The sequence below is a fragment of the Salvelinus sp. IW2-2015 genome, linkage group LG31 (genome assembly GCF_002910315.2).
Source record: "Salvelinus sp. IW2-2015 linkage group LG31, ASM291031v2, whole genome shotgun sequence".
NCBI lineage: Eukaryota > Metazoa > Chordata > Actinopteri > Salmoniformes > Salmonidae > Salvelinus > Salvelinus sp. IW2-2015.
The window spans coordinates 15,160,197-15,304,375 of record NC_036870.1 but is presented as its reverse complement, the minus strand read 5'-3'; the positions used below and the strand labels follow the sequence as shown (position 1 = coordinate 15,304,375).

At 43.0% G+C, this 144,179-nt stretch overlaps 3 protein-coding genes across 4 annotated transcripts; 2 read left to right on the top strand and 1 right to left on the bottom strand.

The window, feature by feature from the left end:
- The first annotated feature begins 28,205 nt into the window (after positions 1-28,205).
- LOC111956015 (collagen alpha-1(XXII) chain-like) lies at positions 28,206-56,693 on the top strand. Its single transcript, XM_023976429.3, has 44 exons — positions 28,206-28,241; positions 28,433-28,462; positions 28,756-28,809; positions 28,937-28,990; positions 33,961-34,012; positions 37,140-37,193; positions 37,342-37,395; positions 37,528-37,581; positions 37,866-37,919; positions 38,375-38,419; positions 38,703-38,765; positions 38,892-38,945; positions 39,311-39,352; positions 39,786-39,818; positions 40,302-40,355; positions 41,192-41,245; positions 42,976-43,029; positions 43,119-43,172; positions 43,318-43,371; positions 43,561-43,665; positions 44,460-44,504; positions 45,126-45,203; positions 45,442-45,477; positions 45,596-45,694; positions 45,910-45,945; positions 46,061-46,174; positions 47,642-47,695; positions 47,872-47,979; positions 48,148-48,201; positions 48,407-48,460; positions 48,659-48,712; positions 48,928-48,981; positions 49,088-49,132; positions 49,812-49,865; positions 49,961-50,014; positions 50,283-50,336; positions 51,956-52,027; positions 52,236-52,271; positions 52,456-52,500; positions 52,591-52,770; positions 52,957-53,023; positions 53,149-53,331; positions 53,598-53,675; positions 53,887-56,693. Exons 3-44 carry the CDS (start codon positions 28,790-28,792, stop codon positions 54,078-54,080), a joined length of 2,802 nt encoding a protein of 933 aa, XP_023832197.2. The 5' UTR covers positions 28,206-28,241; positions 28,433-28,462; positions 28,756-28,789; the 3' UTR covers positions 54,081-56,693.
- Positions 56,694-58,377: 1,684 nt separating this feature from the next.
- Positions 58,378-84,783, bottom strand: LOC111956063 (collagen alpha-1(IX) chain-like). 2 transcript variants are annotated; one of them, XM_023976480.2, is made up of 38 exons: positions 84,615-84,783; positions 80,342-80,427; positions 77,930-78,004; positions 76,704-76,833; positions 74,225-74,471; positions 73,776-73,925; positions 73,429-73,509; positions 72,694-72,711; positions 72,394-72,486; positions 72,179-72,214; positions 71,598-71,669; positions 71,083-71,127; positions 70,938-70,973; positions 70,766-70,789; positions 70,568-70,621; positions 70,239-70,310; positions 69,808-69,849; positions 68,613-68,669; positions 68,300-68,353; positions 68,098-68,151; positions 67,669-67,722; positions 67,517-67,570; positions 67,308-67,361; positions 67,130-67,183; positions 66,858-66,911; positions 65,014-65,067; positions 64,649-64,693; positions 64,503-64,556; positions 64,329-64,382; positions 63,966-64,091; positions 63,830-63,865; positions 63,680-63,724; positions 63,544-63,576; positions 63,239-63,385; positions 62,290-62,344; positions 61,991-62,185; positions 59,580-59,666; positions 58,378-59,390 (listed from the first exon to the last, which is right to left on the bottom strand). In XM_023976480.2, exons 1-38 carry the CDS (start codon positions 84,641-84,643, stop codon positions 59,182-59,184), a joined length of 2,865 nt encoding a protein of 954 aa, XP_023832248.1. In that variant the 5' UTR covers positions 84,644-84,783; the 3' UTR covers positions 58,378-59,181. The 2 variants fall into 2 exon arrangements, with proteins under 2 accessions (XP_023832248.1, XP_023832249.1); XM_023976481.2 differs by lacking the exon at positions 72,694-72,711.
- Positions 84,784-97,836: 13,053 nt separating this feature from the next.
- LOC111955508 (protein FAM135B-like) lies at positions 97,837-131,099 on the top strand. The gene is given in 20 exon segments (XM_023975720.2): positions 97,837-97,927; positions 101,912-101,991; positions 107,266-107,420; positions 110,298-110,368; positions 111,226-111,248; positions 111,251-111,398; positions 111,744-111,876; positions 116,058-116,211; positions 116,407-116,456; positions 117,300-117,455; positions 120,945-121,018; positions 121,215-121,369; positions 121,670-124,139; positions 124,318-124,484; positions 124,741-124,832; positions 125,039-125,136; positions 127,895-128,046; positions 128,475-128,585; positions 129,050-129,163; positions 129,438-131,099. Coding segments are annotated over 20 exon segments (4,686 nt in total). The 5' UTR covers positions 97,837-97,850; the 3' UTR covers positions 129,644-131,099.
- The last annotated feature ends 13,080 nt before the right edge of the window (positions 131,100-144,179 follow it).

Below are 144,179 nucleotides of genomic sequence, written 5' to 3'. Positions count from 1 at the left end.
GAGGCTGGGTTTCTGGAGAGCACTTTGTGACATCAGCTGATGTAAGAAGGGCTTTATAAATACATTGATTGATTGATGTCTTGAGATGTTGCTTCAATATATCCATATCATTGTCCCTGCTCATGGTGCCATCTATTTTTGTGACGTGCACCAGTCCCTCCTGCAGCAAAGCACCCCCACAACATGATGCTGCCACCCCCGTGCTTCACGGTTGGATGGTGTTCTTCGGCTTGCAAGCTTCCCCTTTTTCCTCCAAACATTAAAATGGTCATTATGGCCAAACAGTTCTGTTTTTTTTATCAGACCAGAGGACATTTCTCCAAAAAGTACGATCTTTGTCCCCATGTGCAGTTGCAAACCGTAGTCTGGCTTTTTTATGGCGGTTTTGGAGCAGTGGCCTCTTCCTTTCTGAGCGGCCTTTCAGGTTGTGTCGATATAGAACTTGTTTTACTGTGGATATTGATACTTTTGTACCTGTTTCCTCCAGCATCTTCACAAGGTCCTTTGCTGTTGTTCTGGGATTGATTTGCACTTTTCGCACCAAAGTACATTCATCTCTAGGAGACAGAACACGTCTCCTTCCTGAGCGGTATGACGGCTGCGTGGTCCCATGGTATTTATACTTGCGTTCTATTGTTTGTACAGATGAACGTGGTACCTTCAGGCATTTGTAAATTGCTCTCAAGGATGAACTAGACTTGTGGAGGTGTACATTTTCTTTTCTGAAGTCTTGGCTGATTTCCTTTGATTTTCCCATGATGTCAAGCAAAGAGGCACTGAGTTTGAAGGTAGGCCTTGAAATACATCCACAGGTACACCTCCAATTGACTGAAATCATGTCAATTAGCCTATCTGAATCTTCTAAAGCTATGGCATCATTTTCTGGAATTTTCCAAGCTGTTTAAAGGCACAGTCAACTTAGTGTATGCAAACTTCTGACCCACTGGAATTGTGATAGAGCGAATTAAAAGATAAATAATCTATCTGTAAAGAATTGTTGGAAAAATGACTTAGGACATCTACTTTGTGCATGACACAACTGACTTGCCAAAACTATAGTTTGTTAACAAGAAATTTGTGGAGTGGTTGAAAAATGAGTTTTAATGACCCCAACCTAAGTGTATGTAAACTTCCGACTTCAACTGTACATCAATTACCTCGTACCCCTGCACATTGACTAGGTACTGGTATTCCTTGAATATATACAGTACCAGTCAAAAGTTTGGACACACAAACTCATTCATGGGTTTTTCTTTATTTTTACTATTTTCTACATTGTTGATTAATAGTGAAGACATCAAAACTATGAAATAACACATATATGGAATCATGTAGTAACCAAAAAAGTGTTAATCAAATCAAAATATATTTTATATTTGAGATTCTTGAAAGTAGCCACCCTTTGCCTTGATGACAGCTTTGCACACGCTTGGCATTCTCTCAGCCAGCTTCACCTGGAGTGCTTTTCCAACAGTCTTGAAGGAGCACTTGTTGGCATATGCTGAGCACTTGTTGGATGCTTTTCCTTCACTCTGCGGTCCAACTCATCCCAAACAATCTCAAATGTGTTGAGGTCAGGTGATTGTGGAGGCCAGGTCATCTGATGCAGCACTCCATCACTCTCCTCCTTGGTCAAATAGCCCGTACACAGCCTGGAGATGTTTTGGGTCATTGTCCTGTTGAAAACCAAAATGATAGTCCCGCTAAGCACAAATCAAATGGGATGGCGTATCACTGCAGAATGCTGTGGTAACCATGCTGGTTAATTGTGCCTTGAATTCTAAATAAATCACAGACAGTGTCACCAGCAAAGCACCCCACACCTCCTCCTACATGCTTCACGGTGGGAACCACACATGCGGAGATCTTCCGTTCACCTACTCTGCGTCTCACAAAGGCACGGCGGTTGGAACCAAAAATCTCAAATGTGCTCTCATCAGACCAAAGGACAGATTTTCACCAGTCTAATGTTCATTGCTCGTGTTTCTGGGACCAAGCAAGTCTCTTTTTCTTATTTAGGGTCCTTTAGTGGTTTCTTTGCAGCAATTCGACCACGAAGGCCTGATTCACCAAGTCTCCTCTTAACAGTTGATGTTGAGATGTTACTTGAACTCTGTGAAGCATTTATTTGGGCTGAAAATTCTGAGGCCGGTAACTCTATGAACTCTGGGTCTTCCTTTCCTGTGGCTGTTCTCATGAGAGCCAGTTTCATCATAACGCTTGATGTTTTTTGCAGCTGCACTTGAAGAAACTTTAAAAGTTCTTGAAATGTTCCGTATTGAATGACCTTCATGTCTTAACGTAATGATGGACTGTCGTTTCTCTTTATTTATTTGAGCGGTTCTTGCCATTATATATATATATTTTTTATTTAAATATTTTTTTTACATTTTATTTATTTAACCTTTATTTAACTAGGCAAGTCAGTTAAGAACAAATTCTTATTTAGGATACCGGCCTACCAAAAGGCAAAAGTTCTCCTGCGGGGACAGGGGCTGGGATTAAAAATAAAATAAAAATATAGTACAAAACACACATCGTGACAACAGAGACACCACAACACTACATAAAGAGAGACCTTAGACAACATAGCATGGCAGCAACACATGAAAACACAGCATGGTAGCAACACAACATGGCAACAACACAAAACATGGTACAAACATTATTGGGCACAGACAACAGCACAAAGGGCAAGAAGGTAGAGGCAACAATATATCACGCGACACAGCCACAACTGTCAGTAAGAGTGTCCATGATTGAGTCTTTGAATGAAAAGATGGAGATAAAACGGTCCAGTTAGATTTATTTTTTGCAGCTCGTTCCAGTTGTTATCTGCAGCAAACTGAAAAGCGGAGCGACTTGGTCTTTACCAAATAGGGCTTCTGTATACCACCCCTTTCATTGGCAAGCTATAAGTGAATTGTTGATACCCAGAGCTGGAAACACAGACGGCTTCCACATCATCAGATAAAAAATGGGATTGATAGACCTAACAACTAGAAATGGGCAGATGTTTTAGTAAGTGGTGTCAGGTGTGGTCACGGGACGTTTCCAAGTGTCCCTAAACCTCTCCAAAGTGGCGTTTGTCTGTAAATTAGATAATTCCAGTGCTAATACCCATTTGTATTTCCTAAATGCATTTTTTCTGTATAAAAACACAATTTCTACCATATCAACCTCACTCAAACATGTGGTGGTGTTATGGGTTATCCAGGGTACATTCAAGTGTCCTTTCAACCTCACCAAAGCGTCAGAATGTGGTAATTGCACTGTTTTTGCACACTGGATGTGCCTAAAAGTTATTGTTCACTATAAAAACAAAATGTCTACAAAACCAACCTCTCTCAAACATTGTGGTGGTGTCGGGACATACAGGGGATATCCAAGTGTTTTTTCAACCTCTCTCAATGTTTAGCCTAGGCTTATCCAATGTATTGGTTCCACACACAAATGAACTGTTTACAAAAACAATATAAAAGCAACAGCTATAAAAAAATACATTAAAATGTCTTATCAAACACAAACGTGGTTACACACGTACGTGTCTTTCACTAAAAAAGGCGCAAAAATAGAAATAAGCAGAACTATTTACAAATAGCATTCGTGTTCATTTTACATCCCAGGTCTAGATGATTAGATTTCACTTTCACCGTAGCTTGTGCATGTCGTGATAGTCTTTGAAGCAGTCCCTCTCTGCCAGGAAACCAAAAGCGAACTGGCATTTAAGACAGAAGATCTGGCATTTCACCCCCCCTTGTGTTTTGTGCAATGCTTGCAGTTCTTCCTTTTCTCTTTTGGCATGCATGTTGGATAGTGGCGCTCACCTTGAGTGGGGGGCCTTGTGATGGTTGTGATGTTGCTTTGGTTCCCCAATTCAGCCATTGCCAACACCAGCTGCTCTCGGGAAGGCCAACTGGGAGAGAGTAGTTTGACCTTTTGCTTTGGCCATTTGCTTGTGGAGAATGAAAGCATTTACTGTAGCAATGTCCACAAAGTGGAAAAAAAAATCTTACACTACTTCCTGGTCTTGTGGAGGACCTGAAAGAGCAACAGATAGGTCGACACCCCCCATGCTGGCATTGTAGTCCTTCACAGAAACGGGGACATTCTTCCCTTTTCACCCTCCTTGAGACATGGTTGTTATTGAATGCCTTATGCTGTGTGGTGAGCATGGTTACTTCCCTAGTGTCCTTCCATTTCACAAAAAGCAGCATGTTAGTTTCTTATTTTCTTTTTCATGAGGCCTATTACGAATGGATGTAGAACCATCAGATGGGGTGATTGACATAACAGTGGGGGGTGAAGTCCTTGACCGACGGGGGCGCTTGCTGGGGAGGGGTGGCTCTCAAATCATCAAAATCCTTTACATCCTCCACTCTGTGGTGAATAAAATAAAGGGATATATTGTTGTAAGACACACAGAATTAGTTGACTAAATTTACAAAACTACATTACTGTAGAGTAACAACACCAAGCCCAAACTTTATCTGTACAGAGACTCATAGAAGGTGTGAAGCACACACACAATGCAAACAGTAATACTTTGGAGACAAAGGCAGAGGTGAGAACCACAAATAAACAATGGCCATGAGAGTTTAGTGGCCTCTCATAACTGACAAGGATGACACTTAAAACCGCAAACAGTGAACTAATGTGAAACATAAACAATAACTACCTTGGAATTACAGTATATAACATTGAAGTGACATATTACATAGCCCTATGTAAACTAAATCCAAAGCATCAAAAGCAGGCAAATTATAAAAAACGAAATACATATAGTAATTTAGCAATATAAAGTCATGAAAATTATTTACTCACAGATCTAAAAGTGTATCCAATCCTTATAGAAACAATCTTTGTCAGCCAAGTCGAAATCCTCGTTGTCCAAATCGCTCCCCTAATCCGAGTCCAACCAGTATTTGATTCAAGCTTCTATGTCGGTATACTTATTCATAGCTGCCTTCTTATTAGCTTCCTGTTCGATATTCTTAGTTTTTACATTTTTATTTTTGTCACAATTGTCGTAATGAGCGGACCAAGGTGTGAGTATAGTTCCACATATTATTAATCTCCATCAAACAAACAAACAAACAAACAAACAAACAAACAAACAAACAAACAAACAAACAAACAAACAAACAAATAAATAAATAAATAAATAAATAAATAAATAAATAAATAAATAAACAGCACACTGGCAACTAAACACAAACAATATCCCACAAAACACAGGTGGGGAAATGGCTACCTAAATATGATCCCCAATCAGAGGCAACGATAAACAGCTGCCTCTAATTGGGAACCATATTAGCACCAACATAGAAATAGACATACTAGAACACCCCCTAGTCACGCCCTGACCTACTACACCATAGAGAACCAAGGGCTCTCTATGGTCAGGGCGTGCCAATTTTCTTGAGAAGCCATCTTTTCTGCTAAATCGATGAAATTAGAGCGATGAAATCTGTTTTACAATGTAATGTATTATGCTCGGTGAGTCACGTCTCTGAGCCAGGTAGCAATAGTTTGAATTACGCATAAAAGGTTCAAGGCCTTGCTTTGTCCCACCCAGGTCAACTGTATATCCCTGGAAAGCTTATATCATTGGCCACAATACTGCCAAGGTGCCATTGTAGCCAATCCCCTGTGTAATGGATGCCTACGGTGCGTAAGCAAGCGACGTCATATTTTTGATGCGCAAAGATACAGTCACTTGGTGTACATTCGATTTTGCCATTAAGTCATACATCATCAGATAACATTGACAATAGGCTAGATTTGTTCTTACCAACCTAAGGATGCATTTAATATCCTCTATGTAGCTATAGCTCAAACACAGACCAAATTTAAGCTTACCTTGCAAGATGTTTGCTGTTTGGTGAAAATGTTGAGTAAAATAAAAAATATTGACTCTCGGAGCTGGTGGTAGGTCAGAGTTAGACAAATAAGACATCCTCATTATCTGTGGAGTCTCGGGTTTCGGTGTGAATCAACGCATTCCGTGTTTATTTTGTTTATGCTTCACAACGCTAACCAGAATGAAAGTAGCAGCCATCTTGAAACGAGGTAATCGGCTTGCCTTTATACATTTGTATGGCCATATATGGTGGAAAGTCACACCAAAGAAACGTTATGCTGAAGTACTGAAAATTCCACAGAAGAACATTGTTTCTGAACATTCTCTTAACTATTTGAGAACATTCCCAGTGTCAAACCAGTTAGAGAATGTTCCTAGAACATTACCAAAATTGAAATGAAATGTAACCATGTTTGAACTTTTAGGAAACATTCTGTTAAAGCAATGAAATACCAAGAAAATAACGTTTTTTGTCAAGTTCCCTAAATGTGCTGAGAATGTTCCAAAGCCAAGCATCTTTCCTGCATCATTCCCAGAAAGTTGTGTGAGGGTTGTATGCAAAATAACCAGAGGACAACCATGTTCTTACCGATCTCTAAGAAACATATGGTTCTCAGAACATTATGTGTTGGCTGGGATCAAACTCCACTTGTTTAAAGTCAGAAGCCTAAAATTAGCTTTTGTATGCAGTTATGTCATGGTGCTCCAATGGAACAGTTGTGTATGCGAGTGTGCGTGCGAGTGTGAGTGTGTGTGACAGGACTGAGGTTTCCAGGGTTAGTCACCCACCATATTAATGTGGTTTGAAGAAAACACACCCTTTTAAACAACAAACAAGTCACTATGGCAATGCCAGCAGGGCCAAGGGCAGGGTGTTTACTAATGTTGCCAGTTATCCATCTGATCTGATTACCAATGCCAATGCCTATAAATACACAGCCAGTCTGGCATAATTCATGAGAAAAGTGGGTTGAATTATATTTGTAGTTTTTGTCTGCTGTAAATGTTTCTTACAGCAACTGTGTATCTGGTAGTACAGGCATCTTGAATACCCTGCTATGCTGAGTTCCTTCATAAGTTTCAGTCCAGACTGCAGACTGCTCTTCATGCAACAGAGAATCACTCTGAAGAGAGTTTTAATCAGGCTACAGTACACATTTTCTCAGTTAGATTTGAATCACATTCACCATGTGTACGTAATTCAGAAGAAATATGCCTTTGCGATTGTCAATACGGTATACTTAACATTGTTCAAGGGGCAGTTAAGTTTCATTATGGAGGCGGTAATGTGAGAGTGCTGCTGAAACCTACTCTGGTTCTGTAGAAACAGCCTTGAAAAAATAACCCTAAAACATACAGGGGCCCCATAGCCGTGTCATACCACGCTGCTGGATAGCTGATCAACATTCCTCTGACCTGCTGCATCCATCTACTTCATCTCACAGCAGGGAAGTGACAACTACTCGGACAGACAGACACGTCTCGCCCCACACCGCCAAGAAAATGATGGTAGGGGAAACACTGGGGTAACTAGCCTGTTGGTTCTTTAACAGAGACTTTGAGATCAGATGTCATCTGGGTGGGGAGTGGTCGAAGGAGGTACCAAACCACCCATAATCCAGCTGTGAGTTTTTTAATTCCTCTGTTTTCTCTTCTGTCACCGTACTGCACTATGCAAATACTCTCCGTGCTCCATTGGCTCGCTGAGTCCCATGGCTTTAGGGACGAGCCATGGCTGTAGCACAGACCTGTAATTTGGATTGGCAGAGGATGCTGTATAATCATCATCCTCCAAAAAGTTATTCTGAACAGCCAAAGAACAGACGGCCAATGGGGCAACCTGGCTCTGTGGGGAACGCCAAAAGAGTGCAGTGACTAGGAAAAGGAAAGACACGCTGCATTCATTTGATCCGGACAGATGGCACCATCGGAGCGCGGGGCTAGGCTGCCGGTTCATCATTACACACAGTGGGGACATCATGGCCGCCAGTCTATGGTTCAATGGTTCTCTACTGACTCTTTTCAGTATTTATTCAACATGTTGGGTCTATCTTTCAACACTCAGATGTAAATGAGTTAGGCATGATGATTACTGAGTGACTTAAAGGTTTCCTCTGGCTCTGAATGGTGATGTCACCAGTCAATCTCGCCACTTGTTCAATAGGATCGCTGGATGAGACCCTATTCCTACACCAGTCTGGGACGTTTTCAATCAAACCAGTTTAATAGCTACTTTGATAGTCAATTAGTAGGTAACCACAAACTACAAAGATAATTTCCTTCTGTCTGTAACTATTCTTTTCTCAGGTGATGACATACTGTAGGGTGGAGATCCAAAATATGTCACTTTAGGGGGTGAGAACTGTTTGGTATTTTGAGTGATCATTGCATGTTTTATGCTGGGATGACAAATGCCTATTTGCTAACTCCAGAATCACGAATATTACTGCTATACAATACCTTGGGATCCCTCTTTCTCTCTCTCTCTCTCGCTCTCTCCCCCCACCCCCCTAAATTAAAATGTATCTGTCTCGACGTGATAATAACGATATACAGTGCATTCAGAAAGTATTCAGACTCCTTGACTTTTTCCACATTTTGCGATGTTACAGCCTTGTTCATAAATTGATAAAATATATTTTCCCCCTCATCAATATACACACAATACCCAAAATTGACAAAGCAAAAACAAGTCTTTAGATTTTTTAGCAAATTTATACAAATAAGGAAATATCACATTTAAATAAGTATTCAGACCCTTTTCTCAGTACTTGTTGAAGCACCTTTGGCTTTTTGGGTGTGACACTGCAAGCTTGGCACACCTGTATTTGGGAAATTTCTCCAATTCTTCTCAGCAGATTCTCTCAAGCTCTGTCAGGTTGGGTGGGGAGCGTCGCTGCACAGATATTGTCAGGTCTCTCCAGAGATGTTAGATCGGGTTCAAGTCTGGGATCTGGCTGGGCCACTCAATGACATTCAGAGACTTGTCCCGAAGCCACTCCTGCGTTGTCTTGGCTGTGTCCTTAGGGTTGTTGTTCTGTTGGAAGATGAACCTTCGCCCTAGTCTAAGGTCCTGAGCGCTATGAAGCAGGTTTTCATCAAGGATCTCTCTGTACTTTGCTCCTTTCATCTTCACCTCGATCCTGACTAGTCTCCCAGTCCCTGCCTCTGAAAAACATCCCCACAGTATGATGCTGCCACCACCATGCTTCACCATAGGGATGGTGCCAGATGTGATGCTTGGCATTCAGGCCAAATAGTTCAATCTAGTTTCGTCAGACCAGATAATCTTTTTTCTCATGGTCTGAGTCCTTTAGGTGACTTTTGGAAAACTCCATGCAGGCTGTCATGCAGGCTGTTATGCAGGCTGTCAACCATAAAGGCCTGATTGGTGGAATGCTGCAGACATGGTTGGCCTTCTGAAAGGTTCTCCCATATCCACAGAGCTCTCCAGGAGCTCTGTCAGAGTGACCATCGGGTTCTTGGTCACCTCCCTGACCAAGGCCCTTCTCCCCCGATTGCTAAGTTTTGCCGGGCGGCCAGCTCTAGGAAGAGTCTTGGTAGTTCCAAACTTATTCCACTTAAGAATGATGGAGGCCACTGTGTTCTTGGGGACCTTCAATGTTGCAGAATATTTTTGGTAGCCTTCCCCAGATCTGTGCCTCGACATAATCTACGGACACATTCCTTCGAACTCATGGCTTGGTTTTTGCTCTGTCATGCATTGTCAACTGTGAGTCCTCATATAGACAGGTGTGTGCCTTTCCAAATCATGTCCAATCAATTGAATTTACCACAGGTGGACTCCAATCAAGTTGTAGAAACATCTCAAGGGTGATCAATGGAAACAGGATGTACCTGAGCTCAATTTTGATTCTCATAACAAAGGGTCTGAATACTTATGTAAGTAAGGTATTTCTGTTTTTGTATTTTTAATAAATGCATATACACTACCATTCAAAGGTTTGGGGTCACTTGGAAATGCCCTTGTTTTTGAAAGAAAAGCACATTTTTGTCCATTAAAATAACATCAAATTGATAAATACAGTGTAGACATTGTTAATGTTGCAAATTACTATTGTAGCTGGAAACTACAGATTTTTTATGGAATATCTACATAGGCGTACAGAGGCCCATTATCAGCAACCATCACTCCTGTGTTCCAATGGCAAGTTGTGTTAGCTAATCCAAGTTTATCATTTTAAAAGGCTAATTGATCATTAGAAAACCCTTTTGGAATTATGTTAGCTGAGCTGAAAACTGTTGTCCTGATTAAAGAAGCAATAAAACTGGCCTTCTTTAGACTAGTTGAGTGTCTGGAGCATCAGCATTTGTGGGTTCGATTACAGGCTCAAAATGGCCAGAAACAAATAACTTTCTTCTGAAACTCATCAGTCTATTCTTGTTCTGAGAAATGAAGGCTATTCCATGTGAGAAATTGCCAAGAAACTGAAGATCTCATACAGAAGATCTCATACAGTGCTGTGTGCCACTCCCTTCACAGAACAGAGCAAACTGGCTCTAACCAGAATAGAAAGAGGAGTGGGAGGACCCGGTGTGCTTTTCTTTAAAAAACAAGGACATTTCTAAGTGACCCCAAACTTTTTAACGTTAGTTTATATATTGTGAGAAACGGTATAAATATCATCCTAATTACTTGGGTAATTGGTATCTCTCTGTCAGTCATTTTCAACCTATAGGTATATTGTATGTTTTTTTGTGTGTTGCTCTGGCCTTTTCATGATCTGTGCTCCCTCTATTGGTGATCAGAAGAAAGTTCTACAAACCACTTTATGCATTTGATTTACTCGGCTACAACTCTAGGCTAATCATGTTATCTTCTGTCCCGTCTGTTGCAGGGTTCGACCTGATGGAATACTTCAAAGTGGAAAACATACTGGGATCAAGGTTTGATGAGGGCCAGAGCTCCTATGTTCGACTTGGGACCATGCCTATTGTACAACAGACAGAGTGAGTGAACTATTTTGTATTTACCGTGACAAATACCATGTGAGATTGCGCCAGTGGCGCAGGCCACAAGGCGATGGAAGTCATGGCACAGGTGTGATATTTGGCCGTGTGCATACATGGGTTGGTAGTTTAAGTGATAATGCCAGAGAAATATTGGCACGGGTGTTGTTAGGCCTGAGTCGAAGCTGAGAAAAGCTGCCTGCCTTTCTGTCTCATCCTGACTCCCGACACGTTCATTACTATGGGATATCTGGAGATCGAATTTGAATATTGAAATAAAGTTGCAAATGTCGGAGAGACAGACGGCAAGGTTTATACAAATTTCCGCTGTAGAAAACTCATTGTTAATCTAAAAGAAATCTGAGATAACGTCCAAATGCTTTTTATAGTGGAGTTCAAGTTTATAAATTGCCTGGCTGGGCTGATTAGACAGTGGATTTTGAACAGAGTAAATCGGCATTTTAACATCATAGATTTAGCCAGTGGTAACTTGTGGAATAGACACCGGATGGAATGCGGTTTTAACAAATCAGCATTCAGGATAAGACCCACCAGTTGTTAATTAGCAATAAAACCACCCGTGTTCAACTATAGGGAAAAAGACTGGAATTGGCTTAGATTGTTGACAACATGGAAACTATATTTAATATCCAAATGTTTATTGAAAACATAATCACATTTGCACGATGAGCACTGTCTGTCTCTCAAATACATCATTACAGTTGTTGGTTAGCTAGCTAGTGAATTTTTGCCATATTAGCATATAAATGAGTCAAAACACCTCAAAACAATTATCAATAACAAGATGCAACGATGCCACAACTGATTCCCCACATAGCTTGTCATTGTTGCTAAGGATCTGACTGTTCAGAATCATAACACCACACAGTCTTCTGCCTCATCGATGCACACATCATTTTAATGACGTTGTCAGCCAACCCGTCTATACCAATGAGGAATCTAAACTCTGGTTCTGGCTAGAGGGAGTACAGCTATGACTGGAAGTTAGTTTTTTTTGTATCAGGTTAGAAGAATTTACCAAGCAGGTTAATCTGCTACGAAAAGTCATTTCCAGTTGTTGCTGTACTCTGTGAAGATCCAACCATAAACACAGAATTGCTGAGGCTATGTGTTGGCCATTGTGCCAGTTCTTCGACGGCGTTCAATCGAAGTAAAAGTATTTTTCTTTCTCATCAATTATAACGTTATTGTTGACCCCAAATGTTTTATGAGAGTTGAACAGGTAAACCAACAACACCCGTTTGTGATGAAAATCTCAGTTGCAAGCTGATTGATCAAATCAAATCAAAGTGTATTGGTCACGAACACAGTTTAGAAGATGTTATAGCGGGTGCAGTGAAATGCTTGTGTTACTAGCTCCTACCTGTGCAGTAAAATGTCAAACAAGTTCATAAATAATGAACAGTCAAGAAACAAGAAAGCAAGAATGTCAGAACGAATCCAATTAACAACCCAAATACAACTGTCTCAGTAATCCAAATACAATCTAGTCATATAGTCAGAATGATATGTAGTCCTGTAGCAGTAGATATACTACAGTGAGCTATGTCAACAATCCAGTGATAATGCATGTAGTGTGGATGTGATGATTGAATGGTAACCATCTGTGCTTTTGATGTTTCCAGAGACGTGTTCCCTCAAGGTCTGCCAGATGAATATGCCTTTGTGACGACTTTCAAGTTCAGGAAAACCTCGAGACGGGAGGACTGGTACCTCTGGCAGATCTTTGACAAGTATGGAATTCCACAGGTGGGTTATCATAGTGCTGTGTGTGTGTGTTCATCAACAGATCACATGCTGAGTCTATTGTATTGCCAATTGCAGTGCTGGCATGTCGACAGAGAGGCATGATGATTCTTTTCCTGATCAGTTGTACCATTGAATAGCATTGGGGATGTTGTGTTATACTGAGTGGAACAGGGGAACCCAAGAGCAGGCTCAGACGAGGAGACTGGGATGAAGTAACCAAGGTATTTATTGACACACAGAGGGGAGATGGAGTGCAGGTCAGGGGAAGCTCGGGCGGGTTGCTGGAAACAGGGTAAGCAGGTCTGGAGGGGAATCCAAGGGAGTAGTAGAGTGGGGAATCCAGGACAGAGTAGCAGGATGACGAGACGTGGGACTGGAGACAGGGACCAGAGTCAGAGCGGGCAGAACTGTAGCGGAGGTAACCTGCCTAAATGACTACCGACCCGTAGCACTCACATCTGTAGTCATGATGTGCTATGTAAGGCTGGTCATGTCTCACATCAACACCATTATCCCAGAAACCCTAGACCCACTACAATTTGCATACTGCCGCAACAGATCCACAGATGACGCAATCTCTATTGCACTCCACACTGCCCTTTCCCACCTGGACAAAATGAACACCTATGTGAGAATACTATGCATTGACTACAGCTCAGCGTTCAACACCATAGTGCCCTCAAAGCTCCTCACCAAGCTAAGGACCCTGGGACTAAACACCTCCCTCTGCAACTGGATCCTGGACTTCCTGACGGGGCGCCCCCAGGTGGTAAGGGTAGGTAACAACACAACTGCCACGCTGATCCTCAACACGGGGCCCCTTAGGGGAGTGCGCTTAGTCCCCTCCTGTACTCCCTGTTCACCCCCAACGACATGGCCAAGCACAACTCCAACACCATCAAGTTTGCAGACGACACAACAGTTGTAGGCCTGATCACTGACAACGATGAGATAGCCTATAGGGAGGAGGTCAGAGACCTGGCCGTGTGGTGCCAAGATAACAACCTCTCCCTCAACATGATCAAGACAAAGGAGATGATCGAGGACTACAGGAAAATCAGGGCCGAGCATGCCCCATTCTCATCGACGGGGCTGTAGTGGAGCAGGTTGAGAGACCAAGACAGTCGTGAACAGGGCATGACAACAACTATTCCCCCTCAGGAGACTGAAAAGATTTGGCATGTGTCCTCAGATCCTCAAAAGGTTCTACAGCTGCACCAACAAGAGCATCCTGACTGGTTGCATCACTGCCTGGTATGGTAACTGCTCGGCCTCCAACCGCAAGGCACTACAGAGGGTAGTGCGTACGGCCCAGTACATCACTGGGGCCAAGCTTCCTGCCATCCAGGACTTCTATACCAGGCGATGTCAGAGGAAGGCCCTAAATATTGTCTAAGACTCCTGCCACCCCAGTCATAGACTGTTCTCTCTGCTACCGCACGGCAAGCGGTATCGGATTGCCAAGTCTAGTTCTAGGCTTCTTAACAGCAACTACCCACATGCCAAAAGACTACTGAACAGCTAACCAAATGGCTACCCTGATTATTTGCATTGACCCCCCCCCATTTTTACACTGTTGCTACTCTCTGTTTATTATCGATACCTCGACTAACCTGTTCCCCCGCACATTGACTCTGTACCGGTACCTCCTGTATATAGCCTCATTACTGTTATTTTATTGTTGCTTTTTTTTCTTCAATTTTCTTTTTTTAATTGTAATTTTTTAAAATGGTTTTACTTCATTTTTTTAGTAAATACTTTCTTAACACTTATTTTTTCTTAAAACTGCATTTTTGGTTAAGGGCTTGTAAGTAAGCATTTCACTGTAAGCTCTACACCTTTGGTGTGTGTGTGACAAATACAATGTGATTTGATTTGATTTGACTATCTGCTGTCCCCACTTGCTTGAAGATGTCCACCATTGCTCCTATACCCAAGAAAGCAAAGGTAACTGAACTAAATGACTATCTCCCTGTAGCACTCTCTTCTGTCATCCTGAAGTGCTTTGAGAGGCTAGTTAAGGATCATATCATCTCTACCTTACCTGACACCCTAGACCCACTTCTATTAGCATACCGCCCCAATAGATCCACAGATGATGCAATCACTGTCACACTAACACTGCCCTATCACATCTGGACAAGAGGAATAGCTATGTAAGAATGCTGTTCATTGACTATAGCTCAGCCTTCAACACCAAAGTACCCTCCAAGCTCATCATTAAGCTCGGGTCCCTGGGTCTGAACCCCGCCCTGTGCAACTGGGTCCTTGACTTCCTGACGGGCCGCCCCCAGGTGGTGAAGGTAGGAAACAACACCTCCACTACGCTGATCCTCAACCCAGGGGCCCCACAAGGGTGTATGCTCAGCCCCCTCCTGTACTCCCTGTTCACCCATGACTGCATGGCCATGCATGCCTCCAACTCAATAAGCAAGTTTGCAGACAACACAACAGTAGTACCGTATGCCTGATTACCAACAATGACGAGACAGCCTACAGGGAGGAGGTGAGGGCTCTGGTGGAGTGGTGCCAGAAACATAACCTCTCACTCAACGTCAACAAAATGAAGGAGCTGATCGTGGACTTCAGGAGACAGCAGAAGGAGCACGCCCCTATCCACATCGACTGAACCGCAGTGGAGAAGGTGAAAAGCTTCAAGTTTCTCGGCGTACACATCACTGAAAGTCTGAAATGGTCCACCCACACAGACAGTGTGGTGAAGAAGGAACAACAGTGCATTCGGCTTGGCCCCTAAGACCCTCACAAACTTTTACAGATGCATAATTGAGAGCATCCTGTCGGGCTGTATGACCACCTGGTACGGCAATTGCACCGCCCGCAACCGCAGGGCCCTCCAGAGTCAGCCCAACGCATTACCGGGGGCACACTGCCTGCTCTCCAGGACACCTACAGCACCCGATGTCACAGGAAGGTCAAAAAGATCATAAAGACATCAACCACCTGAGCCACTGCCTGTTCACCCTGCTATCATCCAGAAGGCGAAGGCAGTATGAGGTGCATCAAAGCTGGGACCGAGCTACTGAAAAACAGCTTCTATCTCAAGGCCATCAGACTATTAAATAGCCATCACTAGCCGGCTACCACCCAGTTACTCAACCCTGCCCCTTAGAGGCTGCTGCCCAATGTACATACTGGAGACATGGAATCACTGGTCACTTTAATAATGGAACACTAGTCACATTAATAATGTTTACATACTGTTTTACTAATTTCATGTGTATACACTGTATTCTACTGTATTTTATTCAATGCCACTCCAATGCCACTGCTTGTCCTAATATTTGCATATTTCTTAATTCCATTCTTTTACTTTTAGATTTGTGTGTGTTGTTGTGAATTGTTAGATACTAGTGCACAGCTGGGAACACAAGCACTTTGCTGCACCCACAATAACATATGCTAAATCATGGTATGTGACCAATAAAATTGTATTTTATTTGATAGCATAGAACATGTTTAAGAGAATCCTTTCATTATTAACATATTCAAGTTTATTCACTTGATCCTTCCACTGTCGCTCCTACCCAGGTGTCTATCCGTCTGGACGGTGAGAACAAGGCCGTGGAATACAACGCAGTGGGGCTGACCAAAGACGCAGTGAGAGCTGTGTTCAAGAACGAGGAGGTGGACAACCTGTTCGACAGGAACTGGCACAAGATCGCCCTGAGCGTCGAGGCCAAGGCTGTGTCTCTCTACCTGGACTGTAAATTCATCCAGACCCTGCCCATCGGGGACAGGGAGGACATCGATATCCACGGGAAGACTGTGATCGGAAAGAGGCTGTATGACAGCGTGCCCATTGATGTGAGTGGCTGGGGGTTACAAATATCAGGGTTGAGGTTAAGAGCAGTGGGAAGGTCAGGGGGTTGGAAGTATGCTACAGCAGGTGGTGGAACAACATGGTGGATTAAAGGTGCAATATGTAACTTTTTGGGCAACCCAACCGAATTCACATCGAAATCTGTGCTATAGATCAATCTCATTGAAAGCAAGTCTAAGTTGCAGTAGATTTGTTCTATGTGCCCCATTTCTATGCTACCCATTCTTAAGTTTCGTTTTTGTGTCAAACAGCTGAAAATACAATATTTTTGTTTATGGGAAAGATATTTCACAGCAATTTAGATGGTACAATGATTCTCTACACTATACTTGCTTGTTTTGTCACATAAACTCAAATTAGGAGAACTATTAGATTTTTAGCAACTAGGAAATGGCGGAGCGATTTCTGCATAGTGCATCTTTAAGGAAGTACTGTTTATATTGAATTTTTAGACTAGTGTCCATCTTGTGATTCTGTGTTCATTTACTGTACTGTAGTGTACATTTAGCTAACTTTGTGACTTTCTGTCCCTGCAGTTTGACCTTCAGAGAATGATCATCTACTGTGATTCCAAACACGCTGAGCTGGAGACCTGCTGTGATCTGCCCACCGGGCCGGTGAGTCAGACAGTCAGACAGACAGGGCACCTGTCTTTGTGGTAGGCCACTCCAGGAGCATGTCTGCCATGGTTCTCATACTCACCTTACAGTGGTGAGCCACTCCAGTGAGTCAGCCAATTGTCTGTCACTGTGGTGGGCCTGGGCCACTCTGCTGGACAGAATGCCTATCATACTTCACTGCTTCACCTTCTGACGATAACACTGTTTTTTAATTCCAGTGCCCCAAGAAGGTGGTGACAGAGGCCCCTCCCATAGAGATCCCCACCCCCACCCCTGCAGGTGTGGAGCAGCAGAGAGGACCCCAGGCGGTCAACTGCTCCTGTCCCGCTGGAGAGAGGGTAAGATGCATAGGTCAAAATTCAATCATAGGCCGTAGCTCCTCTATACTTACAATGGAAATGTTGTTTGATGGTTTCCAAAGGTCTGTTCATGTATTCATGTTTTACTGATATGCAAAAGAGATCTCATATTCAATGTGACCACCTGATGAAATAATGGATCAATAAACGTTCCTTCCCCACAGGGAGAGATCGGTATACCTGGCGTTGCAGGGCCCAAGGGTGAAAAGGTCATCTAACGCTCATCTTTAATCCATATATCATGTGTGATACAACAATATTCCCTATTCCTGTATCTATTTCTCTGGGCTCGTTGTTGTGCTCTGTCACAATGTCACATGCCTACTCTTACAGGGTGATACTGGTGCTCTGGGAGCAGCTGGACCTACTGGCCTCAAGGGAGCCAAAGGAGAAACTGTATGAAAACATTACTGTGATAATGTCAAACATACTAATGCCTCATTTACAAGATCTGCTATCTTCATGTGACCCTGTTTCTCACAGCAGGAAAATAATCCAGCAGCAACAGGAAATGTGAATTGTTATGTAGATTATAATTAATTGAGAATTTTGTAGGGGTTGATAAACATTTTCGTTAGGGTAAATCAAGTCAAATCAATTGGAAATTGCCAACTTTATAAGCCCTTTTAAACGCTGAATACGCTACAATTTGCATTTCCTGCTGAACTGGAAAATTCTCTGACAACAGAATATCGAATTAAGATAGCAGATCTGTATGGGCCTCACATTTTAAGGATAAGCACTTGATAGTAAACATAGTAAACTGTCTAAGTAGCACATAGCTTGTTTACCTCATATTTGAGTTTTTTTTATTGTATTGTGTGAAGTATATGATGAAAAAGTTCCTGCTAGATGATGTGTTCATCTACATAGATATTAGACTCAGAAGTTTCTGTTATCCTAAGTGGCATGCACCTCTTTTATCTTTTCTGCTGTCTTTTCTTTCTCCAGCCTCGATAATAATTGATCCATGTTGATTGATTATTTGCAGGGCAAAGTAATAACTGTCAAGGGAGACAGAGGTGAGAAGGTAAGGTCATGGTTTTGACAGTCAAACTCCTCACATGTCATAATAATAATAACAATAACAGTGCATGGGCATCATCATATCCTAACCCTCTTCAACCAAAGATGTCTGTCTCATTGGATCTATCACACACATTTAACAAAGACAGAATTACATCTCCTAAAGTGCAGTAGCAGTGTAGAGAAGCTATATATTTTTTAGGAATACCATACCATTCTTTAGGAGTAGGAAAATGGTCCTACATGTCATAGATAGAATTACAGGACTGTTGGCCGCAGAGGAAGTGTAGCACAGAGGACAAACCCACGCAGACGCCCACCCGCTCCGTTAGAAACACACACTTTGGGTCTGTTAAACACACACTCGCATGCGCGCACACACACACACACACACACACACACACACACACACACACACACACACACACACACACACACACACACACACACACACACACACACACACACACACACACACACACACACACACACACACACACACACACACACACACACACACACACACACACACACACACACACACACACACTGGGTCGGCCCTACGTGGCATTGCCAGCTGGGAGCTATAGGTTATAATTTCCCCCTCAGGCCAGACCAGGCCAGGCATGTAGCATACAGCCAGTCCAGACCACACTAAATCTGGGTTCAAATAAGATTTTTGTCCTTTTTTATGCTTTTGCTGTGCTTAAATGAGCTTGCCTGGTGGGTAGTTCCAAAACCATCATACGCTCCAGGCAGGGCTCAATCAAGTGCTCAAAGTATTTGAAATATTTGAAATACTATGTGAACCCAGGTCTAGTGCTGAGGAGGATACTTAAGATGGCCACAGTGTAGGCTGGAAAGCAAGGCCACACTTCTCGCATCTCTGGTTGAAATGCACTTAAAGTTATGTTATGGTTTTGACAGCTGCACCTGTAGCGAGTGTGCTGTAATTTCAACATGTAGGCAATATGTAGGCAGTGTAACTTCCTGCTTTGATATCCACAGTGTTAGGACTTGGAAATATTAGGTTCCGACACCAAGATCAGGTTAACAGTCTCAACGTCATAGAATCACATTCCAGCCATGTCGACTCACAACACAAGCAGCCCTTAGCTAAAAAAAGATGCATGCCTGAATCCTGGCAATTTATTTATTTGCAGACATGGCGTGGTGGTGGAATTTCCAGGGCGAGTTCGAGAAGAACACCCGCCTAATGTCTGAGAACTCAATTGTTGCACTTGAATAAAAGTAACCTTAATAGAAAATGACTCAAGTAAAAGTGAAAGTCACCCAGTAAAATACTGATTTAGTAAAAGTCTAAAAGCATGTGGTTTTAAATATACTGAAGAATCAAAAGTGAAAGTAACATTTCTTATAAGCAAACCAGACGGCACAATTTTCTTTTTTTAATTTGCGGATAGCCAGGGGCACACTCTAACCCTCAGACATAATTTACAGATGAAGCATTTGTGTTTAGTGTGTCTACCAGATCAGAGGCAGCAGGAATGAGCAGGGATGTTCTCTTGATAAGTGTGGGAATTGGACCATTTTCCTGTCCTGCTAAGCAATCAAAATGTAACGATTACTTTTGGATATCAGGAAAAATGCATGTGTCACACCCTGACCTTAGTTATCTATGATTTCTTTATTATTTTGGTTAGGTCAGGGTGTGACGAGGGTGGGTATGCTTGTTTTGTATTGTCTAGGGTTTTGGTATGTCTAGGGTTGTTTGTAAGTCTAGGCATATGTAGGTCTATGGTGGCCTGAATTTGTTCCCAATCAGAGGAGGCAGCTGTTTATCGTTGTCTCTGATTGGGGATCATATTTAGGTTGCCATTTTCCCTTGGGTATTTGTGGGTTCTTATTCTATGTTTAGTTGACTGTCTGCACTAGCCATATTAGCTTCACGGTTCATTTTGTTGTTTTGTTGAGTGTTCATTCTTTAAATAAAGAAGAATGTATGCTTATCACGCTGTGCCATGGTCTCCTCCCTACGACGGCCGTGACAGTATGGAGTAAAAAGTACATTATTTTCTTTAGGAATGTAGTGAAGTAAAAGTAAAAGTTGTCAAAAATATAAGTAGTTTAGTACAGATACCCCCCTAAAATTACCTAAGTAGTACATTAAAGTATTTGTACTTACAGTAAGTACTTTCCACCACTGGGGAGGAGACATGCTAAAGAATGATGTTTAAGCCTTGAGACAATTGAGACATGGATTGTGTATGTGTGCCATTCAAAGGGAGAATGGGCAAGACAAAATATGTAAGTGCCTTTAAACAGGGTATGGTAGTAGGTGCCAGGCACACCGGTTTGTGTCAAGACCTGCAACGCTGCTGGATTTTTCACGCTCAACAGTTTCCCATGTGTATCAAGAATGGTCCACCACCCAAAGGACAACCAACCAACTTGTTAACTTGATACAACTGTGGGAAGCATTGGAGTCAACATAGGCCAGCATCCCTGTGGAACGCTTTCGACACCTTGTAGAGTCCATGTCCCAATGAATTGAGGCTGTTCTGAGGGCAAAAAGGAGAGGTTGCCTCAATATTAGGAAGGTGTTCCTAATGTTTGGTATACTCAACAGACTAGACTAGACAATTGTACAAAAGCAATTTAAAGTATTTTGTGTATAATGTATTTTTATTATAGGCGGTTGTATGAAGACATTTTGTTGCAATGTTTCTCTCTTTTGATGAAGAATGCGTCAAAGTGGTACAAGCTCTGAGAGTAATGAAAGGGTACATTGGTTTATGAAGCAAAGTCTTTCTGCTGGTTGAAGGCTTATTGGCACTATGTAATTAAACATTCATGTGTTTTTTTTTGGTTTCTTCTAATTCTTTGGAGGGATTCCTTGGCACAAAGAACGACATCAGAGCACAAACCAAAACTAGGATGTTGAAAGGCTATAGAACATTTTAAAAGCAATTTTTTCCAATGAGATTGAGGTTGGGGTTGAGTTTGCCTGTGTGTATGAACTGACCTCTGCGTGGAGAACACCGCAGGGCTTTGAGAACCGGACTGGACCGCTGTTAACATAGTTTGGCCCCCAACGCCATTGCTCAAAGTTGAATCTGTTCTATCTGTTTGCCCTTGCTTGTTTATGTACAGTGTGTGCATTCTTTATGTGAAAAACTCTCTGTTTTGTCCCGAAGTCTGTTTTTATGTGTTTATTGTGTACTACATGTTCTAACAGTAATCTACTAATCCCTGTTCAGGAAATGAACCCGACCATGTTGTCTCACAGCACCTCGTCGCTGTCTGCATCTGTTGTTACACTATTACGCCTACGCATCACCGGTGTCAAGCCACTCTAACCTCCTCTCCTCTCGCTACAGGGGGATCCCGGTAGCCAGGGGACATCCGGTGACAAAGGATCCAATGGGGAGAAGGTGAGATGATCCTAAAGAGTTGTGATACGGATGCTTTTCCCCTGTTCTGTACCTCTCATGACATGTCTGTCATGAGAGGTACAGAACAGGCTAGTAATGGTGAGGCTAGTATCTGTTCTGCTGCTTGTCTGCAAGCAAACTCTACATTTGGACACGTACAGTAGACAGCAATAATATACTTTTTAGATGATTTTGTTTTAAAACCACTTCCAGGGAACCAGTGGAGCGGCAGGTCTTGCTGGGAAAGATGGATCTAAAGGAGAAAGAGTATGAGACAACCACCTCACAATAAGATTTTCCTACAATAAGTGACTGTTATTATGATGTAAACATTTCTGATTAACTTCTGAATGTTTCTGCTTTATTGTGACAGGGTGAATCTGGGCTGGCAGGCGATCAGGGATTACCTGGACCTCTGGGACCAAAGGTGGGTGATCGTTCTAGTTCTCTTTGTTAATTCCATATAGGTCTCGGACAGTATACAATAGCCAATGTACTCTCATGACTACATGCAATCTGCTCTTTGCAAACCCTTGTCTTGTGTTTGGATTTGTGGCAGGTTAAGTTAGATTTGTGGCAGGTTAAGTTAGAGTTTAAAGTTAAGAGTTTTATTTGGTGTTGTCTACTCTGATATCAAAGACAGCCTTGTTCTTTGTGTTCTGTGTCTTGGTGGGCGTTTGACATTTGATAGACAATTACCTCTATGCTTGCTATTGATTTACTGTGACTTGGTTGGCTGACTTCCCTTGTCTGAGGCAGCTGGAGAGGGAGGGAGAGAAGGGCGAGAGAAAGCAAGAGGGAAAGTGGGGGAAGAGAGAGAGGAAAGAGAGGGAGGGGAAGAGGGGGAGAGAAAGAGTGGTTAGGTTTGGCCAATGTGCTGTGTGACCACTCAGTCCCAGACTCCCAGCCAAAAAGAAGATCTCAGCTCAGACTAGCGGGGACAAGAGCCCCCTGTTGACAGAACTTTGGAAAGTTAATGTTTTTTAGACTGTACACCAGGGAAATGAGTCAATTATATCAAACAAAATCCTGAACATAGCATGTCCTTGTAACTGTGAATTCCTTGATGATACTAATACTTTTGTATTGTGGTGAGTTTACTCACTACCTACAGTACCAGTCAAAAGTTTGGACACACCTACTCAATCAAGGGTTTTTCTTTATTTTTTACTATTTTCTACATTGTGGAATAATAGAGAAGACATCAAAACTATGAAATAACACAAATTGAATTATATAGGAAGCAAAAAAGTGCTAAACAAATCAAAATATATTTGAGATTCTTCAAAGTAGCCACCCTTTGCCTTTTTTAATTTGCACATTTATTTAACTAGGCAAGTCAGTTAAGAACAAATTATTATTTACAATGACCAAACCTGGACCAATTTTGCACAGCCCTATTGGACTCCCAATCACGTCCGGATGTGATACAGCCTGGATTCGACCCAGGGACTGTAGTGATGCCTCTTGCACTGAGATGCAGTGCCTCAGAACCCTGTGCCACATAGGAGCCCTTGATGACAGCATTGCACACTCTTGGCATTCTCTCAACCAGCTTCACCTGGAAATATTTTCCAACAGTCTTCAAGGAGTTCCCACATATGCTGAGCACTTGTTGGTTGCTTTTCCTTCACTCTGCGGTCCAACTTTTCCCAAACCATCTCAATTGGGTTGAGGTTGGGTGATTGTGGAGGTCAGGTCATCTGATGCAGCACTCCATCACTCTCATTCTTGGTCAAATAGCCCTTACACAGCCTGGAGGTGTGTTGGGTCACTGTCCTGTTGAAAAACAAATTATAGTCCCACTAAGTGCAAACCTGATGGGATGGCGTATCGCTGCAGAATGCTGTGGTAGCCATGCTGATTAATTGTGCCTTGAATTCTAAATAAATCACTTACAGTCTCACCAGCAAAGCACCCCCACACCATCACTCCTCCTCCATGCTTCACAGTGGGAACCACATATGCAGAGATCATCCATTCACCTACTCTGCGTCTCACAGAGACACGGCGGTTGGAACCAAAAATCTTAAATTTGGATTCATCAGACCAAAGGACAGATTTCCACCGGTCTAATGTCCATTGCTCGTGTTTCTTGGCCCAAGCAAGTCTCTTCTTATTATTGGTGTCCTTTAGTAGTGGCTTCTTTGCAACAATTCGACCATAAAGGCCTGATTCACGCAGTCTCCTCTGAACAGTTGATGTTGCGATGTGTCTGTTACTTGAACCGTGAAGCGTTTAATTGGGCTGCAATTTCTGAGGATGGTAACTCTAATGAACTTATTCTCTGCAGCAGAGGTACCTCTGGGTCTTCCTTTCCTGTGGCGGTCCTCATGAGAGCTTGTTTCATCATAGCACTTAACTCCACTTGAAGAAACTTTACGCATTTTACGCCTCTTAAAGTATTGATGAACTGTCGTTTCGCTTTGCTTATTTGAGCTGTTCTGGCAATAATATGGACTTGGTCTTTTACCAAATAGGGCTGTTCTGTATACCAACCCTACCTCGGTACAACACAACTGATTGGCTCAAACGCATTAAGAAGGAAAGAAATTACACTAATTAACTTTTAACAAGGCACACATGTTAATTGAAATGCATTCCAGGTGACTACCTCACGAAGCTGGTTGAGAGAATGACAAGAGTGTGCAAAGCTGTCAACAAGGCAAAGGGTATTTACTTTGAAGAATCTCAAATATAAAATATATTTTGATGATCACTTTTTTGGTTACTACATGATTCCATATGTGTTATTTCATAGTTCTGATGTCTTCACTATTATTCTACAAAACTATTGAATGAGTAGGTGTGTCCAAACCTTTGACTGTTACTGTACTTCCTAGCTAAACCCATTGCTCCTCAGGGAGCCTAGCATAGGCCATTGGTGGCTTTCCATTGCACTTTGAGTCTCCCACATTTGGCTCAGTCAGAACAGAGGTCAGGGGTCAGGGTTCCCCAAGAGGGTCACAATGCTAACCGGTGTTGTTGCTGTTCTGGGTGTTAATTGGCCTCTACAGAATCCATATTCCTCAAAGTTAGACACAGCAAAATGCTTTTTTCACCCATTTTAATCTCTTGCCCCTCATATGACCGAATGGGCAATATTACTGCTCAACTTGAAATGATTGGGTAATAACATTGCGTCTGTTATCCGTCAATATAATGTCTGGTCCTTTTGTTCCTACAGGGAATTCAAGGAGACTCAGGACTTCCTGGTTCATCTGGACCCAAAGGTGTCAGTGTGAGTAGAAGTTACAGTAAAAAATAGCACATATATAAGCCAAAGAAATTAATGCTTTTGTCTCAGACAAACCTATGTTTTCTAAAAGAGTCTTTGGATGTTACTGAATGTCTGTGTTGTACTATGTTAGGGTGAAAAAGGTTTGAAAGGAGATAAAGGATCTGCAGGATTAAGGGTAAGTATTATTACATGTCCTATATTTGATTCAAATGATCATCAAGTGTCATAGGTCATCACAAGCATGACTGGTTAAGAAATCAAATATAACTGCATGTACAGAGTTGAGAATAGAAAGCTCCACCAGGTTTGGTTAACTTTAAAAATAGCAGACACACCTAGCTGGAATGTGCAAATGTGTGTATACCAATTCCATGTAGGTATACCAATTTAAATAAAGGTAATTAAATGTTTAACAATTGACAGAATTTTTTCCTATTTAAGGGTTAAGTCCATCGTTTCTGAGAAGGAATATAGACCTCCATCTCAGAAGGGAGTAATGGTGCAGACAGATGTGAACTGGCTTCCCTGATGCACTCTCCACACTTCCTGTCCTGGGCTTGAGGGGGCGGATCCTAATACACTCATTCAAGGATAGCTGCCCACAGTACTGTGTGTCAATGCCTCCTTTAAGGGTTTCTGAAATATAGACTTTCACTGCTGCGGATGGCCATTGACTAGGATGTAACACACTAGTCAATCCCTCAGAGTGATTGTGGCCGATGATTATAATGATTATACTGAAGTAGCACCCAGAATGGAGTAGTTTATATGATTCCTGGCCTACTGGGCTTCACACAGTATGTCAAATGGGTCGTTGAGGACTATGATTGTTATTAAGCTTTTGAGATACAGACTGTCCTCGGCGTTGGGTGATGATGTGAGATGATAGGATTTAGAGATGCTGGTCAGTGTCATAGAGATAGAATGGGGTTAAAGGAAAGGGGTTTTAGACAGCTAGAATAGAAAACTATTTACATGGTGGGTTGTGTGAAATGAACTGCCAACCGAGATGAAAACGGTAACACCTAGAGTACATAAGGACTTCATTACACACTTGTAACCCATGTATACCTGTACCGCATCCGTTGGTCGTTGACATACTGTACGTCTCTGTCAGCACATAAAGTTCAGAATAATAAACCGTGTACAGTACTGTCTATATATTTAGCACATGGCTTTTTCCCACCAACCCTGACCCAAAGCCATGCAGCAGGTTTGAAAAACATACCAGCATGAAGCAGGTTCTGACAGTGGGGTCCTGTAAGAATACGATGATGATGATGGTGGGTATGTTTTCTGTGCTTCTGAGCTGTCATGTTAAAGCCATCAGTCAGCCAGTTATTCTGTTTTCGGCGAGAATTGACATCTGGAGAAGCATTTACTTCTCTGGAGGTGACTGAGGAACTGGTGGTTCGGAACAGGAAGTGGTGGTCCAGAATAGGAAGTGGTGGTTAGGAGAGGCTTCTGGCGGTCAGCTGGGGGTCAGGGGTATCCATGTTGTTGGCAGATGGAACAGTCACAAAGCCTGACAGACATGTGAGACATGTGTAATGTATTCAGCACCTGCTGGTATTGACAATTTAAAAAAATATATATATATTTAACTAGGTAAGTCAGTTAAGAACAAATTCTTATTTTACAATGACGGCCTACCCCGGCCAAATCCTCCCATAACCCGGACGATGCTGGGCCAATTGTGTGCCGCTCTAAGGGACTCCCAATCACATCCAGCTGTGATACAGCCTGGGATCGAACCAGGGTCTGTAGTGACGCCTCTAGCACAGAGATGCAGTGCCTTAGACCGCTGCGCCACTCGGGAGCCCTGGTGTTCTTTTGCAACAAAAAGGCCTTGGATAGAATGCAGTACAGCTGGGAAGCTGTGGCAAGGTTATTGTTAGTCATAGCAGGCTACTTTTGAATCTCATTTCTTATGGACCTAGAAGACCCTTTCTGTGTTCCATTGAACACTGTTCCTTGATCCTCACAGGGTGACAAAGGTCTTGACGGATTCCCTGGAAAACCTGGTGTCACAGGGAAAGATGTGAGTTATCGTTTTCTGATAATGTTTTGCAGGAGCATACCGATGTTTACATGAGAGAAAGTTCCTTTCGCTGGTAGTCTACGTCTCATTTCTGAAAGCTGTTTGTTTCGAATCACTGTCTAGGGTTTGGGAGGACTGATTGGCGCACCTGGAGCCGCTGGAGTGAAAGGGGAAAAGGTATGGTCTTCTCTCTATTAAACACCGTAATACAACACATGATCATGAACAATACAACATATGAATTGGAGTAAAACTTTCCTCAAAGAACACTCAAGAAAAGACATCAAACATGAGGTGATGTGCTATGCATCATTTTAGGATTGATAAGCCGACACTCTTATCCAGTGACTCACAATCAGTGCATTAGCAGGTAAAACAACCACATAATATCAGAATCATTGCAGGTAAACCTTTAAAAAAGAGACCTTATCTGCAAAAGCCTTAGTCAGACTGAACTGTTAAGTTACTGTCTGTGTTCCAGATATTCCTCTGTTTTCCCTCTTTTTAACCATCGAAGGCAGCTCACTTCTCTATCTGTCTTGATAACACTTTTCTCGTCTGACTATAATTACCACACACACACACACACACACACACACACACACACAACACACACACACACACACACACACACACACACACACACACACACACACACAACACACACACACACACACAGACACAGACACAGACACACACACAGACACACAGACACACAACACACACACACACACACACACAACACACACACACCACACACACACAACACACACACACACACACACACACACACACACACACACACACACACACACACACACACACACACACACACGCAGTATTGTACAGCTAACTTTGTGGGGACACACAATTCCACACACATGCACACGCACACCTCAAGCACTGTATGAAAAGGTAAACTTCACTTAACACTGCCGGAAACTACTATTTCCCTTGTCATTGAAATGATTAACGTCTCTGTGTCATCTGAAATATTACCCCATAAACCACACAGATGATTTAAAGAGACAACTTTTCGAAAGTGTTTAATTTCCTGTGTGGTTTCACTGTCTTGCAGGGAGAGACGGGCCCTGCTGGAATGCCTGGGGATATGGTGAGTTCCTGAACATAGTATGCAGTATAGTTTAATGTCAGGTACTGTGTACTCCACTAGCATGGATGCCAAGTGCCAACCTGATACAACAACATACAGTGATAGTAAAAAAACGAATTTAAAATTTGATGTAGATTACTGTTTGTTAGTCCTGTTTAAAAGTGCTTTAAACCACACCTTTATTTTGTCAGGTTCAAAGAGAGGGCTTGAAAGGAGAGGCTGTGAGTACATGGATATAGTCATTTTATTTTCATATTTTTCTGTTCATTATTTTGAGCATGGGTCTGTATCTTTAACACTATTGCCAAGTCTCCATCTGTAGTCATACAGTATGTCAAGTAAGGTCATGAAGGTTTGTACACTAGAAAGTACAGAGGTTGAGTTACTACACAATAATGGCTACAGTAACATGGACAGTATAACGTTCCTATGACGTACAGTATATTGTTACTAAGTGACGACTGTCTCTCCTGGACTCTGACTCTGTTATGTCTTTGTCTGTTCTGTGTTCCAGGGACCGCCAGGACCTCGTGGCCCTCCAGGACCTGATGGTCCCCCAGGACCCCCTGTAAGGAACCACGATTTATTACTTCCTCCACCTTAGACTCCACCTTCATATTTGACCCAATTATATGTCTCTGTAGTTTTACCAGTCAGAGCTGAAGTAGAAAAATGACAAGCACTTTTCCCCCCAGGGTGCAACTGGTCAACTTGGTTTACCTGGCGAACCTGGAGAGTTTGGCCAAAGGGTAAGAGTCGAATATTTGTTATAGGATTTACAGTACATGCCTTTGATTACAGTAGTACTGTAGGCCTGAATCTGACTTCACTGGTACTTTAGTCATAAGGTGTTTAGGAGTGGCACAAACAGTAGGTTTCTTCCCATCCTCTCAAAACCACAGTTAACTTTTTCTGTATGGCACTCAAAGGTTTATTTTTTTTCTCGGTACCAAAGCACTGTAGTCATAGTGACTGGATGTTGACGGTACACAGTCATCTGTATTACAGCAGTACAAAGCCATTGGACTGCTGTTGGATTCCTCCCTCTGTTTTCTACAGGGACAGTTTAGGAAGTCAACTGTCTCACGGAAACAGAGATGAGCTGTTGGACTGCTGTTGGATTCCTCCCCTTGTTTTCTACAGGGACAGTTAAGGAAGTCAACTGTATCACGGAAACAGGGATGGTGCAAAAGATTTAAGAACCATAACATCCATGTTGATATCCTAACAATAAATAAAGTTATATTCTATTCTAGGCAAGCAAATCCCCATGATAACATTAAACCATCATTTTGTGTATGGCCGTTGTCGATTTGGTCATTTTTGAACATATCTCTGGATATATCTAATGGGTTCATGAGCAGCTGGCTACTCTCTTGCCTCCTGTTGTCGTGGAACTGCCTACAGTGCATTCGGAAAGTATTCAGACCCCTTGACTTTTTCCACATTCTGTTACGTTACTATCACGTTTGAAGGTAAGACCCAGGTGCAGACAATGTCGAAGTAACAACAGTTTATTAATTTGAACACACGCAGGGAAAGGTACCAGACGGCAGGCAGGCTCAGGGTCAGGGCAGGCAGAGGTCGGTAATCCAGAGTAGTGGAGCAAAGGTACAGGACGGCAGACAGGCTCAGGGTCAGGGCAGGCAGAGTTTGGTAATCCAGAGTAGTGGGGCAAAGGTACAGGACGGCAGGCAGGCTCAGGGTCAGGGCAGGCAGAGGTCGGTATTCCAGAGTAGTGGGGCAAAGGTACCGGACATCAGGCAGACTCAGGGCAGAAAGCATTAATATAGACAAGACAGGAGCAAGTGGAAAAACGCTGGTAGGTTTGAAGAACAAAACCAACTGGCAACAGACAAACGGAGAACACAGGTATAAATACACAGGGGATAATGGGGAAGATGGGCGACACCTGAAGGGGGGTGGAGACAACCACAAAGACAGGTGAAACAGATCAGGGTGTGACAGTTACAACGATATTCTAAAATTGATTACATGTTTTTTTTCCCTCATCAATTTACACACAATACAACATAATGACAAAGCAAAGACTGTTTTTTAGAAATGTTAGTAAATTTATTACAAATAAAAAATGGAAATATCACATTTACATAAGTATTTCTGACCCTTTACTCAGTACTTTGCTGAAGCACCTTGGGCAGCGATTACAGCCCTGAGTCTTCTTGGGTATGACGCTACAAGCTTGGCACCCCTGTATTTGGGAAGTTTCTCCCATTCTTCTCCGCTGATCCTCTCTCGCTGCCCAGCTATTTTCAGGTCTCTCCAGAGATGCTAAATTTGGGTTCAAGTCCAGGGTCTGGCTGGGCCACTCAAGGATATTCAGAGAATTGTCCCGGAGTCACTCCTGCATTGTCTTGGCTGTGTGCTTAGGGTCGTTGTCCTTTTGGAAGGTGAAACTTTGACCCAGTCGGAGGTCCTGAGCGCTCTGGAGCAGGTTTTCATCAAGGATCTCTTTGTACTTTGCTCCGTTCATCTTTGCCTCAATCCTGAGTGGTCTCCCAGTCCATGCGGCTGAAAAACATCCCCACAACATGATGCTGCCACCACCATTCTTCAACGTATGGATGGTGCCAAGTCTCCTCCAGACGTGACACTTAGCACTCAGGCCAAAGAGTTCAATCTTGGTTTCATCAGACCAGAGAATCTTGTTTTTCATGTTCTGAGAGGATTTAGGTGCCTTTTGGCATACTCCGAGAGGGCTGTCATGTGCCTTTTACTGAGGAGCGGTTTCTATCTGGCCACTCTACCATAAAGGCCTGATTGGTGGAGTGTTGCAGAGATGGTTGTCCTTCTGGAAGGTTCTCCCATATTCATAGAGGAACTCTGGAGCTCTGTCAGAGTGACCATCATGTTCTTGGTCACCTCCCTGACCAAGGCCCTTCTCCCCCGATTGGGTGGCCAGCTCTAGGAAGAGTCTTGGTGGTTCCAAACTTCTTCCATTTAAGAATGATGGAGGCCACTGTGTTCTTGGGGACCTTCAATGCTGCAGACAATTTTTTGTTAGCCTTCCCCAGATCTGTGCCTCGACACAATCCTGTCTCAGAGCTCTACGGACAATTTCTTTGACCTCGTGGTTGGTTTTTGCTCTGACATGAAATGTCTACTGTGGGACCTTAATTAGACAGGTGTGCCTTTCCAAACCATGTCCAACCAATTGAATTTACCACAGGTGGACTCCAATAAAGTTGAAGAAACATCTGAAGGATGATCAATAGAAACAGGATGCACGTGAGCTCAATTTCAAGGCTCATAAAAGTCTGACTACTTTTTTTAATATATATTTTAAAATGTGCAAACATTTCTAAAACCTGTTTTCGCTTTGCATTATGGGTATGTGTGGTGATTGATGATGGACAAAACATTGTTTCATCCATTTTAGAATAAGTCTGTAATTTAAAATGTGGAAAAAGTCAAGGGGTCTGAATACTTTCGACTGCACTGTATATACTCCTGTCCTTCAATATCTCAAACCATTCAACAGTCACATTCCCTATGTATTTACATTCTAGTCATTTAGCAGACTATTATCAGATTGACTTACGAGTAGTAGATCACCGCTTCAAACCTGTCAACAGCTCTACCCAGGAACACTACAAAACACCACAGCAGGATGTAACGGAGACAGGAAGCTTGTTCTGATAGCAGTGACTACCAGCAACTGGGGAAATCCCAGGACATTAGCTAACATTCTATTAAGTTCTAGTTAGGGTTTTATCTAACATTACGATGATAAAATCCCCCAAAATTGTAAAACTGTTTTTCAGAAAGTGTTTTAAATGAAATATCCTTGGAATGTTCTCTAACATCCACTAAAATGTTGGTTTGGCGTTTGAATATGGGTTTGGCGATGAATATGTAGCGAGGGCCAGCCAACGAGAGATACAGGTCGTAGTGGTGGATAGTATATGGGGCTTTGGTGACAAAACGGATAGACTGCATCCAATTTGCTGAGTAGAGTGTTTTAGGCTATTTTGTAAATGACATCGCCGAAGTCGAGGATCGGTAGGATACGTCCGTTTACGATGGTATGTTTGGCAGTATGAGTGAGGATGCTTTGTTGCAAAATAGGAAGCTGATTCTAGATTGATTTTGGATTGAAAGATGCTTAATTTGAGTTTGGAAGGAGAGTTTACAGTCTAGCCAGACACTAGGTATTTATAGTTGTCCACATATTCTAAGTCGAACCGTCCAGAGTAGTGATACTAGTCAGGCGGGCAGGTGCAGGCAGCGATCGGTTGAAGAGCATGCTTTTTGTTTACTATCATTTAAGAGCAGTTGGAGGCCACGGAAGGAGTGTTTTATGGCGTTGAAGCTTGTTTGGAGGTATGTTAACACAGTGTCCAAAGAAGGGCCAGAAGTATACAGAATGGTGTCGTCTGCGTAGAGTGGATCAGATATCACCAGCAGCAAGAGCGACATCATTGATATATACAGAGAAAGAGTCGGCCGAGAGTTTAACCTGTGGCACCCCATAGAGACTGAAGAGGTCCGGACAACAGGCCCTCCGATTTTACACACTGAACTCTATCTGAGAAGTAGTTATTGAACCAGGCGGGGCAGTCATTAGAGAAACCAAGGCTGTTGAGTCTGCCTATAAGAATATGGTGATTGACAGAGTCGGAAGCCTTACAGCCTTACAGACTTACAGACTTACGAAGTAATTAGTGCTAAATGCCTTTCTAATAACACATAGGTCAATTTTTACCTATTTGGCTTGGGGAGTCAAACATCGACCTTTTAGTTACTACCAAACTCTCGTAACTGCTAGGATCTACTTTGTCCTCCTTACTACCTCTACTGGAGCGCTAAGTCTAACCTGTTCACTGTGGAGTATTCAGAGTGGATACCCTGGCCTAGTCTACTCTGTTCTGAGCAACACAACAGCTAGTTCAGCTTGGTCTATTTCCCTTTGACTTTTGGCTGTTCCGTCATGGCTTGAAGCACTTAACTGTACCTCAGTGTGTTTTTACTGTTGCTGAACCTTCACTTTGGTGGATGGGGGCTGGCCAGAGCCATTAATAATTTAAATGACAAGGGATATAGTAGTTTCTGGATGTAGTGTTAACTGAAGTTTAACTTTTCATACGGTGCTTGAGGTGTGTGTGTGTGTGTGTGTGTGTGTGTGTGTGTGTGTGTGTGTGTGTGTGTGTGTGTGTGTGTGTGTGTGTGTGTGTGTGTGTGTGTGTGTGTGTGTGTGTGTGTGTGTGTGTGTGTGTGTGTGTGTGTGTGTGTGTGTGTTGTGTGTGTGTGTGTGTTTATTGAGGATGTGAAGTCATTGAGGGATTTCTGCTGTGATAATGGTGCTGTCATGGCGACAGGACCAGTCACATGGTTGATCAGCCGTGTAGTGGACTTCCTGGCTCTACACGCTCACAGTCAACCGCAGCATCATCAGTCATCTGTTTCCCTGACAAGCCTCAAAGAATTGTCCTCCGCCCATACTTTACGTTAACATTATAGTCGCAGCAGTAGGGTGTGTCACGTAAACATGACGCCGTATTTTAAAGAATCCTGCAGAGGGCAGTATATCAAGTGCATACATGAGAAGAAGTCGGATTCAAGTACAGGAGTTGCCAAAGCGCGAGGTTTTAAAGGGTTGATTTTACTAAGTGAAAAACATGTTTTCCAGCACAGGTTTATTTTCCCAACGTTACTTTTTTTGGATGTATGATGGTTGATTTGTGTCTTCCTTTTTCAGGGCAAGAAAGGTGAAAGTGGATTACCTGGTGTTGGGGCTACCCGGACCACCTGTAAGAATACCATTTTTATTTCTATGTGCTATCATTGCAGGCACTCTTTATTGTGTCCTACAGTATCAGTCATTTCAGATATATTCATGACAAAAGCAATCCGTTGTAACATGAAGGCTATGTGTAACAGTATGATTCCCGGCTCATAATCAAATCAAAGTTTAATTTGTCAGTGCGCCGATACAACATGTGTAGACTTTACAGAGAAATGCCAATAGTGCAAAAAAGGGTATTAGGTGAAGAATAGGTAAGATAAGAGAATAAAAACAACAGTAAAAAGACAATGAAAAATAACAGTAGCGAGGCGATATACAGTAGCGAGGCTACATACAGGCCGGTTAGTCGGGCTGATTGAGGTAGTATGTACATGTACGATATGGTTACAAGTGACTATGCATATATGATAAACAGAGAGTAGCAGTAGCGTAAGAGGGGTTGGCGGTGGTGGGTGCGGGTGGCGGGACACAATGCAGATAGCCCGGTTAGCCAATGTGCGGGAGCACTGGTTGGTCGGCCCAATTGAGGTAGTATGTGCATGTCGTAGTTAAGGTGACTATGCATTATGATAAACAGAGAGTAGCAGCAGTGTAAAAGAGGGGTTGGGGGGGGGGGGGGGCAAGCCAATAGCCCATTTGATTACCTGTTCAGGAGTCTTACGGCTTGGGGGTAAAAACTGTTGAGAAGCCTTTGTGTCCTAGACTTGGCACTCTGGTGCCGCTTGCCATGTGGTAGTAGAGAGAACAGTCTATGACTGGGGTGGCTGGGGTCTTTGACAATTTTGAGGGCCTTCCTCTGACACCGCTTGGTGTAGAGGTCCTGGATGGCAGGCAGCTTAGCACCAGTGATGTACTGGGCCATACGCACTACCCTCTGTAGTGCCTTGCAGTCAGAGGCCGAGCAATTGCCGTACCAGGCAGTGATGCAACCAGTCAGGATGCTCTCGATGTTGCAGCTGTTGAACRCTGAGCTGTAGTCAATGAATAGCATTCTCACATAAGTGTTCCTTTTGTCCAGGTGGGAAAGGGCAGTGTGGAGTGCAATAGAGATTGCATCATCTGTGGGTCTGTTTGGGCGGTATGCAAATTGGAGTGGGTCTAGGGTTTCTGGGATAATGGTGTTGATGTGAGTCATTACCAACCTTTCACAAGAACTCTTTTGACACAATGAATGGAGTATGTGTCAGTTATCATCACAGCTCTTAAACCTTGGGCTCATTCAATGACATTTCATTCTGGATGTTAACCACTCACCATGGACTGCCTACCTGACACTACTTCTCTCTCAGTACTAGCGTCACTAAACACTTCCACTGGACGGAAAATACTGTATTCTCGGCCTCTTCAGAACTCATCCACATTGCATAAATTAATTAATATTCAATATCACTCTTAAAAGCAATAATTAGCGCCTTAGGGCCTGGAATTTCTTTAGACAAGGTGACCACCCTACCAGCAGGGGTGGAAAAAGTACCGAATTGTCATACTTGAGTAAAAGTAAAGATACCTTAACAGAAAATGACTCAAGTAAAAGTGAATGTCTCACAGTAAAATACTACTTGAGTAAAAGTCTAAAAGTACTTGGTGATAAATATACTTTAAGTATCAAAAGTAAATGTCATTGCTAAAATATAGTTAATTATCAAAAGTACAATTATAAATTATTTCAAATTCCTTATATTAAACAAACCAAACGGCACATTTTCTCTTTCCGTTTTTTTTTTCTTCAGATAGCCAGGGGCACACTAACACAGACATAATTTACAGACAAAGCATTTGTGTTTAGTGAGCACCAGATCAGAGGCATTAGGGATGACCAGGGATGTTCTCTTGATAAGTGTGTGAATTGGAAAATGGTCTTGTCCTGCTAAGCATTTGAAATGTAAGCAGTACCTTTGAGTGTCAGGGAAAACGTATGGTGTAAAAAGTACATTATTTTCTTTAGGAATGTAGTGAAGTAAAAGTAAAAGTTGTCAAACATATAAATAGTAAAGTACAGATACCCCCCAAAAATTACTTAAGTAGTACTTCAAAGTATTTTTACTTAGTTACTTTACACCACTACAGTACCTACCAGGAATAACTGACAGAATCAAATCAAATCAAATGTATTTATATAGCCCTCTTACATCAGCTGATATCTCAAAGTGCTGTACAGAACCCCAGCCTAAAACCCCAAACAGCAAGCAATGCAGGTGTAGAAGCACGGTGGCTAGGAAAAACTCCCTAGAAAGGCCAAAACCTAGGAAGAAACCTAGAGAGGAACCAGGCTATGAGGGGTGGCAGTACTTTCTTGGCTGTGCGGGTGGAGAATATAACAGAACATGGCCAGATGTTCATTCATAAATGACCAGCATGGTCAAATAATATAATCACAGTAGTTGTCGAGGGTGCAACAAGTCAGAACCTCAGGAGTAATGTCAGTTGGCTTTTTTCATAGCCGATATTAAGAGTATTCTACCTCCTGCTGTCTCTAGAGAGTTGAAAACAGCAGGTGGGACAGGTGCAGCGTCCGGTGAACAGGTCAGGGTTCCATAGCCGAGGCAGTAAGTTAAACTGGAGCAGCAGCACGGCCAGGTGCCTGGGACAGCAAGGAGTCTCATGCCAGGTAGTCCTGAGGCATGGTCTAGGGCTAGGTCCTCCGAGAGAGAGAAAGAAAGAGAGAATTAGAGAGAGCATACTTAAATTCCCACAGGACACGGATAAGACAGGAGAAGTACTCCAGATATACAGACTGACCTAGCCCCCGACACATAAACTACTGCAGCATAAATATGGAGGCTGAGACAGGAGGGGTCAGGAGACACTGTGGCTCATCGGGTGATACCCCAGACAGGGCCAAACAGGCAGGATATAACCTCATCCACTTTGCAAGGCACAGCCCCACACAAATTAGGGGCTATCTTCAACCACCAACTTACCATCCTGAGACAAGGCCGAGTATAGCCCACAAAGATCTCCGCCACGGCACAACCCAAGGGGGGGGCGCCAACCCAAACAGGCCAACCTAGAATACAATACTGTACATCACAATACTCTCCCCTCTAGTGGCTGATGCTGGTACTGTATGTCTTGCCTGTTGGACTGAGGTTGATGACCGTTTTGGTTGATGATGCTGTGTCTCTTTATAGGGTTCCCAGGGGCCTACTGGAGGGCAAGGAAACCCTGGACAAACTGGACCTCCTGTGAGTTTGGTGCACCAACAATCCATTGAAGGCTGTACAGCAGTTTACTGTCAGCAGTCATCCCAAAAGCTCATCCACAGCAAATGTAACCCACATAGAGGAAATGGAAATAATAGAAAATGTCATATGTTCCATTTTCTTTGCTCAGGGTCTACCTGGCGAGATTGGATTTTCAGGGAAACCAGGAGAGTCAGGCAAAGCAGTAAGTTTACTGTATATTTTTTCCACATTTACATGTAACATGTTTGACATGTTATAATATGATTCACTAAAGTAACATTGAGTTGTCAAAGCACTCATGTCCCAGACTTATCCCAATATTTATTGTTGGAAGGGTTTACCTGGAAACGATGGGCTGGACGGACTTCCAGGAAATGACGGAGCCAAGGTCAGTGTATTGGTAGAAGTAGTGATTCATGTTTCATAACCAACTGAATGTTTCAGGTTTTTATTAATCACAAAACAGCAAGGAAACATCTAATAACATGTAACATTCCAGAGTTATAGAGGATGGTATCCTTACCGAGATGTTTAGGTTCTCAGAATGTTGTCACATGGTAATGCCATGACCAACCTATTTGCAGCGTTGTGACAACGTTATGTGTTCGTTAGGATAATATCTGATACAATACCATAAATGTACTAAGCTGTGTTATTCATTCATCTCCATAGGGGCCTAGAGGAGAGTCTGGATTGGATGGCTTCTCTGGTAAACCTGGTCCTAAGGTACAGTGATACTACTCTTTGTCCAAAATGGCACGCCTTTTCCTATATAGAACACTCCATAGAGCTCTGGTCAAAAGTAGTGAACCTCATAGGAATTAGAGTAGGGTGGCATTTCAGATGCAACCTCTGTCTGGACACCCAGGCCATATCAATGGCACTTCATAAAAGTGATGCAACAGACTAAAGTTTATATGGAGTCTATAAAGGTGACTTTTAAAGTATCCCGTTCACCTAAGCTGGAATGATCATTAAATAGGAGCTGGATTTGTTGGATAGAAACCATCTGAGATATACCTCTGCGTTTATAGACAATAATTTTTCATTGCGCATGGCTCCTTACAACCCCCCCCCCACACTTGAATGCAGACGTAGTTAACAGACAGTGTGACAGAAATGTCAATCGTGGTCTGAGGAATCTTATGATCTCATGATGACTGAATGTGTCCCTGCTATAGGGTGAAGAAGGACCACCGGGACCAAGAGGACCTGGAGGAGAGGGGGTGAGTTACTAATACCTGGCTATGACCTTAAATCATTATACTCAACTAAAAGTTCCCCATCTCACATGCTCTTCATATTTCTGTGTGTGTGTGTGTGTGTGTGTGTGTGTGTGTGTGTGTGTGTGTGTGTGTGTGTGTGTGTGTGTGTGTGTGTGTGTGTGTGTGTGTGTGTGTGTGGTGTGTGTGTGTGTGTGTGTGTGTGTGTGTGTGTGTGTGTGTGTGTGTGTGTGTGGTGTGTGTGTGTGTGTGTGTGTGTTGTTGTGTGGTGTGTTCTGTCTTACAGGGACAAGTTGGTTTAACTGGACAACCAGGTGTTGTTGGACCAAAAGGAGAGAAAGGAGGACAGGTGAGTTTGATCTCATGAGCATAATTAAAGCTACACTCCTGAATTGTGCATCAGCCCAATGACAGCTTGGATCTAAATCTCCTTGTGTACTATGCTCCTGTTTGTGTCTTGTGTTTTCATTTTTAGGGTGACCGGGGACAAGGCGGCTCTCTCGGGCCAAAGGGTGACAAAGGTGACAAGGTAAGACAGAGATATGAGACATTGATTCACAAAGACTCATGTAAGCAGCTAGCTACTGTATGTCACAACATCATCTAAAAGCTGTACAGTCTCTTACCTTTACCATTACTAGACATTCAGTAACAATGAACAAGATTCCTGTTACTGTGTGTTTTGTTTGACGAGTAATTGGATAAGCATGGTTATTAGCATAAAAGCTATGTTAGCTGCATGAAAGATGTTTGCTGCTTGTATCAGAGAGTGTGTTAGTCACAGAGACTTCCACTTCACTTTGTCTCACTAAGGACCACCAGGGGACTAGTGTTTTGTAATGAGTTAATTAACATTCACACACTCTGTGTGTGTGTGTGTGTGTCTCGCCTCAGGGTGACACGGGACCCAAGGGAACTCCAGGAATACCAGGAAATGTGAGTAAAGTAAAGGGATGTTGATTGGTGCAAATGACCATATCAACCACAGGAGGTTGGTGGCACCTTAATTGGGGAGGACGGGCTTATGGTAATGGCTAGAGCGAAATTGATGGAATGGTATCAAATACATGGTTTCCCGGTGTTTGGTGCCATTCTATTTGCTCCATTATTATGAGCCGTCCTCCCCTCAGCAGCATCCACTGATATTAATACACTGCAAAAATAGCTCAGGGAAGGACACGATGTATTGGAGTAAATTCGAACAGTGGAAATTGACATGTCTGTGAACCGAATCATCTTTTTGTCATGCATATATCAAAACAATAAAACATTTGGATCCATGTACAACTAAGCAAACAAAAACTTCCTGGAAAAATGCATTGCAATTTGAGGATGCTTGTTGGCTAACTTGTCACTGTTTTTCTCTCAGGTGGCCAATGTTATCCCTGAGCCTGGTGAGCCTGTAAGTACTGTAGAAACCAACAAGATCTCACAGTCTCACTTCAGTATTCAACGTTTGTCCGGGGAGATAGGGTTAAGTTTAGGCATTGATTCCGGTTTGGGATAGGGTTAAAACAGAAAAAATAAGTACCCAGCACTGGGATTGAACCCACAATCCTCAGAGCCGGAGCGTGTGGTTTAAGGCGGTGAGCCTACTAGATATAATTGGGTCACGTGTAGCCCCTAGCGGATGGTTATTGAAGGCATTTCTCGACATCCTGGGGACCAGGAGAAACAATGAATACTGAAGTCGATCTGGTGTGACCTTGCTGGTTAGAAACTGCTCTGTGTTAGACATTTTCTCCAGGCCTAATGCATGTCTAGGCATTTTTTATGTAGGCTTTAGTTGATTGTCGCCAGTCCTAGAAACTGTACACAACACGTATTACTATACAGAAATATTACACAACCTGGACGTGCATCTATCCTGTTTCTTTCTCCCCAGGGAACACCTGGAGAGAGAGGAGAAAAGGGAGAGCAGGGGAATCCAGGAGATATTGTGAGTTCAGAATAGAGGGGACCTTCTACAGTTCCAATGGAGTAACATTAGGCTGCATTTAGGGGAAATCAGCAGTGCTCCAAACTCTCCACTGGATGCAAAAAGAGATGCGAGTCGATGAAGTGTCTCCTTTATTTGGTAAAGTCAGATGGACATCAACTATGCTGCAGTTCCGTGGTGGAAAAAGTACTTAACTGTCATACTTGAGTAAAAGTAAAGATACCTTAATGGAAAATGACTCAAGTAAAAGTGAAAGTCACCCAGGAAAATACTACCTGAGTAAAAGTCTAAAAGTTCTGGTTTAAAATGTACTTATGCACAGTGGTGGAAAAAGTATTCAATTGTCATAAGTCAAAGTATATTCTATACATCAAATTCCCACACTTAGACATAATTTACAAACACAGTATTTGTGTTTAGTGAGTCCGCCAGATCTGAGGCAGATCAGATGACAATGAGTTATATTGATAGGTGAGTGTATTGGACCATAATGCTGTCCTGTCTGAGCACTCAAAATGTAGTGAGGACTTTTTGGTGTCAGGGAAAATGTATGGGAGTAAAAAGTACATATTTTCATTAGGAATGGGGTGAAGTAAAAGTAAAAGTTGTCAAAAATATTTATAGTAATGTACAGATACCCCCAGAAATTACTTAAGTAGTACTTCAAAGTATTTTTATTTAAGTACTTTACACCACCGCTGCAGTTACAGTGCTCTACCACTAGGACGGACACTGTTTGCTTTGAAAGGAATCATATGGCATTGCAAAATACGGTATCATTTGTTTGATGTTGAACATCATTCTGGGGATGTTACTAACCTGCGTGTTGTCTGAAGGGTCAACGAGGAGTGCCTGGTGAACAAGGCTTTACGGGACTGCCCGGACCACAGGTAAGGACTTCAGTCAATCAAATGGTATTTAGAATTGGACACTCATCTATTCACAACCCATGTAGAGACAATTACATAAGGGTCCTATAAAATCCGTAGAATATTTTGGCCTGATACCATTTTGTACAACGCTTAAAGAATGACTGCTTTTAAAAAGCACAGAATCCATTTGAAGCGGCCTATGTGGCATCAATAGCAGTCATAAAAAGTTATTTGAGCGTCAAAATTGACTACAAAGTGCAAATAGGATAATTTTGGTCATAAAGTCAGTCTCGTCTAAAACAAAGTTTGGAACAACCATGTGTCACAAAGGGTAAATTAAGGTCTGTCCATTCGCCCAATAACATGGGGTGAACAGCTGCGGTGATTGCTCTCCATCCAATAGCATAGACATTGAGACAGACCTGTCCAGCAGCTCCGACTGTTTACATAAGGCAACACGTCACCATTTCTTTACTTGAGAAATACTGCACCAAACACCTTAGTTAATGTAATATTGCGCAACTAAAACATCCTCGGCAAAAACGTCAAAATCAATTACATATTTCTTGAGTTATCTTAGATTCATTCTTGGGATTTTGAGGAAGTGAAATAGACTTCTGCATCTACAGAGTCTCATAGGGGACAAACTTCATTAATTGGTCAGGAAACACTCATTTAAGACTGAAATCAAATTTTTCTAATGAGCAACAGAAAAACACATGGCAATCAATATGTTAAGTTGCTTTTTAAACCACATCAGGAGATCATTTTTGAGGTCAGGGAAAAATTCTAAGACATTTTAGTCACCCTTTAATTAAAGTGCGAGCCTAGCAAGAGGCTGTTGTTTAGCTGTGTTTTTGTAGCGCACATGTGATGGTAGAGTTTGCAAAACAAATACCCTGAATTTATGCAAATAATCATGAATGCATTTTGCCAGGAAAGCATAGCCAACTTTGTAGTTAACATTTAATTGAGAAGACGGTTTTCCTTGGCATCATCGCTAACGGATAGACTGAAGCAATAAGGCCCGAGGAGGTGTAGTATACGGCCAATATACCACGGCTACTGTTCTTGTGCATGACGCAACGCGGTATATATCCAGGCAGTATCACATCCGGCTGTGATTGGGAGTCTCATAGGGCGGCGCACAAAAATTGGCCCAGCGTCGTCCGGGTTTGTCTGTCATTATAAATAAGAATTTGTTCTTAACTGACTTGCTTAGTTAAATAAAGGTTAAATTTAAAATAATTTAAAAAATATATATAGGCCATATATCACAAACCCAGAGGAGCCTTATTGCTATTATAAACTGGTTACCAACGAAATTAGAGCAGTAAAACTAAACGTTTTGTCATACGCGTGGTATACGGTCTGATATACCATGACTTTCAGCCAATCAGAATTCAGGGCTCAAACTACCCAGTTTATAAAAAGTGGTAGACTGCACGCACACAGACAGGGGCATTCTGGTCTTCAGAAAGTTGCAGGAAATATGAATCGCTGATGTATTCTGTTCATGTCTAATGATAAACTTAGACAAATTAATACATTTTCAATACATTTAGTTGATTCCCTATGAGCTCAATCATTGTTTTTATATTGTCGAATTTCATCGCGGATTGTATAAGAACCTACATAAGGTGTCCTCCATTGGAAAATAGAAATCAAACCTCGACATAATTTGACATATTATACTGAATGATTTCCGCTTCCTTTCATAGCCTTGTTTGTTATCCCCTTCAATTCAGGGACCTAAAGGTGACATTGGCCCTAAAGGAGAGACTGGGAGACAAGGAGAGCCTGTAAGTTCTGGGTCCTTACTGCTGTATATTTGTCTGATAATACTATTACATATAAAACAGTTGTGAATGAAGCCTTGTTTCTATTCCAGGGTCCTCCAGGATTGCAGGGTACACAGGGCACCCGTGGACTGCCTGGCAATGTGGTAGGTTCATTTTGTGAAAATGACAGCCCCCAAATATTTTAAACATATGGAATTTGTGTGTTGGTGCTCGAGGACATCCCTAATTTTTAAAACTAACCTTTCACCTAATGTGTGCCCTGAACTTCTCTCTCTGTCTATGACACAGGGCATCCCTGGAACCATTGGACCACCTGGAATAGCTGGACAGAGAGGAGAGAGGGTCAGTAACCGTATCACTGTTTTGCTATATGGAAGAACAGGTGATCTCAAATGTGTTGTTCTAGGGACATCATATTGTAACTCGTAACTCGTGTGTTCTAGGGACCTTCTATTGTAACTCGTGCTGTGTGAATGACTAAGCTATGCTATGCAACACTATGCTCATCTCCCTGTGTGTGGTGTGTTCCAGGGAGAGATGGGTAAGGAGGGTCGTGGTGGCGCCCCAGGCCCTCCTGGAGATGCAGGCATAYAAGGACCCCCTGGCCTACCAGGGAAAGGCAAAGACGGACAGAACGTAAGACACAGAAACATCACTCTGTATAAGACGTTCAAACCTCATTGTTACGTTCAAACCTCGAGTTTCTCCTGTCTGTGTGACCACTACAACCAAGGTCAAGAGTTTTGCATGGTCTTGTGGCATAGTCAGGAAAAAGTCCTGACTACAGAATTAACACACATCTAACTTGTTATCCAGACTCTAAGAAATATGAACCAGAGTTTGTTGGCACATATCCAATCAGGAAATTAAGAGCTCGGGCTCTGAGGTTTCAAATTAAAAGCCATTCACATCCTGTACGGGTATTGGCTGCACATGTACATAAATCAACATGCATTTAAATACAACCATACTATAGTATGACTGGTTATGTTAGTGCGGTACAACCCGCATTATACAGTTATGCCTACGGTTTGACCTAGAACCTTTTTACTCATTTTCTACACCACAAACATATGGTGATAATGCTGAGAAAGCAAACAAACAGAACATACACAGGTTCTGCTTTATCACATTAAACTAATGAATGAACCCAGCGGGACATGTGCTGTGTGTGTGTGTGTGTCCATTTTACTACTGTCAGCTGCTGCTCTATAACACATAACATATAACCCTCATGCATACACCAGTACAGTACACAATTTGCACAAATACATAGTGATTATTCTCCTATGTGTTACATTGGTTTCTATTACCCTAGTCCAGGGAACTGTAGGACCATGTATTTTATGCTATAAGACTTTAAATGCCAAGTGTTTGATTTGACCAGCCAGTGGGCTCATAATAGTGTTATGTGTGATATTATATTACAGGGTGATCCTGGACAGCAGGGAATTGAAGGACCGCCTGGCCAGAAGGTAATGTAATTTTAAAGTTGGGTTGGGGTGGAAGGGAGGGAGGGGTAGAGAGAAACATTAGTGCCTTGAAGCCAGGGGTGATTCTGGTGACAAAAAGGTTTTATTTTTCTCTAGTTTAGGAAGAAAACAATCCATTTTGGTTGGACAAAAGCAATTTTCTTTGACCACCATACCGTGACTGACACACTGATTTAACAACAACTTTTTTGGGAGCAGGAGATTAGTGGGGGGGATAGAGAGAGTAATTAATTGAGGATAATGCAAGGTAGAGGCCTTGCATGTACATTCTGTTGATTCCATCTCTGTAGTTGTTAAACCATCCTCCATGGTCACCTTTACAACCACCACACTGAATACTAAAAGTTCAGATTGGATTCTCTGTTGTTAGAAATAAACACACGTGATGTATCTTGCCTGAGCAGCCAAGACCTGCAAAGATCAACAACCACTCTGCTCAGCACAGCAGAACTCTCTGAGCCAAACATTACGATAGTGCAGGAATGTCATCAGAGAGTATTGGCGATTGCATTAAGAGGACACAGTGTCCGCTGGTTGGATGGTGACCAAGGTTCTGTTGGTGTCTTATTGGATGATAACCAAGGTTGCGTCTGTGTGTTCCAGGGCCAACCCGGATCCCAGGGACTTCAGGGGGTTCCAGGGAACAGGGGTCCTCCAGGAGAAGGCAAAGTTGGACCCCCGGTATAGACAACCACGCCACACACACACACATAACCATGCCACACACACATAACCACGCCACACACACACACATAACCACGCCACACACACACACAAAAAAAAAAAAAAATACGCACGCCATCGCAACCGCCACGCCACGCCACACACACACACACACACACACATTACCACGCCACACACACACACATTCAATCTTGCAGCATATTTTGAACATTGAGAACATCTTTATCTTTTACAGGGACCTTCAGGGCCAAATGGTGCAGTTGGACCGCCGGTAAAAAAGAATTGTCATAATTATGCTCAGTCTTAGAGTGACAAAGTCAATGTGAAAACATGAACTGAGTAATGTTCAAAGAAAAGTTCAACTGACTGCTGTTTGTTTCCTGGTTCAGGGCATGAGAGGTCTGTCAGGCGTTGCTGGTACACAGGGACCTGCAGGACACAATGGTTTACCAGGAAGACCAGGAGAGAAGGGATCCCCAGGAGAGCCAGTAAGTTGACCAGTACAGTACATGGGGTTGGAAACATCCCAACAACACTGCAAACTCAGACCAAATACTGTACGTTCACTATACTGTACCTTCGTTATCACTGCACTGATATGATGGAACACCTATGGGGATGTATTCAAACAAATAATGTGAAATTCAGTCCAATCAACCTTTGTATAATAATAGATCAAACTAATATAAACCATCTCTTTCAGGGAGCAGCAGCAGACTTGTCGGATTTGAATCTGAAGGTAAGGAGGAGAGCGCTATTACCATAGTACTGTTTCCTCCCTCTTGTTCAATGATACAGTGTATTCTGAGACAGAAGGATTCTTTCATCACTCAGTGTTTCTCCTTGTCCTTCAGGATGTGTGTTCAGACTGCCCAGCCGGAGCCCCGGGACAGCCTGGTCTGCCAGGGACACCAGGGGACAAAGGACAAGCTGGACCCCCAGGGAAGAACGGACAGGACGGGTACCAAGTAAGGGCAAAGTCAGAGCACCATGCTATTCCATCTGTTGTATGATAAAGGCACATCCTGAATCGTTAATAGGAATAATATGATCCTCTCCATAGCACTTCTTCATACTCTAAACACTACAAAGAGAACTTACGGCTAGGCGGCCCGCCAGCGGAACACCTGTCTGCAACTTCCGGTGAAATTGGAGGGCGCGCAAATCAAATAAATAATCATAACAATTATGGATATTAAACATTTAGGTACATACAAGTATCTTATATCTTTATATCTTATAATTCTTGTTAATCTAACTGCATTGTCCGATTTACAATAGGCTTTACAGCGAAAGCATGCCATGTGATTGTTTGAGGACGGTGCCCCACATCAAAATATTTTACAACCAGCACAGGTTTCATAAATTCACAAATAGCGATTAAATATTCACTTACTTTTTGAAAATCTTCCTCTGATTTGCAATCCAAAGGGTCCCAACTACAACATGTAGTGTYGTTTTGTTAGATAAAATCCTTCTTTATATCCCAAAAAGTCTAGTTGGCGCCATCGATTTGAGTAATCCACTCGTTCAACATGCATAAAAAGGAATCCAAAAAGCTACCGCTAAACTTTGTTAAAACAAGCCAAAATAGATTTATATTTAATCCTCAGGTACCCTAAAATGTAATTAATCTATAATATTTCATACGGAAAGAAGTATGTTCAATAGAAAAGTGATATTAGCAGGTGCGCGTCCTCTTCATCGCCATTTCCAACTCTGTGTTCCTGTACAAAACTCAGAATTCTTCCTCGTTTTGGAAGAAACACACCTGAAACCTTAAACAAAGACTGTTGATATCTAGTGGAAGCCATAGGAATTGCAATCTGGGAGCTGGATTGAACTTTTTCCCTATATGTTCGAATGGAAGAGCATGGCCTCTCCCAAAAATAATTTCCGGGTTGGTTTTTCTTTGGATTCTCTACTACCATATCTATTGTGTTATAGTCTCCTACATTATTTTTACATTTCTACAAACTTCAGAGTGTTTTCTTTCCAGTGGTACCAATTATATGCATATCCTGGCTTCAGGGCCTGAGTAACAGGCAGTTTACATTGGGCACGTCAGTCAGACAGGAAGTGGAGAAAAATAGACCCTATCCTGAAGAAGATTTATTAACTTCATAGAAGTAGCATACCTCAGACAGTGGCCTAGGAGAATAGCGAGGAGTTTCCTGTATTCATCACACTGTGTTTGACTGAAGTGGCGGGAAGGTATCAGGCTGGCTCTCTCAGCATCGTTAGGCTTCCTGTCCTCTGGGGGGTATAGTGAATGATCAGGACGTGGAGACAGGGCTGCTGATGGTATTTTTGGAGAGGGAGAGAGAGGGAGAACCAGGGGGAGAGACAAAGACAGACAGACCTGAAAGAGAGATATAGAGAGATAGCCTTTAGCTAGCCAGAAACTGATGATGTCTGTGTCATTATCATTGCAGGGCCAGGCAGGCCCGGCCGGACCCACTGGACCCCCAGGAGCTAACGGAGAAAAGGCTAGTCCTCCTCAACTACACCCGATTATCACCCGCACACTTTTACCTTCCATAGAACATAAATTATTGAGTTGAATACCTGAAAACATCCAGTGGTTTGTGTCTGTTATGTCCCTTGCCATACAACACAGTGGCCAGAGGTGATATGCATTATTTATTTACTGTTTGTCCTACAGGGTGTGAAAGGTGATAGAGGACCCCAAGGAGGGCCTGGAGACAAAGGTGAAATAGGCCACACCGGACCCCCCGGCCACCCCGGTGCTGCTGGCATCATGGGGAATCCTGTGAGTACCTATACCTGCCTGGTGGTACTACCGGTGCCTACCATAGGCCATCATCTTTGCTATTTAGTAGCCTAGTCTCATATCCCTGTGTGCTGTATCCCCAACTCCTATGGTCATTACAGTAGGATGAATGTTCTTTCTGACTCTTCCCTCTTCGTCTCTCTGTAGGGTAACAACGGTCAACCCGGCCCCATCGGTCCCCCAGGAGCCCCTGGAGAAAAAGTCAGGATGTTGTCAATGTGTTTTATTTTCAGACCACATATTGCACTACATGTCATCAGTTTTCTATTGGCCTCGTCCCACTGGCTGGCCATATAGGTCAACTGGGCTGAGTGTTGTTTTGGCAGAGGTCATTAATCATCATAGTGTTGTTGATTTATCATGGTTGAATCTGTGGAACTATCTTGTGTCTGTTTTCACCCTGCAGGGCAAGGAGGGGATGAAGGGAATCAAGGGGCCACCAGGTCTACCTGGCTTAATGGTGAGAAACGCTGTTGATAAACTTTTGTGAAGGAGTAGAAATTACCTGCTGAAGACATAAAATATTATTGATAGTAACAATACTAGTACAACCTCTATCTCAAGCTTACCATGATAACATACGTGGAACTTATGGAGTGGACTGTAAATAAACAGTTTGAAAATTAAGTCTAAATTCTAAAAGCTGAATGTTCCACAGGGTCAAATGGGCAAAATTGGCAAAGATGGCCGCCAAGGAGAACAAGGAGAATCTGTGAGTACACATGATATGGCCAAGATATTATTCCCAACATGTTCTGTATGTCCTGTACTGTATATCTAATTAGGGCTTCATTTCCAGGGATACATTCTGTACATAATCAGTCATAATGGTCTCTGGTTATACATGGCACAATATGTGTCCCCTGCATATTTACCTGCACATCATTCCCTTGGTGTGTGTAATCTAACCATGTGGTGTGATCTCAGGGTAAACAAGGAGAGCCAGGACCACCAGGACAACAAGGACTCAGGGGAATGCCTGTGAGTAACTAAAACTATGGGGATGATTATTTAACTGTGTGGTTAATGAAAATATAATCACACTAGTAATATTGCTGTATTCATGTTACTGCTTATCTCCATGCAGGGCTTCAAGGGTCACAGAGGAGAGCCTGGACCACCAGGGTCAAAGGTCAGTCCATTGACTCCCATGTCACAATAGTCAGCACGTTAGATGATTAGGCCATAAAGTGTTGAATATGAACGTGGGCTTATGTCTTCCCTGGTCTGTCAAGATGAAATTATCTCACTCTCAAAATTGTGACACATGACTGCTCTCATTAAATCTCACTCAGCTCTCAGCTCGAGGATACGATATCTGCCACAGCAGTGTGACAAATAGCATGTCTCAGTATAGTGTGACCTTTATAGTGTGACCAATGGGATGCCTCATTACAGACACCACTGAGGCACTGAAACGCAGTGCCAGGCTCACATCCCCTCCAGCCTTTTCTCTGACCGAGATGGACCAAGTGCCCAAGTGCATCACCAGAACACCTCTCTTAAAACAGAGGATTATGTTGGATTATGTTGGATTGACTCCTCTCTACCTCCACGTCAACCTATGGATTTTAAAGAACACATTGGATGTACTGTATAAGAGTGTCTCGCCTTGACCCCAGACTCGTACATCCAGACCGTCAAGGTCAAGGCATTGGACTTTTGCTCTAATCCCCATAGATTTGACCATTGGAGCCCCTTTCTATAGCTGTAATCAAAACATTTTCTATAGAACTAAATTAGGAAAAGAGAGGCCTACTGTGAATTGATTGATTGCATTGATTAATATATTTCTGTCCTTAACCAATCAGGGTGAAGATGGAAAGGAAGGCCGTAGTGGACCAGTGGGTAAACCTGGCCAAGACGTGAGTAAGAACACCAATTTAGCCAATCATAACTCTGTAATTATCAACATACAGGGAATGTCTCACTAATATATGCGTTGTGTTTGTTTTTGAAGGGTAATATTGGACCACTTGGACCAGAGGGCCTTGCTGGCCGGAGAGGGGAGAATGTAAGTCACCTTTACACTGCAGTAGACAAGCCTTTATCTGCTGACACTTAGTACACCAGACTTAGCACGATGACAACCTGGTTGATAGAAAGTGACACTAATGTCTGTCTGTATTTCTCTCTCCCTCTCTACCTCTCTCACTCTCTCTCCCTCTCCCTCTCCCTCTCTACCTCTCTCTCTCACTCTCTACCTCTCTCGCTCTCTCGCTCTCTCACCCTCTCTCTTTCTCCCTCCCTCCTTCCATCTCTACCTCTCAACCTCTCTCAAGGGTAAACCTGGTGAACCAGGACCTTCAGGAAAGCCAGGAGCCCCTGGTACTCCTGTGAGTGATCATTTATATACAGCAGTAACTGCTCTTAACATTGCAGACGTTGCTTCTGTGAAAACAGAAACATGCACATACAGTGAAATGCTGTTTGTATTTCGCGAACACAGCAGCTTCCCTCTACCATGTATCTGGTACTCCACAGCCAGCTAGATCAAGCCCCACCAAGCCCTTGTAAATATGAATATTAATCACTTGCAGCTGTTTAGTCTTCCACCGCAAGATCTTTTAGGAGATTTACCGCCAACAATAGCAACGTTCATAAGAACGTCAGAAAGCAAAACGTTAAGTTAATCTCACTTAGTCCCTTATAACGAGTAGTGCTGCCTGTGAGATAATGGCCCCGGAAAGGATGGCTGCCGTTTTATGGGATCTTAACCAACCGTGCAATTATTATAATTTTTTTTGCATTGTTTGTAACTTATTTTGTACACAATGTTGCTGCTACTGTCTCTTATGACCAAAAAGAGCTTCTGGACATCAGAACAGCGATTACTCACCTTGAATTGGATGAAGAATTTTTCTTTAACCTCTCTTGGGTATGTGAGACGTTAGCGTCCCACCTCTTCAACAGCCAGTGAAACTGCTGGGCGCCAAATTCAAATACAGAAATACTCATTATAAAAATTCAGAAAACAAAACATATTTTACACAGGTTTAAAGATGAACTTCTTGTGAATCCAACCACGGTGTCAGATTTTAAAATGCCAAACGGCGAAAGCATACCTTACGATTATTTGAGAACATAGCCCAGCTGACAAATCATTACAAACAGTAACCAGCCAAGTAGAACAGTTACACAAGTCAGAAATAGAGATAAAATTAATTCCTTACCTTTGATGATCTTCATATGGTTGCACTCAGCAGACATTCATTTACTCAATAAATGTTCCTTTTGTTCGATAAAGTCTCTTTATATCCAAACACCTCCGTTTTGTTTGTGCGTTTTCTTCAGTAATCCACAGGCTCAAACGCAGTCAAAACAGGCAGACAAAAAATCAAAATTGTATCCGTAAAGTTCATAGAAACATGTCAAACGATGTTTATATTCAATCCTCAGGTTGTTTTTAGCCTAAATAATCGATAATATTTCAACCGGACAATAACGTTGTCAATTTAAAAGGTAAACAAGGATGGCACTCTCTCGGTCGTGCGCATGAAAAAGCTCTGTGACACTTTAGGGTCCACTCATTCAGACTGCTCTTACTTCCTAATTTTTCAGAATACAAGCCTGAAACAATTTCTAAAGACTGTTGACATCTAGTGGAAGGCATAGAAACTGCAATTTGTGTCCTAAGTCAATGGATACTGTAATGGCATTGAATAGAAAACTACAAAACCCCCCCAAAAACTACTTCCTGAATGGATTTTTCTGTATATAGCCTCGCTATTGTCATTTTACTACTGCTCTTTCTTTGTTTTTTGTTTTTATGTGCATTTTTCTTAAAACTGCGTTCTTAGTTAAGGGCTTGCAAGTATGCATTTCACTGTAAGGTCTACACCTGTTGTATTCGGCGCATGTGACAAATACAATTTGATTTGATTTGAGTGTTCAACTACAGTATGACTACGCCATGTGAAAGTCATAAGTCCCCGTGTCTCTGTGTGTATTACAGGGTCCGGCTGGAGCCAAGGGAGACCCTGGGAACCCAGGATTACCAGGCTTTAGTGGTCCAAAGGGACCTTTGGTAAATACGGATTCCTGCTCCTCAACGTCATTACTAGTGTGCTAAGCTACTGTTGCTACACCTCCTAGTCCTTCATGTTGGAACAGTCTGAGTTGATGTTCAGCCATAAGAGGATTTCAAGTTGTGATGCAAGCATTTCTGATTTGATCAAATGTATTTCTACTTAAACGTCTCTTCCTTCCTTCCGTCTATCTATCTATCTATCTAGGGTCCTGCTGGTCCTGTCGGCCCAGAGGGAAAACAGGTAAGAACCATTGAGTGATTGATTGATTGATTGGTTCGTTTGTTGATAGATTTTTGGAGACATATTTCAATTTTCATCAGCTACTTTTAGTATCTTTACACTATGAAATGGATATGATGTGGAACATGGATTGGGAGATGTCTTGCCAACGACACATTAAACAAACTCCTTGTCTGTTTCACAGGGTATGTCAGGCAGAGCAGGAGAACGTGGAGTCAAAGGAGAGAGGGTGAGTACATACAGGAGCATGCCCAACCAAAGACCATAAACAACATTGTTTAAATTGTCTCTGAGTGTGTTTTGTTGGATGTCTTTGTAGGGCGACTCAGGTGGGAAGGGAGATAAGGGATCTGTTGGAGATCCAGGTATGCCTGGTAACCCGGGGCCCCCAGGCCATAAGGGCCACACAGGGATGATGGGTATGTCCGGGCCCCCAGGAGAGGTGGGACTTACCGGGCCTCAGGGAACACCTGGAAACCCCGGACAACCAGGACCACGGGTGAGTAGTGACTTGAGTACTTAACTCCCCAGAGTTAGCCGCCAGGTTTTAGCTCAGCAGGCGAACACAGTCTTGTTGTTTACAGAATACTCTGGTTCATATCCAGTCACAGTCAAAGTGCTATAGAAAATAGTACAGACATCTACAACTCGATGATGTAAACATGCTAATTTCTCCTTCCAACAGGGAGAGTCAACATCACTGGAAACAATGAGAAGGCTGATCCAGGAGGAACTAGCTAAAGCGTTAGATGGTGAGACTGGCGTATTGTTAGGGACAATGGGACATTAGTGCAATCTGCAATGTATGCAATGTATGTTTGACCTCATATGAGCTGTGCAAGTCCTAATCGTGTGTGTCCGTGTGTTCCACCTCCAGAAAAAATGGCGTACCTGATGGCCCAGATCCAGCCGGCCCATGTGAAGAGCACGGCAGGCCGGCCAGGATCTCCAGGCCCCTCGGGGAAAGACGGGAGCCACGGTCGCCCCGGACCTCCAGGGGAGCCTGGCATGCCTGGGCAGAATGGAGGAGACGGCATGAGGGGACCCATGGGTCCTAAAGGTAACTGATCCAAAGTGAAGACCCATTGTTATTGGTCACACGTACTGTATTTCTTGATTCAGATATACAGACACTGTGAGAGCATAATACTAAAAAGTGTAATATTGTTAAACCACTACATGAGAGGTTTCAGGTTTCCACAAAACACATTTTTGCCAACCATTGATATTAGTTGCCTTTGGTGGTCTTGATTTAGGTAGTCTTGATTCAGACACTGTCTGTAAGAACGTCATGTGAGTGTTGTCTGTCATCTCTGTGCCGTCCAGGTGAGAGAGGATCAAGAGGAGACAAAGGAGAAAACGGAGTTGGACAGAGAGGAGAGACTGGACCATCAGGTCCTATAGGTACACTACTGTTGATCTATTACAGCAATATATCAATGGAATGTCTCTATTACTACAATATCATTCTAAATGGATGATTGTTTGTGTCCATCTTGAGACCCTTATTGCTAAACTGTGCACTATCCAGCACGAGTGGGGTGAGTGACTGACACTTGAACTTCCTAAGAAAGCAGCAGTTGCTTCAGTGTGACTTTGCTACTCCACCCCCCAGGTCCAGCAGGTATGCCAGGCTATGGTAAGGATGGGCAACCCGGGGTGGCTGGAGCTCAGGGAGAAGCAGGGAATCCTGGCCCCCATGGCCAGCCAGGCCCCAGCGGACCCCCAGGACAGTGTGACCCCTCCCAGTGTGCCTACTACGCTAGTCTGGGATCACGACCCCACACCAAGAACGTCAAGGGGACTTAAAGAGACAGAGACACACTAACTGCTTCCGAAATGGCAACCAATTCCTTGTATAGTGCACTACTTTGGTCAAAAGTAGTGCACTATAAAGGGAATAGGATGCCATTTCGGATGCAGTTAGAGAGCTACAAGTCCAGCGTTTTATGAACTGGGATGTGTCAGGATGAACCAAGAACTTTTCTTTCTATAAAAATATAGAGAAGTGTTCTGCCTGCCTGCCGGTCAGAATGAGTTTGTTTTTGTTTTTGTTGTGGGGGTTGAGGGTGAAATGACCAGGGGAAGTGGGTGTGGAGGGTTGGTTAGTGTCTGATATTTGGTAATGTTATCATCAAGAATTAAGTAATTTGTTCAACTTAGACGGACTGCCATTGTTCCTATCCGGCTCGAAGGACCATGTATAAGACCACCGACTACAGTCATGCTTACTGGGCTTACTGGGCCTGAGTTCAAATAAGATTTGTTTTCGCTTGATTGAGCTTGCCTGGCACAATGGAACCAATAGAATAGTCGTCAAAAGTGCAAACCCTGCTGATATGGCACTTTAGGCAGGCTCAATCAAACGCTCAAAACTATTTCAAAGAAAACAAATACCATCTGTACCCATAACTGGTAAAAGATGGAGCCACAGTTACAGAACGGCCATTTATACCATAATAGCGTTGTCAGTCTCCCAACGTACACAGTCGTCAGTCTGGTATGGGTTTAACATTAGACTCAACCCATCAGTCAGTAGCCACATCATTGATCCAGCAGTAGTCAGCTCCTCTGGAGTCAACTGGTAGTGATCCAGTCAAGTTATTGCTATTGATGGGAAGGGAACATTAGCCTGAATGAGGCACAATCTGAAATGTCAATATTAAGTTTCATGGACGGATCTTTAATGAGGCTGTGGATGGTGGTGAACAACTACATGCTTTGTTTTGCCTTGCTTGTAAGCTTCTAATAGTGCAATTGTCTTGAATAATGAGAGCCGGGCCACCAGTACAGGACATGGTGAATACTGAACTTTCACATTCTCTGGGTATCTGTAGAATGACTATCTTGACCTTTATTACAATCTAAGATAGTGTGTCAACAACAAAACCATTGGTGACAGCTTTAATTGAATATTGTACAGTGTTTGTTCATTATTCCTCCAAAGGGAATCCATCTTCATGAATGTGCGTAAGGCCGTTAAGTAGACAAGACCCATAAGACTTTCAAAAGGAAATGGAAACTACAAAAGGAAAACTACATTTCCCATTTCTCTGGTGATTCCACAGAGTCTGCCAGTAACCCGTCTGGAGAGAGAAGGTATTAAAACCACAGCTTTTGTTCCACTCGTTCCTCAAACATTGCTTGTTTCCTGGCTTCACGCTACGTTCTCTGTAACGTGTCACTTCCTCCTGCTTATTAGCCAGTCCCCCTGTGGCACAGGCAGGCCAGGGACACAGTGACTCAAATAAAGACATTGTTTTAACTAAATCGTTAAGTGCTATACAACATGAGTTCCTTCTTCCCTGTTTTGTGATTGGTAAAGTCAGTGAGTATTCTGTCTGAAGGATGTCTCTCATCGCTCATCCCACGTCCCTGGTGGACCAATTATACCCTCTCTAAAACTCACAAGATGAGTCGAGGGAGAGTCAGTGAAAAAAAATACAATAGATTATTCACTGCTCACTCGAGGGGAATTATTTTGGCTTGAAAAATGAGAAGAAATTTAAGACATCAACATTGAGGTTCCGAAATGTTCATCAGGTCACCAATAAAGTAAAATAGATATATTGTCTTTTAGGCCTTCCTTATATGGATGTGAGCCTGGATCCAGCATGTATTTCTAGAACACAGTAAGAACACCCACAGTGTTCCAGAACCCAGGCCAACAGCCACAGTGTTCCAGAACCCAGGCCAACAGCCACAGGGTTCCAGAACCTAAGCCAACAGCCACAGTGAAAACACTGTTTGGCCATCTGCACCTCAGGTCACTTCACTGAAGGTCGTCCAAAGTGCTCTCCTGAATATTTATAGCTAAATATACAGTGTCTACATTGCCCACTGTACTGTAGCCTATAAAACTGTGCCTCATGATCCATGGCAGTCAAAGGAACAGAGACAGTATACTCTTCACTGACTTGCATACACTTTACTACCACATCACAGTGGAGATGTGTGGACTTCGTTATGAATTACATTTCAGAATGCCAAATAGGAGAAATATAATAGTAACATAACGGTTTATTAAATGGAAAACGCTTGTTAGCCCATTGATATGAGCATTACAATGTCTGATGTTTGCTGCCAGTGCTCCCCATAGAAAATAATGCAGAAGGTGCAAGTTTCTAATAATGTTTGGCTTGTTTCCTCATTTCATATACATTTGTGATAATTCAAAACAACCAACTGTATGTAACTGATTTAGAGTTTTTGTGAATTATACTGTTAAATGATTCACAGTTTGAAATACCAGTAGCTTACCGTATGTGGAATGTAAAAAATGTTTTTACGATGGTAATCCTTACCTGTTTATCCTAAAATATTGGTGCTAAAATATCCTAAATTAGTGGCTGGTATGCTTGTACGTATTAGAAAGGTGTATTATGTACTGTATCATGTTGTAATAAAGACTGGAACAGATCATTTTTTTAGAAAAAGGCTTTTCCTTTTCTTTGTGAGTAATCTTTCTGTGTCCTCTTATAAGTGCTGGTATGAATTGAATTCTCAATTGTTACGTTTCCTACTTAACCTCTTTGCTCAATGTCTAATACTACCAGCTAATTTACCGGTAGACCCTGCAGGCATATGACAAGTTCATTGCTTCTTTTGAATGTCAATCGCAACTTCTACAGCCCCATTGAAATGAACAGTAATCGCTCAGTTTAAAATGTTCTCCCGTTATCATTTGCATAGCATGCACAATTGGCAGTTCTGTAAAATATCTAACCATTTTTTATTGCTAATCAGAAATGTAATTTTTCTGAAACGATCCGTCGTGCAACTGTTGGTATGTTAGTGTTTTATGGACAACCTATCGCCTGTTATTCTAAGGGATGAGGACAAATAGATGCCGTTGAGAGGCGGAGGAGGAGGGGGGTGATTGGAGGGGGAGGAGGAAGAGTAGGGGGATGGGGAGGAGGGGGAAGAGGAGGAGGAGGAGAAGGAGGGTGAGGAGGAGGAGGGGGAGGAGGAGGTGGAGGAGGGGGTGGAAGGGGGAGGGGGATGGGAAGTAGGGGGAGGAGGAAGAGGAGGAGGGGGATGGGGAGGAGGCGGAAGAGGGGGATGAGGAGGTGGAGGAGGGGAATGGGGAGGTGGAGGAGGAGGAGGCTAGTTCTAGCCTACAGTAGCCCAATCTCCTGTTTCAGCCAACGGCCAGCAACCTTCTAAAGGTCATATTGACTCAATAAATGAATCTCTGGTGTATAGACTCAGAGAATGGGATGTTGGCTCTCCTCTCTCAGTAACTAGGCAACGGTGGACTGGAAGACCCTGCTGACGTTTGTAACAATAACTGATCAAACTGGTCCCCAGGAGGTCTTGGTCCATCCCCTGGATGTAACAGCTTCAACAGATAGAACTCTCCAGTGGTAATCATGATGTCACAAAACATCTCTCAAATCGTAATGCTGAAAGTCACAAAGCTGTCAATACATAGTATTTTGGGCCTCCCAGGTGGCGCAGCGGTCTAAGGCATCCAGGGGATGGACCAAGACCTCCAGGGGACCAGTTTGATCAGTTTTTGTTACAAACGTCAGCAGGGTCTTCCAGTCCACCGTTGCCTAGTTACTGAGAGAGGAGAGTCAACATCCCATTCTCTGAGTCTATACACCAGAGGCGTCACTACAGATCCGGGTTCGATCCCGGGCTGTGGCGCAGCCAGCCGCGACTGGGAGACCCATGAGGTGGCACACAATTGGCCCAGTGCCGTCCGGCTTAGGGGAGGGTTTGGCCGGCCGGAAAGTCCTTTTCCCATCGCGTTCCCGTGACTCCTGTGGTGGGCCGGGCGCATGCATTCTGACACGGTAGCCAGGTGTACTGTTTTTCCTTCTGATACATTAGTGTGGCTGGCTTCCGGGTTAAGTGAGCAGTACAGCTTGGCAGGGTCGTGCTTCAGGCGATGCATGGCTCTCGACCTTTGCTTCTCCCGAGTCCATATGGGAGTTGCAGCGATGGGACAAGACTGTAACTATCTATTGGATACCATGAAAAATGCCATGTTATATCTTCCCTGGAGGGCCAATATAAAAAAATGGACGAACGGTTTGTTCTAAAATGCTTCCCTAAAGGTAAAGGTAGCTGTTCACAAAAACAACTCACGGGTCTGATGTGCAATATTTCCAAAACAAAACAGTTTATTACATTGTTAGAAAAAACAACAACAGGGGGAGGACTCGTACATGTGTACTCGTACTGTACAACTTCTGTATAACATAGATTATCCTATGTTCAAGTGACTGAATGAAAACATGAACTACCAGTATCTGTCTATGGCTCATCATGGTAGTGGACTTTTGCCGTTATTTACTTGTTCATTGATCAATATTGAAAATGAATGATTCCAAAGCGCAGTTTGAGGTTTTGTTATTTGTGAAAGGCTGATCCTCGTACTGGTCATGGTGCTGGTGAGGACATTTTTTATTTTTTATGAATTTATTTAAACAAGGAATTACATACAGTATATACATACAGTATTTTCCTTTTTGTTAGTTGAAAACTTTGCCCTGTTTGTCAACCTGAATCTGTGGGTATGAATGGAACAACATGAATTTAAACAATATGGTCATTTTAGAAGTTTGTGTAATTTGTCTTTGGGACAGCACTTGGGCCATGATGGGCCACTGATCAGTTGAAAGGCTAGCTTAAAATCAATAGCAGCTGTCTTAGAATGCATAACGTCAGATAAGCTCTCTGCACAAAAAACGATGCATCAGTCAAAAAGATGAAAAGCTAGAAAAATATCTATACAGTATTCTAAATTACATTTGCCTTGTCTCTGTTTCTCTTTGCTTCTGTGGTGCGATGAGGGAGACATGTGAAGACTCCCATGTATTACCACTCCTGACCTGGGTACCTCACGTCTGTCTTGCTGCTGCTAGAGATGCAATGTGTTCCGAGCTTCTGTTTGTGTTCCTCACGGCCCCTTGCTGTAGCTGGAGGATTTCTTCCCCCCACTCATCATATAGAGAGGTGGGGGACTGCCTATACAGTTTGAGGGGTCACAATACCCTGGGGCTCCTGTAGCTCCCCTGGAACCAGAGGCACCTGGGCTACCATTAACACCGTCTTTACCGGGAGCTCCATCTTTACCGTCCTTCCCGATGCCAGGGACGCCAGCCACACCTGAGAGACAAAGGATGAGGGAGATGATGGCAACAGGTACTAAACAACGCCTCGTCATGTCTATGTGTGACCAACTGGGTTCAAACCCAGGTCTCTTGAGCGACACCAGACTGTGTTAGCCTGCTGAGCTAAAGTATTGACATAAACTTGAGGAGCTAAAGATAAGAATAGGGGGAGGGGTGGTGTTACCTTGTGGGCCTGGCTCGCCTGAACTTCCTGGGATTCCCACTCCGTTTTCTCCCTTGTGTCCTGTATCCCCCTTTACACCAGCATCACCTACAGAGAAGAGGAAGACATTTCCTTTCACATGTTGTACCTTGACTGTCTGAAATGGGCTATTATCGCCACAGGAGGTATTTATTTGTGTGTTTTTGTTTGTGTGTAGGTGTGTGTGTGCGCGAGTACATGCGTGGGTGTGTGTCAACAAAAGAGATGCAATTAACAGGATTTATCAGAGAGGGACTTTGCTGTGTTGTCTGATTTAGCCCTGGATGTGAAGGCATGACTCAAGACCATCTACAAAGAACAAACTGTACAAACACACTGTACAAGCTCTTTCAGAGCACTAAGCAGGGTTGGGGAGGTTACTTTCTAAATTTAATATGTTACAGTTACTAGTTACCTGTTCAAAATTGTAATCAGTAACTTTTGGATTATGAAAACTCACTAACGTAATCTGATTACATTCAGTTACCTTTAGATTACTTTCCCCTTAAGAGGCATTATAAGAAGACAAAAGTGTATGTTACAAATTGAACCACGTCTACTGCAGGATAAATCAATGTTAAAGTTTACATAGCTGGCCATATATGGATGTTACATTTTACTTTATGGGTTAGGCTTCTTCTAACCCATCACTTTCTACTACATATAATAATACGATTAAATCATCTCTTTACATTAAAAACCAAAGTCTATCAGAATTCCAGTCATTCTAATAAATGTTATACCCTTTGATCTTCAAGAATAGGACTTGGAAATATGAAAGTATAGATTAGCCAAATTGTTTACCTGAGCATAACCCCAAAACTAAGGACTTATTAGCCAGCTCTACTCTGTTGTTTATGATTTTGTTGTCATGGAGAACGGATTAGGCACATTGATTCGAGTTGAAAAATAAATGCTGTGCTCATGGGTTGGCATGCTTTGAGCACTACTGAAAAGTTCTATTTACATGTGAAAAATGAATGCCATATGCTGCATTTGCTATAGGCCTATTGTTTACCTTTATGTTGGTGACACTTTGATATCTTGATAATATGCAGCTGTTTAAAGGGCAAATCCACAGATGAAACAATTACTACTCCCTTCACAGAACAGCGCAAACTGTCTCTAACCAGAATAGAAAGAGGAGTGGGAGGCCCCGGTGCACAACTGAGCAAGAGGACAAGTACATTAGAGTGTCTAGTTTGAGAAACAGATGCCTCACAAGTCCTCAACTGGCAGCTTCATTAAATAGTACCCGCAAAACACCAGTCTCAACATCAACAGTGAAGAGGTGACTCCGGGATGATTTTTCACTGGCTGTCCGCTGGTTTCAAAAACAATGATTGATAGGCAGCTTAAACTTCTTGAATTCAACCATTATTTGGTTCAAATATAACCATTATTGGGTTCAAATACACATTTAGATTTGTGAACAGCCATCTACAACAACCACAATCCCGTAAAGCTCAAATAGCTAAATGAGAGAGCAGCAGTGTGATTCACATCAAAGCGCTAAGTAGATATCAATAATAAGTGATATCCGTATCGCCGTAGACTACACCACTGATGTTATCCTTACCTCCAAGCGTTTATTCAAGTTGGATAATCTTTGGATGCCGACAGCAGTCATACCATTGGAAGACAGCTTGGACTGTACCCTACAAAAGCCTATATCTGATCTTTTCCTGCGATTCATCAAACCCATTTGGTGTGTCATCATAGTGGTCTCTAACTTCTGGTCAGACTCGCTCAGGTGGAACAAGTTTAAACGTGCGCCTTTTTTCAATGCTGATTTCAATGTCATTGAGAAAACAGAGAAGTGTCCAAATCTTCTTTCTGAATTTAAAAATCATCCTCGAATTAATCATCTAGTTTTTAAAAGTTTCACTAACATGATTACAATATTTTTGCTGGTAATGTAACAGATTACAGTTACCGTTTTTTGGTAATCCCTTACATGTAACTGATTAGTTACAAAAAAAAATGTAATCCCTTACATATAACGGATAACATGTAATCCTTTATTCCCCAACCCTGGCACTAAGCTACTGTACTGTGGCGACAATGAACCTGGAGGCCAGACAACGCAGTATTTCTGTAAAATATTTAAATAGGTTTAAATAGAGTGCATCCGTCAGTACGGCTGTGGGCCCTCTACAGAAACACACTATAATGGACAAATAGAAGGCCTAAGTATTTGTACTGTGTCTATACTTTTGTGGTTGTAGTTTCTATGTTCTCTACCGTACACAATGAAATGGCCATTTCCAAGATGGCCGAAGTATTCCATTGGAATGATCAGTTCTTTATACATTTCACCTTTATCTAGCAAGTTATTGATACATAATTCCCCCGTTATCTTTGATCATCTTTGGGTATCCACTTAGTCCTACCTTGTTTTCCAGGTGTGCCTTGTAACCCAAAGTATCCAGGTGGTCCCTTCATTCCCATCAGTCCCCTGGGACCGGCCTCTCCTGCAGTCCCTGCTGGGCCCGGTGGACCTGCGGGGCCCCGCAGTCCTGCCATTCCAGGGGCCCCGATCGCTGCTGGTTTCTTTAGGACCTCTTTCTTAAACTCTGCTAAGTGTTCTAGATGGAGAGAATTTCTCAAATGTCAGTTGAACAAAGCGCCCTACATGGCAGTCTGCCTTAAATGATTGTTACAGTGTGTAGGCTACACAATATTCACGTACCTTCAACAATTGCTGAGCATACTTCGCGAAGTTTGATATCATTCATTTTAGGACCCTATTGGATTTGGAAGGGTGAAAAGTATATTAATTAACACCAGTGTGTATTACAGTCATCCTTCACTTGCTTGGAAGAAGGTAATTACAGGTAGGCCTCTAGGCCCAGGTTAAAGGTAATTACAGGTAGGCCTCTAGGCCCAGGTTAAAGTACTTACAGTAGGCCTCTAGGACCCAGGTTAAAGTAATTACAGGTATGGACCGTCCTAGGCCCAGGTTAAAGGTACTTACAGGTAGCCTCTAGGCCCAGGTTAAAGGTAATTACAGGTTAGGCCTCTAGCCAGGTTAAAGGTAAATACAGGTAGGCCTCTAGGCCCAGTTAAAAGGTAATTACAGTAGGCCTCTAGGCCCAGGTGAAACTAAGTATTACAGGTAGCCTCCTAGGCCCAGGTTAAAGGTAATCTACAGTAGGCCTCTAGGCCCAGGTTAAAGGTAATGACAAAGTAGGCCTCTAGGCCCAGGTTAAAGGTAATTACAAGTAGGCCTCTCTAGCCCAGTTAAATGGTAATACAGGCTGGCTCTCAGGCCCAGTTAAAGGTACTTACAGTAGGCCTCTAGGCCCAGTGTAAAGTACTTACAGGATAGCACCTAGGCCCAGGTTAAATGCAATTACAGTAGGCCTCTCAGGCCCAGTTAAAGGTTACTTACAGGTAAGCCTCTAGGCCCTAGGTTAAAGCGTAATACAGGTAGGCCTCTAGGCCCAGGTTAAGGTAATTACAGGTAGGCCTCTACCCCATGTTAAAGTAATTACAAGTACGCCTCTAGGCCCAGGTTAAAAAGTATATTACAGTAGGCCTCTAGGCCCTGTTAAAGGTAACTTACACGATAGCCTCTAGGGCCCATACGGTTAAAGTAATTACAGGTAGGCCTCTAGGCCCAGGTTAAAGGTGCTTACAGGTAGGCCTCTAGGCCCAGGTGATCCATGTAACCCTCTCTCTCCCTCCAGTCCATTGGCTCCCTGGGGACCGGTCAAACCCTCATGACCCGGCTGCCCTGGTCTACCATTTTCCCCGGTATATCCCCTCATGCCCTTCTCTCCAACCTAGACGTGAGTGGACAACACAACACGACTTAAATGTTAACTGTACACCATACAGCATTCAATTATTCCATCAACCAACCAACCAACCAATCAACCAATCAACCAATTGATTAACCAACCAATCAACCAATCAATTAAACTGTGACATTGTTCTGTACCTCTCCTTTGATTCCAGGAACACCAGAAGGACCCTATAAAACAACAAAAATCGACTGAATTAGGACCATTGTAGTCACTACAAATACAGGGGAATACTAAAGCTAGATCAAATGTATCTCTCAGTAGAACATATACCTGGTCTCCTTTGACTCCAGAATCTCCTGTAAGACCTGGATCACCCTGAGGACAGAGGCAAGATTGTCAATACAGATACTGTATTTTACAAAAGAATACTGTCTCATTGTTCACATGATATATGGTATTGATGTGAATCCATGGACTTACTTCACTTCCCTTTGGGCCAGTGGGACCAATAGGACCCTAGGAACAAGACACAGGAAATTAGAAGTCATTCAAACACCTTAATCTACAAACTGACAACTATTACTAAAACAATAAACTACTACACATCAGGACTCACTTGGTCTCCCTTGTATCCAGTGTGACCCTTCAGTCCCTTTTCACCAGTGTCCCCTTTGTCCCCTTTGTCACCCTGCATGCCTGTATCACCTGTGACCCCCACTGGTCCCTGCTTTCCGGTCTCGCCCTGGGAAGCAGGATCAATAAGACTCATGGTTATCATTAAAGGTCATCTAATAATTGTGGGTTTAAGTTTAGCTGTCAGCTCATTGTTACAGTCAGACAGGGATTGTTATTGATGAGCAGTATGCATGACAATCATAGTTGAATATATGAATAAAAAATGACTACTGTATTGTATATTTAATAACAGACTATTATAAACTGTTGAAATTGAATACAATTTAAATAATTGTCAACTTACAGTAGTTCCTTTGTCTCCTGGTTTTCCATCTTCTCCTGCTGGTCCAGTTGCCCCCTAAACAAACAATATAGTATTTTTAAGCATCTTCAGCACCATCAGTAGAATATGGATCCACAATCATGGCTAGCAGTGTTGAGTGATAGTAAACACTTAAGTGTGAAATTTGATACTCACTGTTTTCCCAGGAACTCCGATTGATCCTACTGGTCCGTCAGCTCCTGTGTCACCCTGCACAAAAAGCATACTGTTTACAATAGACAAACACAAGGAATGAAACTGTATCCAAGACACGCACGCACACAGACACACACACATTTTACCTTGGCACCTCCAGCTCCAACCAGCCCCTGCTTTCCTGGGAAGCCCTGCAGAAACAACACACAGGATATCCTCAGAATACCGTACGTGTTATTTTTAAGAGCATTACAACATAAGGGATGGACTACTTCCTTGTTGTGTTGTTTCTGTTGATTCTGTTTCCCCTGCTATGACCTCTGACCCATATAAATGTTTTATTAATCTGGTTTGCAGTGTGGTTTGACTAGAAGGCAACCAACCGCTCTATTGATTTTCATAGCTTTTGCTTTCCTTTTAACACCAACAAAAGGTAATCTAATTTATAATTATATTCTTAGATTAATTATAATTATTTTATACAAACGTCAAAGATTAATATTAGACTCACTGGAATTCCGACGATACCCCTGATTCCTACAGTCCCAGGAACGCCAGCTCCTCCCTGTTGGAAAGATGACAGGTATGTTCACAGGATAACAGATTGATTTCTTGACAGATCGTGTAAGCCTGGATATATTCTCTTTATTTAAACTGTACTAACTAAGTATACTAAACTATATATACAGTTGAAGTTGGAAGTTTACATACACTTAGGTTGGAGTCATTAAAACTAATTTTCAACCACTCCACAAGTTTCTTGTTAATAAACTATAGTTTTGGCATGTCAGTTAGGACATCTACTTTGTGCATGACACAAGTAATTCTTCCAACAATTGTTTACAGACAGATTATTTCACTTATAATTCACTCTATCACAATTCCAGTGGGTCAGACGTTTACATACACTAAGTTGACTGTGCCTTTAAATAGCTTGGAAAATTCCAGAAAATTATGTCATGGCTTTAGAAGCTTCTGATAGGCTAATTGACATAATTTGAGTCAATTGGAGGTGTACCTGTGGATGCATTTGAAGGCCTACCTTCAAACTCAGTGCCTCTTTGCTTGACGTCATGAGAAAATCAAAAGATATCAGCCAAGACCTCAGAAAAAAAATTGTAGACCTCCACAAGTCTGGTTCATCCTTGGGAGCAATTTACAAACACCTGAAGGTTCCACGTTCATCTGTCCAAACAATAGTACGCAAGTATAAACAGCATGGGACTACGCAGCCGTCTTACCGCTCAGGAAGGAGACGCATTCTGTCTCCTAGAGATGAATGTACTTTGGTGCGAAAAGTGCAAATCTATCCCAGAACAACACCAAAGGACCTTGTGAAGATGCTGGAGGAAACAGGTACAAAAGTATCTATATCCACAGTAAAACAAGTCCTATATCGACATAACCTGAAAGGCCACACAGATAGGAAGAAGCCACTGCTTCAAAACCGCCATAAAAGCCAGACCGCGGTTTGCAACTGCACATGGAGACAAAGATCGTACTTTTTGGATAAATGTCCTCTGGTCTGATGAAACAAAAATAGAACTGTTTGGCCATAATGACCATCGTTATGTTTGGAGGAAAAGGGGGATGCTTGCAAGCCGAAGAACACCATCCCAACCATGAAGCACGGGGGTGGCAGCATCATGTTGTAGGGGTGCTTTGCTGCAGGAGGGACTGGTGTACTTCACAAAATAGATGGCATCATGAGGCAGGAAAATTATGTGGATATATTGAAGCAACATCTCAAGATATCAGTCAGGAAGTTAAAGCTTGGTCGCAAATGATTCTTCCAAATGGACAATGACCCCAAGCATACTTCCAAAGTATGGCAAAATGGCTTAACGACAACAAAGTCAAGGCATTGGAGTGGCCATCGAAAAGCCCTGAACTCAATCCTAAAGAAAATGTGTTGGCAGAACTGAAAAAGCTTGTGCGAGCAAGGAGGCCTGCAAACCTGACTCAGTTACACCAGCTCTGTCAGGAGGAATGGGCCAAAATTCACCCAACTTATTGTGGGAAGCTTGTGGAAGGCTACCCAAAACTTAAGACCCAAGTTAAACAATTTTAAGGCAATGCTACCAAATACTAATAGAGTGTATGTAAACTTCTGACCCACTGGGAATGTGATGCAAGAAATAAAAGCTGAAATAAATAATTGTCTCTACTGTTATTCTTACATTCCACATTCTTAAAATAAAGTGGTGATCCAAACTGACCTAAGACAGGACAATTTTACTCGGGTCAAATGTCAGCAATTGTGATACACTGAGTTTAAATGTATTTGGTTAAGGTGTATGTAAACTTCCGACTTCAACTGTATGTACAGTAAGTAGCCATAAAACGTAGACTGACCTTAGCTCCATCCACTCCAGGGAGTCCATCCATGCCGTCTGCCCCAGGAGTACCCTGTAATCACAGTTCATCATTGACCACAACAACAACAACAGCAACAAAACCTCAGCGTCATAACCACACTCATAAAAAATAAGAGCGATGTTACACAGTATGAATTGTTCAGGTCAATCTAACTATACAACTAACACTACAAAAGGATCCTGCATCCATCTGATGACTTATTAGTAAGGAAATAAGTTCAATTTATGTTGTATTGTTTGTTTACTCACAGTGTCTCCCTTTGCACCAACAGGACCCTGATCTCCCTGAGGACCGATGGCTCCCTGAGAAACGCCCATGCAATTAACCATGCAACAATTTAGGTGAACAGAAAGGCTTGGAACAAAACCATATTTAGAAAGCCCAGTAAAAACACTAGAGATACTGTAGAAGAGAGGAGATACTCACATCATCACCTTTTTCTCCCTCCAGACCCTGACGTCCACGAATGCCCTCCATACCCTAACAGAAAACAAGTAGTCACTACAGAACATAATGTCAGACATTTTGGAAAACACCGTTCAGTCCTAGGTAATGTCAACCACAGTCTGTCCTCCAGTCATTGATTGAAAATGGCAGTTATAATTGACTGAGTTGATTAAATGAGTAGTGCTTACAGGAGAACCCGGTGGTCCGGTGGGTCCTGGGATGCCGTTGAAACCAGGGGGACCCTGAGAGGAGGAGAGAACACGGATAGTGAGTTTTAGACCCTAAACACTAAAGTAGAACATTTACAAGACTTGTAGTAAATATTGTCTTAAACCCTTACCCTGTCTCCTTTATCTCCAGAACTACCAGGAAAACCAACACTACCTCTTTGTCCCTGGAATGCATTACAGATGTGAAAATGTATTATATTTAATAGGATTCACAGTGATGCACAGCAAAAACAATAAACAGTTATAAATGGCTGGTTGTACGACCAATTTGACTTGAAGCAAAACATCTTATGTATCATCTCTGAATGTGCATTTTTTGCTTTAGGCAGAAATCCTATGTAACGTTATAGTATGCTCAAAATACCCATTTCCATTAGAGGCAGAAATGTCGGCATTCTCATTACCTATGTTCTGCTTGGAACAGGAAAAAATAGGTGTAGAAAATACAAAACAAGCGACTGGGATTTTCGATATCAGACAGTGAAGTAGAATGTCAGCCTGTATGTGTTGGTATATTTCAGAGCAAGGACGGTTCTTACATCATCTCCCATCTTGCCTGTTAGGCCCTGCACCCCAGATGGTCCTGGCTCACCCTGTGGATTAGCAACATAGGAAAAACACAAATACTCACATCTAGCGATTTGTGTGCTTGAATAATCACCCTAAGCACCCAATGTACTTAAGCGCATTGTCAAACATCACACTTTTTCACTAAACATTAGAATTGATTGCTTGTCATACCTTTTGTCCAGCTTCCCCTGCAGCTCCATTGTCACCTGGTAATCCCTTGTGTCCCTGGAGATGACATAACAATCCAGTTCAGACTGAATAGCATCAACTACCAGAAGCTCACATTGGTGGTTCATACAGTGATTTTCCTCCCACAATGTAAAGCGCTTTGAGCGTCTGGATAAGTCATACATAAATCCATTCAATGATCAGATACTGGTATCAGAGAAAACCAATGGCCACAGTGGTGTGAATAATGATACGGGATCTGGTGCCCAAAGCCAGGTATGTATTTCATTCAGTGTCTGTCACTAAGATTCCTCACCTTCATCCCTGATAGCCCTGGGTTTCCCTGTGGTCCAGCTGGACAGGCAGCAGGGCACTGCCGACAAACGTAGACAGACACAGATATTCCATTATCACTACACCTGCAGGGGGGCTCACCTCCTCGATAGCCACTGACTGAAGAACACTATAGCTACCAATGTTCCACATGCAGATTTGTCAGAATGAAATGGCAGCAACAACAACAGTGTCTAAGGGAAGTGTGAATTAAGCTGAAGTGTAGTTATTACAACAACAGTGTCTAAGGGAAGTGTGAATTAAGCTGAAGTGTAGTATTACAACAACAGTGTCTAAGGGAAGTGTGAATTAAGCTGAAGTGTAGTTATTACAACAACAGTGTCTAAGGGAAGTGTGAATTAAGCTGAAGTGTAGTTATTACAACAACAGTGCTAAGGGAAGTGTGAATTAAGCTGAAGTGTAGTTATTACAACAACAGTGTCTAAGGGAAGTGTGAATTAAGCTGAAGTGTAGTTATTACAACAACAGTGTCTAAGGGAAGTGTGAATTAAGCTGAAGTGTAGTTATTACAACAACAGTGTCTAAGGGAAGTGTGAATTAAGCTGAAGTGTAGTTATTACAACAACAGTGTCTAAGGGAAGTGTGAATTAAGCTGAAGTGTAGTTATTACAACAACAGTGTCTAAGGGAAGTGTGAATTAAGCTGAAGTGTAGTTATTACAAAACAGTGTCTAAGGGAAGTGTGAATTAAGCTGAAGTGTAGTTATTACAACAACAGTGTCTAAGGAAGTGTGAATTAAGCTGAAGTGTAGTATTACAACAACAGGTCTAAGGAAGTGTGAATTAAGCTGAATAGTTATTACAACAACAGTGTCTAAGGAAGTGTGAATTAAGCTGAAGTGTATTATTACAACAACAGTGTCTAAGGAAGTGTGAATTAAGCTGAAGTGAGTTATTCAACAACAGTGTCTAAGGGATTGGAATTAAGCTGAAGTGTAGTTATTACAACAACAGTGTCTAAGGAAGTGTGAATTAAGCTGAAGTGTAGTTATTACAAACAACAGTGTCTAAGGGAAGTGTGAATTAAGCTGAAGTGTAGTTATTACAACAACAGTGTCTAAGGGAAGTGTGAATTAAGCTGAAGTGTAGTTATTACAACAACAGCAGACCCGGTGAAAGTTGGTTTAACCCTGAGAAAGATGATAAAAAGAGACTCACATCATCCCCACTCCCCTCAGCTTTTCCATCCCCAGGTGGTCCCTTAAAAACAACAGAGTGAGTGACACAGTACATATCTCTATGGAGTGACATCTTAAACAGAGTGTAGATGTCCACAAACACTACAGCAAAGATCTCCAGTGTTTGAGGCTGTGCAATAAATGTCCATTAATGCAGAAGTGATACTGATTATCACTCTGCGTCAGGGTTAAGATGCCACCCTAAAAGTCGGAGAGAACTCTTATGACAATATTGATCAAATAAATAATTAGGTTAATTAATGAGAAAGACCAAAGAGACAAAGCCACAGAGAGGAACATCGGACAAGACTCCAAGTCGGAAAAACAGAGGTCAATTCACACAGGATACAGATGTTGAATTCACCAATTTCAGGTTAGATCCAGAAGTTAGAGGTTAGTATCAGTACTTACCACAGGTCCAGGTGGTCCTGGTAGACCAGCAGGACCAGGGAGACCCAGACCCCCTCTAGGCCCAGGGGGACCCTGATAACAATATGGACTGTTACAGTTAGACATGAAACACACATGTCCTACTAGACACTGAAAAGTCTGACATATCAGTAATGCATGTTACAAAATCGTCCACAGACTATCAAAAGGAACAATGAAGTGCACTATGACTGCTACGACACGTAATGCAGAATTCCGAACATATCCTGTATGTTTTTATTGCTGGATGTGTTCTGTTTAACCAGTCATTACTATAGTCATTACTATGTGATCCTTATTTGAACACTGACCTCAGGCCCAATGTTCCCATCGTCTCCTGGAGTTCCTGCTTTCCCAGGCAGGCCCTGTAGGGAGCGACATACTCAAGTTATGTGATTATTCTATAGCCCGTTAGTAGGGCTCGATTAAAATACTGTATGCTGTCTTAATGCTGTTTAGAACACGGGGAGAAGATGATGTGAAGATGTTGAAGAGTTGGTAGTACATACGGGGGGTCCAACTGTCTCAGGGCCCTGGGAAATGAGAGAAAAAGCGATCAGCTACGTCATGTTATTTAGCTATAGAAATGAAGTGGACTGACATGTTCCATGGCTTGACGGCTGTAAATTCAGCAAAATGTCCCCATTAATATATAATGATCTAAAAATAGTGAATACTTACGGGAGAGCCTGCTGGTCCAGGAAAACCTTGAAGTCCCTGTTATTAGACACAGAACAGTATAATATTAGTTAACATTGTCCCTGCTGTTAAAGTTATTAGCAACATATTGTTTCTTTAGTAGGTTCCGGGAAGAAAAATAACTCACTCTCTCGCCCACAGGTCCTCTTGGGCCCATTGAACCAGGCACTCCCTTCATTAAAAAGAGGAGAAATCCTTGATCTACAAACTAAAACATTCTCTCTCCCTTAGTTTGAATTCTAATAATATCAGTTGAGTGGTGGAAAGATGCTGTAAACGGTTCAATGGCCAAAGCTAATACACAAGGTGATAGAGAACAACCCTGTCTTGCTCCACAAGGCAAAATAGAGACTGTGTGGTACAGGTAGTGTGTGTGGTACAGGTAGTGTGTGTGGTACAGGTAGTGTGTGTGGTACAGGCTGAGTGAGTTTGTTGACAGGTAGGGTGTGTGGTACAGGTTGAGTGTGGTACAGGTAGTGTGTGTGGTACAGGTAGTGTGTGTGGTACAGGTTGAGTGTGTGGTACAGGTAGTGTGTGTGGTACAGGTAGTGTGTGTGGTACAGGTAGTGTGTGTGGTACAGGTTGAGTGGGTGACAGGCTATGTGTGTTGTGTGTGGTACAGTAGGAAGTAGTGATACTTACAGAAGCTCCTGGTAAGCCAGACAGGCCTCTCTGTCCAGGCAAACCGATCTCCCCCTGGTCACCTTTGGCCCCCTGAGTTACAGACACAACAGACAGCTGAGTTACAGACACAACAGATGGCTGAGTTACAGACACAACAGACGGCTGAGTTACAGACACAACAGATGGCTGAGTTACAGACACAACAGATGGCTGAGTTACAGACACAACAGACGGCTGAGTTACAGACACAACCAAAGCCACACATAGCAGACACAACAAAAGCTAAGTATTGCTCTGTACACAAAGAAATCTGACAAACAGCTTTATTATCCATCTGCATTGCTCGTCACCGTTGCTAAGATACACCGTGGCAGTGCCGGTCAGCGTTAAACTTAATCAATGAAAGATGTGCAATTTTCATCAGGACAGACAGAAAGAGAGATAAGGGGAAGGCAGGGTGGAGGAGAGAACACTGATCTATTTTTGCAGCTAAATTGATTGTAAGTAATGACATAGGTTGAGCTGCAGGATGGAAACAAAGAGTTAAATACATACTTAGAGAATGAAACACATTTAATAATATGGCATATCCTACTTACAGTAGTGCCAGCACTGCCAGGTGAACCTGGAAGGCCCTGCAAGTAAAAAGAAAGACATTGGTTATCTGTTCTAGTCATTGAGAATAGAGAATCAAGAAAAGTGTTTACTGTCTGTCGAAGATGCAGTTTGAGGCAATATCCAGCATGGTAAATGACATAATGCGATGGTTCATTTTTCATTCTATATGTAGTTTGGATGGGGTGGATAGACTTACATCTCTCCCATCTCTGCCATCCTCTCCGTGTGGCCCCCGGGGCCCCTCAGGGCCAGTGGGACCAAGAGGGCCAGGGACAGGCTTGGGGTCAGGCTGGAGGGTGAAGAAACAACACAGTCGATGAGTACATGACAAGGAATGAAGGCCACTCTGAGGGGAGTGAAGAAAAGTCTTACTCCAGCCAGAGTTTGATTGGGCCACTAAGGTAACAAAGCATCGAGTCAATCAGACAACAGAGCATTGAGGTAGATTATTTGCCCCAAAAACACCAAGAAAAAAGAAGGTAGAAAAGATAAATACCTCAGCATTGGCATACATCTGAAGAAGCAAGAGAAATGAGAAACATGTAGAGTTAGTGAAGAAGTCACACCACCTTCACCCAAAGTGTCAGGAGAAGCTAAAGCACCTGTCCAAAAACAATAGCTGTGAGCAGAATCATATAGGCTCTATCTATGGCTCTGGCTGTGAGCATATCATGCTGTCATTGACATACAGAACCCCATAGTAAACCTATAGTCCCTGTAGTATTACAGTCCCCCTGTACCATTTTAGTGTTGGCGTACTGAAAAGATACTGCTGTACGCAGAAAAGTTACCCTCAAAGCTAGAGGGAATAGACCATTGTCAAATTGATAGACATATTTGCATCATAAAGACAGACGGGAGCTTTTCATTCTGCAGTCTATGGGACAATAGGACTCTGCCCACACATAACAGCATGTACTCTAATCTACAATTCTGACCCGAGGAGTCAGACTTGAATATGCTGCCAAAATGGAACCACTTTATGAAATGTGTCTAGTCCAAATTGAGAGTGAGAGCTGCCAGTATTCTCTCTGTATGAATGAAGTGCTTATTTGACATATTTATTGTAGTCATGGCACTCCTACAATGGTAGAACAGGCCATCCTATCTCTTCACAATTTTGCAGGTGCAGATTCACAGAAGCCAGTTAGTGAAAGTTATGTTGCTGGTCAATATGAACCTAAAACCAAAGCAAGTAAAGACCACGTGGAGCCAAGGTTGTTGTTGTTACCTCTATGGCAGGCAGCTCCTGGCAGTTCTCTCTATTGGCTCTCTTTGGGTCGCAATGGATCAGCATCCACTGGAGTTCAAACTAGAATGAGACAATGGCCTGAGATTGATCATTTAACATAGCATAGAATAGCATGGCATGGTTTAACACAACGTAACCTAACATTTTTCAACTTCAATCAAATATTGGGGAACCAATACCAATACCTTCTCAACCTTAGCCTGATCCCAGATCTGTTTGTGCGGTCTTGCCAACTCATATGGTTATTGTCATCCCAAACAATGACCACAACTGTTGGCAACACAGCACAAACCAATCTGGGACCAGGCTATCCCTGCCCCACTCACCACAACAGAAGCATCAGCGTCAACGTCCAGCCTCCCAATAAGTGTATCTCCCTCGGTGTTGACGGGGCCTTTCCCCTTGATGGGCTTCTTGTCCACGGGCTGACAGTCCACATACAGGGTGACCTGGTCTCTCTCCACCCCAATCATCATCTGTAAGGATATGCTATAGGGTTACTGTTGTTGATCCTCAGGGGCCATCGTAGTTCATGTCATTGGGAGACTGATAGCTAAATAAACAAGTTTTTAAATTGCTAATTTGGTAATCAGTCACTAAATACATTGTACCAGGTGTAGGGTTGCACATTTCCAGTAACATTCTCAAAATTCCCTGATTATTCCTTCCTGATTCCAGGAATCTTCCATCTGGGATTTCTGGAAAAACGGGGCATTTTTGGATAGTTACTAGATTTTGCAATGTGAACCAGGAGTACCATCAGTCATTCCATCACCTTGTGCCACTTGGTGTTGAACAACACAGAGAGCCCTGGGAAGGTGACGGTCTGCAGGTTGCCATCCTGGCCCATCAGGAAGTACTCCAGCGCTTGCTGGTCTCCATTTAGCCTGAGCCCCGCCTGCTTCCGTCCGTCCTCGTCCACTACCTGCCACACGTTCCACACCTTGTTCACCGTGTTCTTGATCATACGGAATGTGACCATGACGGAGTACTCGTCGGGGAAACCCCGGGGGAAATTGAGCCTGGGTGGAGAAGAACAGAAGATGAAAATGAAGATAAAGATGGGTGAGAGAGGGAGGAGGAGAGGAAAGGGTTGATACATGAAGGAGTCCTCAACAGGGAAGCCCCTAGGGAAGTTCATCCTCAGTGGGAGAAGGATGGATGGACAGAAGAAAGGGTTAAAACGCATCTTTACAAAATCGTCATTTGAATCATTCTCATAAAGAATGCAGTTTAGTTAGAGTCATAGAGAAGAGGGCACTGAGAGCGACGTTTCGCAGTGGGTAAAAAAAAGCAGCTTTCCATCACACACAGTTTGGTTCTATGATTTCAGATCTCTAACGTTGGCTATTGTCAAAGACACTCATCATCACAAAGCAGAGGTAAAACTGCTGCAGGCCACGATCACAAAGCATCACACACAGCGCTTAATTTGCCTTCCAGCTCCTCACGCCCACCATAACATTATGAATGGAGACATCAATCAAACCCTAACACTTTTAGGTTAAAGCTCTCCATCCCTCACTCTTTCTCTCTCTCTATCCTCCATCTCTCCCTGTCTCTAATGCATGATGCATTCATAACGCAACAGTTACAATTACTCCAAAGGAACAAGGAGGCCCTTTATTTCCACATCAAACCCTTCTGTTTTTAACAGAAGCAGAGCCCCAGTGGCTCTGATCAACAGATCAACCAATCAGTCGACCCGTCTCTGTTTCTAACATGCAGATTGCTCTCCAGTCTCTCCAGTCCGAAACCTCTAGGCTGGTATTCATTAAGTGTCTCAGATGCTGATCTCAGATCAGGGCCCCTCCGGTCAAATCATTATTATCTCAAAGGGAAAACTGATCCTAGAGCAGCACTCCTACTTAAAGATTTAGGAATACGAGCCCTGGGGTTTTAACTAGCCAGGCCAAGGGCTCCATAGGTGGTGCCTTTATGGACAGGAGCTGCAGAGTTGCAGTCGGCTTGTAAATAGATCAAGATAAGGCAATAAAAAAGGAGTTTCCTGTAACCCAATAAAACAAATGAAGACCACTCTCTCTAACGTTCCTGCAGTGTGCCTATGTGTGTGTGTGTTTGTGTGTGTTGAAGGCACCTTGGGCGAAGGTATCTCACAGCCTATGCCACAGTTTGATATGTGTGGTGTTTTAGGCCTTATCCCCTGCAGTGATCAGGACACAGGTATCGGAAATGAACCTTTCTGACGACAGACTTCAAAGCCCAGACAGACTGGCCACTGGACGCCGAGGGATACATGTTTTTGTGATTAGCGTCACGTTGTCCTGAGTGGCATGAGGCAGACTGGAAGATGTCAGTATGTTACATAACAGTTTATGTGAAAACAGGACCAATACAAGTCATTTGCCAGACCAGCAGTGATACACCAGAAGACAGCTTTAGTTATGTAAGAAGGTAACCACGTAACAACAACTTCTAGCCTACTAAGCAATATGAAAACAGTCTAAGCTGAAAATGAAAGTTTGTGCACTGGTTTTCGTATTTTCTTTTTACAGGGTAGAATACTAGGCTAGAGGATCCCCACACGTAAACTGCTTGATCTAGGCAAGACACAAACACAACACAAAACACAAACACAAAACACAACCACACACATTCTTTCTTACACAGGAACTGCCCAGCCTCTTTTGATCCCAGAATCCTTTATGAGCACAGACAGGAACAGGAGAATAAAACTACAACTAAGAAATGCAGCATAATAAATATGTCTCTCTGTGTTCCGGGAGGAGATATTTCATGGTACAGTTGGGGTGGGGGTGGGGGTTACCCCCTTGTCCCAAGAAATCCAAATAGGTTCAGACATGTTGTTCTCTGCCAATTACAAGCTGTTTCCCAGTGTGATAACACCTGTCAGGAACCTATAATAAACACACCTGCATCAACCCCAGGGAAAGCATTATGTTGTGTGTGTGTGTGTGTGTGTGTGTGTGTGTGTGTGTGGTGTGTGTGTGTGTGTGTGTGTGTGTGTGTGTGTGTGTGTGTGTGTGTGTGTCTGTGTGTGTGTGTGTGTGTGTGTGTGTGTGTGTGTGTGTGTGTGTGTGTGTGTGTGTGTGTGTGTGTGGGTGTGTGTGTATTGTGTGTGTGTTTAGCGATTATATGTGTGTTGCTCTTTCTGGTTTCTTCATTCTTTCTTTACCTGATAGGTATTGAAAGCTGACCTCCCTTATCAAGCCATAATAATACAACACCTGCATCGACAAGCTCCAGCATTTCCTTTTTCTGTTTTTCCTTACCTGGTAGGAATCTGGAAGTTGGCCTCCTTATCGAGGCGGTATGCCACCTGGAGAGGAGTGGAGCCCTCCACCTTCCTCACCCCCTTCAGAGGAATAACATCCAACTGGAACTGGGTGATCAGATCGAACCCTAAACGAGAGGTAAACTGATTTCCAGATGTGTCCTGTATCATTCTGAATAAATGACATGTGACATTACTGTACATATATAGTCATTCTGGTGAAGTATACGTTATATACTGTGTTCCAGGAGTAGAAAAATAAACAATGCATCTGATTGACAGGTACTGGACTTCTTTGTATCCTACACATGGTGTTATAAAAGTGTAAAGGCATGTTTCTGGTTCACATTCTAGTTTGCAACAAGTCACGTGAAGTGGACATTTTGGAATTTCGGTGTTGTCGCACTTTACTATGTTCAACGGTTTATTCTTATTTCATACTCTGTATAAAACACTGGGTGCAGTGATACTACTAGCATATTATTATAATTAGTTGTTCTCTTGCCTGGGCTGGCAACACATAGTACAACATGTTCTTTGAAGGCAGCTAGTACATCTGTTCCTACCAGAGCGCTGGTACACAATTAACATCTTGCTGAGCTAGAATTGTTCCTACTAAAATCTTTCAGGCTTCAGCGGAATATTTTATGTGGCTCATTTGAAACCTAAAGGTGTCTCAAGTCATTACGCATTTAGACAGCCCAGCCCAATTCACTAAGCAATCACAGCAGCTAACTTAATTGTGACATTCTGTATTTTGCTTCCTTATGGATTTCTGTAAACCGAGGCTGGTGGTTTTCTGGTCATTTAAAATGTAAGTCTTTGCTGTCTGGCGAAGAGAAAAACCACAGGGACTATAGTGTTGTACTACTGCTCCATACGGAGTCCCTTCTGACCTGGTGTCTTGAAGAGAGATGAGACTTGGCTACAGAAAGACATCTCATTAATACTGGCTCAGAGCTCCTGCGATGTCTTGTAGTGTATGAGACAACGTTGAGATATGTAGTATGTCTTCCCATGCAGGTCTCCTTTGATTACATCATAAACTATATCCACATCTCATGGTGTAGGGCAAGCAAGCTGTGGCCAAAGTCAGACCGCAGTGGAAGCAAATTGTTGCTGTGTCCAACCAGGGATGAAGACGACTAAGTTAGTACGCATATTCACATAGTCAATATTTCTAAAAGACAACCTATGATTGTTAGTATCTAGCGTATACTTTACCTGGAAGGTCATCTTGTCCATTTCTCATGGGAGGGCAGACAGCTGTGTCCCCATCTAACCTGTTGAGATCTAACTCTGATGGAAAACACACAGGGAAGCAGCTTGGTTATGATGTTTCTGTTCACAGCATCAACCAGACACCAAATCACAATTCACAGTGCCATCTTCAAGGGAAAGCACCGGGAGATCGATCACAGGTGATAAAACAAGGTAAGAATGCCAATTCACATTATGCTCATGATCCACACTGGATGCATTTTTAATGTTGGTTATTCTTAAAGCTGCAGCGTCTGTATTTCTCAAGTTAATTACACAAGCACAAACTGAACAGCGTGTGTATTGTATTGAAAACAATGGACACATACTTTGACTTCTACACCTGCATTGCTTGCTGTTTGGGGTTTTAGGCTGGGTTTCTGTACAGCACTTTGAGATATCAGCTAATGTAAGAAGGGCTATATAAATACATTTTATTTTATTTTATTTGATGTGCTTTAAATATGTCAGTGTGGGATGACAGAGGTAATGTTGATGAATGTTGTAGTGTGACTGTGCCATGTTGCCTTACATACACTGTAACGTCTGTAAAGTGACTAAAGAAGGTCAGACCGACAGGTAATAGCTCTTCTTTGTTAATTTATGAATCTTCCTGTCAGTTATTGAGATGTCCCCCTGGGGGCGAATGTAAGAAGCCAAGAGTCATCAATCACACTATTGTGCTATTGTGTTTTTCTTGTGTGATTGAATGACCTATAATATTAGTATTGTGTCTTTAGTCTTTGTTAATTTAATATAGCCTACATATCTGTCTGGGATTCTAAATTGTTAACTGTCATTGGATGTGATTCACTGCAAAATAGAGCTGATGTAACGTAACTGAAACCTGAGGTGATTTTTTACATTTCCTTCTCAACTAAAACCTTAAGTGAACCTTGAAACTTGAAATAACGACAGTGGAAACATTTGATAATGTTTCATTAAAGAGCCTTGCTCTACTGTAGCAGTAACATCTCAATGTGAAGCTACTAAAGTACTCAAGAATCAGAAAACAAATCTCCTAGCCTCCTCCTCCTGTTTGATATGAGGATGAAAATGCATTGCATGGGGAAACTAGGAAACAAAGATCTGGAAGTAATGAAACAGCACTGGGTGCCGGAGTACCTATAGCCTCTACTCCCAGTCAACAACCTGAGTCAGCTCATTTGGATGTGCAGACTGTGGAGGCAACACATCTGGAAGCCCCTATCAACTCCACCGTAACTGCTGAGTGGAGGGGATACTTTGGGGAGATGGTATTTATCCTGTGTGTGTAGTGGCCATAAACACTTCTCTAACTGTGCAGTGTGGGCTGTAAGGAGTTAACGTCTCTCTCTCCAAAACCAGGGTATGTGTCCCAAATGGCACCCTATTCCATATATAGTGCACTACTTTTGACCAGATCCCTATAGGCTCTGGTCAAAAGTAGTGCACTATAATGGGAATAGGATGTCACTTTGGATGCAACCCAAGTGTTTTAGCCGCCTAGTCATTACGCTAAATGAGCAGGAGATTGAGATGGACTTCAGCTCAGCTCTTACAGTACAACACCGCCGTTACGTGTGACTGAGAGCTATGATGATGACTAGTGGATGTAAGCAGACCATTTCCAAAAGGAAAGGAATCTAGCTACCTATTAGACCACACATCATGTGCTTGTACTGCGAAAGCAAACCGTGCTATAAGATGGCATTCACATTACACGTAATAAGAATAACCATTAGGTTTGTTTTCTGCATTAGATATTCCCCCAAGTCTGAAATGTATTTGTTTTGATGTTGAAAAACACCCATAATGTAGATATATGTGCTATTGTATCTCTCTGACAGCTTGGAAGAGAGGCTTATACAGATGTAGAATCTTAATTTGAGCCAGTTTGCTACAGAAGGAAAATCATGTGAATTATTATGTGGATTATATATATATTTTTTAAAATCTTATAGGGCTTGAGACATTTTTCACTAGGGCTAACCAAGTCTGACATTTTTAAGTGGAAACTACACACTTTAGAAGCCTTTGTAAACATCATATACACTACAACTTTGCATTACCTGCTATGCAAAAAATTAATGCAACAACAGGATGATCAAATTAAGATACGGCATCTGTAACAATTAAGAAACAAGAGATTATCTGAATTAATCTACAGATTAGTACAGTATGTCTGCTATTTCTATCTTCATAATATATTGGCAATTGTAATAAATGTAATGACCTGTGATAGTATTCTGAAACAATTTGTGTGTTTTGATACCAAAAAGAAAGTTAATTATCCATATCGAAGTAGTTGTGCAAGCAAACACCACATCCCAGTAGTACACCGTTATGAGGAAGTGATGTTCCCATCATGACCCTGAAGGCTTCTGAGTAACTTACGGCTGAGGGCAGGAGAGAGTAGCAGAGAGAGGAGGGCCATCCAGGTAGAGGAGTACAGCAACATTGCTGGGTGCCATGGTCGCTTCCTGAGGGAAGAGAGAAAGAGACAAAGAGAAAGGGAGAGAGAGAGATGGCGAAAGAGAGAGAGAGAGAGAAAGAGAGAAAAAGAGGACAGCTGGGTCAGTGATCTGATGTCTACAGACATGTCTTTGGCCTAAATTGATAAAGCTTTAGAGTACCGACACATTAAAAGAGATTAAAACTAACGTAGACACATCAATATTATCTGACAGAAGTAACATACAGTATGTGACGTACTGATCATTACTGTATCAATGACTACAATTAGTTTGATAGATGAAGATCTTATGATAACACAAACACAGAAACCCACGCATTTCTCCTTTGACAGGTAATGGGGGAAACTGTGTCATGAGGATGTTCATAAGCAGAGACAGACGCGAGTGTACATCTATGTCAGACACGAGTGTACATCTATGTCAGACACGAGTGTAGATCTACGTCAGACACGAGTGTAGATCTACGTCTGACAACGAGTGTAGATATATAACAGACACGAGTGTAAGATCTGTCAGACGAGAACACTACGTCAGACACGAGTGTACATCTACTCAGACACGAGTGTAACAGTTACACGTCAGAGCACGAGTGTACATCTATCGTCAGAGACGTGGAGTGTAGATCTACATCAGACACGAGTGTACATCTATGTCAGACACGAGTGTACATCTATGTCAGACATGAGTGTAGATATATGTCAGACACGAGTGTACATCTATGTCAGACACGAGTGTATCTATGTCAGACACGAGTGTACATCTATGTCAGACATGAGTGTAGATATATGTCAGACACGAGTGTACATCTATGTCAGACACGAGTGTAGATCTACGCAAGACACGAGTGTACATCTATGCCAGACACGAGTGTACATTGTCTAATACACTAGCTCAACTCCAGAGTAAGAATACATGTCATTACTAAGTAGGTTTGCAGAAATTTGGAAGTAATAACTACACACAGTAAAGACAGACATTGTGTTGTAGAACGCAGAAACAGTGAACATGACTGTGGAGAGCCGGCCACTGACCATTGTTGTCATACACAGGCCGACACCATAGGAGGCTGCTAAAGCGAGGATGGTTCATAATAAAGGCCGGAACGGAGCGAATGTAATGTCAATCGTGTGTTTCATGTGTTTTATACCATTCTACCTATTCCAGCCATTACCACGACCCTGTCCTCCGCAATTAAGGTGCCACCAACCTCCTGTGAATTACATATGAATGTGTACTACATAAAGCAACAACATTGTGCTGTGTGTCCTCAGACCAATCCACAGGCAATTCTCTCTTTCTCCCTCCCCTGGCCTTGTTTTCCTCAACCCTCCACAGCCTCTTCTTCTATCAGAAGGCTGACAGGCAGGGTGATATGGAGTGACGGCTGAGGCACCAAGGCAGTGTGAGACGGCAGAGACAGTATGCACAGAGGTATTTCTTAGAAAGAGAGGTGCTGTGTTAAAGCTGAGATCTGCATTTGGGAAAACAGCGCCACTGGCTGCCCCCAGGCGCATTTGTTATTGTTTTGGTTTTGTATATTAAACGGCAGCGGGGAACTCCAGCATTAAGAGAAAAAGAAATCACGGTAAAATACTCTGCTGTTCTATCGTGGGTGCAATGACGTTTGTTGTTTGAAGTAACAGCTTTGTTGTTATAATATTTCAAAGGAACGGGGCAGTTTCCCCGCTGTGGATTCCAACTTTAAGGAGACATGGGAGAGAGAGGGGGGGGTGCTGTCAGAGAAATGACTAATGGCTTACTCAGCAAGGTCCCTACAGAGGAGGGAGGTAAGAGGCAGTTAGCCACCAACATATGCCCTTCACCATGGAGGATGCTGCCCAAATCACTACAGGCTGGCAGCCCTGCATCTCACCATGCCCATCAATCTATCTACCAGCCTGGCAGCCAAGAACAGCCCTGACCTTATATAACCATTATTATGGGGAGGGCTTTCACTGACAGGAACCCTGGACCACGGTACAGTATACCCTCCAACACAAGACTATCTGGATAATGTAGCTTTTGTTTGCTTCGCTGTAAAATGTACTTGCCCTGCATCTCCATATGTGGCCACTAGTTGTGCAGAGCAGTTTTAGTGTGAGACATGAGAGTGATGGGAAGGAGAGAGAGAGAGAGAGGGAGAGAGAGAGAGAGAGAGAGAGAGAGAGAGAGAGAGAGAGAGAGAGAGAGAGAGAGAGAGAGAGAGAGAGAGAGAGAGAGAGAGAGAGAGAGAGAGAGAGAGAGAGAGAGAGAATGCAATGTAGCACTAACTGGGGTTAATTCACAACAGAGATGTACATTCCTTCTGTGCTTCTGGGCATTTCAATTTTCATTTGTCCTTACATCCAGTCTGATGCTGTGACATACAGGAAAGGGAAGCTTACTGTTCTTTGATGCCTAGTGCACCATGGACTTCCAACCCCTGGGGATAAACTGTCACAGCAAACAATAGTATCAAAAACATTTTGACATTGGTGGTCTGGGAAAGCTTGACAGCGGTCTTAACATCAGCTCTTGAGCTGCAGAAAATATCTTTGGATAAAGCAATTGTGTTTTGACTTTTTCCTCATACTGTGTTGTCAGACCACAGATCAAACTATAAAGCAAGCCAACAGGGCAACAACCTCAACAACTCTATTCTCAGGGGGAAATTCTAAATCAATATCCTACATCAGCCAGATTTTCTAGTCTGTGCTACTGTGCTGTGAAAGATAGGTCAACGGCATTACCGATAAGAACATAAACATATTTAAGATTGCGCCTCTTTTATCTTCCACCGAGAGCACCGCCATCGCTCTCTCTGAGTGAAAAGCACAGTGTGTCATCTCCAGCATCCAGAGATTGTTTGAATGTATTCTGGCCTCCTCGCTGTGCCTCTGGTGTCACACATATGGCCTTGTCCCCCGGCGTCACAGAGCCTGGACCGTGTAGTAGGCCAGCTCTCCTGGCGTGGCTTCTGTTGCTCTCATCTGTCTTAATTACACCAACTGGAACCTCATTCCAGTCTCTGCTGCTCAGCCTTACAAATTAAACCCTGCGGTATCAATCACTTCAATTACTATGTTAATCATTTGGTAGCATTCCCCAGACAAATCTTTATGGCTATAAAAGTAAAACGTGTGTGTGTGTGTGTGCCACTTTCATTGCCACAGTGGGTCAAAAGGTGACAGGCCAACATGCACACACTGACACACACACAGGCAAGCAGGCACACACACACACACACACCACATGACACTGTCTGTGTGACAGGGGCTATTCGAGAGGCCAGATGGATCTTTGACAGAGCTTTAAATCATGACAATGACACAGTTAACCAGCCCACTGGAAAGCTAAGGAGGAGAGGAAGCTTTCTCAAGGCTTATCAGCTTTATTTGTCCTATGTTCGAATGCCCACAAAACAAGGTTTACAGTCTGCGCATGTGTGTTTGTGTGTGCGTGAGTGTGGGCCAGATGATAAAGCTGTTCTATCTCAATCTTGGCCTCTGGCCACGGAGCTTCTATAATCCATGCAGAGCTAAATATTATAATGGTACCAGCCCACAACATCACTGGCTAATTTCAAGGCTGTATAAATTCAAGCGTGAGTATTTTCAGTTTCTAATAAAAAAGTGCTGTATGTGTTAGGTTTTTTTCTTATATAATGTTATTTCGTCATTATTCGAGAGCGAGTCAATGGTTCAGGGGAATCTGATACTAGAAAACTGATGATTTCACTTTTTTTCTTTTATCTATCCGTGATGAAAAGAGTGGATTCCTAACGAGCAATGTTTCCCAAATCTCTCCTCTAGTACCCCACGCCATACCATTTATTTGATTTATTCGAGTTGTAGCACACCTGATTCAACTGGTCAACTAATCACCAAGCCTTTATTGACAGTATTTGAATCACATCGTCTGGCTCTGGAATGCATCAGATAAGTGGAATGGCTGAGGATTCTAGGGGAAATGTTTGGGAAACACTGCTACAGAGAGAATGCCATACTGTTTCATCATTTCTTGACTAGCACGTCCTCAGACTAGAAATATATTACGTCAAGACAACAGTAAGCCTGACTAAACTCTGACCTCATGATTTTCCCACAGTAAGGTCACACCCAAGTGGATCACAATAATGTGCCAATCCACCCAGATATTACCACTTCAACATGTAAATAACTGCACAATACATGTATCATTCAAAAAGCTCTTACCTTGTCAAGACAGCACAGTGGTGCTCCATGTTTTGCTCTCGTCTAGGTGTGATGGGCGACGCAGGGCTTTAAGAGCAGACAGACAGACAGACAGACAGACAGACAGACAGACAGACAGACAGACAGACAGACAGACAGACAGACAGACAGACAGACAGACAGACAGACAGNCAGACAGACAGACAGACAGACAGACAGACAGACAGACAGACAGACAGACAGACAGACAGACAGACAGACAGACAGACAGACAGACAGACAGACAGAAGTGAGTGAGTGAGGTAAAGAAGCAAAAGGAGCCACAGGCATGAATCTTAGGTTAGTTCCCCCTGAAGTTCAGTCCTGGTGCTGGGAGAGCATGGTGAGGACTGACTGGTGGTACCAGGTCTGGGGATGCTCAGACTGGGGCCTGAAGACACATAAAACCTGCTTCAAAGGGTTCCCATTGGACAGGAGCTGTTGAGGAGGTGGTGACTAGGTTTTATTACCAACACTTAAAAGACATGTTGGAGGGCTCTAGGCCTTTCCTCCCTCCTGTTACACCTTATCTCCCCCCCCCCTCTCTCTCTCTCTCTCTCTCTCTCTCTCTCTCTCTCTCTCTCTCTCTCCTTCACTGTGCCCCATAATGATATGTGTTGGCTGTGTGTAATTCTGTTAATAATTATGTTGCAGGTTAGGAATAGGGATGCCGTAGGAGAGTGTAGAGTGATGGAGGAACAAGGATATCCTAATTGTGTAGGTCCTTTACTGTACCCGGAGAATACCTCTGTAGTGTTGAGGTGAAGAAAGATTAAAACAATTATTAAAAGGTCCTGGTCCACACAGACAGGGTTATTTGCTTGTACATGTCTTACGTGACGGAGTGTGTGATTGGCTTTTTAGAAGACTTGGTGATAGATATACTCAAGGTTGTGTAGGCTACTTTCTAAATGTAATCTCTTGTAAAATTGTAATCAGTAACGTAACTTTTGGATTACCCAAACCCAAATACCCTTAAGAGGCATTAGAAGAAGACAAAAATGTATGTGTCACGTTCCTGACCTGTTTTTCCTTTTTCTTGTATTTATTTAGTTGGTCAGGGCGTGAGTTGGGGTGGGTTGTCCATGTGTTATTTTTCTATGTCGGGTTGTTTGTGTTCGGCCGGGTATGATTCTCAATCAGAGGCAGCTGTAAATCGTTGTCCCTGATTGAGAATCATACTTAGGCAGCCGGGGTTCACGTGTGTGTTTGTGGGTGGTTGTATCTCGTGTCTGTATTCGTGCCACACGGGACTGTTTGTCGGTTCGTTTCTCTTTTGTCATTTTGTTTCGTTAGTGTTCCGTTTATTTTGTTAATAAATAATCATGGACACAAACCACTCCGCATATTGGTCTGATCCTTCTCGCCTCTCCTCCTCGTCCGAGGAAGAGGATTACGACGACCGTTACAGTATGTTACCAATTGAACGACATCAATTGCAGGATAAATCAATGTCAGAGTTTACATAGCTGGCCATATATGGATGTTCAATTTTAGTTTATGGGTTGGTTATGTAGGCTTCTTCTAACCCATCGCTTTCTACTACATACAGTTGAAGTCGGAAGTTTACATACACTTAGGTTGGAGTTAATAAAACTCGTTTTTCAACCACTCCACAAATTTCTTGTTAACAAACTATAGTTTTGGCAAGTCGGTTAGGACATTTACTTTATGCATGACACAAGTAATTTTTCCAACAATTGTTTACAGACAGATTATTTCACTTATAATTCATTGTATCACAATTCTAGTAGGTCAGACGTTTACATACACTAAGTTGACTGTACATTTAAACAGCTTGAAAAATTCCAGAAAATGATGTCATGGCTTTAGAAGCTTCTGATAGGCTAATTTACATAATTTGAGTCATTTGGAGGTGTACCTGTGGATGCATTTGTAGGCCTACCTTCAAACTCAGTGCCTCTTTGCTTGACATCATGAGAAAATCAAAAGAAATCAGCCAAGACCTCAGAAAAAAAATTGTAGACCTCCACAAGTCTGGTTCATCCTTGGGAGCAATTTACAATTTCTGTACAAACAATAGTACGCAAGTATAAACACCATGGGACCACGCAGCCGTCATACCGCTCAGGAAGGAGACGCATTCTGTCTCCTAGAGGTGAATGTACTTTGGTGCGAAAAGTGCAAATCGATCCCAGAACAACAGCAAAGGACCTTGTGAAGATGCTGGAGGAAACAGGTACAAAAGTATCTATATCCACAGTAAAACAAGTCCTATATCGACATACACTGAAAGGCCGCTCAGATAGGAAGAAGCCACTGCTTCAAAACTGCAATAAAAAAGCCAGACCATGGTTTGCTACTGCACATGGAGACAAAGATTGTACTTTTTGGAGAAACGTCCTCTGGTCTGATGAAACAAAAATAGAACTGTTTGGCCATAATGACCATTGTTATGTTTGGAGGAAAAAGGGGGAGGCTTGCAAGCCGAAGAACACCATCCCAACCGTGAAGCACGGGGGTGGCAGCATCATGTTGTGGGGGTGATTTGCTGCAGGAGGGACTGGTGTACTTCACAAAATAGATGGCATCATGAGGCAGGACAATTATGTGGATATATTGAAGCAACATCTCAAGATATCAGTCAGGAAGTTAAAGCTTGGTCGCAAATGAGTCTTCCAAATGGACATTGACCCCAAGCATACTTTCAAAGTTGTGGCAAAATGGCTTAAGGACAACAAAGTCAAGACCATCACAAAGTCCTGACCTCTATCCTAAAGAAAATGTGTTGGCAGAACTGAAAAAGCATGTGCGAGCAAGGAGGCCTGCAAACCTGACTCAGTTACACCAGCTCTGTCAGGAGGAATGGGCCAAGATTCACCCAACTTATTGTGGGAAGCTTGTGGAAGGCTACCCGAAACTTAAGACCCAAGTTAAACAATTTTAAGGCAATGCTACCAAATACTAATAGAGTGTATGTAAACTTCTGACCCACTGGGAATGTGATGAAAGAAATAAAAGCTGAAATAAGTAATTTTCTCTGCTATTATTCTGACATTCTTAAAATAAAGTGGTGATCCAAACAGACTTAAGACAGGGAAATTTTACTAGGATTAAATGTCAGGAATTGTGAAAAACTGAATTTAAATGTATTTGGCTTCGGCGTATGTAAACTTCCGACTTCAACTGTAAATGGTTAATGTATATGACCAATTTCCACTTGAAGCAGAAATCCTATGTACCATCTCTGAATGTGAAAGATACAACTTTTGCATTTTAGTCAGGAATCCTATGCAACATTTTAGTATGCTCAAGATACCAATGTCACGCCCTGACCTTAGATAGACGTTTTATTTCTCTATTTGGTTAGGTCAGGGTGTGATGTGCGGTGGTTATTCTATGCTTTGTTTTCTATGTTTCTTTATTTCTTTGTTTTGGCCGGGTATGGTTCTCAATCAGGGACAGCTGTCTATCGTGTCTCTGATTGGGAATCATACTTAGGTAGCCCTTTTTCCCTCCTTTCAGTGTGGGTAGTTATCTTTGTTAGTGGCACCATAGCCCTGTAAGCTTCATGGTTGTTTCTCCGGTTGTTGTTTTGTTGGCGACATTTACTAAAATAAAGGGAAAATGTACGCTCACCACGCTGCACTTTGGTCCACTTCTTTTGACGGCCGTCACAACCAATACATCTGTTATAGCCTAGTGTAGGAACTGTGAGCTATGAGTTGCCTGGCCCTACATAGTAAATTAACTATATGCAGCCAGTCAGTCTCAATGTCAGCTCTGATGATGATCTTGCTAAATGCAGGACTTCTGTTTGAGAGAGAAACACATATTTCACTCCGCAGGTTCTAACAGCACATACAGATAACTATATAGATAACTACAGGAAGTGTTTATACCTTTACCAGATGGTTCTAGATGCTTCTGGTCACATGACTCTGTCTACACACCTGCAATCCCTCTTCTGTCAGACGCATGGGGATAATGATGGGTAGAACCTGTTAGAGATGAGAGAAAGCTGGGCTCTAAGCTAAGGCTTTATACTACAGAGAGGGGAGGGGGAGGGATGGGGGTGTGTGTGTGAGAGAGAGAGGATGGAGAAGAGTAACTATGAAAGTGGAAACGAGTTGCACAATAGCCTGCTGACCTACAGATGTTGAGCCGCTGGGGAATGTTATTACTGGTACCGGACATAACTCCTTGACTCCGAGGAACCTGTCATGTGACGTCAAAACGTCAATAGGCTATACCTGTGTAGGCATCAGATCATGGAACAAACCCTGAGCGAGATAAGATTTATATCTCTGTCTGTTTATGAGTGCTCCAACCTGTTAACCAGGAATTTGTATTTTTTTTAAACGTTTTTCATTGGTAAACCCTATCACTAGATTACTGTCATTGTTTTGGAACACCCCTCTTACTTCTTGTGTTTCCTGAACTCATAACTCCATGACTCCATATTTTGCTTCTCAATCCCATAATAGTCTAGTTGTTGTAGAATACACTGAACTAAGAAATGCTAACAATCTAATGACTGTAAACATAGCCTATTGTATTTGTGTTGATAGTGATGGTGAAAGGTGTCAGGTGGACTCTTTCAGTGTTTAATTTCTCAGCCTGCGTTGACGTCAGCCCGTCAATTGTAAGCACAGTGCACAAGCATGCAGCAGCCACGGCAGGACACTGGCCCACCCTGTGCATGCTGACTGTTACCATTCTCCCGAAACGATGTGTCAACCTCGACAGAGGATAAACACGAAGCTAAACCACGAGACAGGCCAGGCGCACCACTTAGACAAATTGAACATTACTGCCATGATGGGGGAAACGTAAGCTAAGCTAGGAGGCTGACTTCTAGTGTTTTGCACTGCAGAAGAAGAGGATACAGGGGCTGAATGGATAACCATGGCAACAGCAGCAGCAGCAGGAGAAGCGGTGAGCAGCAGCTTACAACAGCGATATAACGACTGAACACAGACAAGGCATCATACCTCCGTAGATCTGAAAGGCAAGGGTCGCTGTAGGTTGTGAAGCCAAAGCCTTGTGGATATTAGACCGTGGTGGACACTGGTTATTGCGTGGGGATTCGCAGCGCATCAGTGAGGAAGGTAAGGTTTGTTACATTGTAGCTAGCATCCTCATTGTCCATCACAGTGCAGTGGGACAGACAGAGAATATTACGGGCCGGCTGTTGCTTGCTGCTGTATTGTGAAACTGAGAATGTTTTGACAAGGTTGTAACAGACCTGTCCGCTACATTGTTGCCAACGCGCCAGCTCATAATTTAGTTGCGGTTAAAAGGTTGATGAGTCTATAATAGCAGCGTTGGCTATAACAGCATCACTAAAATACTAACAGTAGAACGTTGTGTCTGCCACACACCCACCCACCCGCTCTCACTCACTCACTCACTCACTCACTCACTCACTCACTCACTCACTCATCACTTCCACTCACACTCACCACTCACTCACTCACTCACTCACTCACTCACTCACTCACTCACTCACTCACTCACTCACTCACTCACTCACTCACTCACTCACTCACTCACTCACTCATCACTCACTCACTCACTCACTCACTCAACCCCACACACACACACACACACACACACACACACACACACACACACACACACACACACACACACACACACACACACACACACACACACACACACACACACACACACACACACAGAGCAAATCATTTTATGGAAAGCATTTGGCAAACCCCCATAGCTGCTTAGTGGAGGGCAGGTGCTTTGTCTGCTGCACACTGCATGCAGCTGTCCGCTTGGTGAACAGTCTACTTTCCTAGCACCTCAGCAGACCCCTACAGCAGATTCCTGAAGTGATAAAACAAGGATTTTCCAGCTGACTTCAACCCACCCAGGTCCATCCGCTCCAGGCAAAATGTAGTCAGACCACATGGGACTTTCGTGTGAAGACAGCATTGATGTTTCACACAATCTGCTGTTAGACAGATCTTATTCCACCTCCATCAACCCTCCAACCACTGTACCAACAGACCCAACCATGGTACCAACAGCCCCAACCGCTGTACCAACAGCACACAGGCCACAGCAATGTTATGTTCCTTGGCTAGTTGGATGACTTGATGGGGTGAATTACTATGATATATTATATTAGAGCCTTTGGAGAAATGTTACACATTGTTATCAGCACAGAACAGAACTGCAAGTTCAGTAAGTCACTGCAACCCCCACCCACTCGTCACCCTTCCAGAAATGTGTGTGTGACTGTGATCTAAACTAGTATTTCTAAAGTAGCTAATGATCTGAGAAGAACTTGGCCCAGAGTTCACTATCACATGATTTACATAATCTTCTCTCTCCGTTACACAGTCAGTTAGACTCTCCCTGTATCACATGTTTTTGCTGCAGCTCCCTTCCTTACTGGGTCCTTTTTCCTAGAGATTGGGACTTTTAAGAAGCGGGTAGTTCACACATCTCATACAGATCAGTGTACAAGTCCAGCTTAGGCCTACTGCTATTCTTGTAACTCAACAATACATTTAGGCTAATTTGTCTTTAAACCAAGAAAATAGCCATTTAATTTATTGTGTGGCATAGAGTATAAGGATACCAGTGTGCTGGAGTGTCTATTCTGTGGGAGGATGTTGTTGTATTCCAGTATGTTCTATTTATTTGTAGGGACGGTGTGTTTGCCTTTTATTCTAGTCTGTTTCATGAGATGGAGGTTCATTATGAAGTGAGCGTGTGAGATTAATTTCCTGTCATGTGACGATGTTGTGTAAACATTCAGCCGGTTGTCATGACACTGTGACTGTCCTAGGATTACGCCTACGCTTGGCCAGTTGTCTCAGTTATGCCTCTCCAAATACTCACTCCAAATATAGGCAAGTAGCTATAGTAGGCTGCTATACTCTGAATAATGTCCCCCTCTGATCCTGAGATATTTGGTTATACTCTCAGAAGGGGAAAAATAGAAAGTAGCCTACCTGCAGACTGCAGGTAGGAAAGACTGTGGTGAAAAATAACATTTGAATCCATATTATTGTGCTGACCTTAATTTTTCTAGACTATTTCAGGTCTACGAACTACTCGTAGGCTAATGTACGAATACTACGAGTGTACTGGGTTTTGTCCTTATTTCAGTTACTGAAATGTTAGTCTATTTGCCAGCTGAACATACAAGCCAGGTCAGTGAGAGAAAAGCCAGGAGCTTGTTGTCCTTGCTGTGGTTGAGAGAGTAGTGGTGACCAACTCAAGTCCCCCATAGAGCACGAGCGTATAAACTTTAATAGCCTCATAGAGCCCCAGCCTCAGTACTGTAACCTTTAATAGCCTCATAGAGCCCCAGCCTCAGTACTGTAACCTGTAATAGCTCATTAGAGACCCAGCCTCAGTACTGTAACCTGTAATAGCCTCAATAGAGCCCCAGCCTCAGTACTGTAACCTTTAATAGCCTCATAGAGCCCAGCCTCAGTACTGTAACCTGTAATAGCCTCATAGAGCCCCAGCCTCCAGTACTGTAACCTGTTAATAGCCTCATAGAGCCCCAGCTCTCAGTACTGTAACCTGTAATAGCCCTCATAGAGCCCCAGCCTCAGTACTGTAACCTGTAATAGCCTCATAGAGCCCCAGCCTCAGTACTGTAACCTGTAATAGCCTCATAGAGCCCCAGCCTCAGACTGTAACCTGTAATAGCCTCCATAGAGCCCCAGCCTCAGTACTGTAACCTGTAATAGCCTCATAGACCCCAGCCTCAGTAACTGTAAACCTGTAATTAGCCTCATAGAGCCCCAGCTCAGTACTGTAACCTTTAATAGCCTCATAGAAGCCCCAGCCTCAGTACTGTAACCTGTAATAGCCTCATAGAGCCCCAGCCTCAGTACTGTAACCTGTAATAGCCTCATAGAGCCCCAGCCTCAGTACTGTAACCTGTAATAGCCTCATAGAGCCCAGCCTCCCGTACTGTAACCTGTAATAGCCTCATAGAGCCCCAGCCTCAGTACTGTAACCTGTAATAGCCTCATAGAGCCCCAGCCTCAGTACTGTAACCTGTTAATGCCTCAAGACCCCAGCTCATACTGTAACCTTTTAATTAGCCTCATAGAGCCCCAGCCTCAGTACGTAACCTGTAACCAGCCTCAGTACTGTAACCTGTAATAGCCTCATAGAGCCCCAGCCTCAGTACTGTAACCTGTAATAGCCTCATAGAGCCCCAGCCTCAGTAGTGTTATAGTACTCTGCATTAAATAGTCATCTGAAAGTGTGTCTTTAACCCAAGCAGGTGGCACTTTGTCATGATTAGGGTTTAATGATTTTTACCTGCAGGCTCATCAGAACGGCAGAATATGGCCACAAGCAGCAGCACATTAAAGGGTCTATTGTAATTGGACTTCAGAGCATCCCCATCAGCTACTAGCATGGTAAATGATGAAGAGCATTTTAGGGCTGAACCCATTTAGTCGACTGGTCGATTGTTTGATCAATAGGCTGTAGGTCGACCGAGATTTCTTTGCTTGAGCAGTAACAAATAAAAACATGGAAATCATGGTATACAAGACACCTGTCTTATTGGTGCCTGTCTGAGTGGACTGGTCCATGTTGGAGGCTGTGGGGATGGCACAGTCCATCAGTCTAAGACATGTGCTACTGAAATTGTATATGGTTAAATTATGTGAGAACAATGGTGCAACGCTAAAATAAATGATATTATTTTAAAACAAATGCACTTTCTCCTGCGTTGGATAGTGGTCGCTGTCCGCGGTTCTGAAACACATCAGTGCACTGTTGAATTGGCACCTTTTCCTAGACCATGTTGCTATGTGCATAATAGCAAAGTTTACCAGCATATTGGGGTTGAGAGCGGATGCAGCAGCAGAATTAGGAGACAAGAAAATAGCCCTTGCCTTATTACCTGAGAAAAGTGAGGAGAGAGGAAACCACATAATGAAACCCCATAGCATAGGATATGCTATAGGTCAGGCCCTATTGGTCACGTGCATCCGATGCATACATGTGTCACATAAAGAGAGCAAGGGTTGAGGGAATAGGGAATGTTTTTCCTAAACGAATGAGGGAGTTTGGTAACAGAATGGCTGTAATTATGTTGCAGCTTAAGCATCATGGACAGTGCGATAAACACGTTGATGTTCTGTGGTGGTCGCTGCAGCAGGGAGAAGAGAGAGACAATGGGTGCTTGTCACAGTCACTTGCTGTCTTTTTTAACACGGCGCAGCAAGTCTGAGCCCGGCCTGGCACAATCACATAAATTGCTGGTCAGACTCCCTCTAGTCATCTGTGTGTCTTAATTATTTAATCAAACAGTGTAGTTAACACATCAGATAAGCTTAGTGAATATAGTTGATTTGACTAAAACACATAGGATGTATCTATGTGTGGAAAAATACACGTTTAAAAATTCAGACCAATCGATTTGTCAAAAGAACAGAAGTCTCTTGGTCGACCAAGATTTTTTTTAGTCGGGACAGACTTAGAACATATTATACTGGACAACAATCTCCAGGTCTTAGTATTCTGTCTAGACTTCATCTGTCTTAAGTGTATTCAAAGTGAAGGTCTTTTTGAATCACAGAGGATCTGAGTTTTAGACTTAGCAACAACCTATCTGGCTTATCTTGTACATACAGTAAGCGTCATTTAACTGACTATAGAGAACATTTTGATTAAACTGAGAGATCCGGTGAGACAAAGCCACAGCAGTTGACCCAGCCTGAGCAGTGTAGGTCAGAGACAATGTGTAGCTGGAGCAGTGTAGGTCAGGGCCAATGTGTAGCTGGAGCAGTGTAGGTCAGGGGCACTGTGGGTAGCTGGAGCATTGTAGGTCAGGCGCCAATGTGTAGCTGGAGCAGTGGTAGGTCAGGGAGAATGTGTAGTGGAGCAGTGTAGGTCAGAGACAATGTTTAGATGGAGCAGTGTTAAGGTCAGGGACAATTTGAGCTGGAGCAAGTGTAGGCAGGGCCAATGTGTTAGCTGGAGCAGTGTAGGTCAGGGACAATGTGTAGCTGGAGCAGTGTAGGTGAGGGACAATGTGTAGCTGGAGCAGTGTAGGTCAGAGACAATGTGTAGCTGGAGCAGTGTAGGTCAGGGACAATATGTAGCTGGAGCAGTGTAGGTGAGGGACAATGTGTAGCTGGAGCAGTGTACTGTAGGTCAGGGACATTTAGCAGCATCTATTAAATTCTATGGTTCAATGCCATTCATTCAGCATGTGGATTCTTTGTTACCAGGCTGGTACACTCTGTGCAAGCAGACCCACACATCTCGTCTATTGCTATGACTAACACACTACTGTACATTCAGCAGGCTTTTTCACGTCAATAGTCAACTTTGAAATGGAAGCTGATGGCTCAACAGAGTAGTAGAGACGAGATGGTAAGGAAGATAATAATAATAATTCCCTTATTTCTACTGAGCTTGTCTGCCTGTGGTGATGATGATGAAGATGAGGAGAGGGATGACGATGAGGAGGAGGATGATGATGAAAAATTGATTGATTTGAATTTTATTGCAAACATGTAATACCCTTGAAACTGTTTGTGTTTTTGGATCACAGAGATCCTATCAAAGTTCTATGTAATTCTATGGTCTGGAGATACGGTGCCTGTGACTTATTTACATTCAATTATTGATCAATTTCTGCCTCGGTTGATTAGCAGGGGAGACAATGCAGCCTCCGCCATATACAGTACTTCTGCTGACAGTTAGCATGATCTAGCGGTTACACTGGGATTGTGTGTGTGTGTGTGTGTGTGACAGAGAGAACGAGAGTGAGAGAGAGAGAGATTGACTGATATGCAACCTCCTGTGTTTCTGTAAGGCACACCGTGTTCAGTCCCAGCTGTAGCCTGTATATGTCCCAGACAGAGAGATGAAAATGCAGAGCTCCTTCTTTTTACTCAATGTGAGACAGCTGACAATAGCTGACTAGAACTGGGCTCAAGTGAGACTTGGGAAAATGTTGACTAAACCAAATAAATTACGCATTTTCCATTGTGTAATAGACTTTAGACAAAATAATGTAGAATACAGCACTGATGTACAATACAGCACTGATGTACAATACAATGTACAATACAACACTGATGTACAATACAACACTGATGTAGAATACAACACTGATGTAGAATACAGCACTGATGTACAATACAATGTAGAATACAACACTGATGTACAATACAATGTACAATACAACACTGATGTAGAATACAACACTGATGTACAATACAATGTACAATACAACACTGATGTACAATACAATGTACAATACAACACTGATGTACAATACAACACTGATGAACAATACAACACTGATGTAGAATACAACACTGATGAACAATACAACACTGATGTAGAATACAACACTGACATAGAATACAACATTGATGTAGAATACAGCATACTTTACACAGCAGCACAATATCCTCCACATATTCTCTCTCCACCAACTGTTCGAGGCTGCTGGGTCAAGGCTCTGTGTCAGGACAGGTCACTGTTAATATGACCCACGGACTGACACAGCACAAACCTCAGTTCCCTATCATAACCTTTATTAAAGTAGCCAGTTTGGGCAGGGGGGTGTGTGCGTGCATGTGTGTGTGTGTGTGTGTCTGCCCCCTCACATGTTCATGTAACACAAGAAGTCATGTCAGCAGAAGGCAGCAATGCTGTGTGACATATATCTTCCTTCCCTTTAGCTGGTTTTCAACAGCAATGGGATAATGGACCACACAGTAGTGGAGAACGAGGCTTTGTTATTGTGTTTCTCTTGCTTACTTCTGCGTAGTTGCTTTACAGCGTCACATTATTGTTATGATCTGTTATCCCTTTGTTTCGATGTGTCTGTGAAGCTAGAACAGTCTAAATGGGGACAAACAGCTTTTTGCATGGTTTTTGGAAGTAGACGTTAATGCAGATCATGTCACATAGCAAATGTGATGCTTAGTTTACTGTCCTACAGGCATGGCTATGCTGTTGTTTCATTGGCTCAGTTGGTAGAGCATGGAGCTTTCACTGTCAGGGTTGTGGGTTCCAGTCCCGTGGTCGTCTATATTTAAAATGTATCGTCTGTTAAATGGCATATATTATTTAATTTGGTAGAGTTATTAAATGGGGATCAAACAAGCTGAATGATCAACTTTTGAGTAACTGTGACTCGTTAGTAGAGGTTTTGCATGTCAGCCTCTGGGCTTTAAATCGGAATCAAAACAGACAATAAACACAACGGCTACTATGTTACTATAGGAATGCAGTGCGGTAACAATCTTACCCATGCTATTGCTAACTACTTCTACTACTATCATGATAAAAGGCACTCATGACAAGAAGGCTAGAATTCTTTATTTGTGACTGTGAAATATGTGGTTGTTTTAACTACGTAAGTTGAACGCACTGACTGTAAATCGCTCTGGATGAGAGCGTCTGCTAAATGACCAACATGTACACGTAAATGTCTTAAAGAACACAGACTTCAACATGATATCATTATGATTAGAAAACACATTAAGAAGTGAATGGAGCAGACGGTTAGATTGTTTGTCAACACTTTCCGTCCCATCAATTTATAACCGTTTTCTAAAACTTCATGGCGGGTGTCTCTCTCTCCATTCATCTCAATGTTTCATGCTGAGGTTGTGTGCAGTCTGTTGAGTGTTGACTCTGTGAATAGCTTCCTGGGAGGTGGAAGGACCAAGGCAAACGCTTCCTGAATGACTCATTGTTTGTCTAATTAGAAACCATGGTGGATGAGTGTGTGTGTGTGTGTGTGTGTGTGTGTGTGTGTGTGTGTGTGTGTGTGTGTGTGTGTGTGTGTGTGTGTATGTTGTGTGTGTAGAGGAGCTTCTATATCCAGTCTGGGGTTTCCTCCCTAAATGCCAGTGTGCTTCTCACTATGAGGCCTCCGAAGGTCAACAGAGTCACAGAAGCACTACAGTGAAGAAGAAAAATGACAGTGTTCAATGATTAGATGATAAATGTCAATTTTGATTCCTTTTGAATGCTTTTTTTAGTTGTTTAGGATACTTTGTTGGCCATGAATTCACTGATGAATCATGAAGGTGCTAATGGCTTTGTCACTTCAATCATAAAACAATGGGGGTAGTGCAATAGAGCATTTCCCAGTGTGTTCCTCAACTACAATACAGTATGCATCCAGATGTGTCTATTGTGACCCCATTTTACCCATCTTATATTGATTGATATATTATCTTTCCTCTCTGCAGGGATGACCTGGAACGTATCATGTCTGAAGTACAGGGGACGTTGGAGTTTTCCATAGAGCTGAACAAGTTTCACAATGTGGATCTCTTCCAGAGAGGGTGAGTGTAATGGAGGTGGATCGGTGAACCCCACTCCTGTCATGAGTAAACTTGCCTTGAGACCTGAAGACTGCTCAAGCTAATCATTAGGCTTTAGTTCAGAGGGCTAACACACTCCTGTGGCATGTAGGAAACCTGGGTTGAAACAGTCTCACCTGTATCTCTGGCTGCTTCATAGTTCATATTAATACCCACTGACAGTCTCCACCTGTATCTCTGGCTGCTTCATAGTTCATATTAATACCCACTAACAGTCTCCACCTGTATCTCTGGCTGCTTCATAGTTCATATTAATACCCACTAACAGTCTCCACCTGTATCTCTGGCTGCTTCATAGTTCATATTAATACCCACTGACAGTCTCCACCTGTATCTCTGGCTGCTTCATAGTTCATATTAATACCACTAACAGTCTCCACCTGTATCTCTGGCTGCTTCATAGTTCATATTAATACCCACTGAACGGTCTCCACCTGTATCTCTGGCTGCTTCATAGTTCATATTAATGATAAAACGGACAGTTATTATTTAGAAAAGTGTCATCTTAATGCCGTACAGTAGGAGGTGTTTGAGGACAGATATGGGCCTGGTAGTACGCTACATTGGGAATGGGGTGCTATCTGGGACACAGACACGAGGTAGAATAGGGTCATCTTTATGCCGTACAGATACAGTGTATCTGCTGAGAGATTATAACCGGGCATCTGGCTAGCCTGTGGGATGTGACTCTGGCTGACTGAATGGCCAGCTTTACCCAGATTAGATTTTCCTGGCTCCAAACAGGACAGGGAGGGCTAAAGCTTTGGAAAAATATAATCCTGCTTAGCTGAGCCTGAGTGCACTAATATATTTCTTCTTATGCATGTTTCCGCCCCGAACAGCAACAAGGAGGAAGTAGGTCTGATCGGAGGACAGAACAGAGGGAGAGAGAGTCAGAGACTCCTGTCCAAGTGACTGCTGGTGTAAAGAAAACACAGGCATTGGCTATTGTGAGATAAGGAGAAATGTACAAAGAAAGACCATTAGGTTAAACATCTATACAAATCTTATATACAGCCCTGAAAAAGCTATTCCCACGTTCGTTTTATACAAACCCTATAGAGGAGTGATTGCATTAAACAAAAGTCTGTGTTTGATGTTTTAAACCAGGCGAGGGTGATAAGAGCAGCGCAGGCCTTTTAGTTGAGCTGAACGGATGGCGAATTAGTCACGTCTAACGTTGCTCTTGATGCTATAATCAGGTTTGATTGATAATCCTGGCTGTAGTTTCTAGGAGCATGTCCATTTGAAGTCCATTTGAAGAGCCGATTGCCAATACATCTCCAGTGTGTGATACCCAGAATGCACTCCTTCAACCATGAAGAATCTGTTTCTGACGTTCTAACTAGTACAATTAATGAACGTCTCCACTTTAGTTTTAATTGGAAACGTGTTCACATGTCAATGATGCAGTGCATGATATCAAGACTAACTACAGGTATACTGTATATCATCCATCTCTTGCTTCTCTCTCTGTTAACTTTTTCCCACAATACACTCTGACTCGAACCATAACATGTTCTACAATGGGTTTCACACAGTCGCGCTGTGATCTGCCTTTAACCTTTTTCGGAACTAAGTCTATGCCCTTGTTTATCAATCTCCAAAACCTTTTCCCTGCTTTTCACTGTCACGCCTCCGTTTCCCAGAGGCGGCCGCTCGCTAAAACCCTGATGATACCATGTCTGTTCACAGCTAGGCTCTGGTCTCTTCCATCGCCTTCTGATGGGTCTCAAATCAAATCAAATTGTATTTGTCACATGCGCCGAATACAACAGGCGTAGGCCTTACAGTGAAATGTTTACTTACAAGCCCTTAACCAACAATGCTTTAAAAAGTTAAGAAGAAAAATGTGTTAAGTACAAAATAGATAAGTAAAACAATTCTAATAAAATAAAAGTAACAAATAATTAAAGAGCAGCGGTAAAATAAAAATAGCAATAGCAAGGCTATATACAGGGGGTACCAGTACAGAGTCAATGTGCGGGGGCACCGGTTAGTCGAGGTAATTGAGGTAATATGTACATGTAGGTAGAGTTAAAGTGACCATGCAAAGATAATAAACCGAGAGTAGCAGCGTAAAAGAGGACTCTGGGTAGCCCTTTGATTAGCTGTTCAGGAGTCTTATGGCTTGGCGGTAGAAGCTGTTAGGAAGCCTTTTGGACCTAGACTTGGTGCTCCGATACCGCTTGCCATGTGGTAGCAGAGAGAACAGTCTATGACTAGGGTGGCTGGAGTCTGACAATTTTTGGGCCTTCCTCTGACACTGCCTGGTATAGAGGTCCTGGATGGCGGGAAGCTTGGCCCAAGTGATGTACTGGGTCGTCCACACTACCCTCTGTAGTGCCTTGCGGTCAGAGGCCGAGCAGTTGCCATACCAGGCAGTGATGCAACCAGTTAGGATGCTCTCCATGGTGCAGCTGTAGAACCTTTTGAGGATCTGAGGACCCATGCCAAATCTTTTCAGTCTCCTGAGGGGGAATAGGCTTTGTCTTTCCCTCTTCACGACTGTCTAAGTGTCTTTGGACCATGTTAGTTTGTTGGTGATGTGGACAYCAAGGAACTTGAAGCTCTGAAACCTGCTCTACTTCAGTCCTGTCGGTGAGAATGGGGGCTTGCTCAGCCCTCTTTTTCCTGTAGTCCACAATCATCTCCTTTGTCTTGATCACGTTGAGGGAGAGGTTGTTGTCCTGGCACCACATGGGCAGGTCTCTGACCTCCTCCCTATAGGCTGTCTCATCATTGTTTGTGATCAGGCCTACCAGTGTTGTGTCATTGGCAAACGTAATGATGGTGTTGGAGTCTTGCCTGGCCGTGCAGTCATGAGTGAACAGGGAGTACAGGAGGGGACTGAGCACGCACCCCTGAGGGGCCCCGTGTTGAGGATCAGCGTGGTGCATGTGTTGTTACCTACCCTTACCACCTGGGGGCGCCCCGCCAGGAAGTCCAGGATCCAGTTGCAGAGGGAGGTGTTTAGTCCCAGGGTCCTTAGCTTAGTGATGAGCTTGGAGGGCACTACAGTATTGAACACTGAGCTGTAGTCAATGAATAGCATTCTCACATAGGTGTTATTTTTGTCCAGGTGGGAAAGGGCAGTGTTGAGTGCAATTGCAGGGGACACAATGTGTTTTTACACAGAACCACATCCATTCACACTCCAATACTGAAAGTGATCTTTGAAAGATTCTTGTTTCACTGCACTTTTCATACCCATATCTTTTTTTACAAAGGAATGCTGTATGTCAGCATTTGCAGGATGATAATAGTATGCATGAGGTCATTCTAAATGATAGTATTGGGGATGTAGCATCAGTTTTATCAGCTATTGTTCAGAGCTCTACTACCATTGACCTACAGTACAGACAGCAGCAGACTCCACTGAATGGATGTGCATTACGATGAGTCATTTCTTATTTATTTGCCATTTTATCCTGTCCTCGTTAATAATTAAGGTAAATTTGTACAATTCCTTAGCAGCTGTGTTTAACATGACAGTGCTAGCCCCGGGTCTGATGTCATGGAGAGCAGCAGTTCTTTCCACTCCATTATGGACATTGATTTCATATGCTATAGTATGTGTGTGGTATGTGTAGTGATGCATAGCACCGGTATGTGTGTATTAGCTATTTGCAGACGCCGTATTTTAATTTGATCATGTTGTTGTTAAAGGATTTTTCCTGCACATCATGAAATGCAAACTTGTAATGTATTTGCGGTTTAAAAAGGCTTCTAAGGTTTGTAATCTCGACTTTAAAATGTCCGACTTGATTTGCCCTAATAAAAAATGGATCGACCCCTACAAAAGATTTCCATGAATTATAATCCACATAATAATTCACAGTTCCTGTTGCTGCAGGTATATTGCTCTGCAGTAGCGAACTGGCTCAAATGATTATCCTACATCTGTGTAGTAACTGAATGTATTGCATCGTTTTCTCCCTCCAGATTCTACCAGGTCCGAGCAGGGCTGAAGGTCTCTCCTCGCGTACCACACAGGTTGATAGCAACAACCCCAGGGAATACAGGTAATGTTCTCACATTGAGTTAAATCTGAATAACGTTGGCTGTTTTTAATGGACAGTTTGAACTTTGAAGCAGCAGTATGTTTTCCATTTGCGGTAGATTGGGCCAGGAGTTTTTCCCTGAGCAGGTTCTGGTCAGGTCATGYTGAAAGATACCATAGATGCCATAGAACAGTTTCTTAGTTTTACAGATGCTAATTCCCACACAAATGTATCTCACTGATTCCAGCAATGGGCAGGTGGGCAAGACCCACACCAGCTTGTAGCATACCGAGACTTCTATACAGGTAGTTTGAGTTCATGCATAACATGCCAGTGGTTGGAACACTGTGTCTATGCAGTCTGTTAGGCCAGGGACTGTTGTGGGTTGAGTGTGAGATGACTTGTCTGACAGAGAGAATGTTCTGGTTACCCTGCTACATGATTACGATCATCTTCTGTGATCCACATTCTTAGCCCCAATGACACACATGCTGAAGTACAGTTTCCTTTGATGTTTCTGAAAACAACACCTGCTTTTTATTGCATTTGGCCACTGAAACTACAGTGTAGGGGAACAGTAGTGTGTTGGTTGCTGTGTTGGAGCCTTGGTCTTTTTATCAGGGGTCTCAACGTTTTGGAGGAATTAAGTCTGTACCACATGCTAGCTGTGTGCATGGCCCATATTATTCATGTTTCTGATGTGTTATACCATCTGGTTAGGCCTCATACAACTAACAGGCCACCATTAGCACCTAACTATGGGTGCGTCGGGGTTGCATAATGTGCAGGAACCTGAGACAGCCATGAAAACAGCCTTCTTTGTCTTAGAGGTGTGAAACTAAAAGGTTTGTTGAACATCATTGTTTTGACTAATGATTTAAACAGTGCAAGTGTCTCAGCTGGCTTTAATACATGCAAATTAATTTGTACTGCATTGAGTTTTGATATAGACTTTGCATGTTCTGTACCAGAGAAAGTAGTCCCTCTCTTCTCGAGAAGATACAGCCCCACAGAAAGAGAAGGGACAAAGTTCCCATTGCCACCGAGTGTCTCTGTCAAGGTGTCAGTGTGCAGCGGGTAGGACGGAGTCAGGTGCAGGACACAGAACTGAGTAAAAACGTACTTTACTCGAAATATCACAAGATAATTCCACGCAGGGAAAATACTCCAGCTCACACAAACAATGCGACCACTTAACAAAGAACAAACACACACAAAACCATGTGCGAACCAGAGGGTTAAATAGGGAATAAATAATAACGTAATGGAAACCAGGTGTGTATAATCAAGACAAAACAAATGGACAATGAAACGTAGATCAGTGGCGGCTAGAAAGCCGGTGACGTCGACCGCCGAACGCCGCCCGAACAAGGAGGGGCACCAACTTTGGCGGAAGTCGTGACAGTCTCCTGCCTGTTTTACATTGTCCCAAACAATCGGTTTAGGGGTGTGAACGTATTCACAAGAAGATCAAGGGATTTTGTTGTAACATGACAGAGTTAAATGACAAGAGTTAAAACAGAGGAAAGCTGGCATTGGACACACCAAAAGAGAAGTAACAGTGTGTTACTTCTAGCTGACCGCTTCATCTCGTGTTCTCTGTTTAGTAGTATTAAGCCTTGTTGTTATTGGTGGAGAGTGTTTTCTTCTCTCTCTGTGAGGAAATGTGAAAATCAGGCTGATGAATCTGGCTTCAGTGCGTGATGCGGTTTCTCCCTTTGTGGTGCATTACAACTACACCTTTGTTGACTTCAGTGGCCGTTACTAAATGTTAGTGTTGAGAATATATTTTCTCTGTGCGCAAGACTGTTCCAGTAGACCGGGCTGACACACACTGTCATTGTACTGTACTGTAGTCCCGTCAGCATTAGCAGACAGATCTGGTCCCCTGGATAAGCAGGAAGCCATATCCCAGGCGTCTCTGATTTGCTGTAATAAAACATCTATTATTAGTTCATTATGATTGGAACAGGACGCAGGGAACAGTGTGTGTGTGGGTAAGGGTGTGCATGGTTCGGGCTGTAAAAACCCTTTGTTGTGTTGGTCTGACCCTGACATTGAGATGTGACACTCAGGCATTTCTTCAGACCCTCCAGCCACCTGCTCCTAGCCTCGTACTGACTCTAATAATCTGGATGTCACTCTGACCTCTGTGGGGAAGTCAGGGAGGCATTGATCCGACCAATGTGACCTTTTGTATGGTGGAGCTTCACATGGTGCTATGCGGTATAAAACAGCATAGTATTTTACTCTATCAATTTGTGAAGTACAGAGCAGTATATAATGAGAGGTTAGCTGCATATTTAACTACAGTATGCATTAGATCCATTATATGATTGGATAGGAGAACTGCGTAGAGTGGAGGGCATCAACTTGAACGACTTTGCAGCATTTAGCGCCCATAACATGTCTAGTCTGTTGTCGATAATGTTTAGTTTATTGTCCATAATATGTTCACTTTCAGCAATAATAGGGTGTTGTGATTATCTCTGCACTGCCAGATGATTAAATCAGCAAATCATTTGCTGTAGTGCAGAATATTCATATAGCCTAGCCTAGTATCAGGATTCCCTGCACACACACAGTGCAGCAGTGCCATAGTATCTGTACACATTGAGTGTCGCTAGCTACATTGCAGCAATGGAACGTACAGTAACATTACAGTATGTATCCATATTATAATTGGAGGGCTTAGCCGCAGTCCCCTTCCCCATCTCCCTCCCCTCTCCTGCAGCTCCTCCTCTACAAGGTCACGTATTACGGCCAAAAGCCTCGCAGACAGACAGGACAGACAGGGCTCCCAGACATAAATTCCCCAGCCAATGACACGCTCCGTTCCAGCCAGCCAGGACAAAGACATTTATCAACCACAGAGACTTGGGAATTGATCCACCCAGAGCACTGTGGGAAATGAAAGTGTTGTATACTTGACATTTCAAGCAGACAAATGAAAGGTGTGACGGATTGTCTTGCTTCTGAAGCCCAGCCATTTAGTGACTATGATTCATACAGACAAACATTGTGGTGTGTTAAGTCAGGATGGTGTTATATAAATTAGTTTAGCATTTACCATTCTGCTGCATCCTTATAGTAGCTTAACAATAAAGGTATTATGTAACACAAACAGTAGGAGAATATCTGAGAAAGAGCGAGAGAGAGAGCGAGAGAGAGAGAGGATAGGGACTAGAGAGAGAGAGAAAAGAGGGTAGGAGGGGTAAAAGAGAGAGAGCGAAAGAGAGTGAGGAGGGAGAGAGAGATTGAGAAAGAGAGACAGAGAGAGAGCGAGAGGAGAAAAGGGAGTGATAAGGAAGAGAGAATGAGAGAGAGAGAGAGAGAGAGAGAGAGAGAGAGAGAGAGAGAGAGAGAGAGAGAGAGAGAGAGAGAGAGAGAGAGGAGAGAGAGAGAGAGAGAGAGAGAGAGAGAGAGAGAGAGAGAGAGAGAGGCGAGAGACAAGGGCAACCAGTGAAGAACAAACACCATTGTAAATACAACCCATATTTATGTATTTTCCCTTTTGTACTTTAACTATTTGCACATCGCTACAACACTATATATAGACATAATTATGACATTTGAAATGATTTTATTCTTTTGGAACTTGTGCGAGTGTTTATTTCACTTTTGTTTATCCATTTCACTTGCTTTGGCAATGTAAACGTATGTTTCCCATGCCAATAAAGCCCCTTGATTTGAATTGAATTGAGAGCGAGAGAAAAGAAAGCGCTAGTGAGTGTATGTGCAGCAGTTAGCAGGTTACTTCTGGTGCAGAGGCACAGTGGTTGAAGGCTTAAAGTTGGAGGGTCTAACATTATGAAAACTCCCTAACACCTGTAACTCCTGTATATTGCTTTAGAACATGAACACTTTGATTGCAGACATGAGTAATTGCATTCCTTTAAATCACATGTAGTGTCAAACCGTGTAAATGATGCACGGTATTTTGATTGATAACTTGATTAGTACCCCAGTATCACAAGGAGTCTCAGTGAAGCCTCTTTAATGCCTTGCTAGTTCCGCTCCCTCCTTCCCTCTCCCCCTCTATCCCTGTAGAGCAGAACTAGAGATGCCATCTTTTCAGATTGGCCTGGAGCACTGAGCATTCACCCTCATTACAACTCTGTTGACACACTGACTGTTCATCTGTAATAGCCAGGCTATGATTGGTTTGGAATTAAATACGACTATTTGCACTTGCAGTATCACATCATGCTGCCAAAACACAACATTCTTTCACTAAATCTAAATTTTGTACAAAATAGTCTGCCACTCGTGCTGGTTGAAGCGACTGTTCTTTCTGGAGAGGGCTGCCGAGAGGGAGAGAAGGGGAGAACAGAGAGAAGAAACAGAGAAACCGAGGGAGAGAGAGAGAGAAAGAGAGGAGGGGGTGTAGAGTGCATGTCGAGGTAGATAAAAGGAGAGCACCTCAGTGGGATGCTTCCTTCAAAGGCCTATCACAGCTGCACATCCAGCAGCCGGATGCAGACAGCTGCTTCCTCACATCTACATTTCAGATACAAGCAGAAAACACCACTGACTATATAGAGATTTAACGGAAAACCATTTATTTTGATACCCAGAGAAATGTCAGATTGTATATTTATCCATTCAGCTATGCATAGTCACTGCTTCTGAGTCTCAGTTATGTGGAGGACATGAAATAACAGTGATGGGAAAGTTGATGTGTTTGTCATGTATGATGATGATCTAGGCTTTGGGGGCCCGAAGCGAGATCTGGTTGGGGGAGCCCACCACCTTGCGGGCAAAACCTTTTAAATTATTTTCCTGCAATTTTGCCATGGGGCAGAGAGAGCATTTTGCAGTTTTAATTAAAACAAATTTCATGCAATTCTACTAATTTTGCCAAGGGCAGAGAGAGCATTTTGCAGTTTTAAAAGCCAGTTCCCTGCAATTTTGCCATGAATTAAACCAGGTTCATGTGGTATCTGAGTGAGAGTGACTAACACAATCAATGTGGGCTCCCAGGAGCTCAGGGCTCAGAGCTCCTTCAGCCCTGATTACTACAAGGTTTAGATAGCTGGCTAGACTAACTTACCTAACAATCTATAAATGTTAGCTGACATGGACTAAGTGAGTGACTGTCAGTGACTGACATAAGATAAAAAGTGCTGATGCACAACCAAATGTCAAAATTGCAATTGTATTCTACTATTCTAACTCCCAACAGTAAATTGAGACCCCCAGCTGACTCTCAAAAAACGTAGCGCCTCGTCTGCGTATAGGCAGACGATGACGACGAGGGTACTGCTGATGCTCTCTGCCCTCCCTCCCCCCCAGGTGACTGTAGTTTCAGCTCTGCGGGGGTCCATGATGGGGTCCATGAGGACACTATGGTGTTCAGTCGGATCTTCCAGATACTCTACCGGAACGAAGAGGTCAACGTTGATGACCGCATGCTCTTCAAGGTCCACCTGTTGCTGGATGGGGAGAGGGTGAGACACACACACAAACACACACACACACAATCACAATCACACACACCAGCTCAATTTAACCACTTTATCCAGTTTATTTCCAAAATGCTTTATCCACCCATTTTTGGGGGGGTTACCTCAGAAAGAATACCTTATGGGTACCTTCATATGTGTGTGTAAAATATTACCGTTCGCAGGTTTTTAATTCAGCAATTTTTTTTGCAAAACGCTATACAACCATTGTTTAGCTGGAATGGAATGTTTGCATATTGGACTGTGCTACAGCGCCTTTGGAAAGTATTCAGACCCCTTGACTTTTTCCACATTTTGTTACGTTACAGCCTTATTCAAAAATGTGTTAAAAAACAAAAATCCTCATCAGTCTACACACCGTAATGACAAAGCAAAAACATGTTTTTGGAAATGTTTGCTAATAAAAAATGTTTTTAACTGAAATATCACGTTTACACAAGTATTCAGACACTTTATTCAGTACTGTGTTGAAACACCTTTGGCAGCGATTACATCCTTGAGTCTTCTTGGGCACAACTGTCCATCTGGAAGGTTCTCCCATCTCCACAGAGGAACTCTAGAGCACTGTCAGATTGACCATCGGGTTCTTGGTCACCTCCGTGACCAAGGGCCTTCTCCCCCAATTGCTCAGTTTGACCGAGCGGTCAGCTCTAGGAAGAGTCTTGGTGGTTCCAAACATTTTCCATTTAAGAATGATGGAGGCCACTGTGTTCTTGGGGAACTTCTATGCTTGAGAAGTTTTTTGTACCCTTCCCCAGATCTGTGCCTCGACACAATCCTCTTTCGGTGGTCTACAGACAGTTCCGTCGACCTCATGGCTTGGTTTTTGCTCTGACGTGCACTGTAAACTTATATAGACCAGGTGTGTGCCTTTCCAAATAATGTCCAATTAATTTAATTCACCACAACTCAAGGATGATTCATGGAAACAGGATGCACCTGAGCGCAATTTCGAGTCTCATAGCAAAGGGTCTGAATACTTATGTAAATAAGGTATTTTTGTTTTTTATATGTAATAAATTAGCAAAAGATTCTAAAAACCTGTTTTTTCTTTGTCATTATGGGGTATCTGTTTTAATATAAGCCTGTAACTTAACAAAATCTGGAAAAAGTCAAGGGGTCTGAATACTTTCCGAATGCACTGTACAGGTATCTTCCTACAATCTAACCTACAGAGTTAAACAGGAACCCTGGTTCAGTCAGAATGTGACTGTCAGAATCATCAGCTTATTGGCTACAAGGCAGGTCAACTCTCCTAATTGATTTACTTAATGTCGGCTACCTACCTTTGAGGTCTCCTAAATTTAGATTTTTTCATTAAATGTATGACACATTATTTATGCAAAGGTGGTGAGAGAGAGGCTAGGGCTGGAACGTCGATCAGATTTCAGACATCCCCTCTTCTCATTATCCTTCCAGAGGTTAACTCCTTTTCTCTCTCTGTCTATCTCTTACTCCCTTTCCCTCTTACCCCTTCTACCCCGGCTCTCTCTCTCCCTCCCTCTCATTCCTCTCTTTCCCTCTCTCTCTCTCTCTTTCCCCCCTTCTCTCCCTCTCCCCTCTCCTCTCCTCCACCCCTCTCTCTCTCTCACTCATTCTTTATCTCTCAGTCTCTCTCTCTCCTTCCCTCTTCTTCCATCAGACTCTGATAAGAGGACAAAATAGAACTCGATTTCCCCATGTGTGTGTGTTTATCCAATCAGAATATCAATAGGATTTGACAATGCTGTTTGTTCTGCTACACAGAGCATGTTGTGTACGTGTGTTTGTGTGTGTATGTAAGTGTGTGTGTGTATGTGTTTGTGTGTGTTGGTGTGTGCTTGCTGTAGAGAGATAACAACAAAGAGAGTGAGGACGAGAGAGAGAGAGAGAGGAGAGAGGAGGGGGCGGGGGAGAGAGAGAGCGAGAGAGAGACAGAGGGGAGGAGAGAGAGAGAAGAGAGAGAATGAGAGGAGACGAGAGAGAGAGGGAGCGAGAGAGAGAGAGGAGGAGGAGAGAGGAGAGAGACGGGGGAGTAGGGGAGAGAGAGAGCAAGAGAGAGAGAAAAGGGGGAGAGAGAGGAGAGAGTGAGAGAGAGAGGAGGATAGAGTAAGCTAGAGGAGAGAGAGTGGGAGAGGGAGAGGAGAGAGTGAGAGAGGAGGAGAGAGGGGGAGAGGAGATGTGAGAGGAGAGGCATAGGAGAGAGAGGGGGAGAGAGAGAGGAGATAGAGAGATGGGGAGAGAGAGAGTGAGAGAAGAGAGAGAGGGGGAGAGAGAGGCGAGAGAGAGGAGAGAGAGAGAGAGGAGAGACTGAGAGGGAGGAGAGCGAGAGGAGAGAGTGGGGTAGAGAGGAGCGAGAGAGAGCAAGAGAGAGGAGAGAGAGAGCAAGAGAGAGGAGAGAGAGCGAGAGAGAGGAGAGGGAGGGGGAGAGAGAGAGTAGTAGGGTGTGTGAAAATAAATGAGAGATACAGTAGGGAGAGATACAGTAGGGAGAGATTTCTTCCAAATTACTCTTAATTTCTCTCAACGGCGTACTCTTTAGTAGTGTATGGCTTTTTTGTATTCCACTGCTTTATTCAAATAGGGTTAAATTGATTCCCCTATCCCAAATCTAACTACCTGCCTTTTACCTTCATCATGATATGAACAGTACTGTTCAGTCTACAGTGTAACCAGACAGAAGACACAGTAGAGATACTAATGCCAATACTATACACACATTAACAGCTGCTCATGGTTTAGTCTCACCATAGTATTGTTACACTGGTATGGATTTACAACATTTGTTTTTTATACCCATTGAATTTCATTGCTGATTTGTCTAATTCTGGTTGATACAGTCTTGTTGATATTGTGACTGTGCCTGTGTTTCTGTTCTCACAGGTGGAAGAGGCTCTGAGTGAAGTGGACTTTCAGTTAAAGCTGGATCTTCACTTCACAGACAACGAGCAACAGTACGTTCAACACTCGCTTACATACTCCCTTTTCTCTGGCACTTTTCTTTTCACTTTCTCCCCATCTCTCCTCCTTTCCCCCTCCCCTATCTGTCCTGTCAGTTCTGAGGCCCTCAGTTAGTAGTGCTGAGGCCCAGGTCTTAATGATGTCCTGCCAGTGAAAAGCCTCTGGCTCTAACAGACTGACAGACTGCATTGTCAGGAAAAAACACTACTTTACCCACGTCTCTGTGCAGACTTGCATGTGTTGTGTATGCGTGTGCACATTTGTATGAGTTTGTCCGTGTGTGTGTGTGTGTGTGTGTGTGTGTGTGTGTGTGTGTGTGTGTGTGTGTGTGTGTGTGTGTGTGTGTGTTGGTGTGTGTGTGTTTACTGTGGATCCTGTCACTCCAACGTCCAACGTCCAACGTTGGCGTGTTTGTGCTGCGGCTGCTCAGTAGCTCAACAGTTACTGTAGGCCACCGACAGGTATAGATGACTTGTAATGTGTCCTGGAGGGCTCATTAAACATCCCATTTGAGCGCTTACAACTTCTCAGACTTTGCTGCTCAGAACTTCTACCATTCGGATCACCCGGTGTATGTGTGTGAAGAGTATTACCATGTTCAAGTTTCAACGGTATTGCCCCAGAGGGAGATTCGTTTATTCACCACACCGGTGTGCTTTCTTGAAATGTCTTTTGTCCTAGCTGGATGATAACCCATTACATGATGTCCTTTAAATGGTAATAGTTTGCACAAGGTATTTAAACTGGCATTCACTGTCTTTGGCATGAGTTGTAACTGTATACTGTTCTGGCATGACCTCTCTCTGCTGTTGTTCTCAGGCGGGGTTAGATGCTGACTGTGTTGTCTTAGGTTAGGGGACATCGTGACAGTCCCATCATCAGCAGTAGAACCCTGGGTCTCCACTTCCACCCCAGGAGAGGTCTCCACCACCATGTACCTGTCATGTTTGACTACTTCCACCTGTCCGTCATCTCTGTTTCCATACACGCATCCTTGGTGGCCTTACATCAACCACTCATCAGGTAATACTGCGTGTGTGTCTTCGTGTGTGTGCATGTCTATGCAAACATGCATGCTTGTGTGTGTGTGCGCACATGTGTGTGTGTGTACATGTCACACTGATGATCACTTCTTAGCCGTCACACCACATATTTCCTCTCCAGTTAAAATGGGTTTAGTTTGGCAACCTGCTCTGAGAGTGCATCCACTGGCCTGCTACTTGAATAAGTTGTTTTTCAAACACTTGATGAATCCACTTGCCAATATCTTAACCTGAATGTTCAGCCATTCTTTTCTCTGATTATACCAGAACTCTATCGATGACATAATGACTAACTGCTCTTCTCTCTCTCTCTCTCTCTCCATAGTTTTGCCCATACAGGGAAGAGTTCCTGGCTGGGAAAGGGCTCCCCAGAGAACGGTACTGACCCGTCAGCCATGGGGGTGTCCATGGAGAACCTGATGTTCGGGGCTGGATACTGCAAACCTGTCATCACAGAGGTACAGTCAAATCAAGTCAAACTGCATTGTAAGTGCATGAGTACAAGGTCTCTCAATAAACCTTACAGAGGACAGTAACTGATCAACACAAACAAGCCTAGTCCTTGACTTTAAATAATACTCAAATGGCAATCTGAATCTGGGAAGTGGCCCACAGAGTTCACACTGAAGATGAGAGAGCCAAGAGACAGAAAAACTGAATCAAAGCTATCGTTCTCTGTCCCTCCCTCCACTATTGTAAGGACGGGTCATCAGTCAGGTCCCTCTAGAAGTATTAGAGACAGTGAGGCTGGACACTGAGGCTGCATCCCTATTAATGTCTCATTAACCCACGTGGCCAGACCAGGCTCGCAGGACACTGAGGCTGCGTCCCTATTAATGTCTCATTAACCCACGTGGCCAGACCAGGCTCGCAGGACACTGAGGCTGCGTCCCTATTAAGGTCTCATTAACCCACGTGGCCAGACCAGGCTCTCAGGACACTGAGGCTGCGTCCCTATTAATGTCTCATTAACCCACGTGGCCAGACCAGGCTCTNCAGGACACTGAGGCTGCGTCCCTATTAATGTCTCATTAACCCACGTGGCCAGACCAGGCTCTCAGGACACTGAGGCTGCATTTAAAGAACACCTTATTCCTTACATAGTGCTCTACTTTGAACCGGAACCCAAGACGCTGTTCAAAAGCAGTGCATTTTGGGGGTGCCATTTCGGACGTGGCCCGAGGCTAGCAGGGCACTGAGACAGGCTGAGCTACTGTGGCCTGGCGTCTGGAGGAGAAACTACTGCAGCTCTCAGTCACAGGAGGTTGGTGGCACCTTAGTTGGGGAGGATGAGCTCGTGGTAATGGCCGGAGTGGAATCAGTGGAATGGTATCAAACAGATCAAACACATGGTTTTCCTGCTGTTTGATGCCATTCCATTTGCTCCGCTCCAGCCATTATTATGAGCCGTCCTCCCCTCAGCAGCCTCCTCTGCTCTCAGTAGTAATTATGGTGTAGTAAGGGTTCTCATCTGTCTGTGGACTACAAGGCTAAGAATAATAGTAGCCATTAGGGATGGTTTCTACAAGGGCTCATTTAGTGGTCTGAGATCTGTGGGAAGTCAGAGAAAGTGCTTCGCTGGATGCAGCAACCATAGACACCACTCACGTCTCTCTCTTCTAGAGGTGTGTGTGTGTGTGTGTGTGTGAGGGTGTGTGTTTGAGGTGTGTATGTGTTTGTATGAGGTCTGTGTAAAGTGTGTGTGTGAGGGTGTGTGTTTGAGTGATAACGATATGGTTGTCCACCTCCAGCAGAGCAGCTATTTTTCATTCGTCTTATCCAGCGTAGGTCGCTACTGTGATTTCAAAAGCTGTTGCTCACACAAACATGTGCCTCATACACACACCCTGATCCAGCCCTTTGGCCCTGTGGACAGATGTCACAGGCTGAGCACTAAATCTTAATGAGAGCTGGGTTGTCCCCCTCATAGCCCCTCCTCTCGGTTTGGCCCCCTTGTTCATGGGTTACACACACACACACACACCGGGCTCGGCCCCCCTGTTCCTGGGTTTTATACAGCGCCTCCAACAGGGAGCTTTAATAAGCACTGCATTTAGCCAGGCGGGGGGGCGATGTTTGATCCCCGTAATGAGTTCTCCTCCAACCGCCACGTAGCTTACCTGCAGGAGAAATGTGTACAGAGCACAGTGTGTGTGTGTGTGCATGCGTGTGTGTGAGTGCCATCCTTCTCTCCCTTTCTCCTCTCTTCAAACCCCTTATTTATGTAAGGCTTTCTACCTGGAGGGTATAAGCACATTTTCAGCACTACCCTATTTATACTGCTGCAGCTTTCCCACACTCTTTATTCATTATTAAGATGGTTGTTTTTGCACAATCTGGACACGTGTCGTTGGAAAATTCTGTTGATGTCAGCTGAATTATAGTGATGCTGCCTCTTGTGGTGGGCAGAACATGGATGTTGACTTTCTTTTTCCATTTACACCTTTCACATTTCCTCATTGGTATAAAAATGTGTATCTCAGAAATATCAGAGGCGAAAAATATTTTCTGAGAGCTCCTATTCTGAGAGAGACACTCGGGGGGTGGTTGAGAATGCAGGATACCTTCAGATACTGAAAGCACACAGTCTCAGGCCTTTTCGAGAGACAGACCTGTCCTGATATTGTTACCAGCCTGTCTGTCTGACAAGCTGCTGGCTTGTCCCCTGTTCCTGTTGTATGTAGATGTAGAGTGAGCCATAGAAATATAACTACTAGATCAGGAATTCCCATTCATGTCAATGTTTTGTAATTCTTAGCTCTATTTCTATCGGAGCAGATGGACCCCCTGTAACTACGTATCCCACGGTGCACTGCAGCAGCCATCAGATCCAGCATGTAACCTGTGTACTCAGCCTTGTGTTCCTGTAACAGACAGCTTCACACATGGCTGCTGCTGACAATTAGGACTTAAGAAGACTAATACAGTATCCAAAGAATGTTATTTCGCATAAGAAGAAATATACTGTTGTAACGTTCGTTCTCCTCCTCGTCTGAGGAGGAACAAGGATCGGACCAATATGCAGAGAGGTATGAAGACATAATGATTTATTTAACGAAAGACGAACACGAAAAACTCTTAACAAACTACAAAACAATAAACGACGTAAACAGACCTGAACATGAGAACTTACAGACAACGAAGAACAGTCACAAACGAAACAGTCCCGTGTGGCATAAACATTAACACAGGAACAATCACCCACAAACAAACAGTGTGAACAGCCTACCTTAATATGGTTCTCAATCAGAGGAAACGTAAAACACCTGCCCCTGATTGAGAACCATATCAGGCTAATTAACAATGAACCTAAACATAGAAACACATAACATAGAATGCCCACCCAGCTCACGTCCTGACCATACTAAACAAAGACAAAATAAAGGAAATAAGGTCAGGAACGTGACAACTGTATTGACACAAAGATTGCCTCGGACCCTCTTGCTTGGTAAGCTACTCTGGCACCCCAAGCCCGCTGGTAGATATACAATACACAAGGCAGACTTCCTCTCTGGGTGGAACGCAATGACGACGTGGACAAAAGCTTGCTCCCAAAAATCTGACTCAGCCCATGCACATGCTCAGATGTCGATCGATGGAGTGAAGTGTGTAGAGACTCGTAGACTTCAAGTTGGGTAAGGCTTGAACAAAACACAACTCATCCATTGTCAGTGAAGAAAAAAAAGAGTTTTGCTTTGTGTGGGAGGGGGATAATGACTACGTTCATAGTGACAGAAATAGCTATTTTTCATTTTTACCCCTGGAGGTGTTTCGTGTCACAACCCCCATATCCCAGTATGCCACTATGAAGGTAAAAGGAATTATGACAGTGAACATACAGGTGTTCCTTCCTGGTTGTGGAGGATCCAGAAGTATTATCTGTTATTAGAGAGCAGAGTAGAGCTATGATGATAGGGCACTGCGCTTTACTGCCCCAAGGTAAATTATAGTACACACTCACATACACCACTATTACATGCCTTTAAAACTAACACACATACACCACTATTACATGTCTTTAAAACTAACTGGTGTATGTGTGTGAGTTTTAAAGGCATGTAATAGTGGTGTATGTGTGGTTACTGGGTAGTGTAGGGTTCGTTAGTTCCTGTCCACAGGACATGTTAAAGGTCATACAACTACTGTAGGATCACGTCTTCTATATCTTCCAGTATCACGTCCACATCAATGTTGTTTTACGGGTACCAGGATATGTTTAGGAGCTGCTTGTGTCCCAAACCTCCTGTGGTGACTGAGACTTTACACATTGGTGTTAACTCACTAGACAAGGTCCTAAATAAAGTCCTGTTCCAGACCAAGATCAATGGCAAGGCTACACAGAGGCAGCCCATTGGTTCCTACTGTGGAGGCCGTAAAGTTCCAGTATGTGGACTTGGCCGTCATTAAAGCAGCTCGTTATCGTTTGACCTAGATGGAGTATCCAACGTTTTCTTCTTTTCCATGTCTCTTTTCTTCCTGGTCTCTCATCCTGTCTCTACCCTCTCTGTCTCTCCTCTCTTCTCTGTCTCTCCTGTCTCCCCTCTCCCATGTGTTTATCCTCTCTTTTCTTTTCCTCTCCTTCTTCCCTCTCCCCTCTTCTCCCTTCCTCTCCCCTCTCCTCCCTCCTGTCTCTCCCCAGGGTAGTTTCTACGTCCCCAGTGAGAACTGTTTACAGAAAGCTCACACATGGCATGGTAGACTCTGTCGCCTCCTACTGGTTGTACACAGAGGCCTACGTTCCTACTACACCACTGTGATGAAGGAGATACCACAGCTGGACCAGGTGAACATAGGTGAGGCAACAACATGTTACAATAGCATTTCCTCAATATTTAGCTATGTCTATTGTGGCAATCAATCAAGTCAATCATTTATTGTTCAATTATATTTATATATTTTTTTACAGTGGGTTTACTTCATACCGTGTAAAACTGAGTAGAGCTGCGCTTTGCTGTAATAATCTCTTTCTCTTGTCTTTCATTCCACAGATGAGATTCCTGTGGAAGAAACACTAAATCAGCTCAAAATGGAATTACAGGTAGGTGGTGTACGAGACATACAGTACTGATAAAAACCCAGATCAATATCAACATTAATATTAGCTATGTTCTCTTTCCTCTCCAATGTTCTACTAGATTTTCCATAAAATAATTCCATTATTAAAGTGTTTTACTTGATCAACATACAGGTAACTGCCAAAATAAAGGGAACACCAACACAATAGAGCGTCTTAATAGGGCTTTGGGCCTCCACATGCCAGAACAGCTTCAATGCGGTGGTGGTGGAAAACACTGTCTCAGGCCCCACTCTAGAATCTCCAACAAGTGTTCAATTGAATTGAGATCTGGTGACTGAGACGGCCATGGCATATGGTTTGCATCGTTTTCATTCTCATCAAACCATTCAGTGACCACTCGTGCCCTGTGAAAGCGGGCATTGTCATCCTATGAGGGCATAGCCACGGTAGCCAAAATAATGGCCTGCCCAGCATTTTTATACATGACCTTAAACATGATGGGATATTAATTGTTTAATGAACTCAGGAACCACAATATTATGGAGGCACCTGCTTTGAATATACGGATCTATTTATTCAAGTGTTTCCATTATTTTGGCAGTTACCTGCACTTTTACTATATACAGTATCTAAGATACCATAAATGAATTGTGCATATAAAGAGATACTATCTGTATCCACTCTCTCCTCTCCTCCTCTAGCTTCAGGGGGTCCATTAGAAGGCAGCAGAACATATCAGTAGAGACCTACAGCTCTGCTCTACCTAACCTGCTCTTTGACCTCTAACCAGCCTCTAACCCCTCTAACCAGCACCACACGCTGACCCTAACCCTCATCTGTCTCCTCTCTCCTCTCCTTCTCTAGCTGCAGGAGGGACATGAGAAAGTAGCAGAACAGATCTGTAGAGACCTGACCCAACTCTGCTCCCAACTGTCGGCCCTGTGGACACGCTTCCTGGAGGCTGCCGTTCCCAACACACATATCCTGTCCCACCTGGCCCAGGAACACCACACACTCAGGGTGAGCCCTAACCCCTGACCTCCAACCCCTGACCTCCTCAGGAACATCACACACCCCATCTAATCTATTTTAAAGCCGAGGTCTTGAACTCTCCAAAGCCCACTATTCTGATTAGGTTTTGTGTGTCAGATTGCGTAAGAGTATTACTGCCAGGTAAAATACACCAGCATAGTCCCTATAGACCTCTATGCCTTGAATAGACATTATATCTGAGAATCCCAAATGTAATTTCCATCTAATCATTGGAATGATTCATATTAATGTAAAATATTCCCACTCCTCTCCTCAGTGTTGCTAGCAGGTCTCCAGGCTCTCTTCTCTCACAGTGTTAGTTTCATATCTCCTGCCTGCCTGCCTGTCTGTCTATCTGTCTGTCTGTCTGTGAATCATAATGAACACAGTATGTCTCCATGTTAGTTTACCCTCAGTGGTTAGTTTCATGCTTCCACCCACAGGATGGGTGTGATTTCAATAAACATGTATTCTGTAATTATCCTAATGTTTCTGACTCTCTGTCTCTGTCACGCTCTGTGACTTTATAACAGAAGACAGGTTTAGTGACAGTTCAGTGGGGATTATTTTTTTTCTGATAATGCATGGTATCAAAGTCAAAATGTTATTGAAACTGTTCAAATAAATTACATTCGCAAAATGCCAGAAGTCAAACATAATTGAACACTTTATTTAACACGAATGATTTAACATATTTATCTTTCATACATATACAGGTAACTGCCAAAGTAAAGAACACACCAACATAAAGTGTCTTAATAGGGTGTTGAGCCACCATAAACTCACAGAACAGCTTCAATGCGCCTTGGCTTAGATTCTACAAGTGTCTGGAACTCTATTGGAGGGATGCGACACCATTCAACCTTTCAACTGGGTTGAGATCTGGGGCCTCATTTATAACCGTTCAGTAAATGTCACACTAAATATCTGTGTGTGCCATTTCAAAAAATGATTTGTACGTCTAAAAATATTTTGATTTATAAACTTGACATATGCCATACATAGCATGTTTCCCATTATAAATCAGACCTGACTGTGCCTGCATTCTGCAAGATTGATATTATATTGGAAACAATTTAAAAGTAGGTAACAGCCCACACTTCTATGCAAAGGATGAATTGTTGTTCAATATTTTGTTTATCAATAGAGTATTGTGTTTCTATGTCCTGCCTTGGTATTGGCTCTGAGATTAAATAGGCTTATGATGTCACGCTCCTATCGCACAGCAATACTGTAGCCTATACATACTGTCAAATACATTAATTACTGGTCTATTTATGTGTTTTTGCAGTAATTTATACTGTGTTTGGCAAAGGACTGTGACAGTTTCTGAAAGAGAGAACATTTGAATTCAACAATGTTTTGCATTAACTTTTCCCCCAACCTAAACATGCTGTCTACGCTACTCAAAACAAATTGAAATTACAGTGGGCTACATGCAGTAGTAGCATACAGTGAATTCGGAAAGTATTCAGACCCCTTGACCTTTTCCACAATTTTTTCCACAAATTACGTTACAGCTTTATTCTAAAATGTATTAAATTGTTTTTTCCACCCCATAACACCCCATAATGACGATTCAAAACACGTTTTTAGAAATGTTGCAAATGTGTAAAAAAAAACTACTGAAATATCACATTTACATTAAGTATTCAGACCCTTTACTCAGTACTTTGCTGAAACACCTTTGGCAGCGATTACAGCCTCGATTCTTCTTGGGGACAACTGTCCTTCTGGAAGGTTCTCCCATCTCCACATAGGAACTCTAGAGCTCTGTCAGAGTGACCATCGGGTTCTTGGTCACCTCCCTGACTAAGGGCCTTCTCCCCCAATTGCGGGCCGCCAGCTCTAGGAAGTGTCTTGGTGCTTCCAAACTTTTTCCATTTAAGAATAATGGAGGCCACTGTGTTCTTGGGGACCTTCAATGCTGCAGAATTTTTTTGGTACCCTTTGCCAGATCTGTGCCTCGACACAATCCTGTCTCGGAGCTCTACGCACAATTCCTTCGACCTCATGGCTTGGTTTTTGCTCTGACATGCACTGGCAACTGTGGGACCTAATCTAGACAGGTGTGTGCCTTTCCAAGTTATGTCCAATCAACTTAATTTACCACAGGTGGACTCCAATCAATTTGTAGAAACATCTGAAGGATGAACAATAGAAACAGGATGCTCCTGAGCTCAATTTCAAGTCTCATAGCCAAGGGTCAGAATACTTATGTAAATGAGGTATTTCTGTTTTTGTTTTTTTACACATTTGCAAATATTTCTCAAAACCTGTTTTCGCTTTGTCATTATGAGGTATTGTGTGTAGATTGCTGAGGAAAAAAATGTATTTAATCCATTTTAGAAATAGGGCTGTAACGTAACAAAATGTGGAAAAAGGGACAGGGTCTGAATACTTCTCGAATGCTCTGTACATACTTCATAATAAAAGAGCAACTGTTTTGATGTTCACCTAATTAAATTGATCTGTAGGCTATAAACCGCACTGCGCATGAGATCACATACAGCCAAACTTGAAATGCAAAGCCTATCTATTTAAATAGGCCCAGTTAAATTAGAGATGCAAATGGTCATTTGTCGTATGGCACCATCAGTAATGTGAACCCATCACAGCTTTGAAAGGTGAGGAATTTATTCTGCAATGGTTAAAAAAATTACAGAAATAGGAAATGGATTCCTATGTTTAATTATTTTACATTCCAACTAAAGGAAATTGTCTACATCGTGTTATTATGATTATTTTTACCAATAAGCCTGTCATCTAATCCCCCACAAAATACTTAGGCCTGCTTACCTGCTTGCAATAAAATACTTCAACCACTATAAGATGTGCGTACGCATGGTCTGAAGTTTGCGTGGAGGAAAGGACATTTTCACGTTAACTTTTGCTGGAAAACCGGCACACGCACACTTTGGGACATATTTTCTAAGTACGCACGGTTTATAAATGAGTCCCCTTGTGACTGAGATACAGATTCACACACACATCACACCAGCACACCCGCACACACAACAGCAACTACACATCACATCACACACACACTACCAACTTACATCCACACACTACACTCACACACACTTCTCAACTCACCACCACTACACAACAACACACACGCATATCCGTTAAACCTCCTATGCTCCTTTGAGACCCCTCTTATAGTCAGTCACTGAGATCTCTTCTAGCCAAAATAATGGGCAACTGGGCATTTTCTACGTGACCCTTAGTATGATGGAACGTTAATTCTTAACTAACTCAGGAACCCCACCTGCTTTCGAAATACATTGTATCTCTCATTTACTCAAGTGTTTCCTTTATTTTGTCAGTTACCTATATTTTAACAATTTTACACTATTAACTTTTACACCATTTTGAAGATCAAATCATTGCCTTTCATGCATACAGTACCAACTCTGTAGGTTTCTCAGTGAGGAAATTAAGGTGGTTCTCGTTTGTATTTTGTGCTGATGTCAGGTCAGGCGGTTTTCAGAGGCATACTTCTTCACAGAACACCCCAAAGAGACATCCCTGACATTTCAAGAGGACCTGTGAGTATTGGCATGATGTAGTTCTGTCACTCTGTTTTACACGAAATGTTATGTTAATGCTTTACCTAAGATTTCATTCTATGAATGGAGAAAATGTAAGTCCAATGTGTTCGAGTAGTTATGATAGATAGCAAAAAGTAATCTTCTTCTTCTTTCTCCTCTAACATTGTCTTGTTCCTCTTTCTCCTGGTTAAAGGATCAACAGACACGGTCAGATAGCTGTGGAGGTGCGTAGCTCCAACTACCTGACCAGGATGCCACCGTTACCTGTAGAATGCCTGGACATTGACGGAGACTGGAATAGCCTGCCTATCATCTTCGAAGATAGATATGTAGAGTCTCCACGGACAGGTGAGTTGACTAAGTCCGGGATTTCATTCAACAGCGATGTACATTTAAAGGCAATTTCCTCTACATTCGCAGAGATCATAATCGCTGATGGCTCAACAAGAATTACTTTAATTAACTTTAAGTAGTGCATAGGTTGTAAATCTGTTTAGTTTGAATCCTGGCCTGAGTCTGCTTTTATTTGTGCTAACATTACTGTTTTATCTGTTTCAGATTTCTACTTTTCAAGTAGTGTAGATAAGCACAATTCAAACATCTAGTATTAGCGTGAGACCTAACATTTTTATCCATCTTTCTTTCTAGATTGGGGATCATACATGCCAACACCTCTGTCCTCCAGTGAGCAGGCCATCCCCGAGCCTCCTGTCACTGATGCCAACAATAGCCCTCCTCCCCTGGACCAGCTCACCAGCTCACCAGCAATACCAACCCAGGAACTTAAAGACAGTGAGGACTGCATGGACCTGTCTACATACGGGTCTCTCATAGGAGAGCAGAGCACCAGCATTACTGACAAAATAGGAGAGACATCAGACCCAGACCAGGCAGACCCAGTCCAGGCCGACCCAGTCCAGGCAGACCCAGTCCAGGCAGACCCAGTCCAGACAGACCCAGACCAGGCAGACCCAGACCAGGGAGACCCAGTCCAGGCAGACCCAGTCCAGGGAGACCCAGACAAGGCAGACCCAGTCCAGGCAGACCCAGTCCAGGCAGACCCAGTCCAGGCAGAACCAGACCAGGGAGACCCAGACCAGGGAGACCCAGTCCAGCCAGGGGATCCAGAGGAGCAGGCCAAGGCAGAGGAGATCTCAGAGGATAGCCCTGGTTTAGGCCTGAGGATAATCAGAGTCAGGCCCACTGATGTGGATCCATTCAGAGGAGAGGCAGTGCTAATGATCTCCTCCAACCACAAACAGTGTACGGACCCACAACATACCTCTAACCGTGAAGACACGACTTGGAAAGACTTGGAGAACCACCAGGACATCATCACACAGAGATACCAGAACATTATCAGTACAGGAATTGACTTGGATGTAGAAGAGAATGACATTGCTATGGACGACGACAGCAAGGATGTTCCTCTGAGCCGTCTAACCACTTACCCCCAGGCTCCACTCAAAGATCATCCTCTCACGCACCCTCTACCTACGGACCTGAGGAGAGAGCTGGCCCACCGAGGGGTGGTGGGGGTGGGGGGCTCCAAGATAATGAACCGCTCCCCCTCCGTCATCTCCGACTCGGGCATTGAGAGTGAGCCCAGCTCGATGGCCTGGCTCCTGGATGCTCACCGGACTGGAGGAGGGCGCCCTCTGGAGGAGATAATGGTACTGCAGCGCCTGGAGAGGAGACACCCAGCCCACCGCAGCTCCCTGGAGGGCCTGCAGACAGAGAGTGGAGCCAGCGGGGGCAGCCTGCCCAGCGGAGGGGGTGGCAGCATGGGTATCCAGGCCTCCCTCACCTCTATCTCGTCCCTGCCCTACGAGGATGACGAGGAACAGAGGTACCAGCAACAGCTCAGTAAACTGACCAAGTCTGTCTCAGCTCCTCAGATCTCCAGCCCTGAGGACACAGAAGAGGACCAGGGAGGAGCGGAGGAGGTAGACACGGAGAGCGAGGGGACCAGTGGGTACCAGGACCAGGAGGAGGGATGCTCCTCCATCTCCACTGCTCCCACCAATGTAATGACTGGGGACTTGATTAGACACCAGGAGTCCTTATCCGGGGGACACTACTCCTCTCTAGAGGACATCCAAGAGGGAGAGCTGCCTGAGGTTGGTCTGTTTGACTGGGTAGCAGCGCCCTCACCACCCCAGCATGTGACCAGAGCTCATATGGAGAGTTGTCATGTTCTTAAAGAAACTCTTAGATCTAATGAATCTGCTTTGCCAGTGGCCCTGTCAGACACTCAGGACATGAAAGCAGTATTAAGTGGCATTAGTCGAGTACCGGAAGTCTTGCTGTTCCAACAGTATGTTGAAGGCCATGATGACGTGAAGGATCCAGCTGTAGTCAGTCAGATGGAGGATAAGAACCATCACAGAGGAGATAGCCGTGGTGTCTCAAACTCACTGGACCCAGGTCCCTGTGAAGTAGACATCGCCCCCTGTAGCTGTGAGACAAAACCCTGTGAACATGACCGCAGTGTGCTGGTGGATGATGTGGAGGATTATCCAGTCAGGGATGACTGTCAGAGTCTCCATCAGATTGGGTTGAATGACCTTGTTGACCAGGACCTACTGGATCATCATCATACTCCCTGCCAGAGCCTCCATCGGGTCGGGCTGCGTGACCTGGTGGTGGTCTCACAGAGGAAGAGCCTCCATGACCCCAGGCCTATCCCCTCTATTCCCAACCACACAGAGAGACCCATCCACCTCATTGGCCTTACTGGCAATGATACGGCCAGGGCTGATGACCTCATAGGGCTCCCGGCCAATGAGCGAGAGCAGCTGGATCTCAACGGTCAGACAAAGCCGGCTAAGATCCCCAGTAGCTCGGAGTCAGGGTCAGGCTCGGGGTCAAACTCAGGGTCAGGCCTGTCCTTTATGAACAGGAAGGTGGTGGAGGTGGTGAATATGTCTGTGTCCTGTGCTCCGACCTGTCTTCCCTTCTCCTCCGTACTCCGGGACTCACCGTCCATTAGCGGCATCTCCACCCGACAAGCCGCATCCCCCATTACCCATCAGCCCCTGGGGTCCTTCGGCATCATCTCCTCGTCCTCGTCCAACTCCCTGGGGCCAGACGACGACACAAACGAGAGGATGCTGCAGTGAGTGGTTTTTTCTTTCTAGTTTTTGAATGAAACGGAAGTCAGACGTTTGCTCTTTGACCTCTTTGATGATGAGTTCTTGTGCGTGTGTGATTTCCCATAATGATGCTGTTGTTATTTCCAACAATGATTCCACCTCTGACCATCACCTGTCCCCTCTGCCCACACTGTGTTCTAGTTTCTACAGGTCCAAAGAGGATCTGGTGAAAGACCTGGTGTTCCAGGCAACCCTGTACAGTGGCCTCCCTCACCTGGCCTCCGACCTGCCCTATTTCCCCCCTGAGGAGGAGGAGGAGGAGTTTGAGGATGGCATACACCTGGTCGTCTGTGTCCACGGCCTTGATGGTGAGACAATCAATCAATGAATCAATCAAACAATCAATTAAATCATACAAATCAACCAATCACCTGATCCACCTGATTGTATATGTCCATGGCCTGGATGATAAAAAAGCATACAATGTTGTCCAATGCTAGGACAATACAACTTTACTCAAAAGAACTGAACAGTCCAGAATATCATTTGGGTCCCTCCTCTATGCTTACATACAGATCAGGGGCCAGGAGTTTAAAGGTGTATTGTTTTATTGTGTCCTCCTAGGGAACAGTGCAGACCTTCGCCTGGTGAAGACCTTCATAGAGCTGGGTTTGCCAGGGTCCAGACTGGACTTCCTCATGTCTGAGAGGAACCAGGTAAAATACAGTATATTCTGTCTGCACATTAATACAATAAACATAGATTTTTGTAAATCGATAGTATGTGTGAGCGAATCCTGTGTATATGCTTTAAATTTTAGCTACTTATACCAGCCACCCTTGTTAAAGAGGTATTTGAATCTCTATAGGATTTCCTGGTTAAATAAATGTATGTTGGTTGTTTTCCTCTCACTTGGCTGCAGACTGACACGTTTGCAGATTTTGACACCATGACGGACAGGCTAATAGACGAGATCATCCAGCACATTCAGCTGTACAACCTCACCGTCGGACGGATAAGGTCAGTATCCTAACCACTACACAACATTAAGGTCCAGTCTCCTAACCACCACACAACCTTAAGGTCAGTTCTAACTACCACACATTTATTTTGTGAGATAGTAAAATAGAACTTCTACAATCAAGACAGGATCACCATATTGCTTCAGAAGATAATAAACCACGTTACTTTTTTCTCAACTTGTTTTTTTATTACTTTCTAGCACTTCAAGCTAGATTACAGAGTAGCCAGATAACTGCCAGCTAACTTCCAGTGGCAGGTAGCCTAGTGGTTAGAGTGTTGGGCCAGTAACCGAAAGGTTGCTGGATCGAATCCCTGAGCTGAATAGGTAAAAATCTGTCGTTCTGCCCCTGAGCAAGGCAGTTAACCCACGGTGCTGTGGATGTCTGTTATGGCAGCCCCCTGCACCTCTCTGATCCAGAGGAGTTGGGTTATATGCAGAAGACACACTTCAGTTGAATGCATTCAGTTGTTCAACTGACTAGGTCTCCCCTTGTAGCCATGGATTGTGCATCTTCTGTTGTTTAGCTAAGTCACTAGCTGATTGTTTGTTGTTTTCCTTTTGTAACAAGGGCAGATGAAAGCAACACCCACCTCCACAAATCCTGTTTACATTGATAACCATACTGAATGAAGCAGTTAAGGGACCTCCCGGGCACCCTTAACTGTTTCACTTAATTTAAAGGGGGAATTCACATTAAAATGTTTTGTGCAACTGAGGAAACTAAGGAAAAATATGAGGGGGAAATTAACTTAAGGTGTTTTATGCAACTGGGCCCATTGCCTTAACTACCACACAACAATAAATGCAGTTCCAACTACCACACAACATTAAGGTCTGTGTCCTAACCCTCACACAACATTAAGGTAATTTCTAACTACCACACAACATTAATGTCAGTGTCCTAACCACAACACAACATTAAGGTCAGTTCTAACTACCACATAACATAAAGACACAGGTACAGTAATAGGAGGCAATGGAGAAACAAAACAGCCAAATAGCCACTAGATGGCAGGATATGAATACATTATGATATTCACTGGGAAGATCTCAATTGCATCCTCCTCATGTCCTCTATCCTCGTCACCTTCTTAAAACCCATTGTATGAGAAAGACCGAGGTTCCTACTCCTCCAATGAGTTTTGAGAAGGAGACGAGGAGAAAGGACACTAGGAGTATGCGTCCTCTCTTCTCCGTCTTCTCTCACCTCCTTTTGAAAAAGGTCAAAGGAGAGTCTGCGAGGAAAGTGAACGTGGATGAAATGAGACGGTCGTCATTAGGCAAATGACGTTTACAGGGCTGGATCCCCAAATAAATGTGTAAAGTGATCAAACAAATGAAGCTAGTTGTGCAAGACATGTTATAGATGAAAAATGAGTCGTTTTTAAACGTGTGCATGTTTTTTTGTCCTCTGACACGAAAGCTGATTCAAAGGGGATGTGGCAGATTTAAAAGCTCTTCCGCCTTAGGATACACATGAGTATCCTTGATGAAAGGTGGCTATCGAGGAGTGGAGGACACTTTAGTTTGCCTACTAATGAATCGACAAACTCCTCGACCACTTTTTGGTTTCTGGGTCACGGAGGAGAGAGGACAGAGGACGGACTTTTGCCCAAATGAGAAAACCCCCCTATCTCAGTTCAATCCTCAACCCTATCAAACTGATGGCCAGTTAGAGCAGAGGAGGCTGGTGGGAGGAGCAATAGGAGTACGGGCTCATTGTAATGGTTGCAATGGAAGAAATGGAACGGAGTCAAATGTGGTTTCCATATGTTTAATGTATTTCATATCGTTCCATTTATTCCATTCCAGCCATTACAAAGACCCATCCTCCTATAGCTCCTCGCACCAGCCTCCTCTGAGTTAGAGAAAGTTTTAATAACCCAGTAATGGAGGATATTCCCATGCACTTTCAATCACTTAGCATTGTCTTTGATATGAAGAACGTAAACATATTTCTCTCCGCAGCAGAACACTAATGGGTCCAAATCAAGTACAGTGATTCATCATGTACAATAATTGCCCTAAATATGCCAATTTTCCTATCTGAGTTTCTGTGTGTGCTATTTAAGTATGCATTCTTTTCAACATTGTTTATACTCTGGAGAAATGTGACTAAAGACATGGAGCGCCACAGTAGCAGCTGTCTCTCTCCTCATCACCTCTACTATATTTAGTGTTAGAGGAAACAGATGAGGAGGTTCTTTGTAGCTGGTGTTAAGGGATGCTGCCCAGTACTGTGATGATGGTGATACTACTGTAATTAGCAGATGAGAACTTAACATCTAAGGAAAACTAACGTCTCATTGACTACTGGGGCAAAGCAGCTAATTATTGTAGCGACCACTATCTTAGCCATTAAGACGTCAAGATGTCACCTTGCTTTGGAAGACGCTTATTTGGACATTAATCATCACTTAAAAACATAAAGATCTATTTTCTTGACAAAACTCAAGGGCTAGATTGGATGAGCTACCCTCGTCCTGAACACTTTATACTGGTAGAGTAAATACCAGGGGCCAAGGAATTGGAGGCACTTCTTGCTGTGCATAGTTTCTATTCTATAATAAGAAACTGTGCAGTCAGTCTTGGCAGTCTTTTCATTTTATCATTCTTTAGTCTAACGAGACCTGGGTAGCAGCAGAGTAATGTATTTATCTGTTCTGTTTGTCTGTTCTGTTTGTCTGTGTTGTTGCTGTTCTGTTTGTCGGTTCTGTTTGTCGGTTCTGTTTGTCTCCTTTTTCCGACCCTCAGTTTCATCGGTCACTCTTTGGGGAACGTGATTATCCGGTCGGTGCTGACAAGGCCTCGGTTCCGCTGCTACCTGGTCAAACTGCACACCTTCCTGTCTCTGTCTGGACCACACCTGGGAACGCTGTACAACAACAGCACGCTGGTCAGCACAGGTGAGGTGGGGAGGGAGGGTCAGCATACTTACCTACTTACCTAGGCCTTTGTAATCCTTGCAAAACATAGGGCATCGTTGACTTAGCATGGAGAATAGAAACAGTGCAGAGACTCTATATACTGTATCACCCCAAAGAGTGTTTCTGATTCTGGGTTTGTCTCCTCAGCAGCTTCCTACCAGTCTGTATTAATTGTACTGTATTTAGCTCTGCCCTGAGATCATCCCAGTGTTGTCTTCAAAGGGGGATGTGTGTGTCTTTTATTCAGATGGTTGTATCAGGTCTCTGGCTGTCTGTGGTTGTTTTAGATCTGTAGGTGATGTCTGTGGTTGTTTTAGATCTGTAGGTGATGTCTGTGGTTGATGAAGGTATGTGGCCGATGTCTGTGGTGGTTACAGGTCTGTGGCTGACGTCTGTGGTTGTTTTAGGTCTGTGGCTGATGCAGAAGCTGAAGAAATCTGGATCGTTGCTGCAGCTCACATGCAGAGATCACACCGATCCTCGGAAAACCTTCCTCTATCTTCTCAGTCAGAAACCAGGTAGGTACTGCTATAATGTAGGAGGAACTATACTGTAAGAGCACAATAAGCTCAAATATTCATTAAAATGTTGTTCATCTTGTCTTTTTTTCTTTTTTTTGTTCTCTTTTCCTCTCCATATGTCATTTGGCTAACACACAGACTCCACTAGCTAGCTAGCTCTGTTCTGGGAAGCACCCCCACTGTGTGAGATGAACAAAGCATCCGTTTGTCAAAGACTCCAAGTACATAAGCCAGAAAAACACTTTTTTCTTCGAGCTGTGCCGGGCTGACAAAATGATCCAAACCCTGTCATTTGAAACCCAGCAGTGCACTCTTTTAAGAGCACAGTGACAGGAGACACAGCTTTATCAGTCGAGGGCTGTCAAACAATGATGATGGTACCAAGTAATATATAAATATAACCCACAAACACTTTCTGTCTCTCTATTTCTGTCTCTCTGTCTACGCCCTCTGTTTCTCAGGGCTCCAGTTCTTCAAGAATGTGGTGTTGGTGGCATCGCCTCAGGACCGATATGTTCCCTTCCACTCTGCAAGGATAGAGATGTGCAGGACTGCACTCAAAGACAGGACCACAGGTTAGCACCACTCACTGCAGCTTCTATGTTCCTATTAAAAAGACCAGATTCCTGCATTCTCCACCAAATACATCTAAGAATCATGGTTTGCATAATAAACAATTGTCATCACGTACTGTACCTTTCTCTCTGTTGACGTGCCAATATGATTGCATAAATTCAGAAAGCTTTTAACGTTCCAACAGAGACTGAACCCTAACATGTGTCTGTCTGTTTTCACGCTGTAGTTCTCTGTGTACACTAACTAACATGTGTTTCTGTCTCCATATTCAAGGTCCAGTGTACACAGAGATGATCAACAACCTGCTCCAGCCATTGGTGGGGGCTAAGGACTGTCGTCTGATTCGCCAGAATGTGTTCCACGCCCTGCCCAACACCGCCAACTCCCTGATTGGCCGAGCAGCACACATCGCCGTCCTCGACTCGGAAATCTTCCTGGAGAAGTTCTTCCTGGTCGCAGGGCTCAACTACTTCAAATAGAACTTAAAACTACTTCAAATAGTACTTCAAACTACTTTAAAGGGATACGTCAGGATTTTGACAATGAAGCCTTTTAGCTATTTCCCCAGAGTCAGATGAACTTGTGGATTCCATTTTTATGTCTCTGTGTGCAGTTTGAAGGAAGTTGCTAACTAGCAGGAGCACAATTGCAAACTAGCGTTAGGGCAATGACAGGAAGTATATGGAAACTGCTAGCCTCCTAGTAGAAACCGCAGACTTCCAGTCATTGGGCTGACACTAGTTAGCATTGGCTCGCGAAACTACCTCTAACTTCCTTCATACTGGATGCATTGACATAAAAATGGTATCCACTAGTTCATCTGACTCTGGGGAAGTAAATACAATGCTTAATTGACAGAATCCTGAAGTATCCCTTTAGATAGAGGCTCAAATATTTAAAAAAGTAGAACCACTACTTCAAATTGAGCTGTAGCTGTAGAGAAACTGGCTCAGAGAGGCTCTAGGTCTATATGAAGATCTCCTTGTTGTGGTTTACTGGATAGGAGGATTTGGTTGCACCATGACTATGTACAGTGTATATTTAAAGTATGTATACCTATGTTACCCCTGTTGTCAAAGAGGTGGTCATAAGCTCTATACATCCCATCCATATTAACAGCTGTATACAGTATGTCAAGTGAAACAACTGACGTGGCGCATCGTGTGGCTCATATTGGTGTAGTATAGGCCTTATGAACACGCCTTCACCCCAAAGTATAGTCAATATGATGTACATGTAATGTTCACCTCAAAACGCTACCATTTCATTTTGGTATGTATCCTGACCTGAAGTGGCTAGTCTGAATGAATCACTGGATGAAGGATCTACTTGAAGGAGTACATGTATGCATTTGTTTAAAAAACGAAGGAGATAGTTGTTTGGAATTTAACTCTGTAATTGTAAATGTTATAATACACGTGTCAAACTCCACATAGAACTGTGGTGATATTATATTGTACAAATGTTTCTTTTTACGAAAATGATTTATATATAATTTTAAATGATGTATTTTAAATTATACCATATCCATACGTTTGTCAGACTATGACCATTGTGATGTGGATTTTATATCATACAATTTCAACACATAACATGAAGGCCAAATCAAGAGGTGAACCTTCTCTGCAGTATACACTGTAATATATACAATGCAAGAAAAAGGTGTTCTATATATTTCTTGTATACGTTTATATACAGTATATTACATATCTAAAAAGTGTATGTTTGTTGAAAGCATTTATGTGTGTCCATCAAACTGCTGAGTTGAGTTGAATGCTTATCAACCATGTAATGCCTTTGTGTTCTTTAAAATAAKGTATATCCCAACCTCCTCCATAAGGTATTGTGTACCTTCTACCGACTGTAGTGATCCTATTGAGATATGAGTATTTCTACTACTACTAAGATATGAATATCACTATACTGAGATATGGGTAATACCTGATAGAGTAAACACGTTATACTTGAATATGAGTAATCTAATACCGAGATATGAGTATACTATACCGAGATATGTGATTACTATACCGAGATATGAGTATTACTATACCGAATATGAGTATTCATACCGAGATATGAGTATTACTATTTCCGGGATAATGATAAATACCGTATTACCGAATAGAGTATTACTATACTGAGATATGAGTTTACTATACGAGATATGAGTATTACTATACCGAGATATGAGTATTACTATACTGAGATATGGGTAATACTGGGATATGAGTAATACTATACTGAGATATGAGTAATACTATACCGAACGATATGAGTATTACTATACCAGATATTGAGTATTACTATACCGAGATATGAGTATTCTATACCGAGATATGAGTATTACATCCCCTGATATGAGTACTACTATACCAAGATATTGAGTACTACTATACCGAGATATGAGTATTTACTATACTGAGATATGAGTATTACTATACCGAGATGATGATATTACTATACCGAGATATGAGTATTACTATACCGAGATATGAGTATTACTATACTGAGATATGAGTATTACTATACCGAGATATGAGTATTACTATACTGAGATATGAGTATTACTGCTACTGAGTCCATTGTGTAATTTATCTTGGTTGATTAATATTTGAAATAGATTTGAAATATAGAATCATGAAGTATGAATCGCTATGGCTCATATCCCTTGGAAATTACCTATAGATTTTTTTTCTGATTTCTCATACTGTATGTGCGCTGCTTTTAGAGTTAGATTTTGTATGCATTGAACCTTTAATGTCGCTACCTTGTCTGTGCCAGGAACAGTATAATAAGGAGGGTGTCACCTTCCTGCATCTGAGAACAGTGTCTCAACTATGGGCCCTTACTAGTAGGTACTATGCTTCTGTCCATCGAGATTAAATGAATGTTTACCTTTTTAGATTTACAGAGATGATGTCATGGTATCACATGGAGGTGACTGAAGGTGCGTCTATGGAGGTCATGTATTGACACAGACCTGTAGTTATTACAAGTACACTTTATGGTGGATGTTTACAGCAAGTAGACCTATAGATACACTTGCTTGACGAAGTCCTTGTACTCCAACATTATCCTTCATATATGGATGTTTAAATTGATATTGTACATACTCCATTCTCCGCTCACGGGTTAGCTTTCAAAGATGTGTCCATGCAGCTAGCGGCAAGCGACAAAGCTTGACCTTACTCGTCTCCTATTGTAATGTCCCATCTTCTAGTGTTCTGCTGTCACTGTCATTAAGCCCTGTCCTAGTGTCCTTGCAGTACAAAAGGTGACATCTCCAAGTCGTCTCCTGCGGCTGCTCTGTTTGCTGCAGCGCTGACTGGTAAGCAGAGTGTCACTGGGATTGACTTTAATTAAATGGCTTCCGTTAGGACGTACGCACACATAGCAATAGAAAGGGGGCTAGGTTGTTCCCGTTAGGACAATGAGGGAATGGCTGGTTGTGAAACCTCTACGGAAGCTGTGTCAGCAGTCTGGTAGAGCTAGCAGGCTTCCTGCATAATTTCCTTCTGACATCCCTCTTGCCGGTTTGCTTTTACCCCCAAAGGGCCATGATCTGTTTGTCCAAAGGGTCACATATTTCGTGAAGTAAAGATTTGAGTTTTCATGCTCTCTAAGGGTAGGTGTGGATTGGGATTTTAATATTCATGCTTTACAGGTTGTGTGGTTTTAATTCATAGACATGTCATAATAGTTTTTTGTGAGGTACATAATACAGTAGCTGTAGGCCTACATCGATTTGATTCTTTATGTTTCTTTGGTTAAGCAAAACATTCTGATGGGGAAAAAACTTGCCTGCTTCACGCAGTCAGAGAGGGCTGCTGTTCTGGTGCTGTTATGAAAAGAAACGCTTCCCATTTCAAATTATTTAAAACATTATTATTTTTCTTTCTTCTTGTTCTCTCCTATAGAAGACATGACTTACCTCTGTCAGCAAAGCAACCCCTGATATGTTGATTGAACTTTTTCTATTTTATTTTATTATTATTTATCATTGGGAGAGTGAATCGCCTTTGTTACACTGTGTGTGTGTGTGTGTGTGTGTGTGTGTGTGTGTGTGTGTGTGTGTGTGTGTTGTGTGTGTGTGGTGTGTGTGTGTGTGTGTGTGTGTGTGTGTGTGTGTGTGTGTGTGTGTGTGTGTGTGTGTGGTGTGTGTGTGTGTGTGTGTGTGTGTGTGTGTGTGTGTGTGTGTGTGTGTGTGTGTGTGTGGCTCGTGTCGTGTGTGTGTGTGTACGTGTGTGTACGTGTGTGTACGTGTACGCGCGTGTGTCCTCTATGTGTGCTTTTGTATAAAATGCTCCAAGGCAGCTTTGTGACATGTTTGTGTAGTGGTTTTATTTATTATCATCGTCTGTCTGCTGAGGATTGTGCTGGAATATGACCCATTTCCAGCTGTTTGGTGTGAATGTTCCATAAAAAAAGAGTTTGACTTGTGAGTGACATTGTATTTATTTAATCAGGTATTTTCTTTTTGCTAACAATATAATAGAACTTAATCTGTGCCAATAATACTAATCTAATATTTTTCTAAGTTTGCTTACTGTATGTGTTCCTTAGTAGCTTGTGCCCATGTAAAAATATACATACATATATTTCAGAACATTATGATAAACAATATCAACATTATATTATAATAAAAAAGTATGTTTCTTTACGCAATTGTGGAGCTTGCCTTCTTTGTTCTCAGCTAAAGAAACTCATTGTAATGCAATATTTCTGTACTAAGCTTAGTAACAGGTGACTATAACCATCATAGAACAAAGGCTTATAGCATAAAGGATGAAGGATGGGACTAAAAACAAACAAAAGATAACTAATGTGAAATATTCTGTGTCTGTAAAACATATATGGGACTGTATAAGTTGGAAGTAGAAGCCTAAGAGGGTTGGAGGGTTAGGGGAAAATAATAAAGGAAAATCTATATATTTGATATATATTTACAAAAAAAACATGGGGGATTGGAAATGATGCAGACAATTACATTGATGGAAGCCACAAGCTATCTGCAAAATTATAGCTGATCTAACCCCTAAAAAAAGGCTAATACCATATGGTTGTGCAGTTTAATAGGACTGTATCCCACAAAATACTCCTTAACTAAACCCTCTGAAAACTATGCATTTTCTGTATGATATTTACCACCCTTACCAATACATAAAAAAAATATGATCTCACTCATCTTTCTAAAATTATGTTGTGCTAGGAAAAACAGTACACTATAACACAAGTTACAATACTATAACATACAGTTGAAGTTGGAAGTTCACATACACTTAGGTTGGAGTCATTAAAACACATTTTTCAACCACACCACAAATTTCTTGTTAACAGACTATAGTTTTGGCAATCTACTTTGTGCAACAAATTGTTTACAGACAGATTATTTCACTTATAATTCACTGTATCACAATTCCAGTGGGTCAGAAGATTACATACACTAAGTTGACTGTGCCTTTAAACAGCTTGGAAAACTCCAGAAAATGATGTCATGCCTTTAGAAGCTTCTGATAGGCTAATTTACATAATTTGAGTCAATTGGAGGTGTACCTGTGGATGTATTTCAATGCCTACCTTCAAACTCAGTGCCTTTGTCTCCTAGAGATGAACGTACTTTGGTGAGAAAAGTGCAAATCAATCCCAGAACAGCAGCAAAGGACCTTGTGAAGATGCTGGAGGAAACAGGTACAAAGTATCTATATCCACAGTAAAATGAGTCCAATATCGACATAACCTGAAAGGCTGCTCAGCAAGGAAGAAGCCACTGCTCCAAAACCGCCATAAAAAAAGCCAGACTACGGTTTGCAACTGCAAATGGGGACAAAGATCGTACTTTTTGGAGAAATGTCCTCTGGTCTGATGAAACAAAAATTGAACTGTTTGGCCATAATGACCATTGTTATGTTTGGAGGAAAAAGGGGGAGGCTTGCAAGCAGAAGAACACCGTGAAGCACGGGGGTGGCAGCATCATGTTGTGGGGGTGCTTTGCTGCAGGAGGGACTTGTGCAATTCACAAAATAGATGGCATCATGAGGACGGAAAATTAGATGGATATAGAAGCAACATCTCAAGACATCAATCGGGAAGATAAAGCTTGCTCGCAAATTAGTCTTCCAAATGAAAGCATACTTCCAAAGTTGTGGCAAAATGGCTTAAGGACAACAAAGTCAAGGTATTGGAGTGGCCATCACAAAGCCTTGACCTCAATCCTATAGAAAATGTGTGGGCAGAACTGAAAAAGCATGTGTGAGCAAGGAGGCCTACGAACCTGACTCAGTTACACCAGCTCTGTCAGGAGGAATGGGCCAAAATTCACCCAACTTATTGTGGGAAGCTTGTGGAAGGCTACCCGAAACGTTTGACCCAAGTTAAACAATTTTAAGGCAATGCTACCAAATACTAATAGAGTGTATGTAAACTTCTGAACTACTGGGAATGTGATGAAATAAATAAAAGCTGAAATAAATAATTCTCTCTACTTTTATTCTGACATTTCACCTTCATAAAATAAAGTGGTGATCCTAACTGACCTAAAATAGTTTTTTTTACTAGGATTGAATGTCAGGAATTGTGAAAGACTGAGTTTAAATGTATTTGGTTAAGATATATGTAAACTTCCGACTTCAACTGCAGAAAGCTAGGGATAGTGTGTAACACATTCCACCATGCTTCCTTCGTGGGCAAACATCTGTTTGCTAAGTCGGTAAGTGCAGGTAGCCTTACAGAGAGCTGAACATGTCTAATAGATTTGACTCAAAGGGCATGAAAGTCATTCCACCTGCTCAGTGAGGCTGCTGCTGATTGGTCCTGTAACGTCCACCTGGGCAGGCCTCTACAGGTCACCACCGTACAGGGGGACAATGTTCTACACCACTGCACAGAGAAAATCTCTCTCTCTTCCTATCTCTCTCCCCCTCTATCTCTATCCCTTTCTTAATTACTGACCACACACAATGGAATCAATTTCTCAGTTTCATCCCATTGTATTAAAGATTGGTCTCTCTGTTCAGAGGTTATAGGTGGTATGTGTCAGAATATGAATAATGAAAAATATCATATCAAGAAACATTGGCTGTACTATAGATAGATGTGTCAAATCCACTAGAAACAAGCAGAAGGTAATGAGTATCTGTCGTATTACATACTTTTTAATGAGAATTATTGAATTAAAAAATGATGGGTTGTAGTGCCAGCCAGCACACCACTACTTTCAATGTTTATGTATGAATATAATGTTTATTTTCTAAATATTATATAAATCTATCAAACCATTGACATTGTTATGGAGAACCTAGGTGGTATTTTCTAGCCTGGGTGCCAGTCTGTTTCTGCTCTCCTTATGGAATTGTCTTGCCAAATGTTTAGCTTGACAATGACATTGACAATGGTCAAAAGTACAAACAGATCTGGGACCAGGCTAGGTATTTTCTAGGCTACAGTACAATATATTTCTGTGGATGCATAATAATCTCTGCATCTACTTGTTACAGAGCTGGTGGTTCTACTGGTTTCTACCCGGTTACAGAGCTGGTGGGTCTACTGGTATCTACCCGATTACAGAGCTGGTGGTTCTACTGGTTTCTACCCGATTACAGAACTGGTGGGTCTACTAGTTTCTACCCGGTTACAGAGCTGGTGGGTCTACAAGTGTCTACCAGTTACAGAGCTGGTGGTCCTACTTGTTACAGAGATGGTGGGGTCTAACTGGTTTCTACCCATTTACAGAGCTGGTGGGTCTACTGGTTTCTACCCAGTTACAGAGCTTGGTGGTCTACTAGTTCAACCCAGTTACAGAGCTGGTAGGTCTACTGGTTACAGAGATGTGTGGTCTACTGGTTTCTACCCAGTTACAGAGCTGGTGGGTCTACTGGTACCTACCGCGATTACAAAACTGGTGGGTCTACTAGTTTCTACCGGTTACAGAGCTGGTGGGTCTACTAGTTTCTGCCAGTTACAGAGCTGTTGGGTCTACTGGTTTCTACCCAGCTAAAGAGCTGGTGGGTCTACTAGTTTCTACCCGGTTACAGAGCTGGTGGGTCTACTGTTACAGAGACTGGTGGGTCTACTGGTTTCAACCCAGTTACAGAGCTGGTGGGTTCTACTGGTTACAGAGCTGGTGGGTCTACTGGTTTCTACCTGTTTACAGAGCTGGTGGGTCTACTGGTTTCTACCCATTTACAGAGCTGGTGGTCTACTGGTTACAGAGCTGGTGGTCTACTTGTTTCTTACCATTTACAGAGCTGGTGGGTCCTACTGGTTTTACTGTACAGAGCTGGTGGGTCCTACTTTTAAGATGTGGTCTACTTTTACCCAGTTTACAGAGCTGGTGGGTCTACTGGTTTCTACCCAGTTACAGAGCTGGTGGGTCTACTTGTTTCTACCCAGTTACAGAGCTGGTGGGTCTAACGGTTTCTACCCGGTTACAGAGCTGGTGGGTCTACTTGTTTCTACCCAGTTACAGAGCTGGTGGACCTAATGGTTTCTACCCGGTTACAGAGCTGGTGGATCTACTGGTTTTGACCCGGTTACAGAGCTGGTGGATCTACTGGTTTCTACCCGGTTACAGAGGTGGCGTGTTGTGACATGGTGCGGGTCTCTACTGTGAACCCATAGTATGGTCTCTGCTGAAGTTATGTCCTGCAGGGGTAGTCGAGGGTTCACTATGAGCATGTGGAGTTCAGTTCACCACCATATGAGAATAAACTGTGGCTACATGGATCAGGCGTGACCTGACCTTGTGTGGCCTACGCACCACCACAAAATTAACAGATATACTATATCTGTTGTTGGGGAAGCTAATCTGAAAATATAGTTTACGAAGCTACCAATTACTCACACTGGAAGATGTTAAACCACAGTAAAGCTACCGCTTGTTTAACTAAAGTTACTTTGAAAAAGTAGTACACTGATCTAAACTACCTCGCCAGAATCTGAAATGTCAAGTTAAGAAACATGCCTACAGGATCACATCAAATGTTAACAGTGTAGTGAGCTCTTTGTGACATCCAGAGTGTGTCGGGTTAGCCCAGCCGTCAGGGAGAGAAAAAAACAAGGTTGTAGTGATTGTGCTAATAATTTAGTACTTTTTTTGTGTGCAAAAATTTTATGGGCAGTTGCAGTAGTTAGCTACACCTGTACATGGCAAAAAAACGAATTATGTTCTGAAAACACTACGACGCTACTTCAAAAATGTAGTTCTATTACTAGTTGACTTACATGTAATGGAACTACTCGCCAACACTGTTGTAGAGTTAAGCATGGCTTGGTCAGACCCCCTCAAATCAAAGCCATGATCATTTCACCAAATAAAGCTGTCGGAGGACAGATGCCAGTTAACGAGCGTCTTCATAGGTGTTTGAACAGTTTATGCTGTCTCTGTTCTCTACAGCTTTCGTTTCCAGAATCTGCTCTCTCAGTCCCACCAACATCCTTAACTCTGTTAGCAATATGGGTTAAACACAAACACATACACTTACTGACACAACGACATAGGCCTACTGCTGTAGCCCTACACCACAGGAGGCTGGTGGCACCTTAATTGGGGAGGAAGGGCTCATAGTAATGGCTGGAACAGAATAAATGCAACGGTAACAAATTAATCAACGACATGGTTTCCATGTGGTTGATACCATTCCATTCTCTCCATTCAAGCCATTTGTATTAGCTGTCCTCCCCTCAGCAGCGTCCTGTGGGCTACACACAGCCACCTCATTCCATTTACCAATCAAATTTTCCGTCACGGAAATATCTGTTATAATCAGACTCTCCAGAAGATGGCATTACCCTCCTCTACTCTTGTTGTTTAGAAGGTTTTGAGGCAGCATGAAAGGCAGCATGAAATGACTTAGGGTTCAGTTTATTGTGGCACTTCATGTTGTGATTGAATTGAATATCAAGTCACTCACCTTATTCATAGACGGATGATCATCTTTTGCTGATAAAACAGACTATTTTTCTTTGTCATCTTCAGTTATCGTGCACATGGATTCTGGTGGAATTCAAACGGATATCTCTTGGAGTCTGGGCATGTTTGTCTGTAGGCTGTGAAGGGATCTATAGGTCAGAGACATACTTAACGAGAGGCAAGGAGACTCACAGACAGAGGTACAGGCCAAAGTATTGATCCAGAAGTATTTGACATTTCATGTAGAACCCTCACTGGTGGTTCATTGTCAGGGTGCGTCCATCCTTCCTGTCGAAAAAACGGAGAACAAACGTGATCCTCAAAAGAGATCTATAAGTTATGAGCCACGCAAAGCATGTTACAGACAAATAGTGAACGCTTGTTTTGACCACAACAATAGCAGCTCCCGTCCTCCTTCATTTGAAAGGTTATCAGCTTCTCCAAGACCCTGTAATGTAGATAACTATTATCCTGGCTTCGTGCACAATTCTGGCAACACCCACCAATTGGTGGAGAATGCAATTGGACACATCTAGATCATTCTGCCTGTTACTGTTGCTGCAGAGGTCAACATGTTCTCACTAACATCTATAGAGAGATGTATACTTTGAGAGAGAGCAAGAGATATAGCGAGAGAACACGATGGAGAGACAGAAAGACACACAGATAGACACACAGAGAGAGAGACAGAGAGAGAGATGTATTGTACATATGTAGGATTTTAATTGGACCTATAGCAAAATAATCCTGCAGCAACAGGATTTGAACGTTTAGTCCATAATGTTGCCTGAGCGATGGTTAGGCTCTTTGCTGGTCAAAAGTAGGCTGCATGAAAAGGTCAATACTGTTAATATAACCGTGTGTTAGTATGGGTTTTCACTGAATTTATGTCAATTACAAAGATAATCTGAAAATTCTCATGAACAAAATAGGGATAAAATGAAGATCCTACACCTGTAGACAAAGATAGTAGGAGACAGATGGGTGGGGAGTGGTGTGGGGGCAAAAGGAGACTGGAATAAGACCTCCAAAAGTGACCTTAATATCGCACACCAAAAAAGTTCCATCCTAAAACTGACAGCCTGGCCGAAGACGTCCCTACTCCACATACCTGCATCTGGCTCTTCCACTTTTCTTACTGATAAGTAGTCAGTCATTCATTGCTGTGTGAGTCAAGTAAAGCATTGTCTATTACTGTGAATGGCTCAGTAAAAGTCATATGCCTACGCATCACAGTAACCACATGACATTATCATTGCTGTAAATGCCAATACTGTAATGACAGGGACAGTAGAACAACATGACCAGTCACCACAGTGACAGTCACCACAATGATGCCACAGTCAGTTTTTACTGCTCTCTGCATTGTTAATGATGTCCTGCCTACTATCCAGTATGAGCTCAGCCATAGTCACAATATGTCTGTGTCCCAAATGGCCCTCTATTCCCTGTATAGTGCATGACATTTGACAAGAGCCCTATTGGCCCTGGTCAAAAGTAGGCCACTATGAAGTGAACATAAAGTAAATATGTCACAGAATAGTGCACTGAGAGTTCAGGTATTGTTTTGAATGTGACTCAGGTTCACTTTGTCAACAAATGTCTCTCCAGCTCGTCCTCTTTCTGTTCACTCAAGCATCCACAACAATAAGACCAATTTACTCCACTATCAGTCACATTGGGATTGGCTATATACTGTAGCTTGCGGCTTCGGAGAGAGGAAGAATGGACAACGACTATCAACAAAACCAATCCGAGACCCTCTCCAAGGACAGCAACTTGAATGTGGGACCTCCAAGGTTTACAGCTATGCTTTTGGAACATTTCAGACATTCAAACAACAGTGTATCGTAGGTCCCATAGGAACACTGAACAGCAGCAGGATTTAATTTCTGAAACATAGTTGGTGGATGTAAAAAGATGAAACTATAAATCTGTCAACCCAGTGGTTTTAAACATGAAGTAATCTGCTTTAGTTCTGGGAGATCACAGCATGCAAAGAAATGCTAATCCCACATAATGATGGCTGTGCATCACAAAGGTCCACTCTGTCAGGAGAAATACAGACGGTAGAGGGAACACACTGTGCGCGTGGGTGCGTCGAGTGTGTCCGTGTGAACTTTGAAGAGAGTGGCAAGCCATTCAGTGGCTCTTTCTGTGGACCAGATATGTTGTAACAGTTGAGGGAAATACTGTATAGCTACTCTCTTAGAAAAAAAGGTGCTATCTAGAACCTAAAATGGTTCCTCCGCAGTCCCCATAGAACCCTTTGAAGAACCGTTTTTGGTTCAAGGTAGAATCATTTTGGTTTCATGTAGAACCCTTTCCATGGAGTGTTCTACAAGGAACCCAAAATAGTTCTACCTGGAACCAAAAAGGGTTCTCCTATGGGGACAGGAACCCTTTGAGGCTTTTTTCCTAAGAGTGTACCATTTACTGAAGAGACATAGTTTGATGTGACAGTTTGATGTGTTCTAAATCCATTTCCTTTTTAACAACAGATTAACCTTGATCCATATAGGAGGATATCTGGGGATTATCCACTCTGTGATAAATGCATATGGTGTGCTTTTGAAACGCATCCCCAATCCTTCGGTGAACATACTGTCATTCATGTTTTAGTTTAGCCTTACACAGAGGAACGCTGAAAGAAGCATTGATTTCTCTCTGTTTCTTCTTGTGTTTCTCCCACAAAGAGGTGTCTAGGTCATGTCTAGTTGGTGTCTGGAGCAGAGGAAGCGGAGAGGAACGGTAGAGGCAGGAGGAAGGGGAGGGAGGAAAGGAGCAGTGGCAACGAGGGGAAGGGGAGACCTATGACCTTGAGTCTGCACACTGTGTTTACTCGCTTTATCTTTTATTTTTCTGTCTCTCACTTTTTTCTCCTAGCAGTGGAGAAGGCTGGGGTGGGTGTAAACTGTGCTGGAGCTAGACATATATATAAATGAGAGAGAGAGAGAGAGAGAGAGAGAGAGAGAGAGATCGCTCGTTCTCTCTCTCTCTCTCCTCTCTCGGTGCATGCTGGGTGTTTTTGGAGTCTGAGTGTTTGGTGTGGAAAGCTCTATCCTAACTAACTTTCTTGATTCCTCTTTACATGGTATTTTCTATGGTGGAGGGTTAATGCAATATTTGTTTTAGCGGTATCAAAGTTTTTTTTTCAAAGTAGGTGGAAGAGGACAGAGAAACGTTCCTGGGTTTTTGAAGTTGTGGTGTGCGCGATGGCTTCTCAGCCTAGCGCGGAGGAGACGCTGTCTATACAGCATGGATTCAGGTGGTTCCTGAGAACGGAGTTAAGGTGGAGGAGGTTCTTACTCGCGGTCGGTGAACAGGTAGGAGCTGAGTTTATACATTCTGCTTCTAGAATGAACAAAGCTGTGGTTGTGTTCATGAAAAGGGCTAATTTGGTTGGTAGGCTAATTGCTAGCGGAATATTTGTAAGGGATGTGTTTGGTGTCAATTTCACCTCTCTCTACCCCTTCAACAAGAGTTGTAGTGGCAAATTGCGCTCCGTTTATTACGGATGATCAAATTAGAAAGAGCTGAGTCGTTTTGGTAAGTTTGCTAGCGGTTTCCGTGTACTGTCAGCAGGGTTTCAGGCAGATGCCGTTAAACACGTTGTTTTCGTCTCCGAGGCAAGTGTTTAGTTGTTTCTGAACACAACGAGCAACAGCTAAATGTGCACTTTAAGTGAGACATGGGGAGGGGCTCTATGCAGGTTTTGCCAGCACAGATAGTCTACGGTGTTTTGAATGTGGGGATTTGGGGCACAAGAGTTTTGCGTGCCCACACAAAGGCCGTGATAAAGGTGAGGGTACAAGCGCCAGTGGTGGAAATCGAGGTCAAAGTGCAGGGGGTAAGGAGATGCAGACAGCAGAGGCTGGACCTAGTCAGGTTAGAGATGGTGGTGTAGTGGATGATGGGTCTAGTCAGGCTAGAGATGGTGGGGTAGCTGTAGCTGAGGTAGTCAGGCTAGAGATGGTGGAGTAGTGGAGGAGGGTCTAGTCAGGCTAGAGATGGTGGGAAGCAGAGGCCGGGTCTAGTCAGGCTAGAGATGGTGGGGTAGCTGAGGCTGGGCCTAGTTATGCTATGGAGGTGCTGGTCTAGGCAGATATGGATGGTGGTATAGCAGAGGTTGAGTCTAGTCAGGCTATGGATGGTGGGTAAGCTGAGGCTGGCCCTAGTCATGCTATAGAGGTGGGGTAGCTGAGGCTGGCCCTAGTCATGCTATGAGGGTGGGGTAGCTGAGGCTGGCCCTAGTCATGCTATGGAGGGTGGGGTAGCTGAGGCTGCGCCCTAGTCATGCTATGGAGGGTGGTGGTAGATGATACTGGGTCTAGTCAGGTTATTCTAGTGGATGAGGAGAGTATAGTGGGGAAGTGTAAGAGATTAGGGGGAGGGGAGGGGGGTGTCAAGAGGAAAAGGAAAAGGGTGTGGACAAAGGCACCATGGAAATGTTGCCTGTTGCTGTGGGTGAGGCCCTAACCAGAGAGAAAGGGCAGGTGGTCAGGTGGGAGATAGAGAAGAGAGAGAAAGTGAGTCTGAAGGAAGAGGGATGAGGAGTTTATTTTTTCAGACTCCTCTTCAATTGGCCCGGAGCTGACAGCCAGTCAACCAGAGGGGTCTAAGTACACGTTGAGAGAACTTGACAAGGTTCCTGAATGAGACTAAGGGAAAAAAGTTAATCTTGAGGCTTTTTTTCCTGATTCTAGAAAGTTTGTAAGAGCAGTACCAACATGCTATGAGAAATGAGGGGCATGGTGTCCTCTCACCAAGAAACGGTTTAGGTTAGGGAAGTGGGTCACACAACAGTGCGTAAAAGGTTTGACCTTCAGACACTGTTTAAATTGTTTAATTTCTTGACCACTGGGGCTTTTTGAGCTTTCCCTATTGGTCATTTCTCTGCTGGCTTTTCTCCCACTTCTTATGGAGACTCTGGGTAGCTCGCTTAATATAAATGGTGCCAGAGATGCGGGAAAGAGGAGTGGTGTTTGGGTGAATATGTAAAACAAAAGAAAGTACAGGTGTTGTTTCTGCAGGAGACGCATAGTGATGTGGTGAATGAAGTTGATTGGGGCTCTGTGGAAAGGGGCAAGTGTGTTGAGCCCATGGGG

Bases quoted from the DNA above. Each gene is read 5' to 3' on its own strand.
- LOC111956063 (XM_023976480.2), bottom strand. From the start codon at position 84,643: ATGGAGCACCACTGTGCTGTCTTGACAAG. The intron at 71,670-72,178 runs GTAAGTAGGATA...TCTGTAACTCAG, and splicing joins CTGGCAGTGCTGGCACTACT to GGGGCCAAAGGTGACCAGGG. The intron at 69,850-70,238 runs GTAAGTACTGAT...GTTGTTTTTAAG, and splicing joins CAGGACCACCTGGACCTGTG to GGACCACCTGGGGATGGAAA.